At 39.7% G+C, this 119,781-nt stretch overlaps 2 protein-coding genes across 4 annotated transcripts; both read left to right on the top strand.

Annotated features, from left to right (window-relative positions):
• Positions 1–6,378: 6,378 nt before the first annotated feature.
• On the top strand, positions 6,379–68,214 carry LOC308632762 (uncharacterized protein C2orf78-like; the record flags this gene model as incomplete). Its single annotated transcript, XM_081265128.1, is given in 12 exon segments — positions 6,379–6,436; positions 6,439–6,474; positions 6,932–7,003; positions 10,749–10,889; positions 11,963–12,345; positions 13,453–13,592; positions 15,202–15,353; positions 32,473–32,745; positions 32,748–33,221; positions 66,318–66,971; positions 66,974–67,917; positions 67,921–68,214. Coding segments are annotated over 12 exon segments (3,621 nt in total).
• Positions 68,215–79,480: 11,266 nt separating this feature from the next.
• On the top strand, positions 79,481–111,660 carry STAMBP (STAM binding protein). Of its 3 annotated transcripts, none has more exons than XM_081263900.1 (10): positions 79,481–79,549; positions 81,787–82,004; positions 94,384–94,459; positions 94,744–94,839; positions 96,321–96,687; positions 99,727–99,851; positions 100,753–100,890; positions 108,427–108,539; positions 109,388–109,487; positions 111,023–111,660. In XM_081263900.1, the coding sequence occupies exons 2-10, from the start codon at positions 81,802–81,804 to the stop codon at positions 111,077–111,079; spliced, it is 1,275 nt and encodes a 424-aa protein (XP_081120026.1). In that variant the 5' UTR covers positions 79,481–79,549; positions 81,787–81,801; the 3' UTR covers positions 111,080–111,660. The 3 variants fall into 3 exon arrangements, with proteins under 3 accessions (XP_081120026.1, XP_081120028.1, XP_081120027.1); XM_081263902.1 differs by having other exon boundaries at positions 79,531–79,619; XM_081263901.1 differs by lacking the exon at positions 79,481–79,549 and adding an exon at positions 79,557–79,860.
• Positions 111,661–119,781: the final 8,121 nt, after the last annotated feature.

Raw genomic sequence — 119,781 nt, 5'->3', positions numbered from 1 at the left:
ATGACCTACCTTCCAGCCATTCCTGAGGAAACCACTGACCCTCACACCCAGAATTCTGTGTTGCTCTCTCAGATACCCTTCTACCTTTTTAAAAATATTTTTTAGTTATAGTTGGGCTCAACACCTTTATTTTATTTCTTTATTTACACGTGGTGCTGAGGATCAAACCTAGTGCCTCGCATGTGCTAGGCGAGTGCTCTACTGCTGAGCCACAACCCCAGCCTCTACTACCTTTTCTTAATAGCACTCAAGAGTCAAATTAAATTCATCATATTTACTTCCCCTTCATCTTTCTCCTCTACAAACATTAGAAATCATTTGAGATCCCCGGCTTCAAGGAATATACATTGTCCTGACCCCCACCAAGATATATTTCCTCTCTTTGTGTTTTCCACATATCATCTTTAACTTCACTAACTGCCACACTGGACCAGAAACAGCAGAGACAAGAAGTGGCTGATGTATTCAGTGAGAATCCTCTCCCTATGGCAAAAATGTTAATGTCTTGAGCCTGGAAGCCTCCATGCCATGGGGATAGGTTAAAAAAACAAGAGAGATAACTGGGAGCAATGGAGGAAAACAGGTAAGTTCATTATTCCTCTTAGATGTTCCTCATGCTGGTCTTCATAATATGCACAACTGCGAGCATGGCTAGAGATACAAGCTTATAGGGCCCACATTCTACAGCCTGTCACTGCTCACCCAGTGACATGGTTTGATCCTCCCGCTTCAATCTATCTTAATTCCAAGCCTTCTTTCCTGGTCTCTTCTTGACTACCAGGTCTTCACAACAATTTTTGTTCAATTATTCAGAACTGTACTCCTGAACCCCTCTTTGCATTTCTCTCAGAAACTCATATTGTTAAAATACTGGGCCTTAAAATTTGGCTTACATATGTCCCCAAAATAACAGGATCAAGAGGCCAGGCTTATTTTCCTCCCTGGCAGAGGCTCACCTTTGTGCCAGGAAATTAATCTTAATTATTCATTAAGCAGACCCATTTGCTCTTACCATTGGCATAGAAATAGTTCACCAAAAGTTTTGCAATGGACTAAAGGTGATACACCCCATCCTTGGAATTTTCTGTTGCAGAAAAACAAGTTATAGATTGGGGTTCTATGGGGAACGGACTGATGCTGAATCTAGAACTTTGGGATGAATATTACCTTATAAGGACAATTTAGATATGTTTATAGAACTGTTTTACAATCCAACTCCACTAGATACTGGTCTAAGGGAGAAATATCACCTGCCATGAGAATGCATTTTGGGCCAATTCAGGACACGATTTGGAAAATAGGTCTGACTGAGGAGACTTGGGATCTGGAATGGTAATTCTCAATATAATAAGTTGAAAAATGTTATCTATCGTAACATTTCCTTTCATAAGAAATTATGTCTCACAATATATGTATTAAATCCCTATGTTTTAGGGTCCAGATCCATTCAAATACAATATGATGCCTTAAAAAATCTATATTATGTTAAATGTGTAAAGTGTATACTACAACAACATTTGAACTCTATGGCAAAGTTCAGCACAAACTATTATGACTCTCAAAAGGCTCCTTGTAAAATTAACCATGGCAGGAGGCCCCTTCAGTAGCATCCATGTAGGAACTACTGAGGCACCTGAAACACCACGCTAAATGGCTCATCTGGTGGCTGAGAGCTGGGACTGTTGTTTTAATTGGCATCTTTACCTCTGCCTCCACTGCAGTGGAGACATTGCATCAGCAGGTCCAAACACCCATTACCTTCCACAATTCCATAAGGATTTTACCCAGACCTGGCAAACTCAAGAACAAATGGATCCGGATAATTCAAACAAAATTCAACAACTAAAAGATTCTATTATTTGGCTAGGAGAATAAGTACAAGATTTACGATGAGCTCAGAACTTCAGTGTCATTGTAACATCACCCAATTTCGTGCTACTAGAGATCCATATGATAATACGGAGATTCAATGGCAAATGTATGGAATCACCAAATGGGACTTGATCCTTTTCATATCAATACTTGTTTGGATTAAAATTACAATCTCTGCCATAGCTAATGAAAAAACACCTACTTTTGAAAAGAAATTTGGGGAAGTTTAGCTAAAGGGATTTCTTCCCTCAATGCTTTGAAATAGTTTTCTACACATATACCTGGGCTACTAGCTCTATCTATACTGTTAATATCTATTCTAGTTCTGCACAGTCTTTCAAGAAGGATGGAAATGATTACACCATCAGGAAAATATGGTTCCAAAGTTAATCATGCTTGCAATGCTCCAAAGGAACCGAACTCCTGAGATCATGGAAAGTGCACCCTGAGTTTGAAAGGGATACAATGGCCTTGATTATGGAAAATAGGCTCCCCAATGATAGGACCTGCTAAAATTGTTTTCCTAGAACTAAAAAATCAGTTAATCTTCACCTTTAGTATAATAACTTTTCTTCTCCCTATAGTTAATTTTGTACAAAAAAATTTTCTTAATGAGGTGACTTACCTGGCTTAACACCCCTCCAGAACACGATCTGACTTTCTGAAACCACAAAAGGAGGACTGTGCTTGAGCCCCAAGTCTACTCCCACATATATTCCTCTTAAGCCTCAACCACCAGAGAACCCATGTTCTTATCCAGAACTCTGAAAGCAGGGATCCTCCTACTCCCCCCCCTCAGAAAGAAGTAGCCAGATCTGAAATATTGCCCTATTCATTATGCCTACCCAGAGTCTGGAATGAAGGATATGCAAATGACAACCCCAAAAACAGTGTGGCCTGGGAAGAGGGAGGGAGGGAAAAGGCAGAACATTGATAACATTGATCCTTTCCCAATACTTCCTTTCCCAGTGACATAAAAATCTCTGGGAAGGAAGCAAACATCACTAGGTGACAAGACATCCCTGGAAAAGGGCAAGCATTAGTCCTTTCCCAATATATCCATTCTCACTGATAGTACAATGCCCTCCATTCTTGCCCTATGAAAACACTGCCAGTAAAAACAAATTTCTAATTTTTGTAACCTTTTTCCTGAACGCCCACGTCCTGTTAAAGTCTTCAATGGGTGTCACTTCCCAGTGTGTAACCTATATAAACCCAGACCAGAAGCCATTTCTAACCAAAAAGTCTGCCCATCTGATGCCTGACTCCACAGCTGAATAAAGGCTTTGATGAATTCATGAGGTCTGCACCCGTCTCCATCATTTTGTGCTTATACCCTTAACCTATAGTAGCTGTGGATACCCTTGATTTCTCCGAGAACATAGGGAATGAACTGGCTTACAGATAATTACTGTATGTTCTTAGTCTCATATTACATACCAGTATTATAGAAGTAAGCTATCTGAGGTATGCAACTGAGCTAAAAAGAAAAAAAAAATGTATCCTGAAAAAGTTGACATACTCCAAGCCATATCTTTATACCACCAAACATTTCACAATCCTTCTAAGCTAAGAATTATCCCACACATAACCAGCAAAAAATTATATTCCATAATGACCAGTGTAAGAGATGGGAACAAATGGCCTATAAATGCAATATTTATCTTTATTTATAAGCAATTTTTTTCTATATATGCACTTGTCTTTCTGTGGGTTCCTGACATCTTGAATCACATTATCTACTCACTGTCTCTAAAGAGTCCACAAATTAAATAAAGGTCCATTGACAACAAACAGAATATTTTTTTAAAAAACAACTTACCACATTTCTGGGTGGGGTTGCACACACCTGTAATTCCAGCATCTCGGGAGACTGAGGGAGGAAGATAGCAAGTTCAAAGCAAACATTAGCAATGTCCAGGTGCTAAGCAACTCAGTGAGAACCTATCTCTAAATGAAACATAAAATAGGGCTGGGGATGTGGCTCAGTGATAGATTTCAATCCCTAGTAACCCCCCCCACCACCAAAAACAAAAAGCTTACCACCAAGGAAAATCATTAAATCCCATAGTTGTACTCCCCCAAACCAGCTCAGTACTCATATATATATTATTACCAACTCAGTCCTGACTGACTTTATCACATTACAAGAGAAAGTGGAAACAAACACTCTCCAGGGGATCAAAAGGAACAGCAATTTAGATGAGAAGTTGGGCTGAACAGACACAACTCTTCCTTCGGTGCACAGCATAACCACAATGCTTTTTCCACATGACTGTCTTTGCTTTTCTACACAAATCCATCAGATTAAGTTAATTCACAATATTTTACCATAAACTATCATCAATGGAAAACATGCAATATATCTTACAATGTTGCATTTCTTTAAAATGTGACAAAAAAAATGAGCTGAAAACTCACAGCCTAAAATAGCTATCCATACACTACAAACATATTAATGGGTGACAAAAATGAGATCATATGACAAAAAAGAAAATGAGACTTAAGATTTTTATCTCCACTGTATAGAATTCATGATAGTTTCTGGGCTTTCAACCTAGCTATTTTTAAAAAAATTTTATATATATATATTTAAATTTATATATACATATTTAATTTATATATATATATATGTTTAATTTTTATATATGTATTTAATTCATATATATATAAGTAGCCAGGTGCAGTACCACACACCTGTAATCCCTGAAACTGAACAGGTTGAAGATGGAGGATCGCAAGTTCAAGACCAACCTCAGCAACTTAGAAAGGCCCTAAGCAGCATAGTGAGAGCCTGTCTCTAAGAAAAATAAAAAAGGCTAGGGATGTGATGTAATGGGAAAGTGTCCCTGGTTTAAATTCCAAGGACCCACCCCCCTGCAAAAAAAAAATTGAATTGCCTCTTTTATTAACACAAACCGAGACCTCAATGTGTTGACTTGTTTCTAACAAAAAGTTAAAATTTGAAAGTCCATGCTAACTTCTCTTTTCTTTATGTTATGCTTACTTTTTTATGTTATCCTAATGTTCTAACTATTCTCCTGGCCTTCCACCCAAACATGCAAGACAAAGAATGTGAGAAGCCCAAGATTCTATAGTGGCTGTTTGCATGGGGGAGGAAGTCACAGTAACTGCCACACTGGATCCTCTTACATAAGAAGAGAGAAAGAATCCTCAGTGCCTCTCACATATGAAAGAGGCTGATGGCAGAAAGTCTACATGACCAAGGAACTGTCCTCAGGAAATTATAACTTACAGAACTACAACAAAAATCCAGAAAGGGAAATTTTACAGTCAGCTAGGTCTTCCACCTCTCTAGAGTTGCTGATATTGTTCAGAGTTCATTTTTCTTTTTTTTTTTTAATTTTTATTGTTGGTTGTTCAAAACATTACATAGTTCTTGACATATCATATTTCACACATTTGATTCAAATGGGTTATGAACTCCCATTTTTATCCCATATACAGATTGCAGAATAATCAACTCACAGAAAGGAAGACCCCTGCTTCTGGAAGTCACAAGAAAGTAATATCAATGAGTATAAGAATGCAGAATAAAAGTTTTCCATGGAAAAAAATGTCTACACGGAAGAGGGGTGGGGGAAGTAGAGCAGAAGAGAGTTACCAGTCTAACCTGACCAAGCCCAGGTCAAAGAAAGTACAGGTCAAGGAGAAATTAAAGAGAATCTTCCATCACATCATTTCCCAGAGAATGCAGTCAAGGAACTTCACCCTAGGGCTGGGATTGTGGCTCAGTGGTACAATGTCAGCTTACCATGTGTGAGGCACAGGGCTTGATCCTCAGCACCACTTAAAAATAAATGAAGAAAATAATAAAAATATTGTGTCCATCTACAACCAGAAAAAAAAACTTTTTAACCCCTTTCTGAATCCCTGAAAACTGCAGTAACTTCACTAATCAAATCAACTTCTATGGTTCCAGAACCACTATACTTGCTCAACTTAGATCTCTCTTTCTTCCATCTCAGGGATATTAACTGTATATGTTAATATAGTAATGTATCACTATCACCTCTTACACTGTGAAACATAATTTATAACATATTCATAATACTTTAATGAACATTTAGAAGGAACACTCAGATGATAATACTAACACAAGAGCCTGGGGGAGGGGAGCCATGAGGTGAGCCCATTATGTCCCTCTTGCAGAGTTTCACCTGTCCAGAACTGAGCCATTTAGTTTCTATTATAACTCTCCTCTCACTTTCTCCACCCAATCAACTCTCTTGTCATTTTCCCCACCCAATCCCACCTTCTCTTTGGGAATCTGACAGCTCTATTGGCTACCTCATACTTTTAAACTGACAGTTTTGTGACATCATTCTCTCACCAAACCTACTACCATCTGCTAGAAACTTAGGCTGGCCATACAATTAGTTGTAAAAAAATTTGGATCATCGCAAGTGACCAATGACCAGTAACCAATCATCAGAATAGCCAGTGGCCAGTAAAGAGTGTCCAGTGAACTCCATACTGGAAAACATGCATTCTCTAGCCTCAGCCACCCTCACATCCTCTGGGGTGGTCTCCTCATCCTTTGTATTGCAATTGATGTGACCTCTTCTCTGACCTTGACATGTAAGGAAAGAATCTTTTTAAAGCATTTCATTACACTTTTACCTGCCTAAATTTAGTAATGGAGTGAAAAGAACTTAGAATAATAGAAGAAAGAATGGAACTAGAAATCTGGACACCTAATTTCACTTTTGACTTTGACATGTACTAGGTATGGGACTGGACCATCTTTAAATCTCTCACAACATCTGTTTCCTTCTACAGAAGGATAATAGACTACCCATGCTCTCCTCCCTTTGTTTCCTAATATTGACTCTTGAGGGACATGTTTATAGAGAATGAAGTGAGCTTTCATGGTTGTGTTTGTTTCAACTGAAAGAGACAAATCCTAGGCAGGGTGGAAACCAAGAGGTTTCCTGAAAAAGTCTCCCTCCACCAAGATTTCCACTTGAGTATTTCAAATTTAGTGCTGTTCATAAAAGGGACATTCACATATTTGAGAGTTTTCTGTTTACACTAGGTGAAAAGAGAAATATGGAGAGGGGAGCAGGAGGACAGGGCTGTAAGGAGGCAGATGTTCTTGGGGAAGCAAGTTTGTGATTGTTTAAGCACAAGGCAACAGGAACTCCGTGGAGGAAGAAAACATAAAAATAAGGGAGAAGAAAATGTCAGAATAAAAGAGACGAAGAGCATGATGTTCTCAAGATAAAGGAAGTTGGTTGGGATGGATGTGGAAGAAAAGCAAAGATTTATTTAAACCAACAGACAGCATAGAGTGAATCTTCATAGAGGCTGGTTTAGAGAATGTTTAGATTAATGGACTAGCAAGGAAACTAAGACTTGAATTAGGGTATCACTGGGATAAGCAGTTTATCAGAAAAGTCACACTTGGCTGTTACAGTTTTTCTATGACCTCTTTGAATACCGATGATGTTGACAGTTTGAAAATGAACATTTTAGAAGTATGTTTTAGAAATGATTATTCATACAAACATGTCATAAAAGTGGGTATAGACAGGGCTGGGGCAACTGCATTCTCCATGTCCTACTTTACTCTGATTTCTGGGCTACATGGATTTTGAAAAACTGATGTTCCCTAACATGCATCAGAAGGACGAATTCCTTTGTATGACAGGTAGTTTTCAAAGAGTTCACTCTCTAAAATAGAATACCTATAAAGAGACAATAATGGTTTTTAAACCTAAAAACCAAAAGAGGGACAAAAATTCAACTTCCACATCTCGAATTCCACATTTATCTAAAATAATTTTATGAAGTCTTTTTGGGTTTTCTTTCTCTTAAAATATGTATTTTTAGTTGCAGTTGGACACAATTCCTTTATCTATATGTGGTGCTGAGGCATGAACCCAGTGCCTCACATGTGCTAGGCGAGCTCTCTAACACTGAGCCCCAGCCCCAGCCCCTCTATTTGGTTGTTCTATATGGGCTGAGGGTGTAGATCAGTGGCGGAGTGCATGCTTAGCATGTGGGAAGCCCTGGGTTCACTTCCCAGCACCAGTAACCATAAAAAAAATAGATTTAAATGTATTATGATATTCTAGTGGTGATGTGTCTTTTTCAGACTTTAGAGTCAACATATTCCTGTTAAACATGATTATAAACTAGATTTTGAGGACAAATGTAAATTTCATGACCATATTCAAGCATTTTTCCTGTTTTTTTTTAACTGAAATGTTTATCAAAAAAATGTTTTTAGATTAAATGAAATATCTTCAAGTAAAATTCATATCATTAACTTAGTGTGGGTAATATTTAGAGGAATATGAAAAAGCACAGTGATGAAATTAATTTACACTTCTTATTTCATTCTCTACTTGGCCAAAATACCCTTCCTTCCTTCCTTCCTTCCTTCCTTCCTTCCTTCCTTCCTTCCTTCCTTCTTTCCTTCCTTTCTTTCTCTCATTCCTTTCTTTCTTCTTTCCAGTGCTGGGAAATGAATGCAGAAATTGAAATGCAGGGTCTCATTCATGCTAGGCAGGCATGCTACCACAATCTACATCCCCAGCACATTTTGTTGAGGTCCTGATATAAGATCTTGCTATATTGCCCATGGTGGTTTTGAATTCCTGGGCTCCAACAACCCCGCAGCCTCAGCCTCCTGAATGCTGGGACCACAGGCCCACCCCACCATTCATAGTGGGCTTTTGCTTTGGTTTTTGCTTTATTGCATGTGATGGGAAAGAGAATGGTTTGAATTTTGCTTTTTTGCGGTACCAGGGAATGAATCTAGGGACACTTTACTACTGAGCTACATCCCCAGCACTCCCCCTTTTTTATTGACACAATATAATTATTTATTCATTTTTATGTAGTACTGAGGATTGAACCCAGTGCATCACATGTAGGAGACAAGAGCTCTACCACAGAGCTGCAGCCCCAGCCCTTCTAAAATTTTATTTTGATACAGTGTCTCAATAAATGGCCAAGGCCTTCTTCAAACTTGCAATCCTCCTGCCTCAGGCTCCTGAGTAGCTGAGATTACAGGTATGTGCCACTGCAGCTGGCTTCATAACACTGTTTTTGAAATAGGTAGCTACATACATTGTGGCTACCTATATGTTCACTTTTTCTTAATTTTGCTGCTTATGTTGGCTGATAGAGTTTCTCTGCCTATATGTACTGCATAGAAATTCATTTAAAATCATCTTCAACGGTGGGCAGTATTTTGGTTAACAGTATTCAGGAAAATAGACTAGAAACATTCACTTTCATAATATTTTATGCATGATAACAGATCTTCATTTGCTAGTAAATTTGCTACATTTCCAAGTTTTCATCAGTATCTATGCGTTATTTTTAGTTATATGATGTTTTTCATTTTTGCCTTTCTGTCTATCCAGAACATGCTACATATTCCTTTATATGAAACTTAAGTAATATAAGATTTTGATTCATGGATGAATTATCACTCTTAGTGTTATTGTAATCACCCTCCAGATAAGTAACCTGAAGCTCATAGAATTTAAATAACATTTTTCTTCCAGAAAGCATTTTTTGAGAAACTTACTCTCAGGTAGTCATTTTGAAGTAGGATCAAAAGCCAGGCTTAAACAGGGTAAAGAAAGACCCATTAAATATACCATTTGAATGGTACAAGTAAACTCTAGAAAATGGCAGATGAGCTGCACAAGCAAAATGAGACACGAAAGATAACAGTGGTGATACCAGGACTGTTTTCTATGAAGAGGGAAAAATAAAATTCTATTTCCCTGTCTTGTGCTCTTTGTCCAGAGCACAGAGTCCAGACAAGGAAGTAATTTTCTATGACCTGGTACTGATACTGAACAAATCAATCTTACTTATCTGAGCCTCCGTTTTCCTCACTTACAAACTTTTAATGTTAAGTGTACTCAAAGTCCTAAAATGCTTCAGCTTTAGGGCATGTTCATAAGTTAATACTATGGCCCACTCAAAGGAAAGAGAGGGCAGAGAGAAGGATGCTTTTAGGGAACAATGAGTGAAGCAGATCACTTGGGTCTACTGTGCCCAATTGGACAGAAAAGACACCTGATCACAAGAGTACCAAACTGCTCCCACACTTGCAGCCATATTAAATGGTTTGATTTGGGGTATCTCAATGATTTCTGGTATTGGAGGCTTCCTGACTGCCACAACCTTAGGATGATATTCGTCCAGAGATATCATAAGAATCTCTCAGTCTCATCACATTTTCACCACCCTCTTTCTTCCTACAGAAAATTCCCAAAATTCTTCTTTACATGGAACTGCACATTCTCTGCAGCTCTCTCTTCCTGTGATGACCAATGCAGCTTCCCTGATAGGAAGTGTCTGCAACTTCTCCAGAGCCTCTGCTCCAGCTGCCACTTCAGCATGGTTACTGCCCTCAACCTGTGGCACCTCCTTCCAGCCACTCACGGGCAGTGCCTACCTTTATCAACATTCTAGTACACCTAAGGTGTCTGGGATTACTAGCCAGAAACAGATCACCACGGCACCGGCCTCCTATCCAAGTGTTTCTGAGTGGTATACCCCAGGATGTGCTGAAAAGAGCTCCTCTTCACTCAGGGACTTTAATCTGATTCTCACTGACCAGTACATAGCAGGTTCCTCCATGACTATGACATCCCAATATGAAAAAACTTCTGAAACCAATGTCATGGTTTCTGTGTGTCCATGACTATATGCCAGGTTTGTTCAGAAGACACCATCTCAGATTCCAAATCAGGGACATACCCTCTCACTTTCCTACGAAGAAGGAAGCCAGGTCTACTACTATGATCAAAACACTCTGGGGAATCTGCTCTCTGGAGAACACGGTCCCTGTCTGCAATCCTATGACTGTGTGCCATATGCAGGAAGTAGTGCCGCTGCCCCTCAACCAGAAAGGGTGACAGTGCTGCAGAAGGTTCAGCCCACAAATGCTCTACGATCAGTCTCTAACCCTGGGATCTACTGCTCGGTATTCGCTCAACCTATTACAGAAAATGTTTTTCAAGGTGAGTACAATCAGCAAGAAGGGGAAGGATAAGATTAGCACTCAATTGAGGGTCCAGATTGCAACTGGTAGCTGTGGGTCCACAGACCTGTAGTATTTAAGTCCTGAAACTTTAACCACCATCCTTGTTTAGCACTCCATATTTTCAGACTCTGTAAGAGAAGAATGCAGGACACCATAATGGCCACCCAGGATGCATTTAAGAGACCTCCAGGACACTGAAGGAGGCTACTTGTCACAATTTTTGCGGATCGGTCCCCCTACACCACAACATTATAAATTTATTTCCCTGATTTTATTTGATCTCTTAGAAAGATACTGCAAAACATACAAGGGTGTGACAATATAATTTTTCCTTAATTTGCTTCAGGACTTAAACTTTGTATGCAGTGATGCTCTCCAAAGCAGGGATCTAAAAATCTGTCCTTTCACATATATTTCATGAGCAAGAGCTCCACACTCTCCTAGTTCATGGTGCTAAGTGTTCTTATACTCCGGGGAGAGTAGAGAGAATTAAGAGACCCCTATATGAGAAAGAGACTTCATAAAACTGTTTTTGTGCATTTCCACACAGAGCAGACAATGCTCTACCAGTGAGCCATGCTGCCATGATGATGTGTAAGCACAAAACTGTGTCATCAAGTGATCACCTGTAACTAACAGGCACCTCCTAACAGAGACTAGTCTGCAGTCCTTAAAAAAAGCTAATAGAAATGCCTTATCCACAGTCCACAGATTCCCTGATAAGTGCATTGCTGGGCAAGAGGAGCATCCTACTTACCATCATCCTTGATTCCTTTCTTTGCAGTGATGGAAACTTCCCTAGAGACGGAGGCTTCCTTGGGATTGCAATCTCCAAGTCAGACATTTTGTCTGCCACAGCCTCTGGAATTCTTGTACAACTGCAAAAACAGAAAAAGCCAAATAGTTGAGAAAAACTCACAAACTGAACTTGGGGACATTTCCATAATAACTCTAGTCCAGAGTTGTTCTGATTTCTTGGCATTGCCTCCAAATAAAAGCCAAAAACAAACAGAGATTAAGAATTTGTGTGAGAGTAAACTATGCTCTCAGAGTCACTGGATGCCTACCAGATTGCCACAGAGAACCAGGATCCTCCACTACTCCCTTTAGACATCCCTGAAATCCACCAGCTTCTGGCCTCCATTGGTCCTCTGGACCAAGAGGAGAAGCCACATTCTGAAATTATCCATCTGGGAAAGAATAGCCTGAGTCTTGAGTACCAAGGCACACTTGAAAATGGGATTGAATCTAGCAGTGGTTTTGCAGACCTCACTGCACTGCTGGGGGATATTTACCTTCCTGAGCTTTTCAGTTCCTTGAAAGACTTTGACAAACTTGAAAGTCCCACAACAAGAAAATCCAATAACACCAGAGCCATCATAATGAATCAAGGGCAGGAATTCACAAGTGTCATAAAGAGTCCTAGTGATCCAGTGAGGAACAACAAACATAAAGCCTCAGAGTGTCTTCATGGAACTCCTCAGGCCAAAATGCAGCCAAGGAATCAACAGTGCTCAAAAGAAGGAGAAGTTGCTCACAGGGATGCAGACAGTAGCAGGGGCCCTTGTGCACACAGCCTAAGCACTCTATCAGCAAACCTCAGAAAGCTGCATCAAGCAGGAACAGCAAGGCTAAGGTCCATGGGCAGGAAAAGACCAAGAGGACCAGAGTAAACAACTCCAGGAAAGCCGAGGAGAGGAAGCAGCCAGGCAATAAGGTCAAGGCAGAAGAGAAGCCAACCGTGCCCAAGATGAAGTGGAAGTGGAACCAACCTGAGCTTTGCCAAGAGACCTTTAAAAAGCCTTGGAGCTGTCTCGGCATGCACATGCTGGAGTCGGTGCAGTTTTTCCAAGCACTGGGGAAGCAGTACCATAAGAAAACTGGGCTCTCTTCCTCCCAGGCCCCGGGAAACTCAGGCAGTAACCAAGACCCCCACCCATGGCTGACGGATAACGGTCCTGAGAAAACACAAAGTTAAAGCCCAAAACCCAGATATCAGTTCTGAAGGAGAGGGTCCCTCTCCATCCATTTATGAGCCTCCACCACCTGGGAAGGTTAAATTGGTACCTTTGCCTTTTCTGACCCTGGAGAAACCTCCACCTTGACAAGTAATCAAACGGAGGCCACAGTCTCTGGCCTCAAGGAGACCCACTGGGTTTTACCTTGCCCAGGATGGCCCTGCTAGCTTAGCTCAACCTATAGCAGTCAACCAATCCCAACCAGCTACTGCCAACCCATCTTGGATGTGTCCTGCCAAACAAGCTCAGCCCGTTTTGACCCATGCCAATCAGTCTGTTTTGACTGCTTCTACCCAGCCTACTGTCCCTTGGTCTGCTGCTTCTAGGCCTGCACCCTACAAAACATCATCTTGCACCTCTCTCCAGTGGCAACCTGTTCCCACTGTTGAAACCAAGCCCAAGTCACAATTGCCCAAGTCTCAAAACCAATATCTACTCCAAGACTTTGCCTTACAACCAATTCCATGGAGGAAACCCAATGTTACTGGGCAAGTAATATCAACTCCCATTACCAATCAGTAGAGGCCAGAGCGGGAAGCCATGAAGAAAAAGGCTCAACAAGAGCGTGAGAATGCTGCCAAGTACACTGCTTTCGGGAGAGTGCAGTGCTTCATTGAGAGGGAAAGAGACATGGAGATTTCTCGCTACAATGGCTACACAATGTAAGAGCTGCTAAGATCCATGGTGCCACTTAAGGACCAAATAGTTTTCCACATGTATGTAGATAGAGAGATACACATACAGTGTTTAATAAAATTAAATTTAAAATGTAATATAATTCATTAATACATAATAAAGAGGCCTTCTGGTACCACTGAGAATTCATAAAATTAAAGAGGCTTTTGGGTACTAAATGGGTACCAAATAGTGTTGCACATATATACATAGATAGATAGATAGAACTTCATTCATTAAGACACTGTTCAAAATGTAATAAAGTTAAGAAATGCTATAGGATTGATTAATAGGTAAGTAATAAAGAGGCCTTATGGTATCATTTGAATACAAAATAGTTTTCCATATATATAGGGGGGGGTACATAGATACAAGATTATTCACTTATACATTTTTAAGACATAATATAGTTAAATGAAAAAATGTAATAGAATTGAGAGGTAAGTAAAAAAGAGGCTTTCTGGCACCACTTGAGCAATACATAGTTTTGCATAGACAAAAGTATTTTTAAATATGTAGTTATGTAGGTATAAATTTATTTATTCCAATAAATATTCAAATTTGAATAAAGAATTGTAACAGAATTGGTTAACAGATAATAAAGAGGCCTTCTGTTACCACTTAGCTATCAGATATTTTTCCACATAGAGGTATGAAAACTTACACCGGTATACGTTTAAAACAATAAAATTGAATAAAGAAATGTAATGGAATTGATTAATAGATAAGTAACAAAGACGACTTTTGAGTTTGAATTGCCACTAATTCTAGTATTGTTTGGTAGAAGTGGGGATCACAGTCTGCATGAGAAGAAAGGAACTAAAACTTGGCTAGGATAACATGGGTAAAGGCTAGGAATTGATGAAAGAGGAAGGAATATGATCCAACAAAGAGAGAGATTTATGAGCTTACTGGAAGAATCAGGAATAGGCATAATGGTGGTAGTAAAACACAAAGTTTGAGGGTAGGTTTAAAAGCATAAAAAGTGAAGCAACTTGAAGATGTCAGAAGATGGGTTCATGTTGACCAGAAAAAATTCAAAAATCAAAGCAAAAGCTCTCATGGAGAATGGCCTAGGTCTTATGACCTACCTGAGAGGCATTTTACAAAATAAGATTCATGGCATATTCCAGCATATTTGAGTCACTGAAGATCCCAGCTGGGAAAGGTGAATAGAAAACATGGGGAATCTACCAGAGGTGTTGCAAGGGTTCACAGGTATCCTGAGGGCAGCTGATAACCTGAGACTTGGCCAAGTGAACTACAGCAGTATGAGGCCCACCCAGAACATGGCCTGGAATAAATCATCATTTACCCAACACTCATACACCAGGGCAACAGAGAGGCACCTCTTCGATTAACATTCACACACAAGGCCAGTATCACTCTGACACTTCACTAATGATCTAGTGCTCTAGGATCAAATTGTATGCAGAGAAGCAAGGCCTCAACCTGAGGCCTGTGGCCTCAAGTCCTCAGGGTTGGCAAGTGCTCAGCAGGCAGCCAATCTGGCTTTCAGAGCACAGCTTCCAGAGGTCACCAGTAGAGAGATCACACTTCAAAAGGGGGATAAATACTGAACTATTTGGCTGTCAGGTCCTCCTCCACTGATTCCGGCACGTGCCCCTTCAGAGACCATTGCCATCAACCGAACCTCACAAGAAAAAAATCATCTCCAGCCAAAAGGAGTAAAGGGCGCATGCGCAGGAAGCCGCCCGCCAACAGCTGCAAGTCCCAGCAGCCCAAGGGTTGAGTTAGTTGCGCAGGCTCTCTGCAAGGCAAGAGTCCTGGGGCGCAGATGCCCAGTGAGGGAGCTGGCGGGAGAAAAGGGAAGAAATGGAGTGGGGCAAGAGGATGATGGAGGCAGGAGACCATCACCATTGAAAGATTAGTACCTTATATTTTTAAATTATTTCTTAAAATTCACATAAAATTCTTCATTAAAAAGGTGCAGTTCAGGGGCATTAAGGACTTTCACAAGTTTGTGTAACCATAGCCACTCTCTAATTCATAACATTTTCATAATCCCAGAAAGAAACACTATGCATGCCTGTTAGGGGTCACTCCCACGCCCACCACCCCGAGGCCCCAGGCAACCATTAATCCCTCTGGTATTGCCTTTTCTGGACATTGCATATAAGAGGAATCATACAATATGTGACCTTTTATATATGGCTGCTCCCACTTACAAGACTGTTTTCAAGGATCATCATCCATGCTGTAAAGTGTGAGTCTTTCCTCCCCAGTTAAGACTGCCTGATACCATATTGTGTGGATACACCATCTTTGTTTATCCACACATCCCCTGTGGGCATTGGGTTGTTTTCACTAGTAATTTCATTCATTGAGAATTTGGGGCTGAAAGTTATGCTCAGTCTCTTCATACTTAAGAGATAATTGTCAATAATTTGCTCAAGATTAAGAACTACCATTTAACTGGGAATGTGGGATTTGAACTCTGGCATTCAATATTTGGAAGTAATATATTCACACAATAGAGCACTTAAAAAGATACAAAAGAGTACTCATTGGAAATTCACCCATTCCCTCCAATTTTCCAGCCCCCATCTTCACCACACTTCCCACAGGAGACATCGCCTTTTCCCACTTTTTGGATCCTTCCAGAGATATTTATTTAACCCCAAAATATACGTATCACAATTTTTTGAATAATCTGTCCTACTGATTTGAAATGTCACCTTTATGGCATACTAAATTCCTACGTGTGTTTGCATTTTTCTTCGTAGAACTTGCCTGGCTTTTTTCCTTTTATATTTACCATTGTCTCTACAATATTTTTTATCATCTTTCTAAAAAAGTCTTTCTTCTTTATTTATCACACTTATTAAAATGTCAATGATTTGTAAATATTTGTTGTACTATATTGATTAGGGAATAATAACAAGAAACAATCTGTACATAGTTAGTACAGATTCGATTTTTCTTTTGCATATTGTTGACCTGAAGTTGCTTAAATTCACAGATGCAGAACCTATGGATATATGAGATCAAATGTACTAACGTCGAGGTTGGCGAACCCCTCTCAGTTACAGCTGCTCTTCTCCTGCTGGCCCACAGTGCTTTGCAGGAATGCCTGCTGGAGCTTTGAAAGACTCCTGTCTCCCATTTCCTCTGCAGCAAGTGCTGCTGCCAGGCAGGTCTAGTGTCTCCTGCTGGTGGTTTGCCCTATCCTCTTGTTCTGAGGTTCCTAAGGAAAACTGGGTTCTCTACTTTTGTGGTAAATGCTAATCCAAGGTTTGGCTTCCTTTCATCTATTTCCATGGCCTCTAGGCCAAATGTGTCTTTCTCTTTTCTTTGTTTGGGGACACTCAAAACTGCACTGCTGCCTGCATCTTTCTGAAATACTGAATAATCTTTTAACATATTTTAAATATGTTAAATTTAGTACACTGTAGTTTTCAGTTCCCTAAAGAAAAGCTCCATTTCCCCCAAACTAGTTAAGACTCTGAGGCACACTGTGAGTCCCTTCTAACATGGCACCTCATGTTTGTGCTTTCCGTTCATGTTTTGAATGAGAAGTTACAACAACAATCTCAGGGTTCATGGGGAGGGACATCTGGCCACAGGAAGAGGGAGTAGTCTGCTGGACAGGTGGAGAATGTAGACATGTCCTCTAGTCCAAATGTGTGTTTTTCTTTTCTTTGTATCTACTTTCTAAACATGTATGAAAAGCAATCTCCAATATGTTCTCCTTCCACTGGTGGAGGGGAGTCAGGGAGGGTGATCTGGTCTATGCAAAATTTCCTTTAGTTAATGTCATCTTTCCAGTTGCCCAGGCCAGAATCCTTTGACATCATTTGACTCCTATCTTTGTCTCCCAACTGCACACTCAGAATATTAGCAAATTCCAAATACCACCTGCCCTCTCTTCAAATTGCATCTAGAACCTATCTATTTCTGAGTACATCCCTTCATTTCTACTCTCGCATAACCCCTAACAATTTCCTGCCTGTCTCTACCCATGTTAGGGGTCACAACCATTTTGTATAAAATGCTGGGTAGATGTCAGTGTTTGTGAGCCAGATTTTCTCTGTCTCTGCAACTCCATTTTGCACTTGTAGAATGAATGTGGCCATGCAAAATAGGTAATCACATGGACATTAGTTGTGTTCTAATAAAACTTTATTCACAAAAACAGGTTGCACTGCTTCACTGACTCTGGCTCTGCCTGATCTACTGCTATGATCCCTTCACTCACTGCACTCTAGACCTACTGAGCCCACTTGCTGTTCCATGGCTGGATCGCTCTTCTCATCCTTTAAGACTTTTCTCAAATGGAATCTTTTCAATGAGGATTTCTCTGACTATTCTATTTGAAACTGCAATCACCTCATATTTTTTCTCCATGACTTGTGTCTGATTCCCTAGAGCCCACTTCTCCTATAGTGCTCTAAACTTTAAATACACTATGTAATTTACTTCTTTGTTATCTTTATAGCTTATACTCTCCATCACTCCCTTGCCCATCACTAAAATGTAACATACTCAAAGGCAAGAAATTTTCTTGTATGTGTTGTTCACTTCTTTGCGCCCCTTGACTTAAACGGTGTCTAGAACATAGAGGTAATCAAGATAAGTTTGTTGAATGACTGAATAAAAGAATTTTTAAAAGAGTATAAATAGAGTGGCATGCAATTCCTCTGTCTCACTGAAAGTTATAGTTTTATCCCACTCCTTGGCATATATCCAAAGGATGTAATATCAGCACACCATAGTGTCATGGCTACATCAATATTTATAGCAGTTCAATTCACAATAACCAAGTTATGTAACCAACCTAGGTGCCCTTCAACAAATGACTGGGTAAAGAAAGTGTGGTATATTATGGCATATTACTCACAATGGCATATAACTCAGCCATGGAGAAGAATGAAATTATGGCATATGCCAGTAATTGGATGGAACTGGAGACTATCATGCTAAGTGAAGTAAGCCAATCTCCCCAAACCAAAGTCTAATGTTCTCTCTGATATGCAGATCCCAAAACACAATGTCGGGTAGGAAAGGGAAGAAAAGTTTATATGGATTAGACAAAGGGGATTAAGGAAAGGGAGAAGGTGGGAATAGGAAAGGCAGTAGAATGAATCAGACATAAAATTTCTATTTTCTTTTTTCTTTTTTTATTGGTTGTTCAAAACATTACAAAGCTCTTGACATATCATATTTCACACATTAGATTCAAGTGAGTTATGAACTCCCATTTTTAACCCAAATACAGATTGCAGAATCACTTTGGTTACACATCCACATTTTTACATAATGCCATATTAGTAACTGTTATATTCTGCTACCTTTCCTATCCTCTACTATCCCCCCTCCCCTCCCCTCCCATCTTCTCTCTCTACCCCATCTACAGTAATTCATTTCTCTCCTTTTTTTCCCCATTCCCCTCACAACCTCTTATATGTAATTTTGCATAACAATGAGGGTCTCCTTCCATTTCCATGCAATTTCCCTTTTCTCTCCCTTTCCCTCCCACCTCATGTCTCTGGTTTAATGTTAATCTTTTCCCCCTGCTCTGTTCTTAGTTGCTCTCATTATATCAAAGAAGACATTTGGCATTGGTTTTTTAGGGATTGGCTAGCTTCACTTAGCATAATCTGCTCTAATGCCATCCATTTCCCTGCAAATTCTATGATTTTGTCATTTTTTAGTGCTGAGTAATACTCCATGGTGTATAAATGCCACATTTTTTTATCCATTCATCTATTGAAGGGCATCTGGGTTGGTTCCAAAGTCTAGCTATTGTGAATTGTGCTGCTATGAACATCAATGTGGCAGTATCCCTGTAGTACGCTCTTTTAAGGTCTTCAGGCAATAGTCCGAGAAGGGTAATAGCAGGGTCAAATGGTGGTTCCATTCCCAGCTTTCCCAGGAATCTCCATACTGCTTTCCAAATTGGCCGCACCAATTTGCAGTCCCACCAGCAATGGACAAGAGTACCCTTTTCCCCACATCCTCGCCAGCACTTGTTGTTTGACTTCATAATGGCTGCCAATCTTTCTGGAGTGAGATGGTATCTTAGGGTGGTTTTGATTTGCATTTCTCTGACTGCTACAGATGGTGAGCATTTTTTCATGTACTTGTTGATTGATTGTATGTCCTCCTCTGAGAAGTGTCTGTTCAGATCCTTGGCCCATTTGTTGATTGGGTTATTTATTATCTTATTGTTTAATTTTTTGAGTTCTTTGTATACTCTTGATATTAGGGCTCTATCTGAAGTGTGAGGAGTAAAAATTTGTTCCCAGGATGTAGGCTCCCTATTTACCTCTCTTATTGTTTCTCTTGCTGAGAAAAAACTTTTTAGTTTAAGTAAGTCCCATTTGTTGATTCTTGTTATTAACTCTTGTGCTATGGGTGTCCTATTAAGGAATTTGGAGCCTGACCCCACAATATGTAGATCAGAGCCAACTTTTTCTTGATTTGATATCAAGCTCCTTGATCCATTTTGAGTTAACTTTTGTGCATAGCGAGAGAAAGGGATTTAGTTTCATTTTGTTGCATATGGATTTCCAGTTTTCCCAGCACCATTTGTTGAAGATGCCATCCTTCCTCCATTGCATGCTTTTAGCCCCTTTATCAAATATAAGATAGTTGTAACTTTGTGGATTAGTCTCTGTGTCCCCTATTCTGTACCATTGGTCCACCCGCCTGTTTTGGTACCAGTACAATGCTGTTTTTGTTGCTATTGCTCTGTAGTATAGTTTGAAATCTGCTATCACTATGCTGCCTGATTCACACTTCCTGCTTAGAGTTGCTTTTGCTATTCTGGGTCTTTTATTTTTCCATATGAATTTCATGATTGCTTTATCTATTTCTACAAGAAATGCCATTGGGATTTTGATTGGCATTGCATTAAACGTATAGAGAACTTTTAGTAATATCGCCATTTTGATGATGTTAGTTCTGCCTATCCATGAACAGGGTATATTTTTCCATTTTCTAAGATCTTCTTCTATTTCTCTCTTTAGGGTTCTGTAGTTTTCATTGTATAAATCTTTCACGTCTTTTGTTAGGTTGATTCCCAAGTATTTTATTTTTTTTGAGGATATAGTGAATGGAGTGTTTTTCCTCATTTCCGTTTCAGAAGTTTTGTCGCTGATATACAGAAATGCCTTTGATTTATGCATGCTGATTTTATATCCTGCCACTTTGCTGAATTCATTTATTAGTTCTAGTAGTTTCTTTGTAGACCCTTTTGGGTCTCCTAGGTATAGAATCATGTAGTCCGCAAATAGTGATAATTTAAGTTCTTCTTTTCCTATTTTTATGCCTTTAATTTCTTTCGTCTAATTGCCCTGGCCAGTGTTTCAAGAACTATATTGAATAGAAGTGGTGATAGATGGCATCCCTGTGTCTTGTTCCAGATTTTAGAAGGAATGCCTTCAATTTTTCTCCATTCACAATGATGCTAGCCTGAGGCTTAGCATAGATAGCTTTTACAATGTTGAGGTAAGTTCCTGTTATCCCTAGTTTTTCTAATGTTTTGAACATAAAGGGATGCTGTACTTTGTCGAATGCTTTTTCTGCATCTATCGAGATGATCATATGGTTCTTATCATGTGGTGAATAACATTGATTTCCGTATATTGAACCATCCTTGCATCCCAGGGATGAATCCTACTTGATCATGGTGCACAATTTTTTTGATGTGTTTTTGTATCCAATAAATTTTCTATTTTCATATGTGAATACAAAACCAGTGTAACTCCATGTACAACCACAAGAATGGGAAGTTATGCTCCATGTATATATGTCAAAATACATTCTACTATGCTGAACACAGTGGCACACACCTGTAATCCCAGTGACTCAAGAGGCTGAGACAAGAGGAGCAAGAGTTCAAAGCCAGACCCAGAAATGGCGAGATGCTAAGCAACTCAGTGAGACCCTGTCTCTAAATAAAATACAAAAATGGGATGAGGATATGGCTCAGTGGTCAAGTGCCCCTGACTTCAATTTCTTCTACACAGCTCCAAAAAATTATATTCTATTATAATATATAAATAAAAAGAAGAAATAAAGTTTTTTTTAAAAAGTAATTAGAAATACAAAAAAGTTATAGTGTCTGCATTTAAGCAAGTTTATAAAATAAATGTGTAAACTAAATATAAAATCATAAATCCCTAACCTGAAGTGCACCAAAGGACCCTACATTTTCTTATGTCATTTAACTACTTTTGACATTCTCAACCTTGAGAATGGAACTTTTACCTAAAACAAAGATCTTGAATTTTTAGGAAATAAATTGTATAACTCATAGCTAACTAGCCAGAAACAAAGGAACAAAATATGTCTAAAATACAACATATTTCTCATGTACACATTTAATCATTAATATTAAGAGACACACATATTAAATATCTTTCCAAGCATGCATAAGAATATGTTTTCCAAACTTGTCATTTTTCCTGATGAGATACAGACTTTAAAGAAACTATAGGTGGTGTTCCAAAGCATAGATTAATCTCCATGTTATGGTTTCACTGTAGCTTTTTCTTTCTTTTTTTTAAGTTTTATTTAGTTATACATGACAGTAGAATGCATTGATGCACTTTGATATATCATACAGAGATGAGATATAATTTCTCATTTTTCTGAGTGTACATGTTATAGAATCAAATTGATCATGCAGTCACATGCCTACTTCTTAAGGAACAACTTCATCAGGTAATTCCACCTCCAAGTAAAAAGACATAATTTGCATTCTATAATAATGTACAGCTTTAAAATCCAATGCTTTTGAGACACTTCCCTATAAAGTAGCTCATCCCAACTTTTTCTTCCCATGTATATACTTTTCAACTTCTATCATTTTGTATTCCCAATAGGTTCGCAGCAAACATTTTACCAGGGTGAACAATTTGTGAACAATTTCATTCCATTTCTGCTTTCAGAGCACCCCCATTCCCTAGTAATGTTCCACATAGGCTGCTGTAGCATTGCAATGCATGCAACTCACCTAGCATCCTCTGGAGGAATTTCCTCAACGTTAAAGTTATTTGTCCTTCTGAGGGCTCTAAGCCCTCATTGATTAAAGCCATAAAACAACAGGAACTGTACTTTTTCATTGTAGATCCATTGGCTAACATGGATTCATGACCATGATAGCTAATTAAGGCATCTAGCCTTGAGGCTTTATGCTTCTACCTCTGACTGCTTTGTGCAGAAGACTTGGCCCCAAGAACCTACCAGTTGGTTTCTCATTGTATATCTTGGTTATCACCATACTTGGCTAGCCCATCCATATAATTGATTTTGGGCACAGTGAGACAACATTTATATCAGATATACTTGAATGACCAGGAAGATGTATTGAATATCCACTGGAGTCCCAAAAGAATGTAGGTGCTGAGAAGGGAGCTGTAAGCAAGTCAGAAAATCTCCTGTCTTTCTGGACATCATATTCTAGTGGACAATGAAAGACAATACACCAACCAAACCATATCAGAGAGAGGTAAGGACTATCAAGAAAACTGAAACAAGACCAACTGATACAGAGTAACTGGGTAGCTCCTTAGAATGGATGGACAGGTAAGTTCTCTCTGAGGAGGTGACATGAATGATAAGATGGAACCAGCCAAGTTAAGAGCACTACAAAAGAACTTCATGAGAGTAATCAGCTGGGCAAAGGTCTGGAATGGAACTGCAGATGTCCTGAGGGTGTGGCTGGAGAGTAGCAAGGAAGAAGGAAAGTGGGAGATGAGGTCAGAGAGGCGACAGTGGCTGAATCACTCTGCAATCTAGGTAAAGAGTATGAATCCTAATCCCAAGCCTCATGGGAGGTCATTGGAGGATTTTAGGTATCTTTTCCAGATACCTAATACATGAAGAAGAAAACAGAGACAGGAGTAAGGGCTATTTGCAGCAACTGTGAAGTAGTTGACACTAATAAAATGTGACAATTTTTGGTAGAACCAATGTAGTGTATGGAGGATTGAGGGTTTCCTATCTTTAATAAAACCAAGAGAGAATATGGAAGGAACTCAGTGACAGATAGTATAGTACACTGAACCAAGATGAGTCCTAGTTATTGTGCTCAGTACAAAATATAGGGATGGAGTTGTCCTTTGGATGATATTCTCAGTACAAAAACTGAGGGTTTAGGTCAGGGGAGGACTTGATGCTACGTTCCAGAGTTTTGGATCAAGGCTCTTTGGGTCCTTCTGACCACATTTTAGACTAGTTTTAGCATGTACGATGATGCTGAGACTGCAAGCTACAATTCAAAGGATGGAATTATGAAAAAAATATTGCTAGGAATCCTGAGAATAGGAGAGGGAAACAGCATTTGCCTGATTATAACTGAATGTTGGATCTGAATATTTTACTATGTACAAATTATATTGCTATCAAAAATCATCTTACTGCCTGCTATAAAGTTTGACCTTGAATTTCCCTAAAGGCACACATGTTCATGACTTAGTTTTCACCATGGTACTATAGGGAAAAGGTGGAACTTTTAAGAGGTGGAGCCTAAACCCAGCACAATGTTTTATGTCCATAATCCTAGCTACCTGGGAGGCTGAAGCAGAATGATCTCAAGTTCCAGGCCCCCTGAGCACTAGAGCAAGATTCTGTCTCAAAATAAAATTTTCAAAGTGCTGGTAATGATCCAGGGTTCAAACCCCAGTACTGGGAAATAAAGAGGGTGCCTAGTGGGATAACTTCTGGTCACTGAGTGCATGGGCTTGAAGTGGACAATGGGGCCCAATACCTCCACTTCCCTCCCTTTCTCTCGCTCATTCATCCAGGTCATGAGGTAAGCAGCTTGTTCCACCATATGCACCCTTCCATCATGTGCTGCTTTGCCATCTGACTAAGGACTGAAACCTCCAAAGCTATGAAACAAAACAAACCTTTTCTCTTTAAAGGTGAATATCTCAGGTGTTTGTTACAGTAACAAAAAGCTGACAATACTCCACATTCCTCCTGGTCTTATACCTACTGCCTTTGAAGGACATGAAAATGACAAAGCTCAAAAACAGTGTGGCCTTTGAAGAAGATGGCGGGGGTGGGGGGAAGAAGGCACCACCTTAATAACAATGATCATTCCCCAATACATCCTTTCCCAGAGACAAGACAATCCCTGGAAAGGAAACAAACATCACTCAATGACAAGACAAACCCGGAAAAGGGCAAGCATTGATCCTTTCCCAATATATCCTTTCTCAGTGGCAGTACATTAGACCCTCCATTATTGTCCTGTAAAACCACTGCTTAGTGAAAAAAATTTTGCAACCTTTTTCCTGAATGCCCACATCTTGTTAAAGTCTTCAAAGGCTAAGTCACCTCCCAGGGTGTTATCCAGACTCCTCCTGTAATGGGTGGCCATTTTCTAACCAGAAAGTTTGCCCATCTGATACCTGACAACACAGCTGAATAAAGGTTTTGATTAATTCATAAGGTATGCACCTGTATCCACCATTTTGTGCTTATACCCTTAACCTATAGTAGCTGTGATGTCCCAGAGAACTTATGGAATGATCTGGCTTGCAGATACTCACTGTATGTTCTTAGTCTCATATTACACACAAGTATTAAATAAGTAAGATATCTGAGGTATGTAACTGAGCTAAGAAGAAAAAAAATCTTTAAAAAAGTTTACATAGCCCAAGCCATATCTTTATACTGCCAAACATTCCACAATTCCTTCTCAGCTAAGCATTACCCAACTCAGGCACAAAAAAAAATTATATTCCATAATTAGCACTGAAAGAGATGGGGAAAATAGGTTTATAACTGCAATATGTATTTTTATATATGAGCAATTTTTTCTATATATGCACTAAGACTGGAGGATACAAAGAGAGATTCTTAAGCAGGAATGCTTGATAATTATCAAAACAAACTATCAAGAGGAACTGCCAGAGTCAGAAGTTTTTAGTTAATTTAAGGCCAACAGATATTCCTAACCTATACAGGTAGGCTTGATGTTTGCTAGTATGATTATCCAGCCCTAAGTAACAGAAATAAAGGGTTCTCTACTAGACATGAAGGCCGTACCAGTAAAAATTTTACAAGATCAGATGAAACTGAGTAGCATAACTACATCTCATGGGGATGGACATCTGCAACATTAAAAGTTAAATGTTGTGTTTACATTCCTGATAACTCTAACGATGTTGAAGATTTACATTCCTATATAAAGGCCTTGTCTACTCTGGCCTTATCATGGGGACATCTTCTCAAGTCTTCACACCTCGTAGTGAGAAATATTAACTTCTGTTGTCTTCATATTCATTGACATGTTCCAGAGACTGCAATATTTGTTCAGTACTCATGTTTTTGGTTTCTCCTTCATAGAACCACCCATTCCCAGAAGACTTTACAACCTGTTCTTCCGCAACCAGACTTCAATCTGACTAGAACTCCAAAGCTGTTTGCCCCATCCCACATCACACCCCCTCTTAGCTCCGAAGAAGCCACAACAGTTGTCACTCCTTTTTTCTTACAACAATGAAGCCAGAAATAGACAGTCAATATAGATAGGTAAATCCAGTCAGGTTGGATCAAGGAGGCCAGTTTTGGGTGAGTCTTGGAAGTTGGGGACTGTCACCTAAGGGATTAAAATTCCTTCAGAGCTCTTCCTCTACCCTACCAAAGATTTCAAAGAGACATAAAAGAGAAGGGGGGAATGATGAACCCAGCCTAATTTCATTTTAAGATTGGAAGCCATCAGATCACAAAGTCATGAAAAGTTAATTTCTGTTTTACCATAAATTACTACGATTTCTAACCTTCTTTGGAATTTCTGCCCATGCCTTGATCTCACCCATGCCTGGCTTTCTGTAGCCAGATAACAACCCTCTCTAAAACCTTAGTGGCTCCTCATAATTCCTGGCTCCCCCCGATCAGATAACCTATTATGAAACCTCAGTGGTGTCTCATAAATTCTGATGTTGGAATTTGAATTTATTCCCTACATTGAAATGTTAAGCCATGTACATCATTAACCTACTATCTGCCTTTGTATTTTGCTTGTCAAAATCCTGTTATCTGTAAGTTCTCAAGACACCCCCATTTGCAACTTTTTATTCTAAAACTGTGTTGCTAGAGAGATGGGGTCTAGTCTGCAGTTTAGGGACATAGAGTCCTGGACAACTCCTATGTACACTTTAATTGATTCATAATTGGAGTCGTGGTCTTTTCTTTCCATTGTACTCTTTTCTTTCCATTGCAGTCTTTTCTTTCCATTGTGGTTTAACAGGGCATGGTGGTACTACTGTGTAATTCCAGCAGCTTGGGAGGCTGAGGCAGGAGGATCCCGAGTTCAAAGTAAACATCAGAAACAGCAAGGTACTAAGCCACTCATGAGACCCTGCTCCTAAATAATATATAAAAGTAAGGTTGGGAATGTGGCTCAGTGGTGGAGTTCATCCCTAGTACCTTTCGCCACCAAAAAAAAAGCTTACCATAAAGGAAAATGATTAAATCCATAGTTTTACTCCCCCAAACCAGCTGACCAGCTGAGTGTGTGTGTGTGTGTGTGTGTGTGTGTGTGTGTGTATTTGCCAACTCAGTCCTGACTTACTTTATAACACTCATAAGAGAAGTCAGTGAAAAAAAACACTCTCCACAAGTTCAAAAGCAAAGGAGTTTTTTAGGTGAAGTTGGGCTGAACAGAGACATACCTCTTCCTTGGGTGCACAGCATAACTCACCACAAGAATTTTTCCAAATGCCTTTCTTTACTTTTCTCCAAAAATCCATCAGGTTAAGTTAATTCACAAAACTTTACCATAAACAATCATCAATGGAAAAACATGCAATATGTCTAACAATGTTGGATTTCTTTAAACTATGACCCAAAACAGTGAGCTGAAAACCCAGAGCCGAAAAGAGCCATCTATACACTATGAACATATTAATGGGTGACAAAATCAGGTTATATGACATAAAACAAAATAAGAATTAAGATCTTTATCTTATAGAATTCATGACAGATGGGGCTGGGGATGTGGCTCAAGTGGTAACACACTCGCCTGGCATGCGTGCGGCCCGGGTTCGATCCTCAGCACCACATACAAAAACAAAGATGTTGTGTCTGCTGAAAACTAAAAAATAAATATTAAAAATTCTCTCTCTCTCTATCTCTATCTCTTTAAAAAAAAAGAATTCATGACAGATTCTGGACTTTCTACCTAGCTAATATAAAATAAGCAAATATATATATATATAAAATTATGTATATAAATTCATATTCATATATATGTATATATATATATATATATATATATATATATGGGGAGGGTGCACAAGCTAGGTTCAGTGGAACATGGCTGTAATCCCAGAAACTCAAATGCTGAGGATGGAGGATCTCAAGTTCAAGACCAACCTCAGCAACTTAGAAAGCCCCTGAGCAATATACGGAGACCCTTTCTCAAAAGAAAAACAAAAAGGGATGGGGATGTAATGCAATGGGAAAGTTTCCCTGGTTTAAATTCCCAGAAAATGCACCTCCCCTCAAAATTTAATTGCCCCTTTTATAAACACAGAATGAGACCTAAATGTGTTGAATTGTTTCTGAAAAAAATAAAATTTTTTTAAAAATCCATATTAACCATTCTTTATTTACCCTCTCTTTATGTTTTCCTAATGTTCTAACTATTCTCCTGGTCTTCCAAGCATGCAACACAAAGAATGTGAGAAGCCCAAGATTCTATAGTGGCTGTTTGCATGGGGGAGGAAGTCACAATAACAGCCACACTGGATCTACTTAAATAAGAAGAGAGAAAGGATCCTCAGTGCCTCTCACATATGAAAGAGGCTGATGGCAGGATGTCTACATGATCAAAGGGAGCTGTCTGCAGCAAATTATAAGTTAAAGCAGTACAACAAACTCCAGAAGAGGAAAATTTTACAGTCAGCTGGATCTTCCACTATTCTAGATTATGCTTCTATTATTCAGAGTTCATTTTTGTAAGAATCAGCTCACAGAAAAGAAGACCCCTGCTCCTGAATTCAAAAGAAAGTAATATTGATGAGTATATGAAGGCAGAATCAAGGATTGTCCATGAAACAATGTCTACAATGAAGAGGGGTGCGGGAAGGAGAGCAGAAGAGAGTTACCAGTCCCACCTGGCCTAGCTAAGCCCAAAGAAAGTAGGAGTCAAGGAGAAATCTTGGACCACATCATTCCCCAGAGAATGCACTCAAGGAACTTCACCCTAGGGCTGAGATTGTGGCTCGATGGTAGAACATCAGCCTAGCATCTGTGAGGCAATAGGCTCAACAGATTACATAAAAATAAACCAATGAAAGAAAAGTATTCTGTCTTCTAAAACTAAAAAAATAAAACAACAAAAAAAACACAACTTTTTGACTAACCCCTTTCTTAATCCTTGAAAACTGCAGTAACTTCACAAATCAAATCAACTTCTATGGTTCCACAATAACTATACTTGCTCAAACTAGTTGTCTCTTTCTTCCATCTCCAGGGATATTAACAGTATCTGTTAATACAGAAATGTATACACTATTACCTCTTATACTGTGAAATATAATTTATAACATATTCATAATATTTTAATGAACATTTAGAAGGAACACTGAGATAATATCCCAAACACAAGAGCCTGGGGGAGGGATGAGCCTGGGGTGAGCCCATTATGTCCCTGTTGTAGAGTTTCACCTTTCCAGAACTGAGCCATTTAGTTTCTATTATAACTCTCCTGTCACTTTATCCACCCAATCAACTCTCTTGTCATTTTCTCTACCCAATCCCACCTTCTTGTTGGGAATTTGACCGCCATATTGGCTACCTTATACCACTAAACATCGAGTTTTGTGACATCATTCTCCAACCAAACCTAATGCCACCTGCTAGAATCTTAGGCTTGCCATGCAGTTGTAAACAAATTTGGAGCATGCAAGTGACCAGTGACCAGTAACCAGTCATCATAGTGGCTGGTGGCCAGTGAACAGTGACCTGTGAAATCCATACTGGGAAACAGCCTCAGCCACCTCAGCATGGACATGTTCTCAAGAAAAACAAGGTTGGTTGGGATGGAATGTGGAAGAGAACCAAAGATTTTAAATCAACAGACAGCACAGAGTGATCTGCAAAACATGAGGCTGGTTTAGAGAATGTTTAGAATAACCAACTTGCAAGGAAACTAAGACTTGAATTAGGGCATTACTGGGGTAAGCACTTTATCAGAAAAGTCACACTTGGCTGTTAGTTTTTCTATGACCTCTTTGAACACACATGATATTGACAGTTTGAAATGAAAAAAATTTTAAAAGTATGTTTTAGAAATGATTCTTTCTATAAATATATAAAGAAAGTGATTGTAGACAGGGCTGGGGCAACAGCATTCTCCATGTCCTATTTTACTTTGATTTTTGAACTACATGGATTTTGAAAAACTAATGTGCCCTAACCTGTATCAGAAGGACAAATTCCTTTGTGTGACAGGTAGTTTTGGAGCAGAACCTATTTTTCATCTTTCCAAGAGTTTTCTTTCTAAAATAGAATACATACAAAGAGTCATTAATGGTTTTTAAGCCTAAGAACCAAAAGAGAGACCGATGGAAGAATCAAAAGTCAATTCCACATCTCTAATTTCCATATTTATCTAATATTATGAAGTCTTTTTGGTTTTTCTGTATATCAAAGAATTATTTTAGGCTGGGGGAGTAGGTCCGTGGTGAGGGTCATGCTTAACATCCTAAAGTCCTGGTTCCACTTCCCAGCACCAGTAACCATCAAAAAAAAATCAATTTAAATTTATTATTATATTCTATTGGTGGTGGTTTTTTCAGACTTTAGGGATAACATTTTCTTGTTAAAAATAATTATAAAGTAGAATTTCAGGACAAATATAAATTACATGATCATTTTGAAGAATTTTCTTTGCCTATTTATAACTGAAATGTTTATCAGAAAACATTATATTAATTGAAATATCTACCTACTGGCATTCATATCTTTTACTTTTTAGGGGTAATAGAGGAAGATGAACAAGAACAGTTGATAAAATTACTTTACACTTCTTGTTTTGTTCTCTATTTTGTAAAAAAAAATTCACTTTTTTCCTTCGTTCTTTCCTTCCGTTTCTTTCTTCCTTTGTTTCTTCTTCTTTCCAGTCCTGGGTAATGAATGCAGGGATTGAAACTAACCAGGAATGCTACCACAATCTATATCCCCATCACATTTTGTTGAGCTTCTGAGACAGGATCTTGCTAAATTACCCATGGTGGTTTTGAATTCCTGGGCTCCAACAATCCCATAGCTTCAGCCCTTGAATGCTGGGACTACAGGCCCACCCCACCATTCATAATGGAGTTTTGCTTCAGTTTTTGCTTTTGCATGTGGTGGGAAAGAAGTTGGTTTGGATTTTGCTTTTCTACAGTTCTAGGGAATGAACCTAGGGTCATTTTAACACTGAGCTACATCCCCTGCACCCCTTCCATTTTTATGGACACAATATCTTTATTCATTTTTGTGTGGTGCTGTGGATCAAACCCAGTGCCTCACATGTGTAAGACAAGTTCTCTACCATGGAGCTGCAGCCCCAGCCCTTTAAAATTTTGATAGTGTCTCACTAAATAGCCAAGACCGTCCTCAAACTTGCAATCCTCCTACCTCAGGCTCCTGAGTAGCTGAGGTTACAGGTGTGTGATACTGCAGCTGGTTTCATAATCCTTTTTATTGAAATATGCTTTTTATTGAAATACATTCTGGCTCCCTATGTGTTCACTTCTCTTAATTTTGCTGCTTATGTTGGCTGATAGGAGTTTCTCTGTCTATATGTACTTCATAGAAATTTATTGAAAACCACCTTCAATGGTGGGCAATGTTTTGGTTAACAGCATTCAGGAAAATAAACTAGAAACATTCACTTTCCTAATACTGTATGCATGATAATAGATCATTGTTTATTAGAAAATTTGCTATGCTTTGATGTTTGCTACATATCTAAAATTTCACTAGTACCTCTGTATTCTTTGTAGTTCTGTGCTGTTTTTCACTTTTTGCCTTTCTATCTTTCCATAACTTACTATGTATTCCCCCATGCGAACCTTCACTAATATATCACTTTGGTTCACAGATGAATTATCACTCCTACCATTATTGTAACCACTTTCCAGATTGGACACCTAAAACTCAGAAAGTTTAAATAATTTTTTCTTCCAGGAGGCATTTCTTGAGAAAGTTACTCTCAGGTATTCATTTTGATGTAGAATTAGAAGCCAGGCTCAAAGAGGGTAAAGAAAGACCCATTAAATGTACCATCTGGATAGTAAAACTGAATCCTAGAAAATGGTATGTGATTTGCACAAGCAAACTGAGACACTAAAAATAGTAGTGGTGATACCAGAACTGTTTTATCTGAACAGGGGAAAACAAAATTCTTTTCTCCTGACTTGTGCTCTTTGTCTAGAGCACAGAGTCCCAGCAAGGGAGAAATTTTCTATGACCCCTTACTGATATTGAACAAGTCAATCTTATTTCTCTGACCCTATTTTGTCACTTACAAACTGTTAGTGTTAAGTGTTCTCAAAGTTCTAAAATGCTTCAGTTCTAGGGTATATTCATAAGTCAATACTATTGCCCACTCAAAGGAAAGATAGGGGGGAGAGAAGGATGCTGTTAGTGAACAAATGAGTGAAGCAAACCACTTGGGTCCATGGTGCCCAATTGGACGGAAAAGAAAGTTGATCAGAAGAGTACCAAACTTCTCCAACACTTGCAGCCAACCTAAATGGTTTCATTTGGGGTATCTCAATGATTTCTAATATTGGAAGCATTCTGACTGCCACAACCTCAGGATGATATTCATCCTCAAATATCGTAAGAATCTTCCTGTCAATATTTTCACCTCCCTCTTGCTTCCTACAGAAAATTTCCAAAATTTTTCTTTACATGGAACTGCACATTCTCTGCAATTCTCTATTCCTGTGGCGACCAATGCAGCTTCCATTACAGGAAGTGTCTGCAACTTCTCCAGAGCCTCTGCTCCAGCTGCCACTTCAGTATGGTTACTGCCCTCAACCTGTGGCACCTCCTTCCAGCCACTCGTGGGCAGTGCCTACCTTTATAAACATTCTAACACAGACATGGAGTCTGGGGTTACTGGCCAGAACCAGATGCCCATGGCATCTGCCTCCTATCCAATATTTCTGAGTGGTATATCCCAAGAAGTGCTGAAAAGAGCTCATCTTCACTTGAGGATTTTAATCTGACTCTCACTGAACAGGACACACCAGGTTCTTCCACTTCTATCATAGTCCAATATGACAAAACTTCCAATACCAATGTCATGGTCTCTGTGTATACATCACTGTCTGCCAGGTTTGTCCAGGTGACACCATCGCAGATTCCAAGTCAGGGACATAGCCTTGCACCTCCCTACCAAGAAGGAAGCCAGGTCTACTACTATGATCAAAACTCTCTGGGGACTCTGCTCTCTGGAGAACATGGCCCCTGCCTGCAATCCTATGGCTCTGTGCCATATGCAGGAAATTGGGCCACTGCCCCTCAACCAGAAATGGTGACAGTGCTGAAGAAGGTTCAGCCCACAAATGTCTACCATGGGATCTACTACTCTCTGTCTGTTCAACCTATCATAGAAACAAATTTTCAAGGGAGTACAAACACCAGGACGGGGAAGAAATAAGTACAGCATTCGAAATGAGGGTCCAGTTTCCAGCTGGTCGCTGAGGGTCCAGAGATCCTTAGAATTATGTCCTGAGATTTTAACCACTATCTCCTTCTTCAGCACTCCCAATCTCAGTCTCTAGGAGAATGCAGGACACCATAATAGCCACCCACCATACATTTAGGAGACCTCCAGGAGTACATTGATGGAAGCTACTTTTCACTGCATTGGCAGATTGGTCCACCTACATCACCACATTATAATTTATTTCCCTTGTTTTTCTTTGGTCTCCTAGGAAAATACTTCAAAATGTACCATGGTACTAAGAGTTTAACTGTTCCTCAATTTACTGCAGGACTTAAACTTTGTATTCAGAGATTCTGTCCAAAACTCTGTCCTTTCACATATAGTTCATGAGCAACAGTTCCACCCTCTCCTAGTTCATGGTGTTAAGTGTTCTCACACTCTGCGGAGAGGGGCGAGATTTGAGAGGCCCCTATATGAGCAGGAGAGACTTCATGAAACAGTTTTTCTGTATTTCCCACAGAGTAGGCAAATGCTCTACCTTTGAGCCATGGTGCCATTATGATGTGCCAGCCCAAAAGTAAGACATCAAGTGATCATCTGTAACTAACAGGCACCTCCTAACAGAAGCCTGTCCATGGTCCTTAAAAACTGCTACTAGAAATGCCTTCACCACAGTTGGAAGGTTCCCTAATTAGAGTGTTTCTGCATAGAGGGAGCATCCAACTTACAATCTTTCTTCATTCCTTCCTTTGCAGTGATGGAAACTTTCCTAGGGATGGAGGCTTCCTTGGGATTGCAACCTCCCATTTTGTCTGCTACAACCTCCAGAATTCCCAAATCCTACAGTAATATAAAAAGCCAAATACTTGAGAGGAACTCACAAACTAAACATGGGGACATTTCAGTAATAACTCCAGTCCAGAGTTCTACTACTTTCTGGACATTGCCTCCAACTCAAAGCCAGGAACAAATTGTAAGAAACTAAATGAGATTAAAACCATGCTTTCAAAGCCTCTGGATGCCTACAAGTTTACCACGAAAAACCAGGATCCTCCACTATTCCCTTTAGACATTACTTAAATCCACCAGCTGCTGGCCTCCATTTGTCTTCTGGACCAAGGGGAGAAGCCACATTCTGAAAATATCCATCTGGGAAACAACAGCCTGAGTCTTGAGGACCAAGGCACACTTGAAAATGGGATTGAATCTAGCAGTGGTTTCGCAGATCTCACTGCCCTGGTAGAGGATATTCACCATCCTGAGCTTTTCAGTTCCTTGAAAGACTTTGACCAAACTGAAAGTCCCACAAAAACAAAATCCAATGACACCAGAGCCATCATGATGAATCAGGGGCAAGAAAACTCAAGTGTCATAAAGGGTCCTAGTCCTCCAGTGAGGAACAACAAACATAAAGCCTAAGAGTGTCCTGATGGAACTCCTCAGGCCAAAAGGTAACCAGAAACCTATAGTGTGCATTAGAAGAAGTTGTTCACAGGAATGCAGACAGTAGTAGGGTCCATGTGCACACAGCCAAGCACTCTAACAGCAAACCTAAGAAAGCTGCATCCAGCAGGAATGGCAAGGCTAAGGACCATGGGCAGGAGAAGACCAAGAAGACCAGAGAAAACAACTCCAGGAAAGCCCAGGAGAATAAGCAGCCAGGCAAATAAGTCAAACCAGAAGAGAAGCCAACCGTGCCCAAGATGAAGCAGAAGAGAAACCAACCTGAGCTTTGCCAAGAGACCTTTAAAAAGCCTGAGGAGGGGCCGAGTTGTACCTCAGTGGTAGAAGGCTTGCTTAGCATATGTGAGGCACTTGGTTCTGTCCTCAGCACCACATACAAATAAAATGAAGACATTGTGTCCATCTACAACTAAAAAAATGTTTTTAAAACATTAGGAAAAAATGAGTTACTTGGGGGATTATGCTCAATGGGAGCAGATGAGCCTGATTCCTACCTTAGGAGCTCTACATCCACAAGAATAGCACTTACCCAATAACAGCATCCACCTGCTGGACTCATTCACTGTTATATCCCTAACACCTAGAACCAGCTGTTCAATCAGTATTTATCAAAATGTTGAATTGACTGGATTTTGTCCTGTATTGGCTCCAGCCAGGACCTGACCAATACTCTATGCCCTCTGTTTGACCAGTATCTGCAATGCCTCCATTTCTTTAGGCATAATCTACCACACTCATATTCTGAAGGGAAAGAGTCAACAGAGAAGTAGATGGGGTACTGTTTACCTTAGGTGTGATCTACTATGTGCTGTGTAAAACTGTCTTCCCAGATACTTCTGCAAGGGATCCATGAGTTAAATAGTGAAGCCTTGCATTGGCATACATGTTAGTGTTTATTGGGGATGGGAGGGTGACCTACAATGTGCTTTCAGTCATCTTAAAGCCACACAGTCACTTTAGGAAACCCCAAGAGATATATACACAATTATGTTTGGCAGAAAAAAGGCACTGGAGCTGGTACACCTGAGCTGGATCTTTAAGTTATACTTTCACAAATAGGTTACCATAGAACAACCTTCCAGGGAGCTACCAAATAAATTTTTCAGAAAGTGTCCTCAGAGATAAGCTTTAAAACCAAAGAATAAACTTTCAAGGTGGTGACATACAAAATCTCCTATGACATAATGGGTAGCAGGCCTGCTGCACCTTACTGGAAAAAAAGGTGAGTACAAATTCAATCATATGCATACCTACAAGTAGAACATGGCACTCTATTTGCACTTGGATATATAAACACCTTTTCCTGGTTTCAGGGGCTGGAACTTTATCACGCAGGTGTCTTTGGAACCCATTGCTTTTGCACTATTGAAGCACGTCAGTGATCCCCACCCAGAAGACTCTTGCCATAATTAAGCTTCTCTTTGTCAGATCAGCAGGATGTCTGCAGAGGATACTGAGGTTGGTACTTTCCTCTTTTTTTAAAATGCCAGGTTTGCACACGAAAGGTGTGACAGAGTAGTCTGAAAGCTTCTTATTTTAAAAAAAAAAAAAAGATTTTTATGTTTTCTTGGTAAAAACTGTGAAACCTGTGACTGTCTAGAAGATAGAATGAAACTCCATTGGTATATGAACCTCCTACCGACCCCACTGGACTCCCATGGGTAGAAAATTAAGGGAATTTCTATCATCTTTGTTCAGAGGAAGAATTCTTAGGCATGAGCCACCTCTGAACCCTGCAATTAATAAATCTGCTTCCTGAAAATTGCTTAGGTGTCTGGCCTCTTCTGTCTTAATTCAACATAACACTTTCAACACATCTTATAGGTATTATTATAGTCTTACATTCTCTTCTAAGCAATAAGTCACTCCCTCAATAATACCTCAGGCTACAAATTTTGGGTAGAAAATTACACAAGCTGAAAACAAATTCAATGTCCTGGGTTTCAATCCCTGATTCGTATAGGAAGTCGGCTGTTTTACTTGAATCAGCAAATCCTCTTTGAATATGAGGTTTATGTGAGTGTAACAGAGGGGAGATCTCTTGGGAAACACCTACCCAAAAGCAAAATGATTTTAAAAAACAGAGTCAGCAGGATCACTGGTTTCTTTTAACTACTGGGGTTCACTTTCTTCCAGATCTATTTTCCTTTAAAAGCTAGGCACTGTAGAGATTCCTCCACTGGTCAGATTTTGCAGGAGTTGATTCTAGCCCCACTCACCAGCTTCTCACCCCTGGTCATAAATCCTTGGGAGCATAATTGACAGATTGGTAAAATGACAGATTGGTGTTAGTGGGCGTGCCACCAGGCATCATCCTGGAGGAAAGGAGATAAAGGGTCTTAGATGTAGTGTGCAGGAACTTTGAACATGGGACTCTGAAAGGAGCAGCTGCTGTGTGTCCTCTACACCACCCACTGTGCATGAGGCCATTTAAGGCTCTGGTCTCCTTGGGTTGTCACCTGACCAGCAAGGTCCAGCTCTATCCTGGCTACTTCATATGAAAGACCTACAACCTTAGGTGATTTTTCCCAGGAATGACAGTTTGGGCTTGAGTGCCTTCAAGAAGGGCACTCCAAGCACTTGTAGATGCATCCCTCTCTACTGTAAACGCCCCCTCTGCTCATTCCTGTTGCTTCCTTTCACTGCCTCCACAATACATTTTATCAATGAGGCAACTTGGGGACATTTTAGATTTGCAAGAGGCTTTGTGGGAGACACAGTGCCTCTGCATCTCTAGCAGTTCCCCAGCTTTTCATGACCATGAGGGGGGTTTAGAGGGAAAGTTCTATGAAGGAAATGTGACTTGAATATTGAGGAAACCACGTCAGAGAACTGGCATAGAGATGACAAACTCTAGGAAAGGGATGGAGTAGAAAACACAGAAACAGTGGCTAGATAAATGAAGAAAAAGGTGAGGATTCCCAGGGGCACTGTAATCCCGACTAAAGAAAAAAAATATGTGGAGGAGGAGATAAGATGGAATTATGGAAAAGACAAGAAAGAGACAGTTGACTTTGGGCTCTGAATTATAAGATGAATTATATAGCTGGTACAACCTAGAGAGTGCTGGCTAGGGAATACTACATTTTAATGCATGTCAAATACCCACTTTTCTTTTGAAGATTATGGAAACTAATGAAACTCTCAAGAAAATCTGGAGTCTAACTGGAAAGATTGTAAAATTACTGGAGTTTAGGACACAGGGAAAGAAAACTTCCAGACTGGGAACCATGCCTCTTCCCTACATTCAAAATTACTTTGTGCCCTTTTGTTATTAAATGAGTGCTTAGTTTTTCAATATAAATAAATTGTTATTTTAAGATCTAAATTCCAAGCTGATATGGTGGTACCTTCCTGAAATCCCAGCCACCCACCCCCCAACCCACACCTGGCAAAAGCATTTGATGACTGGGATATGTGGTCATATCAATCAGTGGCATAAGAAATATGAATGGGTTTCACTTATAACTAGAACTAAAGATAATGTTTCTCAAACTGGTTTAAAAAAATAAAGTAAAATTCAGCTGGGCCTGGTGCCTGTCATCTCAAAGTCCCAGGAGACTCAGAAGAATCACAAGTTTAAGGCCAACCTCAACAACTGAGCAAGGCCCTGAGAAACTTAGAGAGATTCTATCTCAAAAATAAAACATAAAATGGGCTTGAAATGTAGCTCAGTAGGAAAACATACCTGGGTTCAATCCTTACTGAATAAAAAATTAAATAACCTTGCCATGAAAATGAGGCACAATGTTTTAGACTGAAAGAAATAGTGGTTTAGTGAGCAGTAATAATTATGAACATTCATTCCCAGACAAGTTTCCCTAACCAAGTTTGGACACAAATATGAAAAAGTATAGCACAGAAAATGTCAGTTACTCAGATTAAATTAAAATAACCACACATAAAGTCACTTAACAATCCTCCTGTAAGTTAACAGAATGTGCTCTTACAGGTACTGGGATAAATGCAAATAGGTAGCCGAGAGGAAAAACGATGGAAGAAATACAAGGTACTGTACCTACTTTGATGATGCTCTAGGCAGAGCAACTTAATGATAGCGAATGACTACTTGAGGGTAGAACTGAACCCCTCTTGGCCTGTTCTCGTTATATTCATTGTACTAATCTAATTGTGCTACAAGGAGTGTAGGTTTTTGAATATGCCAATACTCTCATCATGATTTGAGCTTCCTTGATGCGGTCCACCTTCTTGTAGGAAACAGAATTTATTTGATAAGAACCACAACATATTTTTTTCTTTAAATATTTTCAAGTAGAATTTGGTGAGGTAAACACACTTTGTACTAGAATGGGCTGGGATGATGTTGGTCTTCTTTCTAATGCCATCTGTTTTCTCTTTTGTGTCTCAGAAATTCTTGGTCCTGACATCTGACCATGGAGGCTCCTTCCACATGAAGGCCAGGGGAGGGCTCTGTCCCATTTGGGGAGTACCCTGGAGGTGAATGAAAACATTTCACCCTGTTGATACTTCCCCACCTCACCTGGATCATCCACACACCCTGCAGAATACACCACAAATGCGAAGCAAACTAAGCCACCAGTGGTGGACAGGTCCATGAACCCTTGAGCACTAAGCAACTCTAAAAGTAATGAGTCCATTTGCTGTTATCCTCTTCCATTTTTTTTGCTGCCAGGGTCATTCTGGGGATTCATCCCAGGAGTGCCTCTGTGATCCCACTTACCAGGCTTTGATAACAGAACCCCCTTGGATAAGGACTGCCATACTCTGTTCTGTTACACTGGCTATCTTGTAAAAGAGGCCTTTGTTGAAACTATACAACTGAGGGAAAAAAAGGCTGCTGAATTGTGCTTGCCCTGAAAGCATTCTTGATTCTTAAGCAATTTAGTCAAGAAAAACATTATGTATAGTGGGTGATAATTCAGTTCAACCATAAAAACTATTGGCCATCTTTCCTCCTGTCATTGATGACTGCAATCAAGAAAATGGGGAAATATGGTGAGTATATCTTGATTATTAGAGGAATTTGTGGAAGACAGGAACTGACTTTCAAGTAGTCATTTAAAGAAGTCAATTTGCTGAAAATCCATTTACAAGTACAATGGAAGAAGGGAAGGAGGGCTGGGCTCTCAGGCCTGACCTTTTGACATCCACCCCATTTCCTGGACAAGCTTTGCTCCCATTAGTTGTTCCCTTGTACACATTCTAATTTCAGGCAAATTGAACTCTCATATTCTCAGGGCATTATCTTGCCCAAAGAGGTATGTTATCATTTGCCTTCTAACTACTCTTTCTGCCTTCCCTGCTTTTCTAGAAGGATTTCCAGTTCCTCTCTTCAAGTAGATTGATTCTGTTCTCTGTAAAACTCTCAGAGCTCTTTTCATCTGGAACACAACTTAGATCATTTACCCAATCATGGAGTTATCTGTCAATAACTATTTTCACTTCCCACAAGGTAGGACCTGAGTCTTGAGTCTCCTTCACATTTGTGTTCCCTGTGTAGGCTGAGCACAGTGTCTACTTGTATACATTGAATAAGTGGATTTATTGAATTGAAAGGAAAAGATTCGGCCAAACTTTAATTCATCATGGCTAGATGGCATCATCAGACTGCCGAATGACTGTGCACCTCCTAATCAAACATTGTCATTGTCCAACAGTTCAGACGTTGCTGTTGAATATGCAGAAATTTAATATACTTTCTAACTTTTTTTCTTAATATGAAAATATGGCTGTGAAACTTGCTCCCTAACCTTAGCTTGCTGGCTTTCTCATGGTTTCTCCATTGGACTCACAAACTGAATCCATTCTTGGTATCCTGAAGTACTTTATGACCCACTTGTTCATGCCTTTTTAGAGGGACCAGACTGGTTTTTGTTTTTTGAGAGGGGCAGGGTTTGGCATCTAAACTTTCTTCTAAAGACTCAATTTAAAAGTAAATAACTACTGAAGTCATTTTCCATTATCAAGACTACCTTATTGAGGACTCTTAGAAATTCATACCATGATATTCTTATGAGTTCAAAGAGAAAAGAAAAAGAAAATGTTCAGTTGAATGGGAAGGTTAGTTTTTCATCCTTCTTCTTAGATTCTGACAGAGAATCCCTAAATTTCTTAGAAATGCTCTGGAAAGTAGTAGTTTACACTTGTCTTACCTTGACCAACTAAAGCCTACCCTTTTCTTAAAGCATCAAGAGTATTGAACTCAAAAGTCCAAAGGTTCCGATAAATCAGATGTGGGTAAGACTCAAGACACAATTCATCCTTCACCAGCTGTGAGCCTGTGAAATGAATAAGTTACATGCTTCCAAAATACAATGGTGGAACAGGTATACGACGGTCTGTCCCCCATTCCAAAAGGGAGGAACAAATGAAGAATGCAGTGACTGGAGCAGGCATGGTAGCGCATGCCGGTGATCCCACTACTGGAAAGGCTGAGGTGGGAGGATTCCCAAGTTCAAGGCCAGACAAAAAAGGGAAAACATTAAGTCGTAAAGTTGGAGAACAATCTCTTTTGGTTCCATGTCCTGCACAGGTGCACACTAAGACAAGGGTTGGATCCCCCAAGGCCTCAGACAGCCCATTGCTATATTTTTGCTGGGCTCACTTTACCCAGCAGCTCTCAGAAGTTAGGAGTTTGCCCTCATCTTGTCCAGACTGGAATTGTTGGCTGATGGCTCTTTGGTTCTAGGGTCTTGAGGGGTGCCCTACTCCTACAATGCCAAGTCATTGCCCCAAAGGGAAGTCTCTTTGGTGGCTCTGATCCTGTGTCATGCCTCCATCTATGCTCTTAGGTTTTCTGCAACATACTGTGAAATCTAGGTAGAGACCACATGGCTCATATAATTACAGAAGATGAGAAATCTCACAGAAGCCTTTTTCCAAGATGGAGACCCTGGAATGCTGCTCATGTGGCTCAGTGGACATCCAAAACCCTCAGAACCAAGGAAGCTAATGGCATAATTCTCAGTCCAAGTCCAAAGACCTGAGAATCCAGGAGTCACTTGGTGCCAGTCTTGGAATCCATCCTCTAAAATGAACAGATTTTATTTCCCAGGGGCAGAAAAAGATGAGTGACTTACCTCTGTCTTTCTTGTATTATTTCTATGTGGACCCGAAGCTGACTGCATTGTGTCCACCCATATTGACGGTAGATATTCCCCACTCATTCTGTACAACCACATGTCAATTTCCTTCAGAACACCCCTGAAATTCTCACCCAGAAGTAATTCCTAACCATGTTCCTATTCCTTAATGCAGTAAAGCTGATACCTAAAATTAACAATCACATCTCCTAATGAGCTCTGGCTACAGGCTGCAGAAGACACTTTACAACACGTTTTTGATGCCATTAGAGTGAGATGCCCAATGCCCAACTCAATGTCTGAAGTTGCAGGGATTCCAGTGTCTTAGCATTGCTCTCCCAGTGTTAGCAGCTGTGAGGTCTGCTTGGAATGATTCAGCCTCATGGTCTCAGACTCTCCCCTCTCCAGTCCAGTTCCTACAATCCATGGATTGTGCCATGTGCAGGTGCCCAGGAAGCTGTGTCCACAGTTTCTCCAGTCAGCCAGTGCCAACACTGCTTGGGGAGTAGAAACATGTGGAATTCTCTGTGGAAAACTGGTAAATAAATAAATAAAAAACAATAAACAAACACACTCACTCTTTCCTGGACTGAGACTGTTTCTTTTTCCTTGACCTCCCAGGACTCTCAGAGAAAATAATCAGAATCAGTTTTTCTTTGTACCAAATCCTTCACAGAAGGAACCAAGGACTATATAGTGTAGTTACTCTGGATCTGTTGAATCTGTATTTAGTTACTTTCAGAGTCCCTTGACTTGAACTGATTAATATTAGAGTTAGAAAATACCAAACTTGGGCTGGGGATGTGGCTCAAGCGGTAGCGCGCTCGCCTGGCATGCGTGCGGCCCGGGTTCGATCCTCAGCACCACATACCAACAAAGATGTTGTGTCCGCCGAGAACTAAAAAATAAATATTAAAAATTCTCTCTCTCTCTCTCTCTCTCTCTCTCTCTTTCTCTCTCCTCTCTCACTCTCTCTTAAAAAAAAAAAAAAGAAAAAAAGAAAGAAAATACCAAACTCTAAATTTAGTAGAAGGATCTAGCCACTACCTATACCACCAAGTTCTGAGAACCTACTTTGGTAAGCCCTAGGAATATAAAATATATGTAAGGAACAGAGTATATGTCCACAAAAAGTGTCCAATCACTGTGGAGAGATGGAAGACACACAAAAAAAGATAAATAGCATTCTGATACGATGTACCATACAAGCACTAGGAATTTTGAGGAAGCACAGATAAAAGAATGGAGGCACTTAAAAGAATACATTACTAAGTGCTAATAAATCCATGAAGGAAAAGCAACAGATTTAACCTGAGTCTTAATGAGAAGGACTTAACAGTGGAGGGAAACTGCTTTAGGCATGAGCAAAGGAAGAGAATGGTGCTCCACCTGTTGCACTGCAACAGGGCTGTGGCAGTTACCCATGCTGTGCATCACAGGGGGCCTTGTGGTTGGTCTCAGCATCTCTGCTTCACAGACCCTCCCCAGAAATGCACAGTAGCAGGCACAGTTGTGAGGGATTCAGGGAACACAAAAGAGACCATGCTGTGGTGGGAAGGGCATTTACTTGTGCAGATGTTTGACTTTCCACTGCCTGGAGTTGAATGAGTGCCCCCAGAATCGTGACAAGCTGTTTTCTCCTTTGGCAGACAAGGAATAAATTTAACCATTACCCGCATTGTCATAACCAAGCAAAGTGCTGGGTCTGATTACTGCAACATGGAGAACAAAGAACTTTTCCTCATATAGAATCAGCAGAGTCTCACCACACTGGGCTGGATTCATGGAAGCAAATCTGGGCTCTCTAAGGGTTCCTCACTTCTTCTATCTTTGTGTTATAAACACTGCTTGTTTCTTTCTTTGAACGGATTATATCTACTTAATTTATTCTTTTTCTCTCCTTTGGATACAGTTCTTCTATATCTGACTGCTTCTACTAAGAAATTGGCAACCTTTTCCAGAACCTCTAAAACTGCTGTTAGGTCCAGCTAATTAATGTCCATCCTAAAAAAAAAAAAAAAAAAAATGGAATTCTCAGTTTTACCAGGGCTAAATTCTGGTAGCTATGCTAAAGAACGTGGAAAAAAAGAGATGAATCTTTCTGATTGTCTCAGTCACAGTAGATTCCTCCCATTAGAACAGCTTCAGGGGATAGGGATGTGGCTCAGTGTGAACAACTCTGTGCTACTTCACTATAGCAACTGTGTCAGAGATGAGTTGATCTTACTGGGGCTCTATCTTTGGTTAAGATACATTACAAGAAGAATGTATTTGGTATAAAATTAAAAATTATGAACACGGAGATAAGACTTTACCAACTTCCTGGACACTATGATCAGGGCACACTGCTTCCTATAGGAAGGGCTTTGTTCCTGTTTAAGATCCTTCCTCTCTGGGATGGCCTCTTTTGTTGGTCACAATTCCTTCAGCTCCTGAGCTGGATTCCTTTTAGTAGTTTCTCAGACATGAAGCTTCTTCTTTACATCAACATTTCTTTCAAGTGCAGTGTTCTTCACAGTCTGAAAGAGCCATTGCAAAATTGGCTGTTGTGGCTTTCTGTGGTCATTCGCATGAAACCAATGATAAGCAGTCCTCTAGAGACAACCTGGTAGATTCATGAACTCTATGTCTAAACTGATTCACTATGTAGGATGGCTGTCCACTACTGCAATGTCATTGGAGAGTAGCAGTACTTTCTTGTTGCTCTTCATTTGGGATTTCTATGAGAAGGTATGTGAACACATATGTAAATTATGACCGCCCTTTAGTGGTACTATTTCCTCCTGGGATCTTCGACTCTGCACTCCTCAGCATGGATACCAGTATACTGAACCAGCTCTGATATATTATGCACAGATATCGTGAAAGTTTGCTGCAAAGAAAACTGAGTTGGTTCAAATGGCAAAATCAGACTCCTTTTTTAGCAGCAAGATCTATCTATGAACAATTTTATCATTACTTGACAACCATGGTTGGCTGCCTGTGCACATACAAACCCTTTGAGAAAGGAACATATATTGACCTCGAAATCCTAGAAAAACCTCTAGTAGTACAGTACTACGATAGTTTAAATTTAGTCTATTGCCCTTCTCTATTAAGCTTTGCTGCTTCCTTTTCTGGTGCAGGAAAGTACAGAAGAAAGGACAATAAACATGAGCTGTCTTCGGGAAAAGAAATGGAACTAGTATTGGGAGCACTTATTCTCAGAGGGGTTCCTTGGCTTCAAAGTCTTTATAGGAAGTAAGGTTCATCATTCTTCTATCCCATGATCACAGCTGTCCCCTTATCAAAGAACACAACCACATGATAAAAGTTAAATGAATGTTGACATACAAACTGAACATGCCAGATTAAAATCCTTCCTGAATTCTAGAGAGGCCCAGTGGCTCAACTTGTGCTTCCCTATTCATTTCGCTAACAGACTGCCATCTTCAAGGAATACTCAGAATGGCCTTCTGTCCATGGCTCAGGAGGGCCTTGGTGTGGCTAACTATATTTCATGATTTAGATTTTCAGCTCACTAGTAAAAACTGACCTCCTCACCATGCTCTGCCTTCCACCAAATTATACATGAAGAGAGACATCTGCTTTGTGGTGGGATTTTCCACATTTTTGTAAACTAGGAGCTGCACAGTAGTAGACAATCCACAAACATAATCATGCAGAATACTTTGATGCCTCTGTGAAACCAATGTAGATATTACCCCGTTTTCTTAAACAGGAGCAACAGTACCAAATTCATAGGATACACCACATACGACTCTAAGAGTACTGAGTAGCTGATGGCCTCCTGGTAGGAATTTGTTGAGGAAAGAAGATGCTTCTGTTTATACAGATAGGCTTTCATGAAACTATTGTATGCGAGTGTATATGAATATGTATATATCTGCTTTTTAAATGTTCAGGCCTAAATACACTAACTGCAACTTTCCATTCAAAAGTAATACTGAGGCACTTTATGAATTTCATATGAAGTAAACTGTCTTGTTGAAAATATAAATTTTGAGGGGCTGGGGTTGTACCTCAGTGACAGAGAGCTTGCCTAGCATATGGGGAGGAACTAGGTTTGATTCGCAGCACAGTAAATGAATAAAAATAAGTAAACAAATAAAGCCCACCATCAACTGAAATAGTATTTAAAAAAATAAATTTTTTCTTTACTACTACTGAATAACTCTCCTAGTCTTAAAAAAAAGAATTCGTATCATTTGAGGAATGAACATGAATTTATTTATCATTGTCTTTATGGGCACATCCTTAACTTTCTTTAATTTCCTATTCATTCAAACAAAAACTATGTTATTGGATAAAAGAAATCCCATTCGTCCATTCATAAACTGAATTAATATGTATTGCACTCCTTACCATGTGCCAGGTATTCTTCCATGTGCTGGTTATACAGTTGTATCTCATATAATATACCTGCTTTTACAGAGTTTACATCCCAGAGAAGAAGACTGACCATAACATTATAAGCAATATATACCATCAGGTGCTAAGAAGAAAAAGCAGGGATTGGGGACAGAATGTGGAGGTGGTTGCTATTATACATAAGGTGGTTAGGGAAGGTCTGTCTATAGAGGCAATATAGGCAGAGAATCTCATAAGAATATAAGCCATGCCACTAGGAAAGAACATTCTGCAGAGAGGTTAAGGCAGTGAAAAGGCCCTGAATGTTAACTTATGTGGCATGTTAAGGAATAGCAGAGGCTGGTGAGGATGCAGCATACTGATTAAGAAAAAAGAGTCATAAGAACTCGGAAAGAAAGGCAGAGACTATTTTATAAAAGGTCCATTTAGCCTGGTACAGATATGTAAATGAGGCCACTAGTGAGGTTGAGAAGAAGAGTGGGACAATTTGTCTTACCTGTATGAAATACGAAGCTATAATGGGAAGGCAGGAATGAAGAGGACTGAGGGAAAAGCAGAGAGACCAATTAGGTTATTACTATATTCCAGGCAAGAGTCTTAGGCTAGTCTCACAGATGACGGACAAGTGGTTACATTTTGGATTCAGTCTGTTTTGAAGATAGAGAAATTAGGATTTTTTGATGGCTTGTATATTAGGAGGAAGAAAAGAGAAGAGTAACACATGACTCCTACATTTTTTTTTTTCCCTGAACAACTAGGTGAATTCTGAGATAGAGATGTGGCAAACTGGAGGAAGGTTTGGAGAAGCATGGACTCGAGTTCTATTTTGTTCATGTTGGGTTCAAGAGGTTGAATAGAAAATTAAACTTCACAGTGTAATTTAGGGCTTGAAAATTAATCTGGGAGTCATTAGAGAATAACCATGGCATTAGATAAAAATCACTTAATGCAGCTGAAAAAGAGAAAATGGCAAAGGTCTGACCCCTGGGGAATTCCAACATTAAGAAGTAAAGAATACGAATAAAAAACAAAAAACTTACCACTGAACTAGATGAAACAATCAGGAGATTGGTATGCTGTAGCAAGGTAACCAAAGGGTTTCACACAGGCGGAAATACTTCTACATGTTCTCATGTGTATGTAGAAGCTCAAAGAGTTGATCTCCTAAGAGAGAGACAAACATTGATTAGCAGAGGCTGGAAAGAGTTGGGGAGTGCAGTTTGGAGACAGGATGGTTTATAGGTGTAAGAGTGCTCTTGGGGGGAAAAAAAGTAATGTTTTATAGGGTAGGGAAACTGAGTTTGACAACAATGAACTGCATATTTCAAAATGACTCCTTATAAAGTTTTTGAATGTTCTCTAACACAGATATATACTTAAGATGTATATATAGGCCACTTACCCTATTGTTATACATAGTGTGTAAACATATATATTGAAATATCACCCTGTATACCATGAATATCTTCAATTATGTATCAATTAAAATATTTCAAATCAAATAAAAATTCAATTCCTCAAAATAAAGATGAAAAAAAAAAACAAACCAGAACTATGTACTCATCAGGTTGTATAAGAAATCTTTTTTAAAATTAATTAATTTTATTTTTTTGAAAGTTTTTTAAATTTATATATGGCAGCAGAATGCATTACAATTCTTATTACACACAGAGAACAATTTTTCCTATCTCTGGTTGAATACAAACTATATTCACACCAATTCATGTCTTCATACAAGAACTTTAGGATAATGATGTCCATCCATCACACTCACATTTCTAATCCCATGCCTCCTCCATTCCCCTCCCAACCCTCTGCCCTATCTAGAGTTCCTCTATTTCTCTCATGCTCCCCATCCCTACACCACTACGAATCAGCCTTCTTATAACAGAGAAAACATTTGGCATTTGGTTTTTTAGGATTGGCTAACTTCACTTAGCATTATCTTCTCTAATCCATCCATTTACCTGCAAATGCCATGATTTTATTCTTTTTTATTGCTGAATAACATTGTATTGTGTATAAATGCCACAGTTTTTTATCCACTCATCTATTGAAGGGCATCTAGTTTGGTTCCACATTTTAGCTATTGTGAATTATGCTGCTATAAACATTGATCTGGCTGAGTCCCTGGAGTATGCTGTTTTTAAGTCCTTTGGGTATAGATCAAAAAGAAATAAGAGAGCCTAAATAGGCAAAGAAATCCTTAGCAAGAAGACTGAAGCAGGTAGCATCACTTTACTAGACCTTAAACTATACTACAGAGCAATAGTAACAAACATGGCAAGGTATTGGCACCAAAACAGACTTGTAGACCAGAGATAACAGAATAGAGGACACAGAGACAAACCCATATGAGACAAAGGCGCCAAAAACATATACTGGAGAAAAGATAGCCTCTTCAACAAATGGTGCTAGAAAAACTGGAAATCCATATGCAATAAAATGAAATTAAGTCCTTATCTCTCTCATCATGCACACCATGCACAAAACTCCACTCAAAGTGGATCAAGGACCTAGAAATGAAATCAAAGTCCCTATGCCTAATAGAAAGTAAGACCAAATCTTTATCATGTAGGAATAGGCCCTGACCTCCTTTACCCAGACTCCTATAGCACAAGAAATGAAAATCAAGAGTCAATAAATGAGATGGATGAAAACTGAAAAGCTTTTCTCAGCAAAAGAAACAACCAATGACGTGAAGAGAAAACCTTCAGAATGGGAGTAAATTTTTATCACACGTAAATCAGAGCACAGATCTCTAGGATATCTAAAGAACTCAAAAAACTTAACACCACAAAAACAAATCCAAGACTCCTAAAGCACAAGAAGTGAAATCAAGAATCAATAAATGGGATGGATTCAAACTGAAAAGTTTCTTTTCAGCAAAAGAAACAATCAGTGAGGTGAAAAGAGAGCCTACAGAATGGGAGCAAATTTTTATCACATGCAAATCAGAGCATTAATCTCTAGGATATCTAAAGAACTCAAAAACTTAACACCAAAAAAAAAAAATCCAAGACTCCTAAAGTGTCTTCAAATTGGGAGAAAATCTTTATCACATGCACCTCAGATAAAGGATTAATCTCTAGGAAATATAAAGAAATCAAAAAACTAGACACCAAATAAATAAATACATAAACCAAATAGCCCAATCAATAAGTGGCCTAAGGAACTGAACAGAAGATAATGCTAAGTGAAGTCAGCCAATCCCAAAAAACCAAATGGCCAATTTTTCTCTGATATCAGGAGGCTGACTCACAGTGGGGTTGGGAGGGGTGGGAGCATGGGAGAAATAGATGAATTCATCATTATCCAAAGTAGATGTATGAAGACACGTATTGGTGTTAACATACTTTATATACAACCAGAGATATGAAAACTTGTGCTGTGTATATGTAATAAGAATTGTAATGCATTCTGCTGTCATTGATTTCATCTCACTCCCATCAGAATGGCAATCATCAAGAATACAGGCAACAATAAGTGTTGGAGAAAATATGGTGAAAAAAGGTACACTCATATAATGCTGGTGGAACTGCAAATTGGTGCAACCACTATGGAAAACAGTATAGAGATTCCTTAGAAAATTGGGAATGGAAGCACCATGTCACTCAGCTATCCCACTCTTTGTTTATACCCAAAGGACTTAAAATCAGTGTACTCTTGTGACGCAGCCACATCAATGTTTACAGCAGCTCCATTCCCAATAGCTACACTATGGAACCAAGCGAGGTATCGCTCAATAGATGAATGTATAAAGAAATGGTGGCTTCTTAATGCAGAGTAATATACACAATGGAATATTACTCTGCATTAAAAGAGAATACAATCATGGCATTTGCAGGTAAACGGATGGAGTTGAAGAATACCATCTAAGTGAAGTAAGCCAATACCCTAAAACCAAAGGCCAAATGTTTTCTCTGATATGTGGATGCTGATCCATAATGGGGTTGTTGGGAGGTAGCATGAGAGGAATGGAGGAAGTTTAGATAGGGCAAAGGGAGGGAGGGAGGGAGAGGTAAGGGGCAGGGGTTGGGAAAGATGGTGGAATGAGATGGACATCATTATCCTAAGTACATATATGAAAACATGAATGGTATGATTCTACTTTGTGTACAACCAGAGACATGAAAAATTGTGCTCTATATGTGTACTATGACTTGAAATGCATTCTGTTGTCATGTATAACAAATTAGAATAAATAAATTTTTTAAAAAACTGCAGAAAACAGTGGAAGATGTTTCTTAATGTCATTGTGAAAATAAGTAATTTGGCTGAATTCCATCGGACATGCATTCAAAGGAAAGACATTATGGAAGAACCTACTCCATGTTTCCAGTCTGGCTACAGCCAGCCATGCTTCTAAATACAGTGGTGTATGAAGCACTGCACACAGGGTCACAGGCATAAGCAGACAAGACACCAAGCAGCTATGGCACTGCATAGGAAGTTGCAAAAGCTGTGTATCCTGGACAACATGTGGGAATTCTTCAAATTCAACCCAAATAGCTATAATTTCATAAATAATAGCACTGTATAGAATAATCCTTCCATGGCATGGCTCTGAGAGATAAGAAGTAGGAGATAAAAAGGCCTATTTTTTTTTCTACTCCAGGAATGTGATCTATTATAGTGGCTAGGCACATAAGCAATGAAGTTCAGGTTGCCTGAATACGAATGCTCTCCTCCCAAACAGTTCTGGCTTTGTGGCACTGTGGACCATATGGATGCATGAGTTGTGACTCATAAGTCCCAGAAACAGCCACAGATAAGGGTTCCATTATTTGCACATGTGTAAAACCACAGTAAGATGGGTGGAGATGGCAGAGTCAGTGTCCCCAAGTAACTTACAGAGACCAATTGATTCTAAGTACCTACATCCCCAAAGAACCACTCCCAGCTAAAAAGCTCTTCACCAAAGAATGTCACAGCTTGATGACACCCTCACTCTGAAGAGTCCATGCTACTCCTCTGCTGGCAACAACAACCCAACTCTCTGATGGCCATGTGGCCTATGTAGCCACCAAAGAGAAAAAGAGCACTCCTTGTCTTCAGGTTCCTACCTGGAAGGGAGGATACCAGGACTTTTAACCCATACCGCAAAAAGGAACCTATGCTTATGATATGTATATTATTAGGAAAGTTTGTTTTTTAACAACTTCATAGTGAACAATTTGTATTGAATAAATTTTCATCTTCTGTTAAAATATACATCTGTAGCAATGTATATTAAAATTCTATATTAATTTGAAAAAGGAAAAGAATGCAAAACCAGTATTCTGTGGTGAATTTAGATTTCTGAAAGAATACAGAATTAACTTTTCTTACCTTTTGCAAAGGAACTTTGAAAGCAATGAATCCAGTCTCAGGCATCCTCTGTCCAATTGGGAGGTGGTCTTTCCACCTAGTGGATATGTTTTTGGTTAGTCAAACTGTATGTTAGCCTTGTCTCCCTGCACAGAATAAAGGCTTCTGGAATACCACAGTCATAGCCCACAGAGCATGTCCCTATTTCTCTGCTTCTCATTCTGCCACTTAACTTATTCATTCCTGCCTGACAGTAACCCATAAATTCCTTCTTCCCATCTGCCCATCTGGAAAACAGATCCAAGGCAACAGAACAAAGGTCACCAGAAAAAAGCAATATCTAAAACCAGATGGTCAGAACTTCTGTATCCCTGACAAAAGCTAACATCAGCACCAAATACCAAAGTGTTATTAAAACAAACACAGGACAATAGTTTAAATTCAATTCTTTCACTAAACATGATGTTTTAGTCTTCATACAACTGATGGCATCAAATTCAATCAGTAGAGAATTTAATAAACTTTGTTTCAAGAGAAAACTTCCAAAAGAAAGGGACTGTGAACTTCTCTTCAAAATACTAGGAGTCAACCCTGAAAAGTAACATTTGTGCTCACTTCTATAGTACAAGTTAAAATTAACTGTAGTTAATTCAATACATCTGAAGCACAGAAAGTCAAGAGTAGCAAGAAATGGGGCTGGGGAGGCAGAGAGGATCCCAGACCATACAGGACCCTATAGACCATGTAAGGAGATTTCTTTTATTCTCAAAATAATATTTTACTCTGATGTCTATCAGAACTATGAACTTCTTCCAATTCCATTTCAATTTCAAGATGGTTTGGGTGCTGAGGCTAAATTCATGAGCATTTAATCCACTAAGCTATGAACCCACACTTATTTTTATTTTATTTTTTAAATTTTGAGACAAGGACTGAATAAATTCCTGAGCATGGCTTGGAACTTGTGATCTACCTTCCTTCGTCTGGCAAGTAGCTGGGATTACAGCCATGTACCACTGTGCCTGGCTCAATTTCAATTTTTTTGTGATAACCTATTTAAAAGATTTGTGCAAAGAACATACTGGAAGAATGTAACAATAGATCTATGGACACCACTAGACTCCACTGCAATAGGTCAGGCAAGACCTGCATTATGATGAAGGAGAAAAGCTGCCCAATTCAAAACATATTCAGGAGAGCAAATGAAAGGGACTTGATGTAAGGTTGGAAAGGAAGAGAGGAAGCTTGGAAGCTTTCAAGGAGTAAACTGTTTCACAGCAAATATGAACAGAGTCTCAACACTAACCATCTGGAAGTCTACAAGAAGATCTCTCAGGTGACACCTTCAGGAAGCACCAGTTTGACTTCCCCAATTCCTGGAAATAATGCAAAACCACTTTTCATGAAAGGTCTCAAGCAGATTCTGAAAAAGCCATTCAAATTTATTTTCTTTTATTTATTTATTTACTTGGTACTGGGGATTGAACTGAGGGGCCCTCTGCCACATCCCCAGCCCTATTTTGTACTTTATTTAGACAGGATCTCACTAAGTTCCTTAGCGCCTCGCTATTGCTGAGGCTGGCTTTGAACTCCGGATCCTCCTTTCTCAGCCTCCTGAGCCGCTGGGATTACAGGCGTACACTAAAGCGCCTGGCTGAAATTTAAATCTTTTTATTCATATATTCTGTGGTTGAATTGAGGAGAGGGTTCCATTTGGATGATTAAGGAGCGTCCCCAAAACCAAGTCCCGCCTCAAAGCACTAGTTGACCCAAGGAGCAATGGACAGGGCCTCCCTTTTAAAAGGGTGGGCGAATTCACTGACCTCTGTGTCTTTCAGCTTCTGCAGGTGGCGCAGCCAGGGTCAAAGTCTCTAATCCCAACTTGGCCCATGTGCCAAGCTCGCGACAGCGACAGTGAGAGGCTAAGACACAAGACATGGAGCCCACGCCCAGAAGCTAGAAGGGCCATCCCCAGCACCCAGGGCGTACTACCTTTTCGCGATACGCTTTCCATCCTTCCTCTTTGCTAAGAGATGGCCAGAAAAGTTGGGTGTCCGGCCCCAGGCACTGCGGCCATGACGCCATTGACTAATGTGGGCGCCGAGAGGCCGTCAACCCAAAGCCAGCGAGTCAAAGTGTCGAAGAGGTCAGTAGATTTGCTGTGCCAGAGTGAGGTGGCGGTCCGAAGTGCAGCTACCCACACAGTGCGGGGAGTAGCCACTGCGCCTGCGCCACCGCCCCTCATGATGGCGTCACAGACCGGTTTGCTGAGTCGCTAGGTTGACAACAGGACAGCGCCATCCATGGCCGGAGGCCTGTAGCACAGGTCTGTGAGTTTCTGTGAGTACTTCAGAGTTCAAATGGTACAGGACCTGCAAGAAAAAATTAGGTCCCTCTGCACCCAGTTCCTGCTGTGTTCTTCGGGATGTGTCCCAGTGTTTACATTTACATTTTGTGTATCTTATAGAAATTTTTATTTTCACATATATGTGTATCCTCTACAGCATAGGATGCGTTCTCTACGATGTGCCTAGAATATTGATTTTTCTCCATTTATACTTATATCCATCCAAGTTTTTTAATGACCATACAGAATTGCATAAACTATAAGTAACATAACTGAAAATAACAGCATTCACTTCACCAGTCCCATATGGATGGACCTCGAGTTATTACAAGCTTTTGGTTTGGGTTTTGGTCTTCTGTTACAGACCATGCAATGCAATATCCTTACACATATGTACAACTATACCTAGAAATAGAAATAGAAATTTCTAGAAATAGAATTTCTGAAATTAAGGATACACAACTTTAAATTTAGAAGGATACTGCTTAATCTACCAAAATTGTGTCAACCTACACTCCTATTCATAGACAGACTTTTCCTGGGTTACTATTACATAATAGGTATCATGCTAAAGTAGGTAACACTTATGTTTTAGCAAATTCCAAAAACAAACCAAAACTGAGAGACTTAAGAATGCAGCTCAGTGCAATATCTGCACATACTTATCAGGTACCAGGACTCAACATGTTAGGAAAACTCTGAATCCACCTACAAGTAAAAGAGCAAAGAACAGTGTGTCTCAACACAGAAAAAAAGTACTAAATTCCAGATTAAACTGTAGATAATTATGATGGTTATTGTATTCAAAAGTATATAAATCCAGACTGCTCCTGTAATGGGTGGCCATTTTCGAACCCAGAAAGTGTGTCCACCTGATGCCTGAATCCACAGATAAATAAAGGTTTTGCTGAATTCATGAGGTCTGCACCTGTCCCCATCCCCCTCCCAACCTACTCCTTTTCTCAGTCACATGAAATGACCTTGGAAGTGACCATTGAACATCTTTCACTCCTTTGGCCCAGCTCATGCAGCTACTGCTCAATCTTTAAACTGACTCACAGACTCATACATCTCTTCCTCATTCACTAATCCAGAAATAGCAGATGAACCCAATCCTTACAGATTCTGGAGTCTCACTGGCCCCACATCAGACTCCTCTCCTCAAAGTCCCACAATTCCCCCATCTACCCCCCCCTCAAACCTCACACTCATACTCTACCTCCCCCCTTCCATCACCTCCTCTACAAGATTCAAAATCCTTAAGAGTGCAACACGTGTTCCCTCTCAGAGAAGAGGCAGGGGCTGAAGGGATGGTCCAAGTTCATGTCACCATTTCTCTGACAGCTTTGTCACAAACAGAGGCACAGTAGGCTCATTTTCTGAAAACCCTACTAAGTACAGGAAAGAGTTATAAAGTAGGTAACACTTATGTTTTAGCAAATTCCAAATTCCAAAAACTGAACTTGGATATTGAACGTGGCTGAAGGGATGGTCCAAGTTCATGTCACCATTTCTCTGACAGCTTTGTCACAAACAGAGGCAGAGTAGGCCTTCCACCCTGACTCCCAAGGAACATGCTCATATTTCACATGTGGCTAAACCATGTCAATCTCCCCTATGCCCAAATTCCCCTTATCCATCCTGCACAGGGGCTGCCATTCCTACAGCTGAACTTGATTGGACATATCAGCCTCAAAACTCTGGGGTCATCAGACACCAGCACACGATTATTTGCCTCCTTTGAGGCATGACAAAAATTCTCATACATAAGTTAATTTTATCAAGTCTCTGAATAATTTAAAAGGCAATTTTTCAGGGACCTGATAAAACCCCACCCTCTTTTTGGCCTGGCTTACTGAGGCTGTTACCAAATATACCAACCTAGACCTGGATACTCCTGGTGGCACTCTCCTTCTCCATTTTAACTTTATCAGTGGGTCTGTACCTGATATCCATAAAACACTTAGACAGTCAGAAAAGGGCCCCGAGACCCCACTACAGTAGCTTCTAGATACTACTTTCAAGGTTTTTTAACAATAGGGAAGACAAAGCCAAAAACAAGAGAGATAAATGTCTTTAAACTAAATATCAGCTACTGGCCTCAGCCATCCAGAGCCCTAAAAATGCCCCTGCCAGGCTGGGGATATAGCTCAGTTGGTAGAGTGCCTGCCTCACATGCACAAAGCCCTGTGCCTCGAGCTCACTTATGCCTTTACCTGGACTGACCCAGGCACTAATATGTCTCAGCAGCTCACCTGGGCTCTTCTCCCACAGGGCGTCCGCATAGCACCCACTACTTTGGCCAGGCTCTCCAATAAGATCTGGCCACCTTAAATTTATCCCCTAGCCATATCATACAACATGTAGATGATTTCTTGCTCAGTAGCCCATCCCCCAAATTCTCCAAACATTACCACCACCCTACTTAATGCCCTGGCCTCCTAGGGTACAAGGTCTCTCAATCTAAGACCCTGCTCTGCTCCCCTCAGGTGCAATAGTTATATATCCTACTGTCCCCCCAACTCCCATACAATACCCCAGAATGACTCCAGGACTTAAAGAACATTCCCCTACCTTACACTAAAAGAGACAGGCTTTCTCTCTTAGGCCTTTTTCAGCATTTTCACATCTGGATACCCAAATTCTCTCTCATAGCCAAACCCTTTTTTGAAGCCTCAAAAGGGAATCTTTTAGATCTTCTTCCATTTCCCCATTCCTTTTCTTCCACCATTTCTACTCTCCAGAATTCTCTTCTGGAATCCTTAACTCTTACCTATCCCTAATAAGCCTTTCTTCCTGGCACTCCACTCTGGCAAAGAAGACAAAGGAGTCCTTGGGACTTCTTCACCAGGAGTCAGGGAACATCCCCCTCCCCAGGACTTTCTCATCCAAACAATTAGACTTAGTTTATCAAAGCTGGCCCAATGCCTCAAGGTTTTAGAGACTGCAGCCCTACTGATCCCTGAGGCCAGAAAATTTGCATTATGTCAACCTTTTACTATTCTTACCACACACTCCCTCCCTTTCAGAACTTCTCAGCTGTTGGTCATTTCTCCCCATTCCACCAACATTCCCCCAACCACAGTCCAATGACTGCATGCACAACTCCTGGATCCCCTAACTTCCTAGCAGCAAGACTCTCTATTAAACCCTATACTCTTCTCCCAACAAAAAAACCTCTGCCCCTGTGATTTCTCACTCTTGTCTTGATAACCTTCATTTTCTTTAATATTTATTTTTTAATCATACTTGGACACAATACCTCTATTTTGTTTATTTATTTTTATATGCTGCTGAGGATCAAACCCAGGGCCCTGCCTGTGCGAGGTGAGCATTCTACCGCTGAGCCACAACCCCAGTCCTATCCTTGATTTCTTAATGAACCCCTTTTCACATATAAATGATCAGCCACTCCCTGACTCCCCAGTCTGGTTCATAATTGAAAACTCCCAGAAAGAGTCCCTGTTGGATATGGAAAATGACAAACTCCAAAATACTGTGGCATGGGAAGAGGGAGCAAAGAAGAAAGCAGCATATGGGTGGCATTGATCATTTCCCACTGCATTATTTCCCAGTGACATAAAAATCCCTAGAAAGGAAGCCAGAGCATTGATAAATCTTTTCCCAGTAACACTACAATGGAACCCTGAAGGGAAAGAGTTAAACACTGAATGCTGACCCCAGACCCACCATTTTTCTCCAAGTAAAAACATTGTACAGTAAAAACAAATTTTCAAAATCTCCCAAACCTATTTCCTAAGTACTCATTATTAAGTCACCTCTCTGTAACCTACATAAGCATTGATTCCCCGTTGGGCCCATGGCTCATTTTCCACCTTCTGAGAAGTGGGTTCATCAGAGGCAGCACTCTGTTCTTCATTAAAAGCTGTGCTGATCCATGAAGTTTGTATCCAGCCTGGTCCTTTTGGGCTAACAGTCCCCATACCTTGCAGGCTATGCTATACTTCAAGGAAAGATTACAGCAGATTCTTCTTTTGTCCTCACCCATTTAATTGAGGCTGCTCCCCTCCCCTCAGGCACCACATCTCAACAAGCTGAACTTGCTGCTCTCACTCAAGTTTTATCAGGAGCCAGAAACAAATCAGTCAATATTTCTACTGATTCCAATTCACTTATAACATAATTCATTCTAACATCCTAATCTGCAGGGAAAAAGGTTTTGTTCCTCAGGCAGGAATTCTTAATTCTATTTACATAAGAAATCTGCTTGAAGCTGCTCCTTTATTCCACAAGATGGCAGCGTTGCACTGTACAGCACATCAGGCTGGCAAGGGATACATTTCCTTAGGAAATAATACAGGGGACTGGCTAGAGAAGCAGGCTGCTCTCTCTCACCACCACCCTCATCTTCACAAGCCTCTATGTCCACAAATCTCCAGTTTCTCCCTCATGAAACTAAAGTCCTATTATCTTACCCTGATATGCACTCCCTCCAATGATGCCTGAAGAATTCACTAAACCTGTCCTCTTCAGATTTACAGAATCTCAAAAAAGGCCCTTTTGAGGTGATTCTGACCACACCCACCACAGCTAAAATTCAAGGCCACCCATCCCAGATACATCTAAGCAATTTCAAATCTGTTCCTGCTAATGCCACTAATCATTCTGTTCTCACAGGCCTCACTGGACTACACATGACCTACCTCCCAGCCATTCCTGAGGAAACCGCTGACCCTCATTCCTAGAACTCTTAGGGTTTCTGTCTCAGATATCCTTCTACCTTTTAAAATATTTTTTTAGTTATATTGGGAACAATACCTGTATTTTATTTGTTTATTTTTATGGGGTGCTGAGGATCGAACCTAGTGCCTCACATGTACTAGGCGAGTGCTCTACTGTGGACCCACGACCCCAGCCTCTACTTCCTTTTCTTAATAGCACTCAAGAGTGAAATTAAATTCATCATATTTACTCCCCCTTCATCTTTCAACTCTTCAAACATTAGAAGAGAATGTTCCTGCCTTCAAGGAACATTCATTGTCCTGACCCCACCCAAATTAATTTCCTCTCTTTGTGTTTTCCACATATCATGTTTAACTTCACAAACTGCCACACCAGACCAGAAACAGCAGAGACAAGAAGTGGCTGATGTATTCAGTGAGAATCCTCTCTCTACAGGCAAAAATGTTAATGTCTTGAGCCTGGAAGACAAACCCCACGCCATGGGGATAGGTTAAGAGAGATAACTGGGGGCAATGGAGGAAAACAGGTCAGTTCATTATTCCTATTAGCATGTTCCTCATGCTGGTCTTCATAATATGCACAACTGCCAGCATGGCTAGAGACACAGAGGCTTATAGGGCCCACATTCTACAGCCTGTCTCTGCTCACCCAGTAACATGGTTTGATCCTCCCCCTTCAATCTATCTTAATTCCAAGGCCTTCTTGCCTGGTCCTTTCTTGACAACCAGGTCCTCCCAACAATCTTGTTCAATTATTCAGGACTGTCCTCCTGATCCGCTCTTTGTGTTTCTCTCAGAAACTCATATTGTTACCACACTGGGCCTCGAAACTCGGCTTACATATGTCCTAAAATAACAGGATCAAGAGGCCAGGCTTATTTTCCTCACTGGCAGAGGCTCACCTGCATGCCAGGAAGTTAATGTTAATTACTCATTAAGCAGACCCATATGCTCTTACCATTGGCACAGAAATCATTCACCAAAAGTTTTACAATGGTCTGAAGGTGATAACCCTATCATCGAATCTTTCTGTTGTAGGAAAACAAGTTATAGATTGGGGTTCTCCTGGGGAACTGACTGATGCTGAATCTAGAGCTTTGGGATGAAAATTACCTTATAGAGACAATTTAGAACATCTGGCTTATAGAGCTGTTTTCCATTCTAACATCACTAGATACTGGTCTAAGTGAGAATTATCACCTGCCATGAGAATGGATTTTCTGCCAATTCAGGACACAATATGGAAAATAGGTCTGACTGAGGAGACTTTGGGGATCTGGAAGGATAATTCTCAATATAATAAGTTGAAAAATGTTATCTATCGTAACATTTCCTTTCATAAGGAATTGTACTTTCACAGTATGTGTATTAAATCCCTATGTTTTAGGGTCCAGACCCATTCAAATACCCATTCAAATTTTGTGATGCCTCACAAAAATCTATATTATGTTAAATGTGTAAAGTGTATGCTACAACAACATTTGAACTCTATGGCAAAGTTCAGCACAAACTATAATGACTCTCAAAGGGCTCCTTGTAAAATTAAAAGTACCATGGCAGGAGGCCCATTAAGTACCATCCACGTAGGAACTACTGAGGCACCTGAAACACCACGCTAAATGGCTCATCTGGTGGCTGAGAGCTGGGACTGTTGTTTTGACTGCAGCGGAGACATTGCATCAGCAGGTCCATTACCTTCAACAATTCCATAAGAATGTTACTGAGACCTGGCAAACTCAAGAACATATGGATCCGGATAATTCAAACAAAATTCAACAACTAAAAGATTCTATTATTTGACTAGGAGAATAAGTACAACATTTACAATGGGCTCAGAAACTTCAGGGTCATTGTAATATCACCCAATTTTGTGTCACTAGAGATCCATATGATGACACTGAGACACAATGGCAAAATGTATGTAATCACCTAATGGGACTTGATCTTTTTCGTATCAATACTTGTTTGAATTAAAATTACAATCTCAGGTTCTGCCATAGAAAATGCAAAAACATCTACTTTTGATAAGAAATTTGGGGCAGTTTAGCTAAGGGGATTTCCTCCCTCAACTCTTTGAAATACTTTTCTACACATATACCTGTGCTACTAGCTATAACTACACAGTTAATTTCTATTCTAGTTCTGCACAGTCTTTCAAACAGGTTGGAAATGATTAGACCATCAGGAAAATATGGTTCCAAAGTTAATCATGCTTGCAATGCTCCAAAGGACCCGAACTCCTGAGATCATGGAAAGTGCACCCTGAGTTTGAAAGGGATACAATGGCCTTGATTAAGGGAAATAGGCTCCCCAAGGATAGGACCTGCTAAAATTGTTTTCCGAGAACTAACAAATCTGTTAATCTTCACCTTTATCATAATAGCCTTTCTTCTCCCTATTCTTAACTGTGTACAAAAAACATTTTCTTAATGAGGTGACCTGTCTGGCTCAAGCCCTCTCCAGAATACAGTCCAAATTTCTGAAACCACAAAAGGAAGACTGTGCCTGAGCCCCAAGTCTACTCCCACATATACTCTTCTTCAGCCTCAACCACCAGAGAACCCATGTTCTTTTCCAGAACTCTGAGATCAGGGGTCCTCCTACTTCACCGTTTCTCACCAAGAAGCAACCAGATCTGAAATCATTGCCACTATTCATTATGACTTCTCAGAGTCTGAAATAAAAGATATGCAAATGACAACCCAAAAACAGTGTGGCCTAGGAAGAGGGAGGGAGGGAAAAGCAGAACATTGATAACATTGATCCTTTCCCAATACTTCCTTTCCCAGTGACATAAAAATCCCTGGGAAGGAAGCAAACATCACTCAGTGACAAAACATCCCTGGAAAAGGGCAAGAATTGGTCCTTTCCCAATATATCCATTCTCAGGGATAGGACAATGCACCCTCCATTTCTGCCCTATGAAAACACTGCCAATAAAAACAAATTTCTAGTTTTTGCAACCTTTTTCCTGAATGCCCACGTCCTGTTAAAGTCTTCAATGGGTAAGTTACCTCCCAGTTTGTAACCTATATAAACCCAGATCAGCAGCCATTTCTAAACAAAAAGTCTGCCCATCTGATGCCTGACTCCATAGCTGAATAAAGGCTTTGCTGAATTCATGAGGTCTGCACCCGTCTCCATCATCTCCATCTCCTTAACCTATAGTAGCTGGGGATACCCTTGATTTCTAAGAGAACACAAGGAATGATCTGGCTTACAGATACTCACTGTATGTTCTTAGTCTTACATTACATGCCAGTATTATAGAAGTAAGCTATCTGAGGTATGCGACTGAGATAAAAAGAAAAAAAAAATATACCCTGAAAAAGTTGACATACTCCAAGCCATATCTTTATACCACCAAACATTTCACAATCCCTCCTAGCTAAGAATTATCCCACACACAACCAGCAAAAAATAAATTATATTCCATAATTAGCAGTGTAAGAGATGGGAAAATAGGCCTGTAAATGTACTATTTATCTTTATTTATGAGCAATTTTCTCTATATATGCGCTTAACTTCCTGTGGGTTCTTGACATTGTGAATCACACTATCTATTCACTTCTTCTCTAAAGAAGTCCAAAAATTAAATAAAGGTCCATTGACAACTAACAGAATATTTTTTTAAAAAACAACTTACCACATTTCTGGGTGGGTGACACATGACTCTAATCCCAGCAGCTTGGGAGACTGAGGCAGGAAGATTGCAAGTTCAAAGGATACATCAGCAATGGCAAGGTGCTAAGCAACTCAGTGCGACCATGTCTCTAATAAAACATAAAATAGGGCTGGTGATGTGGCTCAGTGGTAGAGTTCAATCCCTGGTAAACCCCCACCACCACAAAAAAAAAAAAACCTTACCACCAAGGAAAATGATTAAATCCCATAGTTGTATTCCCCCACAACCAGCTCAGTACTCATATATATATTATTACCAATTCAGTCCTGACTGACTTTATCGCATTACAAGAGAAAGTGGTGAAACTAACACTCTCCAGGGGATCAAAAGCAAAAGCAATTTAGATGAAGTTGGGCTGAACAGACACACCCCTTCCTTGGGTGCACAGCATAACCACAATGCTTTTTCCACAAGCCTCTCTTTGCATGTCTACACAAATCCATCAGGCCCTAAGCAACATAGTGAGACCCTGTCTCTAAAAAAAATAAAAAGGGCTGGGGATGTGAGGTAATGGGAAAGTGTCCCTGGTTTAAATTCCAAGGACCCGACCCCCCAGCAAAAAAAAAAAAAAAAAACAAACTGACTGAAATGTTTATCAGAAAATGTTTTCATATTAATTGAAATCTCTACTAGTAAAATTCATATCATTCATGGGTAATATTTAGAGGAAGGTGAACAAGCACAGTGATGAAATAACTTTACACTTCTTGTTTCATTCTATACTTTGGCCAAAATTTCCTTCCTTCCTTCCTTCCTTCCTTCCTTCCTTCCTTCCTTCCTTTTTCCTTCCCTTCCTTCTTTCCCTCCTTCCTTTCTTTCTTCTTTCCAGTGCTGGGAAATGAATGCAGAAATTGAAATGCAGGGTCTCATTCATGCTAGGCAGGCATGCTACCACAATCTATATCCCCAGCACATTTTGTTGAGGTCCTGAGACAGGATCTTGCTAAATTGTCCATGGTGGTTTTGAATTCCTGGGCTCCAACAACCCCATAGCCTCAGCCTCCTGAAAGCTGGGACCACAGGCCCACCCCACCATTCATAGTGGGCTTTTGCTTTGGTTTTTGCTTTTTGCATGTGGTGGGAAAGTGATTGGTTTGCAGTACCAGGAAATGAACCTAGAGACACTTTACCACTGAGCTACATCCCCAGCACCCCCCCTTTTTATGGACACAATATCTTCATTTATTCATTTTTATGTGGTGCTGAGGCTTGAACCCAGTGCCTCACATGTACGAGACAAGTGCTCTACCACAGAGCTGCAGCCCTGGCCCTTCTAAAATTTTATTTTGACACAGTGTCTCACTAAATGGCCAAGGCCTTCCTCAAACTTGCAATCCTCCTGCCTCATGCTCCTGAGTGGCTGAGATTACAGGTTTGTGCCACTGCAGCTGGCTATATAACACTTATTTTGAAATAGGTAGCTACAAATATTGTGGCTACTTATATGTTTACTTTTTCTTAATTTTGCTGCTTATGTTGGCTGATAGAGTTTCTCTGCCTATGTGTACTGCATAGAAATTCATTTAAAATCACCTTAATGGTGGGCAGCGTTTTAGTTAACAGTATTCAGGAAAATAGACTAGAAACATTATCTTTCATAATATTTTATGCATGATAACAGATCTTCATTTGCTAGTAAATTTGCTACATTTCCAAGTTTTCATCAATATCTATGCATTCTTTTTAGTTCTATGCTGTTTTTCATTTTTGCCTTTCTGTCTTTCCAGGACATACTTTATATTCCTTCATATGAACCTTAAGTAATATATGATTTTGATTCATGGATGAATGATCACTGTTAGTATTAGGTAACCGCCTTCCAGAGTAGTAACCTGAATCTCATAGAGTTTAAATAACATTTTTTCTTCCAGAAAGCATTTCTTGAGAAACTTACTCTCAGGTAGTTATTTTGATGTAGCATCAAAAGCCAGGTTTAAGAGGGTAAAGAAAGATCCACTAAATATACCATCTGAAGGGTACAAGTAAACTCTAGAAAATGGAGGGTGAGCAGGACCCTAAAGATAACAGTGATGATACCAGGACTGTTTTCTATGAAGAGGGAAAAATAAAATTCTATTTCCCTGACTTGTGCTCTTTGTCTAGAGCACAGAGTCCGAACAAGGGAGTAATTTTCTATGACCTGGTACTGATATTGAACAAATCAATCTTACTTCTCTGAGCTTCCGTTTCCTCACTTACAAACCTTTAATGTTAAGTGTTCTCAAAGTCCTAAAATGCTTCAGCTCTACGACATATTCATAAGTTAATACTATGGCCCACTCAAAGGAAAGAGAGGGCAGAGAGAAGGATGCTTTTAGGGAACAATGAGTGAAGCAGATCACTTGGGCCTACTGTGCCCAGTTGGAGAGAAAAGACAGTTGAAGAAGAATACCAAACTGCTCCCACACTTGCAGCCATCCTAAATGGTTTGATTTGGGGTATCTCAATGATTTCTGACTGACACAACCTTAGGATGATATTTGTCCTCAGATATCATAAGAATCTCTCAGTTTCATCACATTTTCACCACCCTCTTTCTTCCTACAGAAAATTCCCAAAATTCTTCTTTACATGGAACTGCACATTCTCTGCAGCTCTCTCTTCCTGTGTGACCAACGCAGCTTCCCAGACAGGAAGTGTCTGCAACTTCTCCAGAGCCTCTGCTCCAGCTGCCACTTCAGCATGGTTACTGCCCTCAACCTGTGGCACCTCCTTCCAGCCACTCATGGGCAGTGCCTACCTTTATCAACATGCTAGCACAGCCATGGTGTCTGGGGTTACTAGCCAGAACCAGATCACCACGGCACCTGCCTCCTATCCAAGTGTTTCTGAGTGGTATACCCCAGGATGTGCTGAAAAGAGCTCATCTTCACTCAGGGACTTTAATCTGATTCTCACTGACCAGGACATAGCAGGTTCCTCCATGACTATGACATCCCAATATGAAAAAACTTCTGAAACCAATGTCATGGTTTCTGTGTGTCCATGACTATATGCCAGGTTTGTTCAGAAGACACCATCTCAGATTCCAAATCAGGGACATACCCTCTCACTTCCCTACCAAGAAGGAAGCCAGGTCTACTACTCTGATCAAAACACTCTGGGGACTCTGCTCTCTGGAGAACACAGTTCCTGTCTGCAATCCTATGACTGTGTGCCATATGCAGGAAGTAGTGCCACTGCCCCTCAACCAGAAAGGGTGACAGTGCTGCAGAAGGTTCAGCCCACAAATGCTCTAAGATCAGTCTCTAACCCTGGGATCTACTGCTCGGTATTCACTCAACCTATTACAGAAAATGTTTTTCAAGGTGAGTACAATCAGCAAGAAGGGGAAGGATTAGATTACCATTTAATTGAGGGTCCAGATTGCAACTGATAGCTGTGGGTCCACAGACCTGTAGTATTCAAGTCCTGAGACTTTAACCACCATCCTTGTTTAGCACTCCACATTTTCAGACTCTGAAAACAAGAATGCAGGACACCATAATGGCCACCCAGGATGCATTTAAGAGACCTCCAAGACACTGAAGGAGGCTACTTGTCACAATTTTTGCAGATCAATCCCACTACACCACAACATTATAAATTTATTTCCCTAATTTTATTTGATCTCTTAGGAAGATACTGCAAAACATATCAGAGTGTGACAATATAATTTTTCCTTAATTTACTGCAAGACTTAAACTTTCTATGCAATGATGCTGTCCAAAGCATGGGTCTAAAAATCTGTCCTTTCACATATTTTTCATGGGCAAGAGCTCACGCTCTCCTAGTTCATAGTGTTAAGTGTTCTTACATTCTGGGAAGAGTAGAGAGAATTAAGAGGCCCTATATGAGAATGAGAGATTTCATAAAACAGTTTTTGTGCATTTCCACACAGAGTAGACAATGCTCTACCAGTGAGCCATGCTGCCATGATGATGTGTCAGCCCAAAACTGTGTCATCAAGTGATCACTTGTAACTAACAGGCACCTCCTAACAGAGACTAGTTTGCAGTCCTTAAAAAGAGCTAATAGAAATGCCTTATCCACAGTCCACAGGTTCCCTAATTAGTGAGTTGCTGGGCAGGGGGAGCATCCTACTTACCATCATCCTTGATTCCTTTCTTTGCAGTGATGGAAACTTCCCTAGGGATGGAGGCTTCCTTGGGATTGCAATCTCCAAGTCAGATATTTCGTCTGCCACAGCCTCCGGAATTCCTGTACACCTGCAAAAATAGAAAAAGCCAAATAATTGAGAAAAACTCACAAACTGAACTTGGGGACATTTCCACAATAACTACAGTCCAAAGTTCTACTGATTTGTTGGCATTGCCTCCAAATCAAAGCCAGGAACAAACAGAAATTAAGAATTTGTGTGAGATTAACACCATGCTCTCAGAGCCACTGGATGCCTACCAGATTGCCATGGAGAACCAGGATCCTCCACTACTCCCTTTAGACATCCTTGAAATCCACCAGCTTCTGGCCTCCATTGGTCCTCTGGACCAAGAGGAGAAGCCACATTCTGAAAATATCCATCTAGAAAGGAATAGCCTGAGTCTTGAGGACCAAGGCACACTTGAAAATGGGATTGAATCTAGTAGTGGTTTTGCAGACCTCACTGCACTGGTGGGAGATTTTCACCTTCTTGAGCTTTTCAGTTCCTTGAAAGACTTTGACCAAACTGAAAGTCCCACAATAACAAAATCCAATGAAACCAGAGCCATCATGGTGAATCAGAGACAGGAAATCACAAGTGCCATAAAGGGTCCTAGTGACCCAGTGAGGAAAACAAACATAAAGCCTCAGAGTCTCCTGATGGAACTCCTCAGGCCAAAATGCAGCCAAGGGACCTGGAATGTGCATTAGGAGGAGAAGTTGCTCACAGGGATGCAGACAGTAATAGGGTCCCTGTGCACACAGCCAAGCACTCTATCAGCAAACCTCAGAAAGCTGCATCCAGCAGGAACAGCAAGGCTAAGGGCCATGGGCAGGAAAAGACCAAGAGGACCAGAGAAAACAACTCCAGGAAAGCTGAGGAGAGGAAGCAGCCAGGCAATAAGGTCAAGATGGAAGAGAAGCCAACTGTGCCCAAGATGAAGCGGAAGAGGAACCAACCTGAGCTTTGCCAAGAGACCTTTAAAAAGCCTCGGAGCTGTCTCGACATGCACATACTGGAGTCGGTGCAGGTTTTCCACGCACTGGGGAAGAAGAATAATAAGAAAACTGAGCTCTCTTCCTCCCGGGCCCTGGGAAATTCAGGCAGTACCCAAGACCCCCACCCATGGCTGGCAGTTAAGGTCCTGAGAAAACACAAAGTCAAAGCCCAGAACCCAGATATCAGTGCTGAAGGAGAGGGTCCCTCTCCATCCATTTATGAGCCTCCACCACCTGGGAAGGTAAAATTGGTACCTTTGCCTTTTCTGACCCTGGAGAAACTTCCACCTCGACCAGTAATCAATCGGAGGCCACAGTCTCTGGCCTCACAGAGACCTACTGGGGCTTACCCTGTCCAGCCTCTTCCCGCTAGCTCAGCTCAACCCATGGCAGTCAACCAATCCCAACCAGCTACTGCCAACCCATCTTGGTTGTGTCCTGCCAAACCAGCTCAGCCCGTTTTGAACCATGCCAATCAGTCTGTTTTGACTGCTTCTACCCAGCCTAGTGTTTCTCGGTCTGCTTCTTATGGGCCTACACCATACAAAACACCATCTTGCACCTCTCTCCAGTGGTAACCCGTTCCCATGCTTGTGACCAAGCCCCAGTCACAACTGCCCAAGCCTCAAAACCAATATCTCCTCCAAGACTTTGCCTTACAACCAATTCCATGGAGGAAACCCAATGTTCCTGGGCAAGTACTATCAACTCCCATCACCAAACAGCAGAGGCCAGAGCGGGAAGCCATGAAGAAGAAGGCTCAACAAGAGCGTGAGAATGCTGCCAAGTACATTGCTTTGGGGAGAGTGCAGTGTTTCATTGAGAGGGAAAGAGATATGGAGATTTCTCGCTACTATGGCTACATAATGTAAGAACTGCTAAGATCAGTGGTGCCACTTAGGGACCAAATAGTTTTCCACATGTATATAGATAGAGTGATACACATTTATTTATTCTCATAAACATTCAGTGTTTAATAAAATTAAATAAAAATGTAATATAATTCACTAATACATAATAAAGAGGACTTCTGGTACCACTGACAATTCGTAAAATTAAAGAGGCCTTTGGCTACTACATGGGTACCAATAATGTGGCACATATATACATGGATAGATAGATAGAACTTCTTTCATTAAGACACTGTTCAAAATGTAATAAAGTTGAGTTAAGAAATGCTATAGGATTGATTAATAGGTAAGTCATAAAGAGGCCTTATGGTACCATTTGAATACCAAATAGTTTTCCACATATATATATATATATATAGAGAGAGAGAGAGAGAGAGGTACATAAATACAAAATTATTCACTTATACATTTTTAAGACTTAATATAGTTGAATAAAGAAATGTAATAGAATTGAGAGGTAAGTAAAAAAGAGGCTTCCTGGCACCACTTGGGCACCACATAGTTTTCCACGTATATGTAGATACAAATATTTTTTAAATATGGAGTTATGTAGGTACAAATTTATTTATTCCAATAAATATTCAAATTTGAATAAAGAATCATAATAGAATTGGTTAACAGATAATAAAGAAGCCTTCTATAACCACTTGGCTGTAAAATATTTTTCTTCATAGAGGTATCAAAACTTATTCACACAGGTATACTTTTAAAACAATAAAATTGAATAAAGAAATGTAATGGAATTGATTAATAGATAAGTAATAAAGAGCACTCTTCAGGTTGAATTGCCACTAACTCTGGTATTGTTTGGTAGAGGTGAGGATCACAGTCTGCCTGAGAAGAAAGGAACTAAAACTTGGCTAGAATAACAAGGGTAAAGGCTAGGAATTGAGGAAAGAGGAAGGAATATGGTAGTAAAAAAACAAAGTTTGAGGGTAGATTTAAAAGCATAAAATGTGAAGCAACTTGAAGATGCCAGAAGATGGGTTCATGTTGACCAGAAAAAATGCAAAAATCAAACCAAAAGTTCTCATGGAGAATGGCCTAGGTCTTATGACCTACCTGAGAGGCATTTTACAAAATAAGATTCATGGCATATTCCAGCATATTTGGGTCACTGAAGATCCCAGCTGGGAAAGGTGAATAGAAAACATGGGGAATCTACCAGGGGTGTCCCAAGGGTTCACAGGTATCCTGAGGGCAGCTGATAACCTGAGACTTGGCCAAGTGAACTACAGCAGTATGAGGCCCACCCAGAACATGGCCTGGAATAAATCATCATTTACCCAACACTCATGCACCAGGGCAGCAGAGAGGCACCTCTTCGATTAACATTCACACACAAGGCCAGAATCACTCTGACACTTCACTAATGATCTAGTGCTCTAGGATCAAATTGTATGCAGAGAAGGAAGGCCTCAACCTGAGGCCTGTGGCCTCAATCCTCAGGTTTGGCAAGTGCTCAGCAGGCAACCAACGTGGCTTTCAGAGCACAGCTTCCAGAGCTTACCAGTAGAGAGATCACACTTCAAATGGGGGATAAATACTGAATTATTTGGCTTTCAGGTCCTCCTCCACTGATTCCGGCACGTGCCCCTTCAGCGACCACTGCCATCAACCGAACCTCACAAGAAAAAAATCAGTTCTTGGCCTCCATCTTCACGCACTGCGAGTAAAGTGCGCATGCGCAGGAAGCAGCCTAAGCCAGCAGTCCAAGGGTAGGGTTAGTTGCGCAGCCTCTGTGCCAGGTAAGAGTCCTGGGGCGCAGATGCCCAGTGAGGGAGCTGGCGGGAGAAAAGGGAAGAAATGGAGTGGGGCAAGAGGATGATGGAGGCAGCAGACCATCAACGTGGAAAGATTAGTACTTTATATTTTTAAATTTTTTCTTAAAATAAAATTCACATAAAATTCTTCATTAAAAACGTGCAGTACATGGGCATTAAGGACGTTCACCAGTTGTGTAACCGTCGCCACCTTCTAATTCATAACATTTTCATAATCCCAAAAAGAAACACTTGTGCGTGTTAGTGGTCATTCTCACTCCCACCACCCCGTGGCCCCAAGCAACCATTAATCCCTCTGGTTTTGCCTTTTCTGGACATTGCATATAAGAGGAATCATACAATGTGACCTTTTATAAATGTCTTCTCCCACTTACAAGACTGTTTTCAAGGATCATCATCCATGCTGTAAAGTGTGAGTCTTTCTTCCCCAGTTAAGACTGCCTGATACCATATTGTGTGGATACACCATCTTTGTTTATCCACACATCCCCTGTGGGCATTGGGTTGTTTTCACTAGTAATTTCATTCATTGAGAATTTGGGGCTGAAAGTTATGCTCAGTCTCTTGATACTTAAGAGATAATTGTCAATAATTTGCTCAAGATTAAGAACTACCATTTAACTGGGAATGTGGGATTTGAACTCTGGCATTCAATATTTGGAAGTAATATATTCACACAATAGAGCACTTAAAAAGATACAAAAGAGTACTCATTGGAAATCCACCCATTCCCTCCAATTTTGCAGCCACCATCTTCACCACACTTCCCACAGGAGACATAACCTTTTCCTACTTTTTGGATCCTTCCAGAGATATTATTTATTTAACCCCAAAATATATGTATCACAATTTGTTGAATAATCTGTCCTACTGATTTGAAATGTCACTTTTAGGCATACTAAATTCCTATGTGTGTTTGCATTATTGTTTGTAGAACTTGCCTGGCTTTTTTCATTTTATATTTACCATTGTCTCTGGAATATTTTTTTAATCATCTTTTAGGTACTATTTTTATGTTCATTTACTCTCTGTGTTCCCGTTTTGTCTTCATTTGAGTTCTACCATCTCATCTAATTTCCATTTATGTTTTTCTTTTTTTTTTTTTTTTTAGTTGTCAATGGACCTTTATTTTACTTATTTATATGTGGTGTTGAAAATCAAACCCAGTGCTCCACACATGCTAAGCAACTGTTGTACCACTGAGCCACAAACCCAGCCCTACATTGTTCTTTTTTACTGTGGAACAACACAAATAACATAGAACTCACCGTTTCAACCATTTTTAAGTAGATAATGGCATAGCATTAAGTAGATGCACAATCTTGTTCAAGCATTATCCACTATCCATCGCCAAAACTTTTCACCATCCCAAACGGAAACTCTCTATCCATGAAATAATAATTCCCCAGTCCTCTTTCATGTTCTGTCACATTTTGCATTGTTTTATGTAATGTCTTTAAGCTAGGTTTGAAAGAGTTGTTTACCATCTGATCTGCTTGGTGGGTTCTTTTTGCACTTGTTATCATGAGAGAATGCAATTCTTTTTCTTAGAATACCTTTATATGGGATCTGGTTTCCATCTTTTCTTGCTATGCATTTTTATGTGAAATTCGTTGTCTCTGTAAAAGTGTGTCAGAGGATACAGTTTCTAGTGGAATGGAACAATGACTTTCTCCCTTTCTCTCTCTACCTTTTCTCTCCCTCTTCCCTCCCCTCCACCTCCTCTACCCTACTTATTCTCTTTCTGGTCTTCTCCTCCTTCTTCTCCTTTTGCTTCTTCCCCTTCTTCTTGTACTATTCAAAAACATGGTGGCTTGCTTTCTAAGATCTTCTGGCCATTTCCCACCTGCAAGTTTTATCCTTTGTGTCTATTGTTCCTCCCAGCAATTTCTCTTCTGTGCGGGGCCATGTTCTCAAAAGGAGCATTGGCTGTTCATTTTTCAAGAGAGTAGAGGGGCCAGACAGTGTCAGCCCTTTAGATTTGAACGTGGAACAGTTGTACTTATAGCTGCTCCTCAGTATCCACAGAGAATTGCATCTAGGACCCCTCACAGACACTAAAATCCACAAATAACTCAAGAATAAAAGAAGAAGGAAAAGGAGAAAAAGGAGGAGAAGGAGACCAGAAAGAGAATAAGTAGGGTAGAGGAGGCAGAGTAGTGGGAACAGGGAGAGAAAAGGTAGAGAGAGAAAGGGATGAAGTCATTGTTCCATTCCATTAGAAACTGTATCCTTATTATGTAAACTCATTTAAAATGAGGTAGTATTTGCATAGACAATGCACACATCCTCCTGTATGCTTTAAACCATCTCTAATTATCATACTTAATACAATGACAATAATTTGTAAATACTTGTTGTACTATATTGATTAGGGAATAATAACAAGAAACAATCTGTACATAGTTAGTAGAGATGTGATTTTTCTTTTGCATATTGTTGACCTGAAGTTGGTTAAATTCACAGATGTAGAACCTATGGATATATGAGACCAAATGTACTAACTTCCAGGTTAGTGTCAGCTAACCCCTCTGTGTGTCAGCTGCTCTTCTCCTGCTGGTCCACAGTGCTTTGCAGGAATGCCTGCTGGAGCTTTGAAAGCCTCCTGTCTCCCATTTCCTCTGCTGCAAGTGCTGCTGCCATGCAGGTCTGGTGCCTCCTGCTGGGGGTTTTCCCTATCTCTTGTTCTGAGGTTCCTAGGAAAAACTGTTCAATACTTTTGTGGTAAATGCTATTCCAGGGTTTGGCTTTCTTTCTTCTATTTCCATGGCCTCTAGGGCAAATATGTCTTTTTCTTTTCTTTGTTTAGGGACATTCAAAACTGCACTGTTGCCTCCATCTTTCTGAAATCCTGATTAATCTTTTAACATAATTATTTTACATTTAGGATATTGTAGTTTTCAGTTCCCTAAAGAAAAGCTCCATTACCCCCAAACTAGTTAAGACTCTGAGGCACACTGTGAGTCCCTTCTAACATAGCACCTCGTGTTTGTGCTTTCCGTTCATGTTTTGAATGAGAAATTACAACAACAATCTCAGGGTTTAGGGGGAGGGACATCTGGCCACAGGAAGAGGGAGCAGTCTGCTGCACAGGTGGAGAATGGAAACATGGCCTCTACTCCAATGTGTGTTTTTCTTTTCTTTGTATCTACTTTCTAAACATGTATGAAAAGCAATCTCCAATTTGTTCTCCTTCAACTGATGGAGGGGAATCAGGGAGGGTGATCTGGTCTATGCAAAATTTCCTTTAGTTAATGTCATCTTTCCAGTTGCCCAGGCCAGAATCCTTTGACATCATTTGACTCCTATCTTTCTCTCCCAACTGCACACTCAGAATATTAGCAAATTCCAAATACCATCTGCCCTCTTCAAATTGCATCTAGAACCTATCCATTTCTGACTACATCGCTTCATTTCTACTCTCACATAACCCCTAACCATTTCCTGCCTGTCTCTACCCATGTTAGGGGTCACAAATATTTTGTATAAAATGCTGGGTAGATGATAAATATGTTAGTGTTTGTGAGCCAGATTTTCTCTGTCTCTACAACTCCACTCTGCACTTGTAGAATGAATGTGGCCATGAAAAATAGTTAATCACATGGACATTAGTTGTGTTCTAATAAAACTTTATTCACAAAAACATGTTGCACTGCTTCACTGGTTCCGCCTGATCTACTGCTGTGATCCCTTCACTCACTGCACTCCAGACCTACTGAGCCCACTTGCTGTTCCATGGCTGGATTGCTTTTCTCATCCTTCAAGCCTTTTGTCAAATTGAATCTTTTCAATGAGGATTTATCTGACTACTCTATTTGAAATTGCAATCACCTCTCATTTTTTCTCCATGACTTTTGTCTGATTCTCTTCACTACAGCCCACTTCTCCTATAGTGCTCTAAACTTTAAATACACTATGTAATTCAGTTCTTTGTTATCTTTATGGCTTATACTCTCTATTACTCCCTTGCCCATCACTAAGATGTAACATACTCGAAGGCAAGAAATTTTCTTGTCTGTGTTGTTCACCTCGATGTGCCCCATGTCTTAAACGATGTCTAGAACATAGAGGTAATCAAGACATGTTTGTTGAATGACTGAATAAAAGAACTTTTTGAAGGAGTATAAATAGAGTGGCATGCAATTCTTCCTGTCTCACTGAAAGTTATAGTGTTATCCCACTCCTTGGCATATATCCAAAGGATCTAATATGAGCACACTATAGTGTCATGGCTACATCAATGTTTATAGCAGTTCAATTCACAATAACTAAGTTATGCAACCAACCTAGGAGCCCTTCAACAAATGAATGGGTAAAGAAAGTGTGGTATATAATGGCATATAACTCACAATGGCATATAACTCAGCCATGAAGAAGAATGAAATTATGGCATATGCCAGTAAATGGATGAAACTGGAGACTATCATGCTAAGTGAAGTAAGCCAATCGCCCCAAACCAAAGGCCAATTGTTCTCTCTGATATGTATATCCCCAAACACAAAGCCGGTGGGAGAGGGAAGAATAGAAGTTTATATGGATTAGACAAAGGGGATTAAGGAAAGGGAGAAAGTGGGAGTAAGAAAGACAGTAGAATGAATCAGACATAAATTTTCTATTTTCATATGTGAATACACAACCTGTGTAATTCCACTTCACGTATAACCACGAGAATGGGAAGTTATGATCCATGTATATATGTCAAAATACATTCTACTACGCTGAGCAGGGTAGCACACGCCTGTAATCCCAGTGACTCAAGAGGCTGAGACAAGAGGATCCCGAGTTCAAAGCCAGATCCAGCAATGGCGAGATGCTAAGCAACTTAGCGAGACCCTGTCTCTAAATAAAATACAAAAATGGGATGAGGATGTGGCTCAGTGGTCAAGTGCCCCTGACTTCAATTTCTTGTACCCACCCCCCAAAAATTATATTCTACTATCATATATAACTAAAAAGAAGAAATATTTTTAAAGTTAATAATTAGAAATACAAAAAAGTTACATTGTCTACTTATAAGCCACTTTACAAAATAAATGTGTAAACTAAATATAAAATCATAGATCCCTAACCTGAAGTGCACCAAAGGACCCTAAATTTTCTTATGTCATTTAACTCCTTTTGACATTCTCAACCTTGAGATTGGAACTCTTACCTAAAACAAAAATTTGAATTTTTAGGAAATGGAAATAAATTGTATAACTCATAGCAAACTAGCCAGAAACAAAGGAACAAAATATGTCTAAATACAACTGATTACTCATGTACACATTTAATCATTAATTTTAACAGACACACATATTAAAGATCTTTCCAGGCATGCATAAGAATATGTTTTCCTAACTTGTCATTTTTCTTGATGACAGGAGATACAGTTCTTAAAGAAACTGTAGGTGGCGCTCCAAAGCACAGATTAATCTCCATGCTGGTTTTACTGTAGCTTGCTTGCTTTCTTTCTTTCTTCTTTCTTTCTTTCTTTCTTTTTTTCGTTATACATGACAGTATAGAATGCATTTATGCACTTTGATATATCGTACAGAGATGAGATATAATTTCTAATTTTTTTGAGTGTACATGTTATAGAATCATATTGGTCATGAAGTCACATGCCTTCTTCTTAAGGGACAACTTCATCAGGTAATTCCAACTCCAAGTAAAAAGACATAATTTGCATGCTATAATAATGTACAATTTAAAAATCCAATGCATTTGAGACACTTCCCTATATTTGAACCAGTTCGTCCCACCTTTTTTTTCCCCAAGTATTTATTTATTTTTCTTCCCAAGTATTTCTTCCCAAGTATTCTCAATATAAAATATCATTTTATATTCGCAATGGGTTCGCAGCAAACATTTTACCAGGGTGAACAATTTGTGAATAATTTCATTCCATTTCTGCTTTCAGAGCACCCCTATTCCCTAGCAATGTTCCACATAGGCTGCTGTAGCATTGCAATGCATGCAACTCCCCTAGCATTCCCTGGAGAATCTTGCTCAACTTTAAAGTTATCTGTCCTTCTGATTGCTCTAAGTCCTCATTGATGAAATCCTTAAAACCGCAGGATCTATTCTTTTTCATTGTAGATCCATTGGCTAACATGGATTCATGACCACGATAGCTAATGAAGGCATCTAGCTTTGAGGCTTTATAACTCTGACTCTCTTATGCAGAAGACTTGGTCCCAAGAACCTACAAGTTGGTTTCTCATTGTATATCTTGGTTATCACCATAATTGGCTAGCCCATCCAATTGATTTTAGGCACAGTGAGACAACATTTATATCAGAAATACGTGAATGACCAGGAATATGCATTGACTATCCACTGGGGTCACAAAACAATGTAGGAATTGAGAAAAGAGCTATAAGGAAGTCAGAAAATCTCCTGTTTTTCTAGACATCATATTTTAGTAGGGAATGAAAGACAATAAACCCAAAGCATATCAGAGAGTGGTAAGGATTATCAAGAAAGCTGAAACAAAACCAACTGATAGAGGGTGACTAGGTAGCTACTTAGAATGGATGGACAGGGAAGTTCTCTCTGAGGAGATGCCATGAATGATAAGATGGAACTGTAGATGTTCTGATGATGTGACTGAGGAATAGCAAGGAAGTAGGAAAGTGGGAATTGAGCTCAGAGAGGCAATAGTGGCTGAAGCACTCTGCAATCTATGACAAGGAGTTTGAATTTCTAATCCTAAGCATCATGGGAGGGCATTGGAGGATTTTAAGTCCATGTGTTATGGAATCTAATTTTTGTTTTAAAAAGACCATTAGTTGCTCTTGTATGAATCCACTGTATTCAAGTAAGGAGTATGCTCTTCCATATTAATGAGGGTGTCCCTCTAGGCATGGCACTTATCACAGCAGTAAAAAGTAGGCAAGTGACATAGGCCTGGAATCTTCTTTGTTTGGGGGTTCCCCATAGTCATCTTTGGACATGTATTTTGTGGGGGGGGGGGGCTGCTGGGAATTGAACTCAGAGATACTCAAGCACTGAGTCACATCCCCTGTCCATTTTTATATTTTATTTAGAGACAGGATCTCACTAAGTTGCTTAGCATATCACCATTGCTGAGTCTGGTTTGAACTTGTGATCCTCCTGTCTCAGCCTCTCGAATAGCTGGGATTAGAGGAGTGCGCCACCATGCCAGGCTTTGAGCATGTATTTTTTTTTATATGCAGTTGCTACATTACAAGCTAGGAATTTAATCTTCTAGGAGTCTCTTGATGCTGCCCAGGAATGAGCAATTAGGAATGAGCATGCAGAAGTGCAGGGGACTATGATGTGGACTAGGCAAGAGGTTGGATGGAGACTGTTATATTCAAGGAAATTGTTCATGATGAGATGTGGGTACCAGTAAGAAAGATCACCTCAATTCCTATCCTATCCTTGGTCTACCAGGTGATCTTCCAAAGCCTATTTGCTGACAGAATACTTTCAATGCCTGGCCTCCAATCTTTGGGCAGGGGTAGATAGGCTGTTCTTCTCAGTTGTGCTAAGAGATCTGAGAATTTTCACAGCCTTAGTTTCCTAGCTGCATGTACAAAATTGTCCAGTTTTCAATGTTTATCTTCCCAAGGTCTTCTTGTTTGTAATAACTGGTTCCTAGAAAGACAAGAATGCTGAACTATGCCACAGATGCCAAAAACTCTAGTCAACTTACAAATTCTCCCCCGCAAAGAAGTAGATCCTGATTCCTACAGTCTCATAACCATTATCCCAAGGACTTCTACCAGTTTTTAATTTACTGTATGATCAAGAACAGCCTATGTGTGGTGATTATTGTGTTCTGATTATTCATACCCCTCTTCTGTGTCTCTCTCTAGACTTCTTAAAGTCTTCTTGTCATAATATTAACATCTAAGATTGTGGCAAATTATGTTAGCCTGATAAGTAAAACATTAGGAAAAAAGAGTTACTTTGGGGACTGTGCTCAATGGGAGCAGATGAGCCTGATTCTATCCTACCAGCTCTACTTCCACAAGAACAGCCCTTCCACAATAACAGTATCCACCTGTTAGATTAATTCATTTTTATACCCATAACACCTAGAACCAGCCACATGGATGTTCCATCAGCATTTACCAAGAGGTGGAATGGATTGGAATTTGTCCTGTATTGGCTCCTGACAGGACCTGACTCATGCTCTATGCCTTCTCTTTGACCATTATCTCTAATGTCTCAATTTCTTTAGGCCTAAATCACTACACTCAGATTCTGAAGGAAAAGAGTCAACAGAGAAGTAGTTTGGGGAAGAGTTTACCTTAGGTACTCTCTACTATGTGCCCTGTACAACTGTCTTCCCAATTTTTTTCTGCAAAGGATCCATGAGTTAAATAGTGAACCCTAGCATTGGCATGTATGTTAATGTTTATTGGGGGTGGAAGGATGACCTACAATGTGTTTTCAGTAGTCTTAAAAGTCAATGACCAGGGCTGGGGTTGTGGATCAGAGGTAGAGCACTCGCTTGGCATGTGTGAGGCACTGGGTTCAATCCTCAGCGCCACATTAAAATAAAATATAGGAAAAATAAAACTCAATGACCACACAGCCACCTTAGGAAATCCCAAGAGATACACCACAATGAGGTTTGGCAGAAAGAAGACATCTGGAGGTGGTAACACCTGAGCTGGGTCTTTAAGCTCAAAGAGGTTGTGACAAAGAGGTTAACAAGCTCCCAGGGAGCTCCCAAATAAATTTTAATAAAATTTTCCCAGAGAGTAAAACTCTCAAAACCAAAGCATAAATTTTCAGACTGGTGATATATAAAGTCCAGTAAGATAGAATGGGTAGCAAGCCTGCAGAACTTTATTGGAAAGAAGGTGTATATGCATACCTACATGCAGAATTTGCCTCTCTATTTGCACTTGAGTATTTAACCAGCTTGTCCTGTTTTCAGACACTGATATTTTATCATACATATCATACAGGTCTGTGCAAACTCATTGCTTTTGCACCATAACTTTTAGAGATTAAACACTTTCAACACATTTTATAGGTATTCTTACGTAGTCCTACTTTCTCTTTCGAGCAACAAAATTTATTTCCTAATATCTCAGGCGACAAATCTTGCGCAGAAAATAACACAAAAAAACTGAAAAATAAATTCAAAAATTTTCCCGTCCTGGGTTTCAATCCCTGGTCAATTTAGCAAGTCTGCAGTGTTTCTTGAATCAGCAACCCCTCCTTGAATATGAGGTTTATGTGAGTGTATCGGAGGGACTATCTGTTGGGAAACCCCTACTCAAAACCAAAATGATTTTAAAAACAAGAGTCAGCTTGGCCATAGGTCTCTTTAACTTGGGTCCGCTTTCTTCCGGGTTTATTTTCCTTTACCAAGATGGATCTCGCTCCTCATAGGTCACACTTTACGCAGTGACGTTTAGCCCCACCCACCAACTTCCCACCTCCGGTCCTAAGTCCTTAGGAGTATAATTGCCTGACCGGCCCCTTGTGGGCGTGACGCCGGATGTGACGTTTCCGGAAGCGCCGGGTGTCATCCTGGAGGAAAGGTGGGGAAGGGTCCGGGATGTGGTGGGTAGGCTCTCTGAGCGTTGTCGAACTCTGAAAGGAGCGGCCGCCGTGAGTGTGGGCCCTGAAGCCTTCTCCTTCCTCGTGTCCTCTGCCCGGCCCGCGTCGCGCGAGGCCACTGAAGGCTCCGGTCCCCGCGGGCTGGCGCCTGACCAGCAAGGCCCAGCGCTTTCCTATCGACTACATTTGAAAGACCCGTCAACCTTGGATGATTTTGCCTGGGAATGGCAATTGGGCTTGAGTGCCTTCAAGAAGGGCACCCCAAGCAGTTGTGGATGCATCCCTCTCTACTGTAAACGCCCCCTCTGCTCATTCCTGCTACTTCCTTTCGCTGCCTCCGTAATTTCTCCCTCCGGTTCTTCCCGCCACCTCCCCCCTTATTTGTGGATGCTATATTTCCTCTATGAAGTGTTGCTCAACCCTTGCTGGCCAGTGCCGCTTGGTGGCCTCTGCAGGGGAGGGGGTGCTTACCTCACCCACAATTACCTCCTCGTAGAGGTACTGAGATGCAGTGAGCATCCTGTTTCCGTTAGCTCTGATAGACTGGATACTGAGTTTACCAATGAAGCAACTTGGGGAGGTTTTAGATTTGCAAGAGGCTTTGTGGGAGATGCAGTGCTTTGGCATTACTAGCAGTTCCCCAGCGTTTCATGGTCATGAAGGGTTTTAGAGGGGACGTTTAATGAAGGAAATGTGACCTGAATATTAAGGAAACCTCGAAATAGAATTGGCCTGGAGATGACAAACTCTGAGGGAAGGTTTGGCGTAGAAAACAGAAAAACTGCCCAGACAAATGAAGCAGAAATGTGCAGGTTCCTGGGTGCATTACAATCAGGAAGAGTAAGATACAATTATGGAAAAAAACAAGAGACAGTTGACACTGGCTGTGAATTACAAGATGAATTGTATAGCTTGAACATTCTAGGGCATGTTGCTTAGGTATACTACAATTCAATTCATATCAAATACCCAGTTTACTTTTGGAGATTATGGAAAATACTCTCAAGGAAATCTAGAGTCTAACAGCAATAATACCTGGAAAGATTGTAGAATTATTGGAGTTTGGGACACAGGGAAGGAAAACTTCCAGACTGGGAAAAATGCTTCTCCACATTACTAAAATACCTTTGTGCCCTTTTGTTATTAAAAGAGTGCTTAGTTTTTGAAGATGAATAAATTGTTGTCTTAAGATCCAAATATCAAGCTGACATGATGGCACATGCCTATAATCCCAGCCTCCCCCCACCTTGAAAAAATAGCATTTGATGACTGGGATATGTGGTCATAATAATCAATGGCAGAATAAATAAGAATGGGTTCCACTTATAATTAGAACTAAGGGTGATATTTCTCCAGTTGGGGGAAAAAAACAGTAAAATTCAGCTGGGCATGTTGCTTGTAATCCCAAGGACCCAGGAGGCTCAGACAGGAGGATCACAAGTTTAAGGCCAGCCTCAACAATTTAGCAAGGTCCAAAGCATCTTAGTGAGACCCTGTCTCAAAACAAAAACTAAAAAGACTGGGGACGTAGCTCAGTGGTAAAGCACCCCTGGGTTCAATCCCCAGTGCAAAAAAAAAAAAAAAAAAAGTAAATACCTTGCCATGAGGCACAATGTTTTATACTGAACGGAATAGTGGTTTAGTGAGCAGAATTATAATTATGAACATTCATCCTCAAACAAGTTTCCCTAACTAAATTTGTACACAAATATGAAAAAGTATAGCAGAGAAAATGTCAGATACTCCGTAAATTAAAATGACCATACATGAAGTCACTTAACAATCCTCCTGAAAGTTCACTGAATGTGCTCTTTCAGGTACTGGGGTAAATGCAAGTAGGTAGCTGGAAGGAGAAATGATGGAAGAAATACAAGGTACTGTACCTACTTTTATGATGCTCTAGGCAGGACTACCTAATAACAGGGAATGACTGACGTGAAAGGTAGAACTGAACCCCCTTGGCCTGTTCTTGTTATATTCATCATAATGCCTAGTGTGGCACAAGGATTTTTGAATCTGCCAATCTTGATTTGAGCTTCCTGGAGGGTTTCAGCCTTCTTGTAGGAAAGAGACTTTATTTTATTAAAACCACAGTATATTTTTTTCTTTATATGTTTTCTTAAAGTAGAGGTTTGTGAGGTAAACACACTTTGTGGATTGTGCTGGCATAATGGGGGCCTTGTTTTTGATGCCATCTGTTTTCACTTTTCTGTTTCAGAACATCTTGGTCCTGATGTCTGACCATGGAGATGTGAGCCTCCCACCCGAAGACCGGGTGAGAGCTCTGTCCCAGTTGGGAAGTACTGTGGAGGTGAATGAAGACATTCCACCCCGTCGATACTTCCGCTCTGGAGTTGAGATGATCCGAATGGCATCCATTTACTCTGAGGAAGGCAACATCGAACATGCCTTCATCCTCTATAACAAGTACATCACGTAAGACACCTACAGTTTCCTTTTTCTTTTCTGGTGACTGATGCCTCACTTATTCTGCCCTTGTACTCACTTTTTCTGTTCACAATTGCTAAAATGAGAGAACTTTATAGCATCATCAGTATTAATCATTTTTTGCTAGCAGCTCCTACATATTGCTTGTCTTTGCCATTCAAAGACATGAGTATTGAAGGTGTTGTTTTCATGACTCAGTGATTTCATGAGTAAGAAACTTAGTCCTTCAGGCTATGCCTACATGGCCCAGCTGTTAGACAAAAGATTTGGTAGTTAAACTAGATGTGTTATGTGTTGATGAATGTTTTTACTGTTCTTTTTCTCTTAAAGCAGCTGATAATGGTATTATTGTTAGGGTCTAGCAGACCCCAAATTCTTTGCCTCTACTTATTTTGTAGCAAATTGAGTAACATAGGAAGAAGTTGTTCTTCTTAACCTGATCACAATCCTGAAAATCTTCAAATAATTATCAACCTCCTACAATTTGCATGGCTCATCATAATAAGACCTTTCCCTTGAGTTGTTTATCATCTTCGGGTAGGCAGTATGGATAGAAGATTTCTGTACTACTGACAGGGAACAACTTCTAAAGCCCCAGTGACAAAGAAGTGACATGTAATTTATAAAGGGGATAATGTTATTGAAGGTCTTATTGATCATTTCAGGTCTTGTTCTTTCATAATAACAGGACCTTTAAAAATAACTACATGAATCTGTATATCTCTCTGTACTTCATAGGTCATTTCACCTACATAATTTCACTTTGGTCTTCATAGTTCAGTGAGCACTGAATAGAGGACATCATCCTCCCATTCTACATAGGAGTTAATCAGAGCTTAGTGATATATCTGTGTTCCCCAGGTTAGAGTGACAAAACCTATGTTTTGTAATTCCCAATTTAGGATTCACTCTATAACATAAGTTTTTTGTTTTCCATATAGTAATATTCTGTCAGTTGAAGCTACTCTTTTGAGATCATTGTCATGAGCCACTATATTTTTTGGTTATTGTTTTTTGAAAAGATAACATATACCTATGATATAGAACTCAGATGTCAAAAAGAATATATATATGTGTGTGTATATTTATTTATTTATTTATTTAAAAAGTAAATCTCTGTAACCATTTCGTTTTTCCTTCCAATCTTCAGTTCCTCTCCCCAGAGAAAGTCACTCTAATTAGTTCCTTATATGTCCTCCCAAAGAGATCTATGTGTATCAATTATGTCACATTAATTTTTTGATTACATACTCATCTGAAGCAAGATTTCTGACCTTGGAAGTGAATAATTCTTTGTTATGGGCTGTCCTGTGCTGCTGTCTAGCAGCATCCCTGTTCTCTACCCTTTAGGTGCCAGTAGCAACACCTGCCTCCAAGCTGTGATAGCCAAAAAAGTCTTCTAGACATTACATAATACAAAATTATCCTGGTTGAGAACAAATGCTCTGAAGAAAAGTATGTGGTCAGGGGACTGCCTAGGACTCATAATTTTAGAGTGGAGAAAAGGGATTGCTGTTTTCTAAGTACAGAAGTATTGCCCATTTCCTCAGAGTAATGCTATCATACCCTCTCATGTGGTCTTAGTGTTAATAAAGTTTCATAAAATTATCATTACACTCTGCTTCCCTTTGCTAGTAGGAATTTATCATTCCTAGACACATTACTTATTTTCCTGAGAAGTTTCGGTGGTGACTCTTCTCTTTACATACTTGACTGCTGGAAGAAATACTATTCTTGTCTATTTCCAGTTATCTTGTAGATTGTTTTCTCAAAATGAAACCCAGGGGCACAATTTCTTTAGAGAATCACTAATTGAAAAAGTTCAGTAGAATCACAGAATTACTCTACCATATATGCTCTGAAAGGTCTTCTGGGTCCTACTGCCCTATATAGAGAGTGCTTTCAGAACAAGGACCTTACTTATTCTGCAAATATATAGAGTATGCCTATAGTCTACTTGGTACTGCACCATATCCTGGACACCATAAGGAGTAAAATGGCTTTATTGATATTCTTTTATAGGTATAGGAGAAGACAGCAAATAGATAAGCACATATATATAGTTACAAAATAAGATCCTGTGAAGGAAACAGAGTGCTGTGACAGAATAACCACGGTATCTAATTAAATATGTTCAGGGTAAGGTCTCTCTGACAAGGTGAGCTTTAAACTGAGACTTGAAGGATGCAATTAAGTTAGTCATTCCAGGAGCATAGGATTCCAGAGCATTTAAAACAGAGGTAATTGTGTTCAGAAAGTCTTAGGAGGAAAGCCCTTTGTGTGCTCTGAGGACTGAATGATCATTGTATTTGGAGTGTGGCAAGTGAAGAGGGAGAAAGATTGCAGGTGAGTTGGAGAGACAAGCAGGGCTGTATCCTGCAGGACTTTATAGGCCATGGTAAGGAGTTTGCTTTTTATCCTGAGAACAACAGAAAGCCACTGAAAATTTAAGTGAGATTGTGTCCTAAACTTGTATTTTTAAAATATGAGTTTTAGCTATTGTGTGGTAAATGGTGGAGGGGTACTCAGAGAAGGCAGGAAAACCAGCTAGGATACTCTTTCAGCAATTGAGGAAAAAGCTAGTGGTTTGGAGTATTGTGGCATGGCAGCATGGGAAGAGGCAGATGGATTTGGTAAATGGAGGTAGATTCCAGAGGATTTACTTATACTCAAAAAACAAAAAAAGATGGTTACAAGGTTGACCTTAGGTTTATGCCTTGAGCAGCTTGGTAGTCTGTTTCCTGAGTGTATCAAAAAGAGTTGAGGTGCTGTGTCACTTGTAAAACTAGCTACTCAGGAGGCTGAAACAGGAGGATTCTAAGTTTGAGGCCAGCCTTAACAATTTACTGAGACCCTGTCTTCAAAATATATAAATAAATAGTATTTATAAATAAAATGGAGATGTAGTTCAGTGGTAGTACCCTTAGATCAATCTCTCTGAACCAAGAAGAAAAGAAAAGAAAAGGTAGGGAAAGGGATTAGGTTGGGATGAGATCTAAGAGTTCAGGTATGGGTTTTTTTGACATGTTAAATTTGGGATGCCTATGAGATGTTCATGTAGAAATGTCAATAGGAGGTTGAATGTATAGTCTGAGAGATCTGGGCTGGAAATATAAATAAGGGTGACCTCAACATGCAGATGCTTCTGAAGCCATTAGAATGGGTGAGACCTTCTAGTGTAGAGGTTCTTAACCCAGGGTCCAGGAACCTCTCAGGGATTCATGGATAGAATTCAGGGGATTCATGAAGTTGGATGAGGAAAATGGTTCTTGATTTTTCAGCCATTGACTGAAATTGAGCATTTCTTTCCATTTTGAATGTAGTCATATTGAAAATATTTATAACCTTGTCACCAATAGAAATCAAGATATTTTCATGTCACTTTACAGTTATTCTGATATCATATAATAGCATCTAAATTTACCTCAATTTCAGAATCATGGTACAGAATTATTAAACCCATGACTTGATCCTGTTATGTAATATAATAACTACATTAATAAAGCAGCACATATCACTTTTCTTTTGTGTTTTGACAATTGTATTCTTTTGTACTTTTTTGCACTTTATACCTTACAAATATCATTCTGTGAAGGGGTCCATAGGTTTTATTAGATGCCAGAGGGATCCATGACACATAGAAGGATCAAAAATTCTTGATAAGAAGAGAAGGATCCTAGGACAGAAGCATGAGGTTGGTTGTTGGTGGGAGAGCCAACAGAGGAGATTTTGAAGAAAAGTTTGAGAGGCAGAAAGAAATCCAGGAAGGAGTGGGATCCTATCATGGGATCCTAAAGAGTTCATTATTTGAAGGAGAATATTAGGTGAATGAGTAGAGAAGTATGGCCTTTCTGGTAACATGATGTCACTGGTGATCTTGGTAAGCACTTTCACTAGAAGGATTAAGGAGACACTAGAGTAGAGTGAGGGGAAAGGTGAATGGAGGATAAGAAAGTGGAGGTAGTGAGTATACACTAGAAGTTAGCAAACTTTTTCTTAAAAGGGTGAGATAGTAGGGCTGGGGTTGTAGCTCAGTTAGTAGAGCACTTTCCTTGCACATCTGAGGAACTGAGTTCAATCCTCAGTGCCACATAAAGATAAAGAAATAAAATAAAGGTATTGTGTCCACATCTATAACTAAAAATATTTTTTTAAAAAGGGTCAGATCGTAAAAATTTGGAACTTGGTGGAGCCATTTAATCTCTGTCACAACCTCTGCTTTGTAATATGAAAGCAGCCATAGGTAATAACTTAAACGAAAAAGTGTAGCTGCTTCCACTGATATTTTATTTACAAAAACAGATGGTTAACTGGATTTGGCCCACTAACTGTACTTTGCCAAGCCCTGGTGCAGACAACTCTTTGGCGAAGTTTGGATAGGAAGGAAAACAGAAAAAGGGGAAGTCTCTGAAGAGAGACAAGGAGTATGTGAATATGTATGTGTGCGTTTTAAGATGGGAGATTCTAGAGTGTTTTTTTTTTTCCATCAGTAAAGGGTGCAGTGGTGAAGGAGAGGGTGATTGATAGTCCAGAAGAGAATTTAATGTAGCAGTGAATTCCTCAAAAGGCAAGTTTAAGAGTGGTTTTGAATGTGACCTGGTGTTACTTTGGTAACACAAATTATCAGTGTTAACAGTGAGACTTATGTGGGGAGTCTGACCCTACATAAGGGGTTCCACTTATAAGACTATTTAATATAATGAACTAGGTCTGGAGGAGAGCTGGCAGGGTGGAATTTGGTAATTCATTGACTTGATTTGTTGGATTTGGGGTTTAATGTGGGACTTCATTGGGTTGATTTGGTGGAAGCAATAAGTGTAGTAACCTCCATTTTCTTGCAGCTGCTTTCAAGACCCTGATTCTGATTCTGTGAAATGACAAGTGCAGAGTTGCAAAGATGTTCTAGCTCGGTGATTCTATTTTTCTTTCTTGATTTACTTAGTATATTCCAGCAACAGCGTCTCACTTTCTAGTTACTACAACTGAGAAGAGATGAGAGAGTAGGGAAGGAATCTACCTTACCATTCCTCTGCCTCCCCCACTATTGAGAATCATTGTTGTAGACCTTTTGTGGATACTTTCAGGATTTAAAAGGCATTTCTGCCATTTTTCCTGGAGCAGTTCAGGCATCTTAATGATCTCAGACATATTTTCCTGCTCCGTAGTTTCTCTGCGTAGGAATGCTTTGCCTTTTGCAGACCCCAGCATAGAAGAAAGATCTTCAGCATATTAAATCAGTACATATTTTCATGATGAGCACAGACAATAAACCAGGCTGTGGATTCTTTCACAGCTTTTTATGGTCATCGACTAGGCTACACAGATAGGACTGAGAGTATTCAGGCAGTTCTTGTCTGCTCTGCTCTTTTAATGCAAATCCTCTTTCAGAATATGAACTGTGTTGAAAACGTTTACTGGGATTGGGGTTTATAGACTGAAGAAGGGTTCATCTATGCTACTGCTTACTTCACTGAATAACTTTTAAGAATGGAAGAAATGAAAATTTAGAGAAGAAAAAAGGAAAAAACAAGATGAGGGTTCTTAATACATTTATGTTATAGAACTTCTGTTTGATTTTTTAAAAAATTTTTTGTTTTTAGTTGTAGATAGACACAATACCTTTATTTATTTTTATGTGGGGCTGAGGATTAAACTCAGTGCCTCTCACATGCTAGGTCAGTGCTCTATCACTGAACCACAACCCCAGCTGACTTTTTAATTTAGTTGTTTTCATACAAAATTAACATTTGTTCATGATAAAAATTGTTTTCAAATGCTACAAGTGAGATACTAAAATGAAAAGAGAAGTCCCATTCACCAGAGGTGACCACTGTGATGTCTCTTACACACAACAATGTTTATGCATGTTCAAGCACAAAGAGGCTCTCGTGTATATCCTTTTTCCTTGGGGCATGAATAGGATCACATTCTGTGTTCTTTTTTTTTTTTTTTTTTTTTTTATTGACTTGAGTTATTTATTTATTTATTTTTAATTTTTTTAAAATATTTTTTTTCTTTTTTTTATTTTTTATTGTTTATTTAAAGCATTACATAGCTCATGATATATCATCTTTCTTTCATACATTTGACTCAAATTGTGTTTTGAACTCCCATTTTCACCCCAAATACAGATTGCAGAATCACATCTGTTACATATTCACATTTTTACATAATGCCATATTAGTGGCTGTTGTATTCTGCTACCTTTCCTATCCCCTACTATCCCCCCTCCCCTCCCCTCCCCTCCCATCTTCCCTCTCTACCTCCCCTGCTGTTGTTCAATTCTCTCCCTTTTTTTCCCTCCCCCTTGCCCCTCATAACCTCTTATAATTTTATGTATCATTGAAGGTCTCCTACCATTTCCATATGCTTTCCCTTCTCTCTCCGTTTCTCTCCCCCCATTCGTCTTTGTTTACTGTAGTCTTTTCCTCATGATCTTCCTTCCTGTTCTGTTCTTAGATGTTCTCTTTATATCAAAGCAGACATTTGGCATTTGTTTTTTAGGGCTTGGCTAGCTTCGCTTAGCATAATCTGCTCTAATGCCATCCATTTCCCTGCAAATTCTATGATTTTGTCATTTCTTAGTGCTGCATAATACTCCATTGTGTATAGATGCCACATTTTTTTTATCCATTCATCTATTGAGGGGCATCTAGATTGGTTCCACAGTCTAGCTATTGTGAATTGTGCCGCTATAATCATTGATGCAGCCGTATCCCTATAGAGCGCTCTTTTAAGGTCCTCAGGGAATAGACCGAGAAGTGCGATAGCTGGGTCAAATGGTGGATCCATTCCCAGCTTTCCCAGGAATCTCCATACTGCTTTCCAAATTGGCCTCACCATTTTGCAGCCCCACCAGCAGTGTACAAGTGTACCCTTTTCCCCACATCCCCGCCAACACTTATTGTTGTTTGACTTCATAATGGCTGCCAATCTTACTGGAGTGAGATGGTATCTTAGGGTGGTTTTGATTTGCATTTCTCTGATTGCTAGAGATGGTGAGCATTTTTTCATGTACTTGTTGATTGATTATATGTCCTCCTCTGAGAAGTGTCTGTTCAGGTCCTTGGCCCATTTGTTGATTGGGTTATTTGTTATCTTATTGTTTAATTTTTTGAGTTCTTTGTACATTCTGGATATTAGGGCTCTATCTGAGGTGTGGGGGGTAAAAATTTGTTCCCAGGATGTAGGCTCTCTATTTACCTCTTTTATTGTTTCTCTTGCTGAGAAAAAACTTTTTAGTTTAAGTAAGTCCCATTTGTTTATTACATTCTGTGTTCTTATCTACAATTTGCTTTTTTAACAGTAGCATTTTTCCTTATGAGGACATACTAAACCATCTAGTTCAGAACTATTTCTTCTTCCATGAGTCTCATTCCAGATCTCTTCATGGCTTATCCTCTTCCAGTCCTTACTCAAATGCCACCTTCTTATTGAGGCCTTCCTTACCTGCTCTATCTAAAATTTCACCTCTCGAGCTGGGGCTGGGACTCAGCGGTAGAGCACTCACCTCTCACGTGTGAGACCCTGGGTTCAATCCTCAGCACCACATAAAAATAAATAAATAAACAAAATAAAAATATAATAAATAAATAAACAAACAAATAAATAAATAAAATTTCACCTCTCCCTTATTACTCTCTGTTCCCCTTTCCTTTTTTTCAGTACTGGGGGATCCAACCAGAGCTCTACACTGCATGCTAGTCAAGCACTCTATCACTAAGCTACATACCCAGCCCTTCCTCTTTCCTAATGCTGATTCTCTAAACTACTTTGTTTATTATATTGACCGTTCCCCTACCGTAATGTACATACTATTCTGGAAAAAAAAATTTTTGGTACTGGATATTTAACCCGGGCACACTTTACCACTGAGCTGCATCCTCAGTCCTTTTTGGTTTTTTATTTTGAGACTGGGTCTCACTAAATTGCTTAGGGCCTCACTAAGTTGCTGAGACTGGCCTCAAACTTGCAATCCTCCTGCCTCAGCCTCCCTAGTTGCTGGAATTATAGGCATATGCCACTGTGCCTGGTGGAAAGAAATTTCTTTCTGGGTCATTCACTGCTTTTAGAATAATGTTTGACCCTATAGTTGATGCTCTGTAAATATTTTTTAATGGGTGAGTAAATTATTACATTGTTTTCATATTTGGGTATACTTTAGTTTTTAAACTGCCCCTATTGATGGACATTTTCTTTCAATTTTGTTTTCCCTACTTTTCTGAACAATTCAATTGGATAGTTTTATATGTATATCTTTGTACTACTGTATCATGATCTCTAGAATAAGTTCCTGGGGGTGGAATTGTTTACTCACATTTTAAATTTTGATTAATTGTCTCCCATCTTTTTCCTCCCCTAAGGAAAAAAAAATATCAATTTACAATCCTGCAACAAGGTATTAGAACACCCATTTCCCTACACACCTACCTATACCAGGTATAACCAACTGTTAAGGCTTTGCCAATCTGAAGTATAAAAATGATATCTTAATTTAATTTCTTTCATTATGAGTGAAGCTGGGCACCATTTCACATATTTATTCACTTTCTATATTTACTTTTACATTTGTCTCTTATTTTTCCATGATTCTTTTAGTTTGTTCTGCCTGTGTTTTTTGCTAGTGTATCATTGTTTGCTTTAGTACATTTCCTCTCTCTAGGCTGCAACCAGACATAACCCCAGAGAACAGTATACATCTGGGCCACCACTCTATGCCTGGAAAGTTTCTAACTCTGGTGTGCACATCTTCATGCTCATTCTTGTTCATATTTTTGTTTTTTTCCCTAAAAAATAATCATATAAGCACATATCCAGTGAGTTTTTATGCTTCATGCTAGGCACTATGCTTGGCAGCACTTTACTTTTATTTTCTCTTTGTTGTCGTTGTTGATTGTTATGTGTTGTACATATAGGTTTTGTTTTGTACTGGGAATTGTACCCAGGGCCTTTCACATGCTGGGCAAATGCTCTACTCCGTGACCTACACCCCCAACCCCTTATTTTTATTATCTCTTTATGTCATAGCAACACTATTAGGGATTTCTAGTTTATCTCCATATCTATAATTTATATGTATAAAGAAACTGAGAGATGATGAGAGTAAGTGACTTACCTAAGTTCATATATCTAGTACATGATGAGGCAAGGATCTGAACCCAGGCAGAGTGGCTCCAGAGCCTGTCCACCTGTCTGTTAAGCTCTGTTACGTCAAGTAATTGTAATGGGATATGTTGTCCATTCTATAGGCATTTTTGCCCATATGTCCCCATTCAGAAAGTTGACTACAGTGACTGAAACAAGGGAAAGGTATTCACATGCAAGCCTGGAAGTTTTATCTTATAAAACTTGCTTCCATTTACATGGTTAAAGTCAAACTGTTATAAAAAGGGATATGTGAAAAGTTTCACACCCACTCTGATCTCATCTACTCTGTTTCCCCTGCCTTCCAAACATATTTTCTGTTTCTTTACAAACTTACAAAATAAATACCTACATACATAAAATATCTACCACTCTTACACATAAAGTAGCATACTATGTATACTTCTAATTGTTTTCACTCAATTAATCCAGAGGTTATAAAACACTTTCATTCATCTTTATTGAGTATCCATTTACCCAAGGCACTGGGCTGGTTTTAGAAGATTTTTATAAAAAAACATGAAAGACAGAAATCTCTGGCCTCAAGAAGTTTACATCTAGTTCTGTAATGGTAGCACAAAGTATGCTATTTCTATGACATGGTGCTTTCATGGCTATTCATGGCCTCAATCTCAAGCAGATTCCCAAGCAGATTCATCTGTCTGAAGGTAGTAAATATGTACCTTGGTCTTTGGGGTCAGGGTGGGAGATCTACTGAATTATAAATCTCTAGAATATAAGAACTAGTGTTATTTACCAAATCTTTAGCATTTTGCAGTGTGAACAAATGAATCTTCCAGAAACGTGCCGTGTGTGTGTGTGTGTGTGTGTGTGTGTGTGTGTGTGTGTATAAGATTTTTAGAGCCATTATGATTTTAGAATTCATCCTTGTGTGAGGAATCTGGTCAGGTTGTATTAAAATGAAATTTTCATGTGTTTAATATAGAACTGAAGAGAACTGAAGGAGGAAGACTTATCTACAAAGGGTTTATTTAGATGTGGTCTTCTTACTGAGGCTTCTTCCTCCATGTACTCCTATTCCATGGGCAGAAGGTTGAAAAAGTTTATCTCAACTGCAGTATAGTATTTAGAGCCATGGACAAGCTACCCTTGAACTATTTGTTTGGGATCTCAGTTTATACATATCACATCCTTATTCTATTATGACATGTTTGTTCCAGATACTCCAAGAGCCTTATGGAGGCAATATGGAATAGTTCAAATTCTGAGTCTGCCACTTTCTTGCTGTGACAAATTGCTGGACTTCTAATTGTTTTCACTATCCCAAAGTAGATACCATGAATCTCTGTGAATTGATTCAATTTATTTTCCCCACTGAGCTTTCTAGCCAATAAAATAACTAAAAGAGAACATGTAGAACTGATGTTTATCTAAGCAGCTTTAATCAAAGATCACAATGCATGCTATATGTATAGTATATGCATAACACATATATTATCTAAGCATTTTCGTGCTTAGTATGATGTAAAGGAATATTCTTTGAAGGAATATGAATTCCAAAGAAAAAATGTCAGAGTTAAATGTCACAACTCACTCCAGTCAGAATGGCAGCTATTATGAAGACAAACAACAATAAGTATTGGCAAGGATGTGGGGGAAAAGGTACACTCATACATTGCTGGTGGGACTGCAAATTGGTGCAGTCAATATGAAAAGCGGTGTGAAGATTCCTTGGAAAACTGGGAATGGAACCACCATTTGACCCAGCTATCCCTCTCTTCTGTCTATACTCAAAGGACTTAAAACAGCATACTACAGGGACACAGCCACATCAATGTTTATAGCAGCACAATTCACAATAACTGTGGAACCAACCTAGATGCCCTTCAGTAGATGAATGGATAAAAAAAATGTGGCATATATACACAACGGAATATTACTCAGCAATAAAAGAGAATAAAATCATGGCATTTGCAGGTAAATGGATGGCATTGGAGAAGATAATGCTAAGTGAAGTTAGCCAATCCCAAAAACTCAAATGCCGAATGTTTTCTCTGATATAAGGAGGCTGATTCATAGTGGGATAGAGAAGGGGAACATGGGAGGAATAGACGAACTCCAGATAGGGCAGAGGTGTTGGAGGGGAAGGGAGGGGGCAGTGGATTAAAAAGGATGGTGGAATGTGATGGACATCATTATCCAAAGTACATATATGAAGACACAAATTGGTGTGAATATACTTTATATATAACCAGAGATATGAAAAATTGTGCTGCATATGTATAATAAGAATTGTAATGCATTCCACTGTCATTTATTTTTAAAAATCAATTTAAAAAGATGACCAAAAAAGAATAGTAATGAACATGGTTTTCTCTTAACTTTCTGCTCATGACTGCCAAACTTTTGTCCTCTGAAGAATGTTTTGTGACAAAGGTCCTTTGCTTTGAAAGTCTGACATGTCACAACATGAAAAGGATCTCTTTCTTTGGAGGTACTTTTTTGGGTACAGGATAGGCTTTGTTTGGTTTGATTTGAAAACCCAAAATTTTGGTTTTTGTTTCGGTTTTTTTGCCATCCTTTGTGTTATAGGAGTCTGATTTAGTTATCTTTTTTATCACTGTGACCAAAAGACTTAACAAGAATTTAGAGGAGAAAAGTTTATTTTGTCTCACAGTTTCAGAGGGTCAGTCCATGGTCAGCCAATTCCATAGCTTTGCACCCAAGTTGAGGCAGAACATCATGGCAGAAGGGTGTGATAGAGGAAGCAATTCAGGACATGGCATCAAGAAAGTAGAGATCTCCACTCACCAGGACAAAATATAAACCCCAAGACATGCTTCAAGTAACCTATTTCCTCCAGCACACCCTACCTCCTGTAGTTATCATCCACTTACTTCATATAAGTGAATTAATTCACTGATTAGGTTACAACACTCATAATCGTTTCACCACTGAACCTTCTTATATTGACTCACACATGAGCTTTTGGGGGACACCTAATATCTAAATTGTAACAGAATCTGATGCTTGCTGCCCATGCCTGGTTTGAAAGAAGAGGGAAAGGCTTTTTGTGCTTTCCAAGCATGGAGATGGGTAGGGCACTTACCCTGTCTGGGTACGTATGCCTGTTCTCTATGCCCTGTGCCTTTGGAAACTTCTCATTCAGTGTCTGCAAGTTAGAGGAAATGCATTACTTTGGGGACTTATGGATATTTGGAAATTATTCTTGAATCATGATAATTCTGATCTGTTTCCTTAGGCTCTTTATTGAGAAACTACCTAAGCATCGAGATTATAAATCGGCTGTCATTCCTGAAAAGAAAGATACAGTAAAGGTGGGTCTTCATTTTCATAGTTGCCCATCAAAAAACTTCAAAGCAGCACAGACTGACTTTAAGACAAAAGTAGTAGTCTCTGCATCTTAGCGTCAAACCTGGCTGATAGGTGCTAAGGCCATCTCATCACAACAGTTATGAGGTAGAAGGTATGATATATTAGCAGGTATTTAAATCGCTTTTTTGAACATTGTTGCCACGCAAGTTTGACCTAAATCTTTTTTCTCTACTTACTGGCTGGCATTAGAATTGTTCTAATTCTTAGTTTCTGTTTTATATCTCAGAAATTAAAGGAGATTGCATTTCCCAAAGCAGAAGAGCTGAAGGCAGAGCTGTTAAAACGATATACCAACGAATATACACAGTATAATGAAGAAAAGGTCAGTATATAAATGTATAGAAAAAGAAAATTATTTTGGTTCCTTAGGCTATACCCTGATATTGTGATTTTAATGTGATAGTTCATTTTGGGGGTGCAAAGGTCAGTAACAAAAAAGAAATGATTAGACAGAGTATTCTAGCATAGATTTAGTTTATTTTTCCAAGAGGGTAACTTGAGGGATATTAAAATCTATTGCCTGTTTGCTATATCTCGGGCACAAATATCAAAAACAATGAAAACTCTTACCAAAACAGGTTTTAAAGATCATAGAATTTGGAGGTTTGATTCACCTTTGGTTAAACATAAAGCTGTTTGTAATCATTGATTATTCAAGCTGCCTTCAAATGATTCCTGTTAAGAATTAATCCCAGCTACTCAGGAGGTGAGGCAGGAAGATTTCAAGTTGGTGGCCAACCTTGGCAACCTAGCAGACCCTGTCTCAAAATAAAAAAGGGATGGGGATGTAGCTCAGTGGTGGAGTACCCCTGGGTTCCAACCCCAGCACAAAAAAGAAAAAAAAAGTTCAACCTCTGGGGAAATGCCAGGGATCTACAGTGATGTCATTTCAGATGTGAATACGTACTGCAAGCATTTCCATGTTATTGTGTAGTTGTCTGCCAGGCTCTGTTCTTGACTCTAGTGTTGAAAATTAGCAGAGGTTTGAACAGCTATGAGGTATGTATTTCTAAGGCACTGAGTAACTTAAAACTTTAATGAAGGAGGTTATTACTTATTATTTCTTTTTTTTTAATTTGGTACTGGACATTGTACTCAGGGACACTCGACCACTGAGCCACATCCCCAGCCCTCTTTTGTATTTTATTCAGAGACAGGGTCTCACTGAGTTCCTTAGCACCTCACCATTACTGAGGCTGGCTTTGAACTCGCAACCCTCCTGTCTCAGCTTCCTGAGCTGCTGGGATTACAGGCATGCGCCACTGAACCTGGCTTACTTATTATTTCTTATTAGTTTTAATTGTTACTCTACGTGGAACTGATCACCAGAAAAACTTCATTTGGGTTGAAATTCAGTGGAGACCCCTGATATAGCAGGTATAAGTTTGGATTTGATTCTATTTTATAGCCTTACTTAGGATATTTACATGGCACAGTTAAAGAACAGAACTGTACATGATACAAGTTATTGGGTACAGACAATTAGGAACATCAAAATTTCAGTACAGAAGAAAATAGGTAGAGTCATTAAGGGAGGATGAATGTGGAGGTTTGTTTCACATTTGGTTACACCTAAAACTGAAAGGATTGGGACTTTAACTCTATTTGAAAACAGGTATATGGTGTCTGGGTAGAAAGGGGTGGGGACTGTATTCCGTTAATATAGAGGTACCAAGGGAAGCATAGATCTTGTGTTGGAAAATCAGATCAGCACAGAAGTACATTTTGGAAATCTCCCTTTCCCTGAGAAGAGTTTCTTCTAAGGTGTGAAGTGTTAGCCTAAGTCTTTTCCTCCCTTTGTAGAAGAAGAAAGCAGAGGAATTTGCCCGGAATATGGCTATCCAGCAAGAATTGGAAAAGGAAAGACAGAGGATAGCACAGCAGAAGCAGCAACAGCTGGAACAGGAACAGTTCCATGCCTTTGAGGAAATGATCCGGAACCAGGAGCTAGAAAAAGAGCGACTGAAAATTGTACAGGAATTTGGAAAGGTGGACCCTGGCCTAGGTGGCCCACTGGTGCCTGACTTGGAGAAGCCCTCCTTAGATGGGTTCCCTACCTTGCCTGTGTCATCCACACAGCCTTCAGACTGTAACACAACCACAAGGCCAGCTAAGCCACCAGTGGTGGACAGGTCCTTGAAACCTGGAGCACTGAGCAACTCTGAAAGTAGTGAGTCTATTTACTGTTGTCTTCTTCCATTTTTTGCTACCCCAGTGTCCTTCTGGGGGATTCACCCTAGGAGTGCCTCTGTGATCCCACTTACCAAGCTCTAAAAACAGAACTTCCTTTAATAAGGACTGCCATACTGTGTTCTGTCACACTGGCTATCTTGTAAAAGAAGCATTTGTTGAAACCATACAGTTTACCTGAAGCCAGGTCAATTTTTTGAAAAACTGGTGCTATCCTTGAAAGTCAAACCCTCAGCTTTTAAGGGATTTAAAATGGTCAGTGAGTTAGAAACTACCATTAGCTTTTTGTAAAAAATAATCTTAAAACATAAGTACCATGTGCAATTCAGTGACTAACTTTAAAAAATAAGAAAAAAACAGGCTACTGAATTGTGCTTGCCCTGAAAGCATTTCTGATTCTTAAAGAATTTAGTCAAGATAAATATTGTGTATAGTGGTCAGTCTTTCCTCCTGTCACCTTAATGGCAATCAAGAAAATAATAATGGGGTAAATTGATGAGTATGTCTTGATCATTAGAGGAATCTGTGGAAGGCCAGAATCAACTTTCAAGTAGTCATTTAAAGAAGTCAGCTTTGCTAAAAACCCATTTACAGGTACAATGTAAGAAGGGAAGGAGGGCTGGGCTCTGAGCCCTGACCTTTTGACATCCACCCCCATTTTTCTGGCAGGCTTATCTCCCACTACTGTTCTTTCCTACGTATTCTAAGTTTGGGGAAATTGAACTGTCATGTTCCCAGGCCATTCCCTGCACTGCCTTCCTAAAGAGGTTTGTTAACATTTGCCTTCTACCTACTCTCTGTTTCTGCCTTCCTGCTTTTCTTGAAGTCTTTCCAGTTCCTCTCCCTTCAATCAGATTGATTCTGTTCTCTGTAAAACTCCCAGAGCTCTTTTTATCTCTAATACAATTTAGATCATTTACCTGATCATGTAGTCATTTGTCAATAACTAGATTTCACTTCCTGAAAGTTAGGACCTGAGTCTTGCTTGAGTCTAATTCACATTTGTGTTCCCTGTGTAGGCTAAGCACAGTGTCTACTTGGTATGCATTTAGTAAGTGAATTTATTGAATTGAAGGGAAGGGACTGTGCCAGATCTTAATTCATCATCCTTAGATGTCATCATCAGACTACCAAATGACGGTATCCCCTGGTCTGTTGTTGTCACCTCTCTGGCAGTTCAGACCTTTCTGTTCAATGTGCAGAAACAGAATATACTTTTTAACTTTTTTCCTTAATATGAAAATATGGCTATGAAAGTTGCTCCCTAACCTTAACTTGCTGACTTTCTCATGGGGTTTCTCCATGGTGCTCAGGAACTGGGTCCATTCTTGACATCCTGAAGCAGTTTTATGAGCTACTTTGTTCATGTCTTTTTAGAGGGATCAGACTTAAGTTTTTTGTTATTTCATCAGGGTGGGGTTTGGCATTTAAACTTTCTTCTAAAAGACTAAATTCAGAAGTAAGTAACTACCTAAGTCAGGTTATATTATCAAGACAATATATACATCATTGTATGCTTCTTTGAAAATCATACTTTGATATTCTTATGAGTTCAAAGAGAGATAAAAAATAAAATGTTCAGTTGAATGGGGGGGTTATTTTTTAATCTTTTTCTTGGATTCTGACAGAAAATTCCTAAATATCTTAGAAATGTTTTTGAACTTACCTTGAATAATTAAAGCCTACTCTTTTCCTAAAGTATCAAGGGCATCAACTCAAATGTCCAAAGTTTTCTCTAAATCAGATATCGGTGAGACTCAAGGCACAATTCATCATTTTCCAGCTGTGAGCCTGTGAAGTGAATAAGTTACATGCTTCCAAAATATAAGAGTGGAACAGGTATAGGACAGTCAAGGGAGAAACAAATGAAGAATGGAGTGATTGGAGCAGGCTTGGTAGTGCATGCCTATAATCCCACTATGTGGGAGGCTGAGGTGAGAGGATTCCCAAGTTCAAGGCCAGCTTGGGCACATACAAACAAAGGAAAAACAACATTAAGTTGAAAAGTTGTAGACAATCTCTTTTGATTCCCTGTCCTGCATCCTGGACACACTAGGACAAGGATTGGACCCCTCAAGACCTCAGACAGCTCATTGCTATATTTTTGCTGGATTCATTTCACCCAGCAGCTCTCATAGGAGTTAGGGTCTTTTGTCCTCATCTTGTACAGACTGGAGTTATGGGCTGATGGCTCTATGGTTCTAGGTGCTTGAGGAGCTGCTCCACTCCTACAGATCTAATAGGCATTGCCCTACAGGGGACTCTTTTTGATGACCCTGCTCCTGTGTAATGTCTCTGTCCAGACCCTCAAGCTATCTGAAACATATTTTGAAATCTAGACAGAGATCACATGGTCTCACAGTTCTTAGGGGACTTGGCTCATATGACTATGGAGGTTGAGAAGTCCCACAAAAGCCTTTTTGTAAGATGGAGACCCTGGAATGCTGATCATGTGGCTTAGTCAACATCCAAAAGCCTCAGAATCAGGAAACCTAATGGCATATTTCTCAGTCTGGGAATTATGAGAATCTAAGAGCCACTGGTACAAGTCTTGGAGTTCAAAGCCTAGAAAGCCAGTTTTTATTTCCCAGGGGCAGGAAAAGAAGAGTGCCTTACTTCTGCCATTTTTGTGTTTCTATCTGGGCCCCAAGCTGATTGCACGATGCTCACCCATATTGAAGGCAGATCTTCCCCAGTCTATAGAACCACACATCATTTTCCTTCAGAAACCCCATGAAAGTCACAACCATAAATAATTCTTTACCCTATAGGTATTCCTTAATGCAGTCAAGCTGACACCTGTAATTAACCATCGCATCTCCTAATGAGCTGTGGCCACAGGGTAGAGATGAGACTTTACAATACTTTTTTTATGCCATTAGAGTGAGATGCCCACTCAGTGTCTAAAGTTGCAGGGATTCCAGTGACTTAGCATTGCTCTCCCAATGCTAGCAGCTGTGAGGTTTGCTTGGAATGATTCAGCTTCATGGTCTCAGACATGTTCCCTTCTCGATTACAGTTCCTACAATCGATGGATTGCGCCATGTGGTGGTGCCTGGGAGGCTATGTCCACAGTTTCTCCAGTTAGCCAGTGCCAACACTGCTCGGGGAGTAGAAACATGTGGAATTCTCTGTGGAAAACTGGTAAAAAAAAAAAAAAAAAAAAAAAACTCTTTGAACTGAGACTGTTTATTTTTCTTTGACCTCCCATGACTCTCAGAGAAGCTATTCAGGGCCAGTGTCTCTTTACATCAAATCCTCCAAGAAAGGAACCATGAACTTATATACTATAGTCACTTTGGATCTGTTGACTCTGTATTTGGTTGCTTTTCAGAGTCCTTTGAATTGAACTGATTAGTATTATAGTTAGAAATAGCTAACTAAAGTTAGTAGGAAAATCTAGCTACTACCTATATCACTATGTTTTAAGCACCTACTTTTTGATAGGCCCTAGGAATATAAAATATATGTAAGGCACAGAGTACATGTCCACAAAAAGTATCCAATCACTCTGGAGAGATGGGAGATATACAATAAAAGATAAATAGCATTCTGATACTATGTACCATACAATCACTAGGAATTTTGAGGAGGAAAGATCAATGAATAGAGGTGCTTAAAGAACCCATTACTAACTGCTGAATGAATCCATGAAGGAAGTGGAACAAACTTAACCTGAGTCTTAATGAGAAGGACTTAACAGTGGAGAGAAACTGCTTTAGACATAAGCAAAGGAAGAGAATGGTACTCCACCTGGAGCTTTTCAAGAACCACGAGTGCACTTCAACAGGGCTGTGGCAGTTACCCATGCTATGCATCAGAGGGGGACCTGGGGTTGATCTCAGCATCTCTGGCTTCACAGAGCCCCCCAGAAATGCACATTAGCAGCCAAGGTTGTGAACCACTGAGGTGAGGGATTCAGGGAACATGAAGGAGACTCATGCTGTGGTGGGAAGTACCTTTGCTTGTATAGAAGTTTGACTTTCCAATGTGTGGGGTTGCAGGAGTGCCCAAGAATTGTGACAAGCTATTTTTCCTTTGGCAGATGAGGAATGAATTTACCATTACCCACGTTCTCATCCCCAAGCAAAGTGCTGGGTCTGATTATTGCAACACGGAGAATGAAGAAGAACTTTTCCTCATACAGGATCAGCAGGGTCTCATCACACTGGGCTGGATTCATGTAAGCAAATCTGAGCTCACTGAGGGTTCTCCTCTTCTCTTTGTTATAGACACTGCTTGTTTCTTTCTTTGAATGGATTATATCTAGGTTATTTATTCTTTTTCTCTCCTTTGGATACAGTTCTTAGTATACTTTACTGATTGTAGTCTACCATTGATTTTTGAGTACTACTTAGTGATTTTTTAACTTTTTATTTATAGCCTGTAGTCTTTATTATGCACCATGTACCTTCATGTAAACCATAAGTGCCTCCAATATAGTTTTTCAAGTGTTTGCATATCTTGGGTATACTTCTTATAACTTTCAGATAAAATATAATTTCTTGCATAAAGATTATTTCTCAATTTTTCTTTCTATTGTTTTCAATCCCTCACTTTCACATACCAAGCTGCTTTTCATATTGTGTGACATGCATGAGTTATAGACAATTAAATTGGCATATTTCTGGATTTGAGAAGATTGAACATACTTGAAATTCAGAACTAGAGAAATAGTGACCTACAAGGCAGTCCCATGTGCCTTTGATCTTCCTTTAATCCAATTACAGAAGTAAATACTGACTTACTTGTTTATGTGTAGTCTTCCCCCTCATTGTAGTAGATGAGGGATGGAAAACATGTCCCCTGTCTGCCCAGGAATACACATTTATGTAAGATATGATTTTAGTCTCATACAAGAGATGATAGAAATAGACAATGAACAACTCTTCACATGAGGTAGAGTGTGCTGAGGGCCTCGAGAGGTACTAACAGGGCACCATGGAATTCAGAGGCAGGAGGGATCCTACCTCGTATGATTTAAGAGAATTTTGGCAAGATGGGCCAAAGACAGTTTCATGTGATGGGGACAGCATTAAGAATAGGTAGACTGTGTTCCTAGAGCACTAAGGGTACAGTTTGTTGGGATATATGGTTCATGTCAGGAAATGGTGGTAGGTATGCTTTAATCTGCTACATTGGAGCTGTGTTCTTGAGGATCTTGGGTGGATAGGAAAAGTGGTTCTGCTTTTAGTAAGTGGAGAACTCTTAAAGGTTTTTGAGCAGAGTAGTGATAGGATCAAAACCATACTTTAGAAAACTTAACATAAAGGTAGTTTTAAAGTAGGTTAAGTGGGGAGATCATTTAAGAGGTTAGTGCGTTGATAAAATCTAATAAGATGAGAGCTGGGGTGATGGCAGTATGTTTGGGAAGGAGGAGATGAATTCAGAGGATTTGGGAAATGAGTAATAGAGGATAATGAGTAAGAGCCAGTGATGACTCAGAGATTTTGATCCTGGCTCATGGGGGTGGCAGTGATCATCTCATAAACAGACACAGGGGATCCAGAAGGAGGACTAATTTTTGGAAGTGGGTTTCAATTCTGAGCAGGTTGAATTAAGGTACTTGTGAGACACCAGATGGTTGGAGGTAGTCATCATGTAGTTGGAGGCAGGTACTCAGGAGCAAAATCAAAGCAGGAGAGGGATCTGAAAGTCTTCTACATTGAGCTAGCCTTGGAAGATAAGGAGAATTGAGAACAAGAAGAGATTCACAGGCTTCTGAGAGGAGCAGAGAAATTAGTTGATAGTGAAAAATGAGACAAAGAGATGTGTGAGAAAGTCAGGTTCCTGTTAGGATACAAGATCCACAGAAGGAGGGATATTATAAAAAGAAATTTCAGGCTACTAACCCGACCACATACTCTAGAAAGCCCCAGCATGGTGAAGATTTGTATCAGCCTTTTGGATTTGGTGAAGTTGTTGAAGACCCAGTTTAGTGGATTTTAGACCTTGGTGGGAGTAGACTATGAGGTTTAAGAAGTCATGGGGATTGAGGTTGTGGCAATAGTGAAATGGACATGACCATTCTGAGGAGCTTAGCTCTACAGGAGGAAGAGAAATGGAATGGTGGCTTATGGCAAAAGTGGACTTAGAGAATGTTTTCTTGATTGTTTAGTATGAAAAGGCTTAAATGTGTTTTGATTTTGTTTTTTCAAAAGCTTTAGATTTTTAAATATAATACATTTATAAGTGTACCTAAGCTGAATGTACACTATAATGAATCATAAAGTAAACATCTTTGTACACATACTACCTAAGATAGGAAATAGGATGTTGCCAGGAGCCTGCTCCTACCCAGTCACACTTCCTCCCTGGAAAAGGTGAGCCTTCTCCTGAGTTTTCTCATCACCCCTTCTTTGCTTTCTTTGTAATTTACCACCTAAATGTGTATCCTGAAACATTATAGTTTAGCTTTGCCTGGTTTTGTCCTTTTTGTAAACAGAATTATATGTGTTTTTTATGTCTTGCTTCTTTTGCTCTACTCTCTGAAAGTTTATTCACATTCTACAATTTATTCTACAATTCTCATTTTAGTTATCTGAATATGTTCTTATAACCAGTGAGCCAAAGGAATAGAGTTAAAAGGACAAGAGAGCCAAGGTATTATGACAATAGGAAAATATCAAATCTGAAGTACAAAGGGAGGTTCATCTTCCTGTGAGGTAGAAAGCATCCATTCCTCCAAGACAGACTTGAAGGAAGAGAGATGGATATATGGAGAGATTTTTGAAATGATATTTGGGCCAATCAAGGGAACTTTTTAGGCAGGTAAAAAATTGATTTCCATAAGGTTTGGAGTCTAGGTCTACTGCAGGGCAGGAGGGAGAGAGAGGTAGATTTAGAAACAGGAGTAAATTGGGGAAAGTTTGTGATGATTACTATTTAGACTTCATGAAATTGATAGTAGTTCAGCTCCTCCCACCTCCCATGATATTTCTGCACCATTTCTTCCTAGTTTAGGATTAAAAACAACAAAAAAGCAGACTATAAGGTTTGCTCAGATCTTAAAATTTCAAGAGGGGAATGCAAAAGATCATTTTTTTCTTCTTTACCTTGTTAACTGTAAAACAGCTTCCCTGGTCAAAAACATTTCATAGTCACATGTTGATCTCCAGCTATTGGAGATCCCATATGAAGATGCTCCTTCTCTTCTTGTCTCAGTCCTTCTTAACCCTTACTGGCCCTCCCATGTGGCCACTCTGCTCTCATCTAGGTGCTGAGGCTGCCGTTGGCATTCACTCTCCTTGTTCATTTTGCTCCTTTGGCACATTGTTTCATGAAAAGGCTTTCCTCTCTCCCCAGCAGGGTAGACACCATGAACATAGCTATTGTTGAGGGAACTTGCTTAGAACTAGAGGGACCAGGGGACCAAGGTAAGGTTTTTTATTTTTTTTTTTAATTTTACAGTTATTTATTAAGCCCCTGCTCTGTCCTTATGTCCCTTTATAATCTTTCAAGCTACCCAACTTTAAATTTGGGAGCTCGATTGTGTAGGCCTAGTTTGCTTCCAATTAGAATCCTGGGCACTAACCGGGAAATGAATGGTATTGACACAGGCTATTGCTCCCTAGCAGTCTAAAGAATTATATTATTATCAGATAGAAACTTTTTTTTCCCCTTGTAGTCACCAAAGTTCTTCCATGCCTTTTGAGGACCCTGCCCAAAAGACCTCCAACCCCAGTGAGCTCATCATGGTCTTCTGTGGAGTGATTCTTCTGGTTCAAGAACAGGAGGCTACACATAAGTATCATTTAGTGAGCTTTCAAAAAGTGTTCACTCTCATGATGGATATTTCCAGGGGTGGGGTGTGGGAGTCTATGCTTTTGACAAGCTCTTCAAGAGATTCAGTTTTTGCACAGCACATTTGAATATACTAGTTGATTCCACTTATTTTCTGTCAGTGGAGGTTGGTGTCCTTTTCTTTTTCTAATTTTGTTACCTAAGACCATACCCCCTCTAAGATGAACATGTCATTATATAGTTGTCTATTTTATATACAAGAAATATGCTTAATAAAACATGAAATAGTTGGTAACAAATGAAATAAAGTGAATGAACATTTAAATATTACTTGAACTCATTACCTCAAATTTCAACATCTTCTCCTAAATAGCACAGGCTCCTTTGCCTAATTTAGCTAGCCCCTGGAATCTGAGTAGCTTCCTACCTCCTATATCTTTCTTGGGTGATGCTTTAACCTCAGAATGACTGTCCATTGAACTTCAGATTGACATGTGACCTTTTAACACCTTTCGGGAAGAATCATTCATCTACTTGTGGCTTATTAAGTCCTTGATTTCTATCATGTTGAAATATTGGGCAGCATGTGCCCTCTGTTTCAAAATGAGTGATTCTCCATGATTAGAGAGAGCTCACCAGAAGCCAAATAGGCCTTGATGGTCAGTTAGAACTTATGAGTCTATAACAACTGAAACCTAAGTTGTCCAGGGAGATGCTCACACTTCTTAATGATAAAAAGGAGAAATTCACTCTCCTTCCATTCACAGTTGTAGAAGAACCCACCTACCTTGTCAGTGGATGCCCAAGATGACTTCACCAACAGCTTCAAGCTTCAGTTCTTCAGGTCCCAGGTGAATCCAACATTAGAATTCTTGAATCCTTCCTGTTTGGTTCAAAAACAGGAGGTCAGAGCAGGAAATATCAGCAAATAGTCTCCTCCCTTGTCTTCAAGCCTGAGGCACAGATGCCTTTTTGGGTCTTCTGTCCTGCTAGGCCTGTGATTATTACACTACAGGTAGCCTCAGTCATCCCCATTCATCTCATGATAGCCACAGTGGTCTCCCCTCTTGTCTTTATTCCAGAGAGAGGCAGTTACTGGGACACCTGTAATAATCTTCCCATCTGCCATGTCTGAGACACAATATATGCTGGGATCCACACCCCCAACTCCCAAAATGCTAGTCTCTTCACCTGCAATTTCCACAATGAGGTCTCTTCTTTCATCTCCATATCCCCAATGCCTATGACCGTGAACCTGTCTCTTGGTCTCATGTGTAAGATACAGCTCCTGATGCACTAGAGTCCCCAATGCAGGCCTCATGCAGCTCTGTGTCCTAATATCAATGTCCATGCTCTTTCACACACACATACATTAATATCATGTGACTCCACAGCCCTGACACCTGCCACACCTATGTTGGAGATCTCCTTCCTGGACTCCATACCTGCTAAATCCAGAGTAAGGGTCTGAATGTCCTGCTACATGCCTGATGCGGGTCTCTTAGCCAGTTTCCCGGTGTCTTGGACCACAATGGGGCTCCCCACATGGCTCACCACACCAGTCCCCTGGCCTGCCCACACCAACTCCAGGGAAACCTGGGACCTAGATCTGGATTTCCTTTAGAGAGGTCCAAACTTCTGTAATTAGAACATGGCACAACATTGACTTCTGCCTTATCCATTCTGAACTCATAATTCAATTCTCCCTCTGTGCAATGGTCTTTAGAATTTAACAGTGTAGATCAGTATGTTTCCCCTATGATATCCCAGATAGAAGTTTTGAGCTCTGCCCTCTGCCCTCTCCATACCCCACTAATTAAGTGATTTCCTATTCGCCCTTTGCTTTGATACTCCCCTCCCCCAAGCTCCACAGCTTACAGCCTACAGCTGGCCAGCCACCAGGAATTCCAGAACCCATTGGACCTCATGAACCAGTGGAATAAAAGTTTCCATTATAAATAGTCCAGAGAAAAGTTTTTCCCATTCTTTTCTTCCCTTCTTTTTGTCTGCCTACCACCCCTCCACCCCCCAACCCCATCATGAATGTTCAGGCTGCTTAACACCTTCACTCTCTTCAAACAGGAAGTGAAAAAGTTTCAAGTCTCTGTATTCAGCTTAATATTAACTCCATTCTGCATTACTCTCCCAGACCTCTCTTCCTGCAAAGGTCCTATGGGTGAATTAAATGAAATGTGCTAGCTTATTTCCTATGTTGTTTATATCTGTGAGGTAAAGCGGTGTATGTACTTGCCTGGGTTTAACACTGCATTTCTTTCTGTTGGGTAAAAATCACTCTACCTATCAGACCCTCCAAAGAATTCCAAATTGTGGTTCTTCACAGTCTAATGAGGGCATCTCTGATACAGTAGAATACATGACACTGAAGTGAGATTTTCCCTACAATTGCTCTCAAGAAAAATCCCCACCTATTTAGTTGTCATTATGCAGAGACAGACCAGATCTAATAGTTGTTCTATTTTCTTAGTCACTTTTATCCCCTTCGCCTCTCTCACTGTATTCCTCACTTATAGACAACTCTTCCAAATTCAAAATTTTGCTTATTTCTCTTTTTTCTATAAGCTATTTTATTTTATTGGTACTGGTGATTAAACCCAGGGGTGCTTAACCATTGAGCCACATCCCCGGCCCTTTTTTGTACTTTATTTAGAGACAGGGTCTTGCTGAGTTGCTTAGGGCCTCGCTAAGTTGCTGAGGCTGGCTTTGAACTTGTAATCCTCCTGCCTCAGCCTCTCCAGCTGCTGGGATTACAGGTGTGTGCCACTGCATCCAGCTTATTTCTTGTTTTCTAAAACCATATAATAGGCTGGGCACAGCAGCACATACCTATAATCCCAGCAGCTTAGGAAGCTGAGACAGGAGGATCATGAGTTCAAAGCTAACCTCAGAAACAGCGAGGCACTAAGCAATTCGGTGAGACCTTGTCTATAAAAAAATACAAAATAGGGCTGGGGATGTGGCTCAGGGTCAAGTGCCCCTGAGTTCAATCCCCAGTACCCCCCAAAAATATAAATAAATAAATAAACAGACAGATAAATAAGTAAATAAATGAAACTGTGCAATAGAAGTATATGTTTCTTTTTATTTTTATTAACAAATAAAATCATATATTTATAAATACGATGTACAACATGTTTTAAATATAGAATGTTAAATCAAGCTGAGTAACATAGGCATCTTTATCATTTTTCTATGGTAAGAACATGTAAAAATATTTCTTTAGCAGCTGGGCATGGTGGTAGTACACCTGCAATTCCACCTACTCAGGAACTAAGAAAGGAAGATCACAGGATCAAGGGCAGCATCAACAACTTAGACCCTCAACAACTTAGTGAGATCCTATGTCAAAATGAAAAGGGCTTGGGATGTAGCTCAATGGTAGAGCACCCCTGGGTTCCATCCCAATGGAAAAATAAATCTTTACCAATTTTATAGTATATAATACATTGTTTTTAACTATGTAGTCACCCTAGGTATATGGGTCCTTGGGAGAGTGTTTGCCTAGCTCTAGGTAAGGTCCTAGGTTCAATTCCCAGCACTGTAACAACAACAAAAAAAAATCATATTGTTTGGGGTTGGAGATTTAGCCCAGTGGCAGAACACTTCTCCAACATATGCATGGCCCTGGGTTCAATTCTCAGCTCTGAAAAAAAAGAAGAGGAAGAAAGTGAACTATGCAGTCACCATATTGTATAAGAAATCTTTTAATAATAACAAAAAAGAAATTATGAGTCTCTTCACATACTTTATTATATTTATTTGTTTACAAGGCTGGAAGAAGTGTCCTTACTTTGTATGAAATTCAAGTGTACCTTTCATGGTTGTAAACAGCTTTTTACTTGAAAAGGATGTTAGGGCCAATTGTTGAGATGTCCTGCCTTGGCCATACCTTTCTTCATGGACCAGGCGTGACTGCCCATCCTCACCAAAAGTTCTCTGGCTTGTTTTCTCTTCTCAGACCCATCCCACACAGACCGCCTTTCTCTCCAGTGTCGACCTACACACTCACTGTTCCTACCAGATGATGCTGCCAGAGTCAATAGCTATTGTCTGCTCCCCCAAGTTTCAGGAGTGAGTACACAGGACTTGGTTCTGGGTGTTATAGGGAGGCAGTAGCAAAGAAAGACTCAGCATAAGGTCTTTATACTGGAGACTTCTTCTTTATAAAATATCTAGATTGTAGCAGTAATTGGCTGCTTTCTAAAAGTCTATTCTGATAAACCTATAATACACATGCTTGTTTTAAAAGATATATAAGCAACAGTTTTGTTGCTTTTATAAGAGAAAATCAGAAGAGCCAGATGCAGTAGCACATGCCTATAATCCCGGCAATTTGGGAGGCTGAGGCAGGAGGATTGACTCTCAGCAACTTAGTGAGATCCTGTCTCAAAATAAAAAATGAAAAGGGCTGGAGATATAGCTCAGTGATAAAGCACACCTGGGTTCAATCTCCAGTACCAAAAAAAAAAATAAGAAGAAGAAGAAAAAGTCCACAAGAAACTTAAGGGTGTTTGACTTGAAGTGATAAGCATTCCAAGAGTTGAGTGAGTTGAGATTAAAGAATTTCAAATATATGCTAAGCGGATAGAGCTCAGTGGTTGAGCACTTGCATGGCATGTGTGAGGCCCTGGGTACCATCCCTGGTTCCATACAGACACACAGAAGTTCAACATCAAACTCATTATATCAGAGTGTTACTTCTTTTTCATTCCAAAACCTGTTGTTTACTATGAGTTGTCCCAGCAAAACCAGTGTGGTAGCAGTGATGAATCATTCCCTAAGTATGATTCATTCACCAGAGAAGAGACTTGTAAGCCAGCATACTATGGAACCTGTCTCAAAATGACCTCTGTTCTACTGTGTGTGAGAGTGCATGCCTGGTCCTTTGCTTGCCTCTAAACCTGCCCTTTTTATTTTAGAACTGGATTCTTTAAATTAACTGACCATGGGCTAGAAGAGATTTCTTCATGTCGCCAGAAAGGATTTCATCCCCACAGCAAGGATCCACCTCTGTTTTGTGTATGTATCCTGTTAGAAAAAATTAGAGCTGTACTGCAGGCAAGGAAGGTGCATGGTCCTGTCTGGCCCACCTGGAAGATCTGCTTTGTCACTTCTCTTTTCAGATCTCTGTAATAAGGACAGACATGAGAAGCACTGTGGGATCTAAACAGATTTGAATCTTAGCTCTGCCACATAATGACTGTGTGTCTTTGAGGCTACTTACCCTTCCTGGGTCTCATCTTTCTTATCTGTAAAGTGAGGATAATAATAAAACATGCTTTATAAGGTTATTGAGATAATTAAATAAAGTAGGTACTGGAAGTATAGCTTAGTAGTAGAACATGTATTTATCAGGCATGAAACCCTGGGTTCAATCCCCACACATACACAAAAGAAGTAATGTACAGAAAGTATCTAAAACAGTACTGGCTAATTAAATGTTAGTTTTGTTCTTCACCAATTGCCAACCCTATACTTTGGTAAGAGATTTGAATGCAAAGGAAAAAAGCACCTAAGATAGATAAATTAACTATATTTGATCTAGAATTTTGCTTAGATAATAGGTATTTTATATCCTTCCTCAGAAGTTGTTTTAATTTCCCCCAAAGTTGTGTCCTGTGAATAACAAGCTTAGATGATGATCTTAAATCAGTTTGTTTCAATTTGCCCCTCATATCTAATGTGATAGTGTTTTTTATTCCACACTGGCCTGGAGTATTACTATTTCTTTTGGGCTCAGAGTGGAAAAAAAAGACAATATTAAAAAGGGACTCAGAACCTTGTCACTAAAAGGAACTGGGGATGTTTGGAAGAGAAACCACAGGAAGATCTGCAGTGATAGAAAAGCCAATAAATAAAAAAGATATAGGGAGTTCTTTATACCACTCCCAGCACTAAGACTAAGACCTCATGGAATGACAAGTCTTCAACTGAATATGAGGAAGTGCTTTTTCTTTTTTAATTAGAGAGTTAAATATAGTAGTTGGGTTTATCCCAATAAAATCATATATGCATGGAATTTGATTTCAGATCCTTTTCCCATCTCTCCTCCTTCCTCCATTCTCCTTGAGGAAGAACTTTCAGACCAATCTGTTAAAAAATAGATCAGTCTGCCTTGGAACATAATAAATATCTAAGTTCTGGGAGGTTGAAATAGAAACTGCACCATCAGGAAAAAAAAAAAAAAACAGGGACCAATGTACAGGTTTCCAGTTATAAAGACTCACATGTCACAAGTGTGTATTCCCCCATGTAATAATAGGTGTACTTTATTATCTGATTGGCATAATAACCAAAAAATTCACTAATGTTTTTAAATAAATGTTTTTTCTTCAAATGGACATTTGAAAAATAAACAAGATATATGGACAGACCTTAATTCAGTCTATGAGTAGTGCTGATTCCCAGACCTGTTACCGTAACCGCCACTTAAGTGGTAGTCTGGTCTCCAGACTAGGAAATCATGGCCTTGAATGAGTATTTTAAATAAAGGGTTTTGAAAAGTGACATTTCAGAATTTTCTAGGACTTCACCTTTCTTTTTTCCTGTTGCAGAGCTGTACCCATGTGACTGTTGTGGACAGAGCAGTGACCGTCACAGACCTTCGATGAGAATTTGCTCACACACCTTCTGAGAATTATAAAACTATATCAATGTACTGTAGCCCCTTAATTTAAGCTTCCTGGAAAGCTTTGGAAGTTTTTTAAGACAGAATAGGAAGGTAGCAACACCTGGGGAAGAATTGATTTTTTATTTCTGGTTTAAAAAGAAATAATTGATTATATTTTTTAGGCAAATCTGGAAAGGAGCATAATCTCAGTAAAGCAACTAACTCAAAAATTAAGTCAAAAGAATGGTATGAGGAGCACCCATATGTCCTTCTTTCTGCATTCACCAAGTGTTAACCTTTTTTTCTTTTAAGCTATCTTATAATTTATCTGCCAACTTGTTTATAATCTACCTTTGAACTAAATGAGGGCATCTATGCAGAAATTTGGAAGCCATCTAGAAACCTTTTGGGTTTTCCTTTTTATGGGAATATTAAGGGAGCTTATTACAAGGGTGGGGGACATCTCACTACATCTGAACAGACAGTGAGACTCACAAACCCTGATGAATGATTTTGTCTGGAATTGTGTTATTTAACAAATATTTTGGGATATATTTCCTCTGCAGTAAAATAACAACTTATTTTGTTGTGTTCTAGAGTGATCTGTTTGATCAAGCATCACATAAATAGGCTAAGTAAAATATCTAGTGGTTCTGGGAAAGGGGAGGAGAAAATGGAATTTGAGAGGTACTGACACTAAAGGTGTGTCCCAATTCACTTTTAATTATTCAGTGTTTTTTTCTCGGCCTACTGCCTTCTTCCAGGAGCATGAAGTCATCTCTGTTCTTTTGGTGCTATCTCAAGTGGGTCATCCCATTCACTTCCTCCTTCTGTACCACAAGCTTTCATCTGGGGATAGTGGAGCCTTTGTTTGGAATACCAGGTACACTCCAAGTAAATGGTTATCTTCCCTAGCCACCTACCCTGCTCATTTTATTGTGTTGGCTATTCTTTCCAACTTGGGCAACATCTAGGAAGGTGTGTGAAGCTGTGCTTGATACTACATTTTTTTTTCTATGAGCTGAGCCTAGTGTTGTCCTAAGGTGGCCTAGAAATAATGGTGGTATTTGTGACAACTCATGTGAGGACAGGAGAGTAAACACCTTGGAGAGAATATTTGGTCTATATCAGAATGCATGGGTGTAGGGAGTCTGAAAATGTATAAAATTTTGCTTCATTTTAGATTTTGTGTCCTGAATTTTGTCCAGTTTTTATTGCTTAGGCTCGTGGTCCTTGAACCTTTCCCCTCAAAGAACCAAGTTTCTATATTCTTTTTCTTCTCTTGGGTTCTTAACTCCCAAGATACCAGAAATTCTTCTGCAGTTTTGGTATAGTTCCAAATGGGGAGCCAAGTGGATTTGGACAAGGGGAAGAGCGACTCCCCTGATGAAACCCAGAGGCAGCCTGGCTCTTCCAACTTGCCCTGAACAGTCCTGAAATTGCCTGGTCCTATGTTTTCTAGGGAACCCATCCCTGTATTCCACTCTCTAGTTTGCCACTTCATTTAGGGCTATATTACTTTTTCCCACTGGTATTGGGTATTGAGGCCAGGGCTTTACACATGCTAAACAAGTGCTCTGCCACTGAATCACTACCCCAGCCCTACTTATTTTTTATTTTGAGACATGGTCTCACTAATTTATTCAAGTTGTCCTGGAACTTGTGATCCTCCTGCCTCCTGCCTCAACCTTCTGAGTTTCTGGTGCCACTGTACCTAGCCTATATTATCTTTTAACTAGACTATTACAATAGGCTTTTACCAAGCCTCTTTGTTTTTAGAATTTCTTCATTCCATATTCTGCATATTATGTCATTTTTATATTTTTTCTTTGGCTCAGAAACCGGCAATGACTTTCATTCACCTGAAAGCCCAAATTTAGCCCTTATTCAGAACTTTCCTCCTGTGACCACTTGAATTTCTTACCTGTGGCTATACATTCAAATACCTGGGGAGCTTTTAAAGTGATACTGATGCTCATGTCCCCCCAAATTTCTAGGATATTGTTCTTATTTATTTTCTTTTTAACAAAAATTTGTTTATAAAGCTGATGGAATTCTCAGGTGGAGCCAGGGTTGAAAATCACTGCAATGGTTCTTTATACCTAAGAATTAGGAGCTCTCATCAATCTTCGCATATCACTGATATTTGCAAATATCAATTCAAATTAAGTCCAAGTGAACTGAATGTGTCATATATTGATCACCAACTAATCACCAAACTGCTGTATTTTCTTTTTTTCATCTGTTCTTTTTAGGTATATGTGACAATAGAGTGTATTTTGACATATTATATATATACATGTATGTATACATATATATACATACATATATACACATACATACATACATACACACACACATATACATACATACACACATACACACACACACACACACACACACACACGGAGTATAACTTTTTCTAATTAGGATCCTGTTCTTACAGTTGTACGTGATGAGGAAGTTCACTGGTTGTATATTCATATATGAACATAGGAAAGTTATGTCCAATTAATTCTACTGTCTTTCCTATCCCCATCCCCATTCCCTTCCCTTCATTCCCCATTGTTTAATCCATATGAACTTCTATTCTTCCCTCCACCCATCTTATTGTGTGTTAGTAGCCACCTATCAGAGAGAACATTTGGCCTTTGGTTTGGGGGGATTGGCTTATTTCACTTAGCATGATAGACTTCAAAGTTTCATTCATTTACCAGCAAATACCATAATTTCATTCTTCTTTATGGCTGAATAATATTCCACTGTGTATATATACCACATTTTCTTTATCCATTCATCTGTTGAAGATTACCTAGATTGGTTCCAAAGCTTAGCTATTGTAAATTGAGCCACTATAAACATGGATATGGCTGCATCACTGTAGTATACCAAGGAGTGGGATAACTGGGTCAGATAGTGGTTCCGTTCCAAGTTTTCTAAGGAATCTCCATACTGCTTTCCATAGTGGTTGCACCAATTTGAAGTTCCACCTGCAATGTATGAGTGAACCTTTTTCCCTCACAACCTCACCAGCATTTATTGTTACTTGTATTCTTGCTATTTTCTTACCATTGCCCCTATACACAAGATACCTTAGTGACTAGATAGGTGCAGAAAATCAGTCTGTAGATATCCTCTTTGCACCTGCTACCATCTAGCCATCCAGAGACACTCTGCCCAGGATTCAGTGTCTCTCTTTATCCTCAAGGGAGAGATATGATATCAAGCCAGCCCATAAGGAAGCAGGGAATTGTGTAGACTGGTGGGAGAAAGATGCTAGAGTTATAGGGAAGGGAAGAAAGGGATATTGTAAATAAGTGGGATTCAGATCATGAAACCCGAAGACAGAAACCCATATTGATAAAATTAGAATTAAAAAATAAAATTTAAAAAAAAGACAAAGAAAAAAGAAAGGATAATGACTACACAGCTGAAAAAGACCAACACACCTGGACTCTTGAGCCTCAAAGGCCAGGAGCTTGTTCTGCTCTCCCAAGATGTACAAGCACCATGTTTAGTTATCAGAGCTGAGAGGAGAGACAGAGGCGACATATGCATGACAGTCGGCCTCAGAAACACAGACCCTCCAGTGCTGAAAGAACTCTGGAAGGGCTGCTGGGGGTCAAGGTGGGACTGGGCTTTTCATGTGGTCATTCACACATACTCCTAGTTAAATGGGATCAAAGAGGAAGAAGAAATCCTTAAGCCTTTACAGTGCTTTGAAGGGTACCAAACACCTTCAGAGGCAATGTGGGAGAAGCATTATTTAGCTGGGCCAGTATCCTAGTGTTTATTGCCTAAGAGACAAGGGCTTCAGCTTTCTATTGGTACAACAAAATTTTAAATGTGCTATCCCCTTTGCCTACTGATGGATTCTTCTGGGTTTCAGTTTCCCCGGTGAAAGGAGATGTTTTTAAGATGGAGACTGCTTAGACTCACTCCAGTGAGTCCTGCAATTTTGGTCTGTTTTGAATGGATTTTGAGAACACAGTTTACACCAGACCACATGTTGTTCCTAGAAAATAGTTTAAAACTCTTGGTATTGTATCATCCACCAACTCAAATCTCAATGCTTTAACCCCTCCTGGGTATGGAGACCCATTTATACAAGGATCTATAAAGCAAGTAAACCCAGAGTGGGGCTTCTTTTGGGGGGTGGGAGGCAGAGTACTAGGGAGTGAACTCAGAGACACTCAACCACTGAGCCATATCTCCAGCCCCATTTTGTATTTTATTTAGAGACAGGGTCTCAGTGAGTGTCTCAATGAGTTGCTTAGCACCTCACTGCTGAGGCTAGCTTTGAACTAGCGATCCTCTTGTCTTAGCCTCCTAAGCCAGTAGGATTACAGGCATGCACCACTGCATCTGGCAGAGTGGGATTTCTGAGTCAAGCCTTGTTTCTTTTCTTTCTTTCTTTTTTTGATACTTATTTTTAGTTGTAGTTGGACACAAAACCTTTATTTTATTTATTTATTTTTATATGGTGCTAAGGATTGAACTCAGGGCCTCTCACATGCTGGGCGAATGCTCTACTGCTGAGTCACAACCCCAGACCAAAGCTTGTTTCTTTTTTGTGAGAATCTTTGTGTGGAGCACTGAGAAGTCCTGTTTGGATCAGAACCACTGGAACATTATAGTCTAGAGAGAAAGCGCCCGATTGAACATTTAAGACTTTGCTTCTAGGCCTATCTATTAATTCCCCAGCAAGTCAATTAATTTCCCATACTTCTCTAAAATCCCTAGAAGAGGATGTTCTACCACTGAGCTACATCCTCAGCCCTTAGGGTCTTGCTAAGTTTCTCAGACTATTCTTGAGCTTGCCATCCTCCTGCCTCAGGCTCCTGAATGTCACTGAAGTCTTTACTCCTTCTTCTAGGCTTTGAAGTTTAGTTAGCTTTTGCCTAGTTTAGGTTACAAATGGAATATTGGGCTTAGACAGTGTGTCTAGCAGCATTCATTGAGTCTGTTAGATCCAGAATCCAGTCCAATAGCCCTGCATGCTGTGTCCTTTGGTGATCAAAATTGTTTCCCTTAAAACTGGGTTTCAAGTCCCACATACTCTGGTGATTTTTCTCACTGGTAAATTCACTCTAATAGCATGTATAGCCTGTTTCCCACAATTTGGTAGATTTTTTTTAATGTTTTGTGTTTTTTTATTGTCTTATGTGAGTCATATCTGAACTCTCATGGAAATTCTCTTAGGACAAGGATCATGTTTGCTTTATACACTGTGTTAAATGCCTTTTACTCAGTATAGCACTCCTTATTGTTTAGCTGCTCCTTGAAATAGTATCCCTTGTGTTGAATCATATTTCAGGAAGCCAACTGGACCCATGCCTGAGCCTTGAGAAACTCTGCCCCCACGTTGTGAAAAGCCATCTCAGCTCCTTGACTCAGTGTCATGTCTTGGGCCTGTGCTACAGCAGAGCTCTCCTTCTAGCTCCCAGGACAGGTGCTTGTCCTTCCCAACTGGCCCATTTAATGGGTTGTTAGAATAGGATGTACAAAGGCTGAAAGGGGGAGGAAAAAAGGAAGAAGGAAACAGGAGATCATGACACTGACATCTTGTTTAAGAAAACAAGGAAGGAGATAGTTTAAAGCAGGACATCAGGGGCTGGACTGCATCCCCAGCACTGCAAAGGAAAAAGGACATCAGTGCTACCAGATGGCTCAGAATAGGCTTTCTGGACTAAAACCCAAACAAGTCCATGGGATCTTGCAGTTTGAGAGGCCTCCCCAGACAACCCCACTTAAAACCCTTCTATCTTCTACCCTGTTACATCACCTTCCTTACTGTCTGCATAGCACTGTCACTACTGGAATTGTCCTCTTTATAGTTTTCATATATAAAGTATACCATTCAAGAATAACAACTTTGTCTTGTTCACCTTGTATTCTCAGCATTCAGAAGAGTACCTGACACACAATAAGGTGTGAATAAACATACAGACTTGTCCAAAGTCAATCAGCTAATAAATGGCAAAGCTTTGCTTTTTGGGTAATAGAGCAGTCAATATGCGCATATTTTCAATGAATATTTTAAAGATCGTACAATTTTAAAAATAACTAGTAACACAGTGACTGGGACGGTTGAGGCAGGAGGAGTGTAAGATCAAAGTCAACCCCACAATTTAGCAAAACTGTATCTCAAGAAAATAATAATTGGGGATGTAGCTTACTGGTAGAGTACCCCTGGGTTCAATCACCAGTACAAAAAAAATCAACCAGTTAATTACAGAAGGTGTTATGGTTTGAATCTTAAATGTTACCTAATGACCCATTGCTAAAGATTTGGTCACCAGCCTGTGGTACTGTTGGAAGGTGGTGGAACCTTGAAGAGTCAGAGCCCAGTGAAAGGAAATTAAGTCATTGGGAGCATGCTCTTGAAGGGAATATGGGAATTTGGTCTCTTCCTTCCTTCCTTCCCCTTTTTCTCTCTCTCTCACCACAAGGTAAACACCCTTGCTCCACCACACATACCATGACATGATGTTCTACTTCACCACAGGCCAAAAAACAACAACAACAAAAAAAAAACCAATAGAGCCAATGGACTATGGACTGAAACCATGAACAAAATGCATCTCTTTTTAAGTTGTCTAAGGTATTTTGTCACAGTGACAGAAAGCTGACTAACACAGAAGTTTATCATGTAAAAGAAATAAGTTAGAAAATAAAAACTAATATATAGCCATTCATTTTTTATTGAGAGGTGAATGATTAATGCAGTCTCACACATTAAAACTTCTGGAATTTCTACAAGTTTCACAGAGGAGAAAAGTTAGAACTTTGATTGCTGTAATTAATAAGAAAGTGTTAAAAGAGAGCTAGGAATGTAGACCAGTGACAGAATTCTTGCCTAGCATATATGAGGTTCAATCCCCAGTGCTGTAAAAATAAATAAATAAATATTTCTTTATAAAATACATTGCCAGTGGTAGTAGAGCTTGCCTGCAATCCCAACAACTCAAGAGGTTGAGGCAGGTAGGTTGCAAATTTGAGGCCAGCCTCAGCAACTTAGTGAGATATTGTCTCAAAATAAAAAATAGAGCTGGGGATGTAGCTCAGTGATAAGAGTATCCTTGGATCCAATCTCTAGTACCAAAAGAAAGAAAGAGTCAAAAGATTGAATCAAGCTCTCTAGGCTCAAATTAGAAAAAAGAAAACCAAATATAAAACCAAAGGGGAAGAAGTAAATGGTAAAACAAAAATTTTAAAATAGTGATGAAATCACTATGTCAATCTTTGAAAAAGCAGTAAAGTAGCCAAAGAGAAAAAAGAAAAATGTAAACAAAATCGAAAATGAGCAAGGGTTTGCAATGAGAGCATGATATAAGAAAGTTGTGTGTACACCTGGACTGATGAATTTGCTAGGTTTACTTTGGCTCACAGTTTTAGTCCAGATCATTGGCCCACACCTCATGATGGCCTTCTTACTGGCAGAGTCCCAAGGCCTTTCAGAGCATCACATGGCAAGAAATGGGGATCGTGTGTGTGTGTGTGTGTGTGTGTGTGTGTGTGTCTGTCTGTCTGTCTGTCTGTCTGTCTGTCTGTCTTCTGGTCTCTCTCCTTATAAAGCCACTAAGTTTCAATCATAGGAACTTCGTTCATGACTTTATGTAATCCTACTCATGTCCAAAGGCCCCACCTGTGAGCCACCAGTCACTAAGTTTCCATCCTCCTAATATCTAATGAGGATTCAGTTTCAACACATAAACCCTTGAGTCACACTTACACCATATACAAACCATAGCACCAACATAATCATTCTTAAGTGCACAGTTCAGTAGTATTAAGGATATTTACATTATTGTAAAACAGATCTCTACAACATTTCCATCTTTTGAAACTGGACAGTAATTCCCCTTCCCCTCATCCTCAGCTCCTGGCAATCAATGTCTACTTTTGGTCTCTAAGAATTTGACTTCTTAAAATACCTCATAGAGGGGCTGGGGCTGGGGCTCAGCGGTAGAGCGCTCACCTAGCACATGCGAGGCACTGGGTTCGATCCTCAGCCCCACAATAAAATAAATAAATAAAATAAAGATATTGTGTCCAACTGCAACTAAAAAAATAAAAAATAAAATACCTCATAGAAGTGGAACCATACAATATTTGTTTTTTGTGACTGGCATATTTCACTTCATATAATGTCCTTATATGTTCATCTGATTTATAATATATGACAGGATATCTTTCCTTTTTAAGGCTAAGTAATATTCTATTGCATGTATATACTACATTTTATTCATTCACCTCTTGGCTATTGTGAATAATGCCCCTATGAACTTGAGTATACAAAATCTCATGTTTTTAAACTGTTGTAGGCATGGGAAAAATAAGAAAACCAACATAATTTATTTTTAATGAACATAACCTAATAATGTAGATCCACATATATTTCACATCAATATCAATAATGCAGATGCAAAAATCCTAAGTTAAGCATTAATAAATTTATCAATATAGTAAGGAAATAATGGATCATAACTGCTAGCACATTTTGTGTATCCTCATTTAGAACTTGCCCATGATTCCCTAGCTGGTAAGAAATGGGTTGAGCTGGCAGCCTAGGTCTACCTGACCCCAAAGCCCATGATACATTTGGTGATTTTGTCCCTAGAAGAGAATTATGGCCTCATTAAAATAAATCCACTAGCATAATACATCACGTAAAAAGACCAAACAAGGAACAAGAGTCTG

The sequence above is a fragment of the Spermophilus citellus genome (assembly GCF_964194105.1).
Source record: "Spermophilus citellus genome assembly, chromosome: 13".
NCBI classification, from domain to species: Eukaryota; Metazoa; Chordata; class Mammalia; order Rodentia; family Sciuridae; genus Spermophilus; species Spermophilus citellus.
This window is presented reverse-complemented; position numbering and strand designations above follow the sequence as displayed.

Coding starts and splice junctions, on each gene's coding strand:
- STAMBP (XM_081263900.1), top strand. CDS start 81,802: ATGTCTGACCATGGAGATGTGAGCCTCCCACCCGAAGACCGGGTGAGA. Junction 82,005..94,383: donor CTCTATAACAAGTACATCAC/GTAAGACACCTA, acceptor CTGTTTCCTTAG/GCTCTTTATTGAGAAACTAC. Junction 96,688..99,726: donor ACTGAGCAACTCTGAAAGTA/GTGAGTCTATTT, acceptor TCTCGATTACAG/TTCCTACAATCGATGGATTG.